Consider the following 142,741-nt stretch of genomic DNA (forward strand, 5'->3'; position numbering starts at 1 on the left):
GGAACTGGAAAACTTACCTCTGCAACACAGAGTTATGCTACTGGTATTAAGGTAGATGCTTCCACCTAGTGACTTACAGCAGTAGCTTGTAGATTTTCACTTATTTAGAAGGCTGGATGGCTGCAGCAGAAAACAAAATTGCAGAGAAATGTCATTCATCATCTGTATGCAAGAAGAGACACAGAAACCTATCTCACAAAGGAGGTCTGTACATGCAGACACCAGCAGTACTCAGAAGTATCCTTCCCAGAGACAATGAGGGCCCAAGTGCACACACTCTGCCTCACCTCTGGCTAAACAACCACCCCACTACTTGTGGCTGTGCTACTGCTAATCCTGCCCCCCTCCAAGCCAGCATATGGCAGAGCAGGAAGGATAACTCCTGGTGAGAGGAGGTGTTGCTGACATCCTAAGCAGTAGGGAGGTCACCAGAACGGTGACTCCATCAAAGGGATTGCCAGACTTTTCCTTCAGGGGTGTAGGGCTCTTTGTGGGGTTTAGCAGTGCAAATGCACATGTGCTAGGTCTGCAGGAGCAGCAGCAGCTTCAGAGCCCAGTATTGTTATCTCAAACATGCCCAGAGAAGGGCAACAAAGCTGGGGAGGGGTCTGGAGCACAGCCCTGTGAGGAGAGGCTGAGGGAGCTGGGGGTGTTTAGCCTGGAGAAGAGGAGGCTCAGGGCAGACCTCATTGCTCTCTACAACTACCTGAAGGGAGGTTGTAGCCAGGTGGGGGTTGGGCTCTTCTCCCAGGCAACCAGCACCAGAACAAGAGGACACAGTCTTAAGCTGCGCCAGGGGAGGTTTAGGCTGGGTGTGAGGAAGAAATTCTTCCCAGAAAGAGAGATTGCCCATGGGAATGTGCTGCCCTGGGAGGTGGTGGAGTCACCATCCCTGGAAGTGTTTAAAGTAAGCCTGGATGATATATTTAGTGCCATGGTGTAGTTGATGAGATGGTGTTGGGTGATAGGTTGGACTCGATGGTCTCGAAGGTCTTTTCCAACCTGGTTAATTCTGTGGTTCTGTGATTCTATCCTTCTCCCCTATGCTAGTGTGGTAGTTTTAGGCTGATGCCTAGGAAAATTTTCTACAGATTGAGTAGGAAAGTGGTAGAATGTAAATAAATTGCCCTTGGATGGAAAAGGGAAAATGATAAGGTCTAAATAATCTTATTGGTCTGATAACTAACTTAAAGTTAGTTGTATAAACTCTCTCTTTTTGGCTTCTTTGCTCTAGCAGATACCAGCTGGTAGCTTTTGCTTGGCTGTTGCTGACCTTGGCTGTGTTCTTATTGTGGCTAAGTACTAACAGCTACTCTCTGTTCTTCTCTTTCTCTTGTCCCATGGACAGGGGGGAAGGGAAGGGTGGGGGGGTGGGAAGAGGAGGAAGCTGTTGGTAACCCCCTGCTTTTGCCCAGGGGGGGTCCTTGTGTTGTTTATAAATTGTAAATCCAGGTAAATATTACACATTTTGTCCATATTCATTGCATTTCATATTTATAAAATTCATATTTTTGTTTTGCTTGTAAACAGAGCTTCGTTTGCTTTCCAGCTGAGCTGGTCTGGCAAATTTTATTTTGGGGGTAATTCTCTCAAGTGAGTTGGGAGGTAATTTCAACCCACCACAGCTAGTTTCCTCCTCTCAGACTCCTGAGACATTACACATGCTTGTAATGTCCTTACAGCAACATCCCACAAAAGGTATAAACTCCAAAAAGGAGAATTACTCAGTAGTAAGCTCCAGGATGAGACTTCAGGGGAGATCCTTAGGCTTTGATGCCTAATGGGGAGCAGTAAGTGGCTCTGCAAGAGAGTCACTCTGCTTAACAGGCTGTTGTCTAAAATCAATCTCTTTCACTTCAAGATGCATCCTGAATCTTGCCCCTTTCTGAAACTGCCACATCTAGGACTAAATCAAGAGATGTCTGCTCACCTGGAATCCACAGCCTGAGAAGTTCTCTAGAGGGTTGGTTGCTACCTGCACTGCTCCTCCCAAAAAAAACCCTGAAGTCTTTTCAGATATCGCCAGAGGAGAATCCTCAGTAATGCAATAGTTTCAAGTTTAAAGCACAGCCCAAATTCTGCTTGCAAGGGGTCAGGCCCTTCTGTTCTGTCACCCTGTGGCTTCAGCTATTAGGTTGTGAGCTCTGTTGGTTGAGAAAGGTTTGTGTGAGGGTAAGAGGAAACCATGAGACAGAGACAGTGGGCTTCCCTATGCTAAGCAGGGTAACTCGTCTGAGGCTTTCCTTATAGTTAGTGGACAGAGGACAACTCAGTAAATGCAGAAGCAGTCCACAGAAATTAGAGTAAATATACCCTTGAGCTGTCTTCTATTTCCTTCACTGATTTAAAAGGGAAATAAGGATAACCAGCACTGATTAAAGTGTCTAACATAAAGAAACTAAAGCTGAAGCAAATGAATGCTGCCCTGATTCCCCAGTTGTCCTTAGGAATGTGCTATCAGTCTGCAATAGTTTTGGACATGACCAAAGACACGATTATAGACACCAAGTGAACATGAGAACACAACAGAGAGCAGAGGAACTTTGGCAGGGGGAAGCTTGTGAGTCTTTTTGCTTTATAGTTTTGATGTTAGGGCTCCCATTTCTCTATGGTTCCTCCTCTGTGTTCCTGGTTTCCACCGAACCTCATTTTTCTTTGTCTCTGTCTTTACTCTCTGTGGTCATTAGGGACTGACCTGTAAGGCAATGAGCAATCCACCCCAAGATGATAAGCACCAACTTTATCTATGGGTTTATACCTTTGAAGTTAAGAAAGTGTCTGTGAGTTCAGCAGACTCGAGTCCTAAAGCAGGAAATGTTACACTGACAGCAGAACTCAAGGATTTCAGCTCCTCTAGGCAAGAAATCAAGAGACAGTGGCAGAAAAACACAAACAAAAAACCAAAACCCAAAACCAACCAACCAACCAAAAAAAAAAGACAAAAAACCTACACACAAAATCCAAACAAAACCCAAACAACAAAACAAAACCCAAACAAAAACTCCAACCAAAAACCAAACAACAAAACAAACAAAACCCAAACAAAACAAACAAAAACCCAAACAAAAACCTAAACAAAAAACCCAAACAAAACCAAAACAACAAAACAAGCAAAATCCAGACAAAACCCAGATAAAAAACCCAAACATAGCCCAAACAAAAAAAAAAAAAAAAAACAACAACCAAACAACAAACCAAACCCAAACAAAAACCTAAACAAAAAACCCAAACAAAACCAAAACAACAAAACAAGCAAAATCCAAGTAAAACCCAGATAAAAAACCCAAACATAACCCAAACAAAAAAAACAAAAAACCCCAAACAACAAACCAAACAAAACCCAAACAAACAAAAAACCCAAACAAAACCCAAACAACAAAACAAACAAAACCCAAACAAAACCCAAACGTAAAACCCAAACAAAAAAAAACAACAAAACAAACAAAACCCAAACAAAAACTCCAACCAAAAACCAAACAACAAAACAAAACCCAAACAAAACCCCAAACAACAAAACAAAAAAACTCCAACAAAACCCCCAAATAAAAACCAACCAAAAAACCCCAACAAAACCAAAAAACCCCAAACAAAAACCCAGAAAAACCCCAAACAAAACCAACCATAAAATGCAAATAAAAACCAAACAAAAAACCCCAAACAAAAACCAACCAAAAACTCCAAATCAAACCCAAACCAACCAACCAAACAAAACCCAACAAAAAACCCCAAAAGAAACCCAAACCAACCAACTAAAAAACCCCAAACAAAACCCAAGCCAAACACAAACCAACCAAAAAAAGCAAATGAAATCCAAACCAACCAAAACCCAACCAACCAACCAAAAAACAAACCTAACCACTAACCAAGAACTAAGAAAAAAACCCCAGCCTATAAGCAACAAAACCAAAACCAAAGAAAACAAACACAAACCAAACAAACGCAACCAAAAACCCAAACAAGAAAACCAACCAAAACCCAAACGAAAACTTGAAAACTGTTTAAAACCAAACAAATTAAAGCTGAGGGGTGGTGGTGTGCCCAAAAAGATGCCAGTTTCCAAAAGGCAAACAGATGCACTGGTTTCAGTGGATGCTGTGTAAAGTGTAGGTAGCTTCACTTCTCAGGAATTCCTGTACCAAAGCTAATTGCCCTGGTTGAAAGGCTGGCTGCACTCCCATCACTTTAATGCATTCTCATTGTATAGCTGCAGTCATTGCAATGTTAATGGCTTTCCTAGCTCGCTCTTTCCCATTTAGGCTTTACTGAAGCGAAGTGCACGTAATTAACCTCTCGCTAGTTAATGAACTCTGATGGAACGTCTAGCAGAGGCTGGAAAGGAAGGAAAAGCACATTACAAGCTGGCAGCTTCTAGATATTTCACGTCAGTGAATTGTTAACTGTAGCAAGACGTCTCAAAACGTTAAAAAAAAAAAAAAAAAAAAAAAAAAAAAAAAAGATCCCAACACATCACCTCCCGGCACAGAGAACTTGGCAAAAAATGTATAGCATTAAGATAATGAAACTGATAGTTTCAGTCACAGCAGGGAGAGACACTGGAAACAATCAACTGTGTAGGTAAACAAAAGCATTGGTCATCACCTCTCCACCACCTCTGAAAGTCAACATGCTTAATGATCACAGCGCTCTGAGCTACTTACCGGCTGCAAAGCCAGGCGGGAGTGTGTTGTTCATCCCAATCAGAAGCTCTTCAAGCCATTGAGTCAATGCCTAAGGAAAACACGAAACGCTTCTGCAAAGCTCTTGCTCTCTTAGGTTTCTTACTGTAATCTCATTCTCTCTCCACTCACTGAAATTTCTGTAGTCCGTTAAAAGGACCTTTGGGTTGATAACATTTGACTGTTTAAGTTGATACTTCTCGCACACATCTCGGCATACATATGGTGTTGCAATTTTTGATGTTATAATCTATTTAAAAAAATCATATAATTTATTGAAGTGCAGGAGACCTATCTTCCCTCCCCTTCTGACAGGTTTGGAGTTTTTCCTTTCTTTCTTTCTCTTGCCCACATGGTTTATATGAATGATATTTATAAGGGAGCTGTTTTGATCTGATAGAACCGCAGTGAATTTACTGCTGCTTCTCTCCCCGCTGTAACTGAACCTGACAAGAACCAGAGGAATCCACACTTTTATTTTGGGCTTTATAGGCTTTCCCCTCACTCCCTTTTTTTCATGCCTGCATGAGGTCAGCAGCTAAAGATGACCCACACATTCTGCGACTAACAGAGGGCCGTTAGGCTGCAGCAGGCTCGAGATGAGATGAATCGCTGCTTTGATCACAACTAGAGGCAGTTTGCCCTGACAATCTGTTTGTCAAGGAAAAAAAAAAATAAAATGAAAAGCTCAACAACAGAATTTTTGCTTTGCAAAAGAAATATCATTTCCCCCTCCAGCTAATTATAGCCCTCAGAAAACCCAACAGGTTGCATACAGCCATTGGCTTGCTATTTCACAGGGAGGTTAGAAAAATGGGCAGGTTTTTGAAAATGGCTGAGCATTTCCTCTTTGTTGAGACAAACATATGGTTCTGTTCCTCTTCAGATTTTCTGCCTAACACTGCGCATAAAAATGAAACGATTTGCCTGGATGGCTTAGAGCAATGATAAATGGGATCGAAGTTGCATTCCACTGAGGAGGAAAGCTCTTCTGGCACTCATTTGATAATTAAAGTTGTTGTTGGAGGTTAAGCACCTATATCAAATATATATCTATATCTATTATCTATCTATCTATCTATCTATCTATCTATCTATCTATCTATCTATCTATCTATCTATCTATTTATCTAGATAGATAAATCTATCAAAATCTATCTAAATCTATCTATCTGTCTAGATCTATTTAGATAGATAGATAGATAGATAGATAGATAGATAGATAGATAGATAGATAGATAGAAATCTATGAAATATAAAATTCCTTTAAATGTCTGGTTTGTTTTTTTTATTTTCTCCTATTACTCCTATTTATTTTCTCCTATTACGTTGTTACACAATAATACAATTTTCCATCTATCTATCTGTCTGTCTATCTATCTATAAAATACAAAATTTCTTTAAATGTCTGGTTTGGTTTTTAATTTTCTCCTAAGTGTTTTTACACAATAATACGTTAATTTTTTTTCTTTCTTTCTTTCTCCTTTTCTTTCTTTCTTTCTTTCTTTTCTTTCTTTCTTTCTTCTTTCTTTCTTTCTTTCTTTCTTTCTTTCTTTCTTCTTTCTTTCTTCTTTCTTTCTTTCTTTCTTTCTTTCTTTCTTTCTTTCTTTCTTTCTTTCTTTCTTTCTTTCTTTCTTTCTTTCTTTCTTTCTTCCTTTCTTCCTTTCCTTCTTTCTTTCTTTCTTTCTTTCTTTCTTTCTTTCTTTCTTTCTTTCTTTCTTTCTTTCTTTCTTTCTTCTTTCTTTCTTTCTTTCTTTCTTTCTTTCTTTCTTTCTTTCTTTCTTTCTTTCTTTCTTTCTTTCTTCTTTCTTTCTTTCTTCTTTCTTTCTTTCTTTCTTTCTTTCTTTCTTTCTTTCTTTCTTTCTTTCTTTCTTTCTTTCTTTCTTTCTTTCTTTCTTTCTTTCTTTCTTTCTTTCTTCCTATCTTTCTTTCTTTCTTCCTCTCTATCTATCTATCTAATTATCTGTCTAACTATCTATTTCTCCCTCCATATATAGAGAGATATATACCAATATTTTATATATGAAATATAAAATTGCTTTAAATTATTGGTTTGGCTTTTTATTTTCTCCCAAGTGTTTTTACACAATAATGCATTTTGATATATAGATATATAGATATATAGATATATAGATATATAGATATATACATATATACATATATACATATATAGATATCTCCATAGACAGATAGAGTTAGAGATAGAGATAGAGGTAGAGATAGAGATAGAGATAGAGATAGAGATAGAGATAGAGATAGAGATAGAGATAGAGATAGAGATAGAGATAGAGATAGAGATAGAGAGATAGAGATAGAGATAGAGATAGAGATGATAAAGATAGAGGTTGAAATAGAGGTTGAGATAGAGATAGAGATAGAGATAGAGACAGAGATAGAGATAGAGATAGAGATAGAGATAGAGATAGAGATAGAGATAGAGATAGAGATAGAGATAGAGATAGAGATGCAAAATTGCTTTAAATGACTGGTTTGGCTTTTGATTTTCTCCTAAGTGTTTTTACACAATAATACATTTATATAGATATAGATATCTATCTATATCTATGTCTATATCTATATGTCTATATATAGAGAGAGATCTATTGACATATAAATCTCAAATATAAAATTACTTTAAATGATTGGTTTGGCTTTTGATTTTCTCCTAAGTGTTTTTGCACAATAATACATTTATATATATAGAACTATATCTCTATATCTCTATATCTCTATCTCTATATCTATATCTATATCTATCTATCTAGATAGAGAAGAGAGAGAGAGAGAGATCAAATATAAAATTGCTTTAAATGATTGCTGTGGCTTTTTATTTTTGTCCTAAGCGTTTTCAGCCATAAGACATTTTTGCTGATCACACAATTCCACCCCAAAACGAATTACTATAGAACAACAACAACAACTAAAAGTTAACTGAAGCCTTATGTCACATGAGCAATGTGCTCCTTTTGCCAAGTTTTAAGGAGCTCTAAACTCAGTTTCTCTGAAGTGCATTAATGAAACTAAGAAACTGCACTCCCGGTAATTCAGACTAGAGTCCAATACAAGCTCTCTTTTACAACCTTTTTTTTTTTCAGTACACACCCACATTTCTTAGCAGTCACCAGATGGGATCCCAGTGTAACCTCAGGGAAGAAAACTAATGGCTTTCCCATCAAGTCATATTTGGATACGATCCAGTCGCTGTTAACATAGCCAAATTCATTAGGAGCCGCTGAATCCAAGCCCCTGTTTAATGCACAAAAAGATACTTGGGAACGATGGGTTTGGAAATCATTTAATTTCCTTCCACAGCAAGTTCACATTTACAGCTGAAAGTGAATGAAAGCTGTGGGTCTTCTGTTTCTCATGAAACCACCTCTTAAAAGATAGCGAGGCAGACCAAGAAGCTGCATTTATTAGTTTACATTTCTCTGTTAGTGAGGTTCCTGATGGAAATAAGGTCCTAAAATACAGAGATTTGTGAGTGAAAGAGGACAGCAAGATAATTTTGAATAATTGTTTCAAAAGTGGTCGGAAGTTTAATTTGCATTTTAGAAAGATTGGGGGGGGGGGGGGGCAAGAAATTGGGCTTTGTGCATTTGATTTTCATTTATTTTTCTTCAATGAAAGCTGGAACTTCAGCTTCTCTATTTTTTGTTTTCAGCTTTTAATCTTTGTTTCCAGGAGAACCAACAGAAAAATTCCCATTCACTGAAAATGGCAAGTTTAGACCCAACATGAACTTAGTTAATTTGCATAGATTTGTGCAAATTACACAGAATCACAGGGGTGGGGGACTGCTGGGAGTGCCACAGAAGGGATCACGCTGCTGGGGAGAGGGGAGGATGGCATCACCAACACTGGGCTTAACTTGTTTCATCTCTCCCATGCTTAAAACTCGCAGCAGTACTCTTGAAAGAGAAGAAATTGAAGCTAGAACTAACACATTTTTTTCCCAAGTATCTGTTCTATGATTCTTTTTCTCCCAGTTAAGAAACGTTTCTTCTCATATAGCTTAAAAAAATTATATTTAAAAAAATATTATTTTATAAACAGCTTCAACTGTATCACTGTGGATTTGTTTTTTAAATTAGTGGTTAGATTTAAAAAAAAAAAAGTAATTCCTTATTTTCCATGTTTCTATTACAGAATGAATCTTGTACTTCTAAAATATTTGTTTGTTTTCTCCCAGAATTTATATTATTTTGCTTTTCTTGTACTCCTGATCCATATAAGATTATTTTCTTTTCCTCAGCTTCAATGGTAGTTGCAGGAATGGATATTTTTGTTCTAATAGTGGTTGTTGGTATAACAACAAAATCTTTTCCCAAACATTCCTGAAACTAAAACTCTTTAACCTTTTCCTTGTTTTGTTTTGTTTTGCTTGTTCTGGTTTTTGTTTTGTTTTGTTTTTTTGTTTTGTTTTGTTTTGGCTTGGTTTGGTTTGGTTGTTGTTTACTTGTGGGGTTTTGTTTGGTTTTGGTGTTCGGGGTTTTTTTTTTGTTTTTTTTTTGGTTTTTTTGTTTTTTTTTTGTTGAATGCACAGAAAACATTTTTTTTTCTTTGTAGTTTCAAACCCAATTCTAATATAACACAAACAGGTATTCCTTTTTGGTGTTTCTGGGGTTACTTTTAGATTTTTTTTTTTTAAGAACCCAATTAATTATTTTTTTTTAACCACATGAAACTGCTGGTTTGAATTATTGCACATCATTATGTTTGGACAATGAAAACAACACAGGCATTTGGGTTTTGTTTTGTTTTGTTTTGTTTTTCTTGTCTCTGGTCAGCTTCACTTCTGGGTTTCCCCTGACACAAGACCTTAGTTGAAATCACCACGTGGAGATTTAAAAATTCAAATAAAAACCAAGCAAATACAAACTAACTCTCTTTCCACTGGGTTACCTGAAATGTTCATTAAAATGTTTCAGTTGGTTGATACAGATCTTTTTTTTTTTTTCCAGGGACTTTGCTTTTAAAAACAAAATAGTATATGTGAGAAGGAGTCATGGATCCCTTTTGGTGTCCTTTTCTAGGAAAAAAAAAAAAAAAAGACGTGTTTAAGGAAAAAATTAGGTTGGGGAAGCAGTCACATCAGTGAACACTTTTAGTATATTTTTAGAGGATAATCGAAATCCGTGAAAATATGAAGTGTTTTTACGCATTTAAACGTCACTCCTTATTGGGACAAAATACCTGATAATAATTCCAGCCGTTTTCAGGCAGTTAAGGAAGATGGGGAACGTAAGAACACTTAGAAATACGCACAGCAAGTCCGTCCCGTCCCCCCCGTCCCGCTCCTAACTGTTACAGAATAGTGCAACACGCGGAGTGCTGAGCGCTTGCCTGCAATTAATGCGTGGGAAATTAAACGTATTTCTTAAACGGAAAAACACCGTCCAGGGTGTTGGAGCTGCCGTTTCCATGAGCTGGGGATTGCTCCGTCTGGCGCTGCCCTCCGGGACGCCCGGAGGGGGCCGCGGCGCTGCCCGCAGGCTCTCTGCTGCCGCCGGTGCCACCTACCGGCGGCGACTTCCAAAGCAAGCCGCGGGCTGCATGGAGGCTCCTTCCCACGGCAAGGCAGGCTCCTGGTGGGACTGCTCGTTGAAGGGAGGCTTATTCATCACACTCTCGAAACACCCAGAGGAGGTCCGGTTAGTGATGCCAGGGTGACAGAACACTGGAAGAGGCTGCCCAGGGGGGTTGTAGAGTCTGCCTCTCTGGGGATATTCAAACCCTGCCTGGATGTGTTCCTGTGTGATCTGCTCTAGGTGCTCCTGCTCTGGCAGGGGGTTGGACTGGATGATCTCTGGAGGTCCCTTCCAGCCCCTAACATTCTGTGATTCTGTGAGTAAATTCAGGAGGAAATGGACTGAAGCTGCTAACTCATTTCATCTGTGTCACTGCTGTGTTGGAATCGCTGCTTTAGGAGGTGATGCCATCCAGCACAAGATCTGCAGGGTGTTTATCCATTTGCTAATGCATGTTTTTATACTCCACACACCCACATTTTATACACATCCCAATAAAAAAGACAGCATTTAATTCTTTCAATCTGGCATTTCTGCTTGTAGTTCAAAACTGCCTACAGCATCCAGGGTTGTATTAGAAAGGGTGTGGTTCTCCTGTCTCTCCACTCTGCCCTGGTGATGCCACATCTGGAATATTGTGTCCTGGGCCCCTCAGCTCAGGAAGGACCTCAGGGAACTGCTTGAAAGAGTCCAGCACAGAGCCACGAAAATGATGAAAGGAGTGGAACATCTTCCTTAGGAGGAGAAACTGAGGGAGATGAGGGCTCTGTAGCTTGGAGAGGAGAAGACTGACCTCATTCATGTTTATAAATATTTAAAGGTAGAGCTTTGAGCAGTGTTCCCCAAGCGACTCCTCTCAGCATTGCTGTTGTTGAGGCAGGACTAAGTGGGCTTCTCCTCCCAGATTGCAAAGTCTGTGACCTCTGCATGGCTCTGGGCAAATGAATGAGGCACAACTGCTGTAATATTGCTGGAGTCGGGGGGTGTGCTTTCAGCAGTGCATGGTCACACATGAGGCCCCATGGCTGCCTGCCAGCCCTTCAGCAAGGAGGTAACATCCAGGCAAGTTGTGTTTGGAACAGCACTGCAGGTGAAGTTCAGGTACAAAGTGATGTGAGGAAACAGAGGACAGAACTTTGATTATATAGGTGCATCCACATGGCTGTTAACCATCAATTTATCCCAAAACCCAACCTCTGACAATTTCCATTTCAGTTACGCATCTTTAGACTTCCATCAGTTTGTTTAATCAGGATCATAGGATCACAGGATGTTAGGGGTTGGAAGGGACCTCCAAAGATCATTGACTCCAACCCGCCTGCTAGAGCAGGACCATAGAATCCAGCACAGGTCACACAGCTGCAGCCTTTTCTCCCTCAATTGCAACCTAAAAAAAAAAAAAATTATCTAAATTCACAACAGATTATGGTATCATTAGAACACTGTTTAGAGGCAGATAGCTTAGTCCTTCAAAAATCCCTCTAAAATATGCATTTAATCCAAACCCCAGCATGTTTTATTTAATTTTCTATTATGAATAAATACAATTTTTTTCCATCGACCGACCAAACAGAACATGTTTCAAATTCAGCAATGGAAATCAGATATTCAACAACTAGAAATTTGGTATTTGTGTTCAAAAACTGTAGCTGCTCAAAGCAGATCTAGAGAAAATGGCAAATCCGAAACTACAATACCCATTCAATGCATGTGCTCAAACCCTTGAAGATACACATTTTTCTGCTGCATCTGTGACTCAACCTCTGAGATTACATTTGTGCTGCACATTCAGACAGGTTCCTGCTGTCTGTCTACATGCAAGCCTTCAGTCTGGATCAGAGACCCTATCTGACCTGGCTATCTAAAGCCCAGAGAGCTCTGCCTCACTCAAGGGAGCTGTGATGCTCTATACAGACTACACGGGTGCAACACTATTCCAGTGATAAAGACTGGGGTTTGTTCCATTCCTATTCTCTGTTTCAGATCAAAAATCAAACAGCATGTCTCAAAATATCTGTAGCTTGAGTGAATCTTTTGGATTTTATCACAGGCACCATGAAATAAAAAACCTCACACAGCCAGCATTGCCTCAGCTGGTAGGAAGCAACTGCTAAGTAAAAAAATCAGTGCAACCTCTGCTGTCTCTCATTTGAGATTCAAATCCTTATTCTGGTCACAAAAGCAGTAGACTAATAAATTTGTGCCACAAAGCTCAGGGGTATGTCATAAAAACAGAAATACGAAAGAGTATTCAATTTTGCAGATAGAAGGAGGTGCAGAGGTAGAACTGGAAGAACCCCAGAGAGAGGAGAAAGTAAGAAGTACAACAGTGGCACCCTCAATTAAGATGAGATGGACCATGGCTGTGCACCTAATGACAGCAAACTGATTCTGAAGCCATGTATTTAAATGGGAGTAAGCTGGCAGTTGGGTTATCTCCGCTCATGAAAAGCAGTTTGCCCTACCTCCAGCAGCTGCTTGAAAGTAATCTGATTTCCAAACAAGCACCACAAAATTAACACTCTGCTTACTCTACAGAAAACAAACAAACAAACAAACAAACAAACTGGAACAGATTGTCCAGGGAGGTGGTGGAAGCCTCATCCCTGGAGGTTTTTAAGGCCAGGCTGGATGTGGCTCTGAACAACCTGATCTAGTGTGAGGTGTCCCTGGCAGGGGGGTTGGAACTGGATGATGCTTGAGGTCCCTTCCAACCATAACAATTCTATGATTCTAAATTAGCACTTAAAGCCAAGAAGCTCCCCTCCACAACTCCTCAACACACACCTTAAGCAAAATATAACCTACATCATTAAAACAGTAAAGAAACCCATACTGTTCATTCCATTCCCTTACTGGATAAACGAAATTACCAACCTTAAAGAACACTCTGCTCCATATTGATCAATATTAAAGCAGCACTAATAGAAACACCAACTTACTTGATACTGAAATCCAGACCAATTTAGCCAATCAAAGAAAATAATTAAGAGAAGCATGTGTCTTTTAGTTGGGGTATTCTCAACTTAATGGAAATGTTTTTAAAGTACAAAGTTATTAATGTTCTTCTTAACAGATGTCTGCAAAAGTATAAGCCACTGTGATGACTTTTAAGGAAAGTAAATCTTATCTCCTATGCCCAAGTTACTGCAACAGACACATACCAGAGTCTGCAATTGCAAGAACATGGATCCCATCCTGATGAAGGTGGACAAAGGTCATACTTTCCCTCAATGGATAATCCTTCAACAGGCAACATACCACAGGACTGGCACTGAAATTATTTCCATCCTTAAAGTGAGAGATTTTAACAACACAAGCTTCCAGGACAACTAACTTTTCACAGGATCACAGGATGTTAGGTGTTGGAAAGGACCTCTGGAGATCTTCAAGTCCAATCCCCCTGACAGAGCAGGACCAGAGAATCCAGCACAGATCACACAGGAACGCATCCAGATGGGGATGGAAAGTCTTCAGAGGAGACTCCACAACCTCTCTGGGCAGCCTGTTCCAGTGCTCTGGGACCCTTACAGTCAAGAAGTTCTTCCTCATGTTGAGGTGGAACCTCCTGTGCTTTAGTTTCCATCCATTGTCCCTTGTCCTGTCCCAGGGCACAAGTGAGCAGAGGCTGTCCCTGTCCCTTCCTTCCTGACCCCCAGCCCTCAGCTATTGATAGACATTGATCAGATCCCCTCTCAGTCTTCTCCTCTCCAGACTAACTAACCCCAAGGCTCTCAGCCTGTCCTCATCAGGCAGTGCTCCAGTGCTTCAACATCCTTGTAGCCCTCCATTGGACTCTCTCCAGTAGATCCCTGTCCTTCTTGAACTGGGGAGACCAGAGCTGGATGCAATATTCCAGGTGGGGCCTCGCTAGGGCAGAGTAGAGGGGGAGGAGAACCTCCCTGGATCTGCTGGAGCTTTTGCACCTCTCACCACATTATTGCCCAGTAATATGCAACCACCTGTAGCTAATCACATGTGAATCGCATCTGTTACCCAACCATGCTGTATTTTATCCTATGCCATGTTATGAAGCATGACAGACAAGCACCATTTTAAGAGGAATAAAAGGATACTGAAAATACATATGGAAAAGTGAATGCTCATTGACTTTACTAAAACTCAGAAAATGTCTTAAATAAAACAATTTTATTTCCAATCTGTGCACTTGCATTCTCCAGTCTGTTACTTAGCTCCCACGGCATTTGAATTAGACAGCACTGAAAAATTTCTTTGTTCCAACAACTTTCTTTGTGAATTAAAGGCAGTCTGTCACTTCTGTCTCGTCACTTACAGGAGTTTCATGAAGTCTGAGTGTAGATTTCAGTGTTTAATCTCTTTAGCTACACGTTAAAAAGTCCATTTTTGTTAATCACCAGATGTTAAAAGCAACACAGCCAAGTAATTTTACAGAATGCAAAGGATATGGTGAGTTTATAGAATCCTTTGGTTAAATTCACTAAAAGACAAGTTGCACTGAATATCACAGGACAAAACCTACTGACATTCCCATTATTTTGGGGATTTTCTTTTAGCATTTTCCCTGTTCACACCATAAAAGATGAAGACCCTCCTCCCTCAAGAACCAGGTAAGCACAGACACTTGGTCTGTTCAAAGGCACTCGATTTTAAGTTCTGTAGATACCAAGTTGATACTGTTTTCACCACTGCTGGCCTAACAGTCTCTGCAACAGTTCACGCAACAGGCTTACACTGGACATTAGGAAGAAGTTTCTCACAGAAAGAGTGGTCAGGCATGGGAACGGGCTGCCCAGGGAGGTAGCTGAGTCACCAATCCTAGACGTTTAAAGGTCATTTAGATGTAGTGCTTGGGGATATGGTTTAGAGGTGAACCTTGTAGACTGGGTTAATGGTTGGCCTTGACGATCTCAAGGGTGACAGGATCACAGGATGGTACGAGTTGGAAGAGATCTCTGGTGATCTTGGGAGTCCAACCCCCCTGCCAGAGCAGGACCACAGAATCCAGCGCAGGTCACACAGGAACACATCCAGACAGGGCTGGAAAGGCTCCAGAGAAGGAGACTCCACAACCTCTCTGGGGAGCTGTGAAATTATACTCAGTGGTAAAGCACCAAACTTTCATGTACTTATTTGGGATATTTATTTTGTAAGTAAAATATTCATGATCTTACAAAACTCTGATTCTACCAAGCTAAGCCTTTGGCCAATTTTGATTTTTTTTTCCCCTTAACACGCTGTGCCTTCAGCTTCTTTCTCTGCCTGGAATTCATCCATACTGGGTACTGTCCATGCTGGTCTAGAAGAGTTTTCTTGTTTCTTTTATTATCAATGTCCATTTTGGAGTCATCTGAAAAGGAAAGGTATTTCTAATGAGTAAAATAAATGAAGAAACTTCATAGATTCTATTTTATTACTATGAGATTCACAAAAGTGGTACAATAATATTCCTATACACGGCAGTGTGTGTATGTAGAGAGCTGAGTGCTTTCTGAACCAATGCAACTGCAACCCAGGAACTTCAACAGCTGACAAAAAATAGGCAGAATTTTCCCTGAAGGCCCACGTCTGGGCAAGGAACCTTCACAGAATCACAGAATGTTAGGGGTTGGAAAGGATCTTGAAAGCTCATCCAGTCCAACCCTGCTGCCAGAGCAGGATCACCTAGAGTAGGTCATACAGGAACACATCCAGGTGGGTTTTGAATGTCTCCAGAGAAGACTCCACAACCTCTCTGAGCATCCTGTTCCAGTGCTCTGTCACGCTCACAGGGAAAAAGTTTTTCCTTATGTTCACACACACCAGCTTGTCCTACCACTGGACATCACTGAGAAGAGCCTGGCTCTGTCCTCCTGACACTGCCCTTCACATGTTTATAAACATTAATGAGGTCACCTCTTAGTCTCCTCTACTCCAAGCTAAAGAGCCCTCAGCTCCCTCAGCCTTTCCTCAGCAGGGAGTTGTTCTACTCCACTACCTTTGTGGCTCTGCACTGGACTCTTTCAAGCAGTTCCCTGAGGTCCTTCTTGAACTGAGGGACCCAGAACTGGACACAATATTCCAGATGCAGCCTCAGCAGAGTAGAGTGGGAAGAGAACCTTTCTCAACCTACTAACCACAGCCCTTCTAATCCACCCCAGAGTGGCATTGGCCTTCTTGGCCACAAGGACACATTGCTGCCTCATGGTCATCCTTCTATCCACTAGAACCCCCAGATCCCCGTTCTCTGCACTTATTCTTTAGTCTGCCATCCGTACCAATACTGTACCTAAAGACATTGTTTGTGGTCTTCATCAAATGCTACAACCACACAGAAAGCCATAGGCTTACTGAAACATATGCACAATTAAACACTTTTTATGATGTGATGCCTATGATCTGTTCTAAAAAATTAAAAGACAAAAACAAGAGAACCAAAGTGAAAAGATGAAACACAATGATGGCACAAAGCATGAGCTATGTTTGCCTCAAAAAATTAGCACAAGGTCAAATCCAACATATTTAGGTACAGAGGACTGATCTCTCAGATGAGGAAGACTGCCTGTGACATGGTCACTCCCAAGGAGTGGCCCCAGCTTTACTAGGAGGAGCTTTTAAAGAAGGACAAGATGTTTTTCTGTTGTGCCTGTCTGATGTTGGGAGACAAAGCTCAGCAGAAAAAGGCTAATGTGCTGCTTTAATAGTTGAAGCATGCTGATAGTCTACATGGATCTGCACCACAGAGGTGTGCTTCTGGAGCCTTAAAGCTACAACAGAGACTGTTTACAAAGGTCTGCAGTGACAGGACGAGGGGCAAGAGCTTCAAACTAGAGAAGAGCAGATTTAGATTGGATGTCAGAAACAAGTTCTGCACCATGAGGGTGGTGGAACACTGGAACAGGTTGCCCAGGGAAGTGGTTGGGACCTCATCCCTGGAACTATTCAAAGTGAGGCTCGACAGGGCTCTGGGCAACTGGACCTAGTTGAGGATGTCCCTGCTGACTGCAGAGGGGGTTGGACTGGATGACCTTTGGAGGCCCCTTCCAATCCAATCCACTCTATAATTCTATTTTGAGGCTGCTGTATCTCTTTTTTTTTTTTTAAAGAAAAAAAAAAAAACGGAAAACCTCCAAACTGTACTCTTTTATAAAATCTCTATAGAAGAACTTTAGATTTATGTTCACTTTTTACATATTGAGTGTCCTCTTTAAACTAGGAGGAAAATTATATCCCACAAATGCTGTGCTTGGAATAACTGCTCAGTGATGAACCTTCTCTCATCTACTCTCACTAAAGGGATGCCTCTCAGTATGATGGTGGTGGAAGCCTCATCCCTGGAGGTTTTTAAGGCCAGGCTGGATGTGGCTCTGAGCAACCTGCTGTAGTGTGAGGTGTCCCTGCCCACGGCAGGGGGGTTGGAACTGGATGGCCCTTAGGGTCCCTTCCAACCCTGACAATTCTATGATACTATTCTATGATACTGCGCACTTTAAATCAAAGGTTGCCAAGGTATTGCTGTGAGATGACCAGAGTTGAGGATTTAAAGCACCTTTAGGCTTTAAAAAATTTTTGGTTTTCCAACTCACTATCGTCGACCTGGATGGAATAAGTCACAGGAACGATAAATCATACAGCAGCATGTTCCTGCAATTGAGTGATGGCAACAAAAGCAACTTGTACAGAGAAAGACACACTAGAAACAGCGGGGAGCTGGAAGCGGAAGGAAAACACAGCCTGGTACTCAGAAAGACAGCCGAGGTCTGGGGCAACCCACAGCCCGCCTGGCACCTGGCGAGGGCACCCCGGCTCCCCTGCGGCCTTGCCCTGGTTTGCCAGCAGGGCTCCCGCTGTAACGCCAGCGCGGCCGGCAGGAGCCCGACTCACCTCGCTGCTCGAGGACCTTCTTGGGGGTCAGCACAGTTGCCACCTCCTTCACCTCCTCCATGATGACGTCCGCGTTCGTTCCCAGGACTTTCTTCAGCCTCTCCAGCTCCTTGGGCGCGTTCTTCTGCCTCTTGGCCGCCCGCATCTTTCTCTTCCATTTGCTCCTCAGGCTCTTCGCCATGTCCTGAGGGACGGGAAAAGGGAAATCAGTGAGGCCGCAGGAAGCGCAAGGCAGAGGACGCCTCCCTCCCGGCGGCGCTGACGGCTGGACACGGGCGGCGCGCGGACACGCGCCCGAACCCCCCTCCCTTCCCTCGGCTCACCCGGCCGCGCACGAGGGCCGCCGCCCACCCCCACGCCACGCTCTCCGGCCGCGCATGCGCACGCCGCCCTCCTCCCCCCAACTCTCCCGGCCTCCCCGCGGAACCGCGGTATCTACCGGAACTCTCCGAGCTACAGCGCCTAGCGCATTTTTACTTCGGGCTGACACCGCGGACCAGCTACCTGCTGTAGGTGTGAGATTATGCCCAACCACCGCTGCGTGTACGGCGGGGTGGGGATGAACAGCAACCAAACCCGGGTGTGTCATCACAAATACAAAGCGAAGTTCTATTCATGGCTACTGCCACCCATTTCTTAATGAAGCCCTTAATAAAGGACTTCGCTCTCAATAAAGCAAAGAAAGAAACCATGACACTTGCTCAAAACAATTCGGCTTGATCTCAGAAAGAAGTTCTTCCCAGCAAGAGAGATTGGCCATGGGAATGTGCTGCCCAGGGAGGTGGTGGGGTCGTCGTCCCTGAAGGTGTTTAAGCAAAGCCTGGATAAGGCACTTAGTGCCTTGGTCTGGTTGATTAGTTAGGGTTGGGTGATCAGTTGGACTTGATGATCTTGGAGGTCTCTTCCAACCTGGTTGGTTGTTTGATTCTGTGTTTCAGTAGCCACAGTCAGGTCCTTTCCAACCGAAACGATTCTGTCAACTATGTTCCAGCACAAGTTGTCACCTCTCTTGGTAAGACACAGCTACTGCCCAGGTACTGCACTGCCTTTTTGCTAACCTGGCTGGACAGGTGAACCATAACAAGGCACCAACTTTAATGCTGAACACGAAGCAAGCTTTTCCAAACTGTTTTAACCCTGCCTGACCTTCCAGGATTTCAACAGCTTGGAAACTGGGCACTGTTGCTGTGCCTCTCCTCTGTCAGGAAGTGCACACCTGTCCAGCAAGGGTTTGCAGTGCCCATTCTTGGTGCTCTCGCCTTTTCCAGTCTCAGCTGTGAGCACAGACCAAAGCTTTTCCCATTTTTATTGACAATTAAGCTTAATATACAGAAGGTGATAAAATGCCAGAGTCCATCTCCAAATGATCTTTCAAAACACTGAAAGATAGGCAGTAAGTAACACTTAAATGAACAACATTCCCTTTGTTTTAACACTCTCCCAGTTTACAGAATAATCTGACAGCCCTTAACAAGAACAGGATATCTCTGTTAAAAGCATTCCATTTTACCAAACAAAAACTAGAAAAAAAAATATTTAGCTTAGTAAATCATTGCATGTTGGTAAACTCAGGCTACCCTTACATGGTACACTTAGAATCCCACAGAAAACCGTTTCCAGCAGCTACAGAACAGCAGAGAGAGGCTTACTCTGAAGAATTAAGATGTTGGCAAAAGATTTAATTGTGAATTATGTTGAGTGCAAATTAAGTGATTTTAAAAAGTATCTGAAGTGACAACTGCATGTTGACGACATGTATATTTTAGAGAAGAACTTCATCTGCAGAAAAAAGCCTTTTTTTTTCCCCTAACGAGGATCAATATTCCCAGAACATTGATTCAGTCTCTAGAAGACAGAATACATAGTCTGCAGATCACCCAAATGCTTAACTTCATATAAACTATAGTCAAATTACCCACCACTCCTGACTATTTTTTATTAAATGCCTCCAGTAAATTCAGCAGGTGTAAGAACAGATTGATGAAGTCGAAGTAGAGATTGATGGCAGCAATTATGTACTCTTCAGGGGACAATTGGTGCATCAACAAATGAGTGTCATAAATAATAAACCCACAGAACAGAAGAGCTCCGGCAGCAGCAAACACCAGCTCTACTGTCTCATTGTAGAAAAACATCTGGAGGCAAATGAAAGAAAAGAATTGTAAATTTAATTTTCTTTTAATTATTAAAATCCCTGTATAATGATAGTCCACGCTTTAAACAAGGATGCACAGTCTTTTTACTTGGGTACACACAAATCATAGAATCATTGAGTTGTTAGGGTTGGAAGGGACCTCAAGGATCATGTAGTTCCAACCTCCCTGCCATGGGCAGGGACACCTCACACTAGATGAGGTATGATGATGACATTTAAATGTCCTCATGTCACACAGTTCCCAGTCACACAATTTCTTACACCGAGTAAAAGTGCCTCCAGCTTATGAGGGAGGAAGCTCTGGTCTCCAGAATATTAACATCAGAAAAATGAGGGAAACAAAATACAAGCAAATCCCCTTCCTATTCTCTCAGTCAAGTAGAGAATCTTTGCTGACAAATTTTGTCAATCAACTCAAATGCCACTTGCACAGCAGCAAGAACAGCATAAATCTGAATTGGAAATGAATGGTTAAAAGACCACCAGCATGATCTACAACAATACTGGATCTGGTTAGGAATTTCCTTTCATTAAGCCACATTGGCCTGTCCAAAACATTCTGGTTACACTAGAAGTTAGTAAAACATTTATGTTAAAGAATACTTTTTAACCTTGAACACAAGATATCTTACCCTCAAGAAACAAGAGAGGATCAAAATCCACAAACAAGTGAAGAGGCTGGAAAAAAAAACAAAAACAAACCCAAAACCAGACTGTGAGCAACAAGATCTTTTCTTTAAAATTTTACTTAAAATATCTTCCATTCTTATTAAAGTTCATCACAAGATATTTGATAAGTAAACGTTGGTAGTTCTTGGATGGCAACTGTTCATTGGTGTCAGCAGTAAAACTCATAGTTTTATAAAGCTGTCAAAAGTTAGGACATTACTTTTTAACAAATATTTGAAGCAGCTGCCTTCTGTCTCAGTGTAAAATGCAGGTCAAGTTTTCTAGTGTAATTCTATGGTTTTAAGAATCAGTAACAGAGGAGAATTTCTTACCAAGAAAGCAGAACCACATACAATTATTAATTTCAGATAAGTAACACCTTCACCATTCCCTTAAAGCAGGTTCTAGTGAGCTATATTCCTTATTATATCTGCAAAGCATACTTTAATAAAGGAAAAATTATCTTAATGGGAAAAAAAATAATATGACAACATACCCTGCTCCCAGTCTGCTGAAGTCTCTCTTTGACTGCAAGCTATAGGCAGTCAGTCCAAGAAATACAGCAGTAGTAAGAATAAAGGCTTGCAAGACAACGGACAAATCATAGAAACTCACTAGAAACAGAAAAATTAGAACGAGAAAATGACTAGAAACAGACATTTAAAGATCACTGTGCTATGTATTTGCTAATTTATTGTTTGAGGAAAGCAAAGTTTAAACTTTCAGACAGAAAAAAAATATATATAAAATCTTAACTGTGAAGAAAGTAGATGATGCCTGAACTCGTCCTTATACTTCAAAGTCATGATCACAGGATGCACAAGCCCAGCATTAGCTAAGTTTGAGTTACCTCACACATAACATCTTAATCTTAAATGGAAGTAACAACTTGAATAAACCAAGCACCAATCAACGGAAAAACCAAACCCAAAACCGAAGAAAAAAACCCAAACCCATGACAAAACCAAAAACACCAACAAATAAAGAAAATAAGAAGCCTTGTAAGTACAGATATGTGAGATCTTAAGGGAAAGGCTATCTGAATTTTTCATGATAATGAAAAGAGGGGTAAAAAAAAAAAAGGCCTCTGTGAAGGCTCATAAAGGTTTAATTAGGGGATAGGAAGGGAAAGATAAGAGAAATTAATGGATCTTTTTTTTTATGGATATTTTTTTTGGTCCCTCCCTCCATCCTCCTTAATCTGTGCCTTGCCCAAATGATTTTTTTTGTTTTCAGGAGATCATAAACCACAATGAAGAGATTTCATCTTGTATTGGGAGCTATAGTGCAAGGTGATGCTCTGACTTGTTCATAAACAGCCCTACCTCAACCCTGACAAAGTGCAGAACTCTCCAAACTCAAAATCCCTTGGAGGAAACTGAGGGGGAACATAAGGACACTTCACTTGCAAATCAGCTTTGCTGAGTTACCTTCTAAGAAAGACTATTGCTAGCTGTACCAAAAGAGTGGATGGCATAACTCCTTTCTCACTTCAGGTTTGTACAGTTCTAGTTCTGCATCAGAATGCAGTTTTCTTCCTTTATCCCTTCGGTTTTGCTGTCATTGACATTTTCAAATAGTGGATTTAATTGGCATTTCAGTCACATCTAGGAATCTCCAATAGCAGTTAGTACAAAATACTGAACTCCTTCTCAGGTTTCTTTATGGAATCAGACAATAGGATGGCCTCCATTTACCTGCAAAGGCAACTGTCACTGCTTCCAATAGAGTCTACAAAAAGTAAAAACAAAAGATTACAAGAAAAGAAAAAAAACTTACAGAGAGACTTCAAATGCAATGAGTTCCATTCTGTTATATAATCCCACAGGCACTACACTAGCTTGGCTTCTTAAGTTTTTGTATATGAAAAACAAGTTTAGTTTTCAATAAGGAAATGGCAACTATGCTGGCTTACTGTGCTGGAAGACACAATATAAACTGAAAAGGAATGAGAGACAGTCCCTATAGAAAAAATGCCATTTAAGGTTTTTAATCAAAGCAAATAACATTCTTATCACACTTCTTACAAACTACTCAAGGGGCTATAAAATTAATACACTCTTAATATCTTGTTTAGACAGCTAAGTGTCTGCATTGACTTCCTTTTCCCATTCATCCTTGTTTTGAAACAGCTAGCTTGAAACCAAACATATTACTGATGTCTGGGCTGAAGACTGGTATGGGCCCTGAGTTTTTCTAAGAGACAGTTTCAAATTAAGTTTCATTAAATTATGAGAAAAGGCTCTGTCATAAACCAAGAGGTCAGAAATAACAGAACATTTAACCCATACTCTGATTTTATGACATACAGATTTGAATCCTTCTATTTCCTAGACAATGTAATACTTCAGCTGTCATACCACAAGATCCCACACCACATCTGGCCAAGCTATTACTCACTCCTTGTTACAGCTGCATGTGTAAGTGTTCAAACATTTTATTTTCCTGCAAGAGTTCATAAGCCAGGAAGCTTCTAACTGTGTTACAATCTAATATTTATATTTATATTTATATTCATATTCATATTTATATTTATTATTGTAACTGTGTTAAAATCTATGTACTTCCACAGCAAAGCTGTCTTCCCCTTGTATTACAAACACAACTTAGACAACTCCTAAAGCATCAAATTCTAATTGTGCTGCTGTGACTTCTTTTTGTAACACTGATTTCTACATAATCCAAGGTTTGGATTTTGTTAGCCTATAGACTGTTAGGCCTATACCAAGTTAGCCTGTATCTACAAATTTACAGCAGCAGGCAGGAGACTGAAATTTTAGGACAGCTTGGATTGACCTGCTGAAAACATGCTCAGAATTTAGCATCAAAAAGACAACAATTAAAGAAATAAATACATACAGCTGGTTCCATTTGAGTTTTGGCTAGAGGTTGTCTGTTAAATAAGGTAATAAAATGCCTCTTCCTTTCCTACTGAACAGTTTCATAGAAATTCACTGGTATCAACATAACAGTGAGAGCAGATAGATTTATACACAAACACAAAAACACCCCTAACATGCTGATCCTGATTCCAAGTTCCAACATCCTTCTTACAAAGATGCTAGAAGAAAACTGACATAGAGGCTACCTGGGAACAACCTGTGGATATAATCTCCAAAAAAATAACTCTGATCTTTTTAAGTGTATGGGGTATCTTTCAAGGAATATAAGAAAAACAAATTACTCCCCACCAGTTTACTCTAAGGAGTTCATCACAATGAAAGCTACTCTAGGGACTATTGAAACTGAAGTTACATAAATACTTACAACTCCAAAAAGCAAGTATAAATTAACAGGATGCTGGTATCTGAAGAAAATCAGTGCCAGGATTAAAGCCAAAGATCCAAACCCAGATATCAAAAGCAAGGCAGGCCTGCAAAGTTCCATACAAAAAAACATAAGTCATCAAAATGAAAATATCTGGAAGACTAAAAAACAATTTTTATAAAACCAAGTTTTTAAGTGATCACCTAGGTGCAGATAATGCTTCATGTATCCAAAGTAAATGTAAAGCAAGTTTTACAATAAAACTACTCTATAACATAACATCACAGATAATCAGTTAAAAATAGTGCAGTCCTAATGTTTTTTTCATACTGAAGCTAAAGATTGCCCAGGAATACATCACCTGGAGATAAACCTATATGAAAAGAAAACTCCATCTGTACTAAAATAATAGTATTAAAGTATACAGCTGTGATATAACATAAAGCTTTTTTCAGTGGTGCCCACCAATAGGACAAGGGGCAATGGGTACAATTAGAACACAGAAGGTTCCATTTAAAGATAAGCAAAAAATGCTTTATTTCAAGGCTGCCCATAGAGGTTGTGGAGTCTGTCTCTGGAGACTTGCAAAACCTGCCTGGATGCATTCCTGTGCGATCTGATCTATGCAAACCTGCTTTAGGTCATCTCTGAATGTCCCTTCCAACCCCTACCAGTCTGTTATTCTGTGATATGTAATATTTTGCCCACTAGCAATGCCACGTTCAAGGAATTGTTTTTTATAAACACCTGAATGGAAGAAAGATGGACACTAACTGCACCAATGAAAATTAGTACTGATCAGCAACTATCACTATCATGAAATCATTCAGGCAGACCTCCAAGTAAAAACTGGACCAAAATCAAACACAAAATCACAGCAGTTCTAAGCAAGGACTATTTTAGATTATCAGATTTAAGTAGAAAATTGTAGTTTTACAATGTACTTCTGTAGTATACACTATAGCTTAAACAGAAACTTTCATAGAATGTTGGGTGCTCTTTTTATTTTTCTTATTTGAGCTTTGAAGTGAAAGTAAAAGCAAAGCCTGCACTTGCAGGACAACAGAAACTGGACTCAATGTTCTCCTCCCTTCCCTACTTCTTTTCCCCTCCCCATTCATCACAGTTTTGATTTTGAGACTTGTTTTTTTCTCTAAGAAAATCTGAAAGGTAAAAAGAAGTAAGCCCACAAAATTGTTAGTCAACTAGTTTGCAGGGGAGAAAACAAAACAAAACAGTCCCTGGGGGAGTCAGGGACTGGAGTTAGACATAGTTCAGTTTTTTGAAGCAGGTACTTATAAATAGCATTCCAAAGAGAGTCTAGAAGTAGATACTTAGACCATAAAATAAGAAATCATAACATTACTGAGGCTGGAATAGACCTCTGAGATCAAGTTCAGCCTATGACCTAACAACCACATCATCAACTAGACCATGTCACTAAGTGCCACATCCAGTCTTTCCTTAAACACCTCCAGGGACAGCAACTCCACCACCTCCCTGGGCAGCACATTCCAGCCTCTAATTACCCTTTCCTAACATCCAACCTAAATGTCAGTAAATGAGACACTCTGCAACTGATGGTTTCCATAGCATAAATATCAAAATAAGCACTACTAATAAAGTATTGATTAAAAGAAACTTTAATGATAATAGTAAAAAAATTAATTTTAATAATGAACCAAGGACAAAAATGTCAGAGAAGGAAAATTATTTCCTACTCAGGATACAAAATTTCTATTGCAGAATCGAAACACAGGTGTAAAAATGATTAGAAGTACTGAAGTATTCCAGAGCAACAAACTACATGAACTATACTTCACACATAGCAAACAGCTTCATTTCATTTTAGTATTTACCATGAATGAACAAATGCCTGCATTCCAGGAGAGTACAGAAAAACTGCAGATGTGACTGTGGTCAAAAGAACTTGAATGGAAAGAATGCCATAGACTTTCCGTAGAAAAGCTAGAATAAGGAAGATTTGGGGGAAAAAAAAAACAACACTCCTGAGTTACACAATTTAACAGTAAATCAGATACAAATTTTCTATTTGATACGGATCATTCAAAACTCTTCATTCAATGTAAAGCCTAAAGTGGTAAGAAGCCCTTTCTCCTTTAAAATTTGACCATGTATTCCAGCAAAATGACATTTATTCCTGGACTTCATTATTTAAACAATAACACAATTATGACAAAATAAATAGAAAAAATATTTGCAAGTAATGTACTCAGACTATTAAAAAAAATTGCAAACACCTAATCTCACTGAGAAATTACTAACAATATACATTCTCCATCATGTTACTAGTGGACCTAAATGAAGAAAACTTGATGTGCAAGACAGAAACAGCAACAACAATCACAGAATCATAGAATTGTAAGGGTTGGAGGGGACATCAAGCATAATCTATTTCCAGCCCCTCTGCCATGGGCAGGGACACCTCACACTACATCAGGTTGCTCAAAGCCCCATCCAGCCTGGCCTTAAAAACCTCCAGGGATGAGGCTTCCACCACCTCCCTGGGACAAGAAGTTGAAAGGGAAAAGCTTTGATGGCAATATCCATTTTGATTAACTTTCTTCCATGTTAAATATAAGATAATATGTAACTTGGATCATAATGAACGGTCTGTATCAGATACAGACTGCTTAAAACCAAATAATTCCAGAATTAAGCTAACAAGCTTCATAATTCTAGAGGTATAGAGAGTGGAGAGTGGTTCGTGATATGCACATATGTCATACAGATATTCTTTGTCCTGACTGGAAGGAGACCAAGCCCATTAGGCAAAATGCTCTGAAATCAGGAATGAGCTTACAAGGAGAATCAATTCAATCTTTAATAGCACAGCCTAAAAAGAAGTTTAAGAGCACACACTATGAGAAGGAGAATTAAATTACCTGCTTGCCACAGATACATGCAATCCCAAGCACAAATACAGGCTGGGAGAGACTGGCTGGAGAGCAGCCCTGAGGAGAGGGACTTGGGGGTGCTGGTGGAGGAGAAGCTCAACATGAGCTGTCAGTGTGCACTTGCAGCCCAGAAAGCCAACCAGAGCCTGGGCTGCAGCAAGAGAAGTGTGGCCAGCAGGGCAAGGGAGGGGATTCTCCCTCTCTGCTCTGCTCTGGTGAGACCCCACCTGGAGTACTGTGTCCAGTTCTGGAGCCTCTATTACAAGAGGGATCTGGACATGCTGGAAGGTGTCCAGAGAAGGGCCACCAGGATGATCAGAGGGCTGGAGCTGCTCTGCTATGAGGACAGACTGAAAGAGTTGGGATTGTTCAGTCTGGAGAAGAGAAGGCTCCAAGGTGACCTTCTTGTAGCCTTCCAGTATCTGAAGGGGGCTACAAGAAAGCTGGGGAGGGACTTTTTAGGCTATCAGGTAGTGACAGGACTGGGGGGAATGGAATAAGGCTGGAAGTGGGGAGATTCAGGCTGGATGTCAGGAAGAAGTTCTTCCCCATGAGAGTGGTGAGAGCCTGGAATGGGTTGTCCAGGGAGGTGGTTGAGGTCCCATCCCTGGAGGTGTTTCAGGCCAGGCTGGATGAGGCTCTGGCCAGCCTGATGTAGTGTGAGGTGTCCCTGCCCATGGCAGGGGAGTTGGAACTGGATGATCCTTGTGGTCCCTTCCAACCCTGACTGATTCTATGATATAGACTTGTAAGCCACGAGGGACTGGGGCCTACTTTGTTGTAATAAACTGAACATATCTAGAAGTAGCCTGCTACCTAGCATTGCCTTCCCCACACATTATTGTGTTTCATATTTCCTGTGGCATCCTTTGTTTTCCAAACATTTTTCTAAGAAGTGGTCTCCTGTTTATCAGAAGTATCTAATACAAAAATTCATAGCACACTACTGGTTTTATTTCAAGCTGTACCAAATAACATTGTAACTTCAGCAAGCATTGGTGATTAAACACCTTCGATGCATTTGACACCTACATGTTAACAGCAGAGCAGTATTTCATGGCTGCTAATGGCATAGAAACCCTTCAGCAGAAGAGATGGATTTTTGACACCTCAGAAGAGATTTGAATCCCTTAGTCTCCAGGTTAAACTACTGTAATTATACGCACCAGTTTTAGCTTTTATGCATTTCACCTATCATGTTCGGCTTCATGGCTTCAAATGGCTTAATGGCTTCAAAATGCATCACTTTGGAAAAGTCAAATCTGAATGCTTTAATGGTTTGTGATAAAAAGACCTACCCCCTGTACGCTTAAATGATCAATATCTGTCTAAAGCCACTGGTCTTAGCCTGCACTAAGTAACGCCCTGCCTCCCCACTCCCCACCTTTGCCCAGAAGATGAAAATGCTGGGCGGAATCTTGAGTTCAGCTAAACGCCACAGGCGATACGGGGTTAACAGGGCGCAGCTTGTTCAGAGCACTGGGGTACGACACCTCCTTTTGCCGCTCCGCAAGGGGAGTAGCAGGGGCCCCTCCGCAAGGGCTGGGGCAGGAGGGGGGAAGCTTGAAGGAGGGGGCACGGGGGAGTGTGGCGGCCTCATTCATCTCCAGTCCATACCCATGCGGATGTGGACGCTGGACGACGCCACGTTACTGCCGTAGTTGAAGTCATCTTCGATGGAGTTCCGTGGGTAGAGCTCCCCCGCTGCCGCCATCGCAACCGCCGCCTGCCCGCCACGCAGCAACGGCGACAACAGCAGCGCTGCCGGGAGACGCTGTCGCGCTCCGCACCGCCGAGCAGGCCCCGCTGTCAAGCCGCCGAGGTCATCGATCGCGGCTCCCCGCCTGCGAAGGAGGCGCTGCGGGTGGGGCCGTGCCCCGGAGGCGGCGTACCTGCTCCGTACCTGGCCGTACCGGACTCACCCGTCCTCACCTTCTGCCACTGCAGGGTGGGCAGAGTCTGCGACAAGACCTGAGAGAAGCGGCCGCGGCGTAATGGGTGCCGCGGGTGGCAGGTGGATGTCTGAGTCGGCGTGGGACGCCTGACCTGGAGTGGGCTCGGCAGGGACGAGACAGCAGTGTGCCGTCGCGTTTACACGCGGGGATTCCTGCGTAGAGTTGGATTTGGTTTGCTACGAGGATCTCTCAAGTGTACTGACATGTAGACGTGCTGGAGTCAGGGCAGAGGAGGGCAAAGAAGCTGGACTAGGGCCTGGAGAATAAATCTGATGAAGAGAGACTGAAGGAGCTGGGGATGGTTAGTGTGAAAGAGAGGAGGCTGAGGGGAGACCTCCTGGCTCTCTACAACTCCCTGAAAGGAGGTTGTGGAGAGGTTGGTGCTGGTCTCTTCTCCCAGGCAATTAGTGATAGAACAAGAGGGAATGGCCTCAAGCTGCCACTGAGTAGGTTTAGACTGGACATTAGGAAAAAAAAATTCACAGAAAGAGAGGTCAGGCTTTGGAATGTGCTGCCCAGGGAGGTGGTTGATGAGCACAAACACGCTTCCTCAAGCCATTGTGAATCATGGGCAGGGCAGGCCTGTGTGGGTAAATGTCACAGAATCACAGAAACACTCAGGTTGGAAAAGCTCCTCAGGATCTCCACGTCCAACCCAGAACCCTACTCTGCAAGGGCCACCCCTAAACCGTAGCCCCAAGCACCACAGCCAAAACACCTTTAAACACATCCAGGCTTGGGCAGCACATTCCAATCCCTCACCACTCTTTTTTCCCTCATGTCCAGCCTAAACCTACCCAGTGGCAGTTTGAGGCCATTCCCTCTTGTTCTATCCCTAATTATCTGTGAGAAGAGACCAGCACCATCCTCTCTACAGTGTCCTTTCAGCTATTTGTAGACAGCAATGAGGTCTCCCCTCAGCCTCCTCTTTTCCAAACTAACCATCCCCAGCTCCTTCAGTCTCTCTTCAAGCACAATCTGCCAAGGTTGCTACAGATGGGAGTGGAAGAGTTATTTACATCTGCAATACTGACCAAGCCTGAGATTTTCATGCTGAAAGAGAGCATCATCCTTACTTTGAGGCACTTGGAGAATGCACTGTGTAGTGAGCACTGCTTTGGAGTGACTGTACCAAACCAAGGTTTAATAACACCAAGCCTGGCTGAGTTCTTTCAATGTCTTTGCAATTTTCCACTCCTCACTTGGGAAAGTGTACCTTATTAAATGCTAAATGTGCCTTATAAAAAGCAAAGTGTGTTGTACTACCCCCCCCCCCTTTTCTTTTTTTTTTTTTTTTTTTTTTTTTTTTTTTTTTTGGTATTTGATGTTTCCATAAACATGCCTCCATCACACTACTTTTATTTGAAACCACTGCAGTCCCACTGTGACTTGCTTACCACTGGGTAGACGATTCCACTCTGTGTGAGTGTGTGCAGGGGTGAAAGAGCTTTCTGTTCTCCAGGTCCTGGTTTAGATTTCTGTATGGGGAGAGGAAGCTTGCTGTCACAAGAGCCCTGGCTAAGGCCCACAAACTCCTCTGTGTCTCTTGTCTGTGTTACACATAATTGGTGGCTTTGCTGGAAAAACTCCCATCTGGTGCTCAGAGGTACTTGGGAAAGGTACTTGGAGCATTGCCAGGATTCTGCTCCTTTCCAGAGGTTTGTATCTGAGTCATTGTGCTGGAGCCTCTTTTTTTTGCTGCAGCTTTGAGCAGTGTTCCCCAAGCGACCCCTCTCAGCATTGCTGTTGTTGAGGCAGGACTAAGTGGGCTTCTCCTCCCAGATTGCAAAGTCTGTGACCTCTGCATGGCTCTGGGCAAATGAATGAGGCACAACTGCTGTAATATTGCTGGAGTCGGGGGGTGTGCTTTCAGCAGTGCATGGTCACACATGAGGCCCCATGGCTGCCTGCCAGCCCTTCAGCAAGGAGGTAACATCCAGGCAAGTTGTGTTTGGAACAGCACTGCAGGTGAAGTTCAGGTACAAAGTGATGTGAGGAAACAGAGGAGAGAACTTTGATTATATAGGTGCATCCACATGGCTGTTAACCATCAATTTATCCTTGGGTGAGCTTTGTTCTCTTAATTTCAAAATAGTTATGTCAGAGGAATCATTTTATTGTGTGACCCTGAGGAATCTTAATTTAAAGAAGTGTGAGTTACTGTGAAAATGTCCTGGCACTCAAAAGACAAAGTTTTCCATAAGAAGTGGAGGCAATCTCATAATTATAAAGCTCTTCCAAATCATATTTCAAAAGTAAGTAGTTGCAAAAATGTCTCACAGGGCAGGAAAAGAACAAACTCAGGGACTGATGTGGAACGTCTTCCTTATGAGGAGAGCCTGAGGGAGCTGAGGGCTCTGTAGCTGGGAGAGGAGGAGCCTGAGAGGTGACCTCATTCATGTTGATCAAGATGTGCAGGGTGAGTGCCCAGAGGCTGGAGCCAGGCTCTGCTGGGTGATGCCCAATGCCAGCACAAGGGGCAGTGGTGGAAGGTGAGGCATAGGAAGTTCCATGGAAACAGGAGGAAAAATGTTTTCCCTTTGAGGGTGCCAGAACACTGGAAGAGGCTGCCCAGGGGGGTTGTGGAGTCTCCCTCTCTGGAGATATCCAAGACCTGTCTGGATGTGTTCCTGTGTGATCTGCTGTAGGTGCTCCTGCTCTGGCAGGGGGTTGGACTGGATGAGCTTTTGAGGTGCCTTCCAACCCCTAACAGTCTGTGATTCTGTGATCTAAAATAGCTACTAGTGAATTTTCAAATACTCTGACTGAGAGAAGGGACTTCCTTACAGTTCCACAAGACAGACTCTACCCTTTAGCAAGTAGGTCACCAAGCCAACTTTGCATTATTCCAGGATGAAATCTCTCAATGTTCCTTCAGTTTCCTAGATCCCACATCTTTTCCTAATGATGTATATTTTTTTCCTATTAAATCCCATATGCATTATGTATTTTTTCATTATACCTCACCATATTGTAACTCCATTAGTTCCTTTGTTTTTCCACACCCCCCGTGCATTGTTGATAAGACACACCATGTAAATTTTGTGTCTTGGACTCACTGGAGGTCTCAGATGCAATAAGAAATGTGTTGTGCCAAAGAACTAGTCTATCAGTGTTGGGGTTACAAGCTTACCTGCCAAGGAGCACAATGTGGAAGTTAACTGCCAGGACCTTTATTTTAAGGATTGTGACCAACTCTTGAGCAGACACAGTGGTTTGACTGATGCAGTTTGGTGAGACATTTTGAATGGGAATATTGCATCCAGTTCAAGAGGGACAGGGATCCTCTGAGAGAGTCCAGTGGAGGGCTACAAGAATGATGAAGGGACTGGAGCACTGCTTGATGAGGAGAGGCTGAGAGACCTGGGGCTGGTTAGTCTGGAGAGGAGAAAACTGAGAGGGGATCTGATCAATGTCTATAAATCAATGAGGGCTGGGGGTCAGGAAGGAAGGGACAGGGACAGCCTCTGCTCACTTGTGCCCTGGGATAGGACAAGGGGTAATGGATGGAAACTCCAGCACAGGAAGTTCCACCTCAGCATGAGGAAGAACTTCTTGACTGTAAGGGTCACAGAGCACTGGAACAGGCTGCCCAGAGAGGTTGTGGAGTCTCCTTCTCTGGAGACTTTCCATCCCCACCTGGATGTGTTCCTGTGTGACCTGTGCTAGATTCTTGGTCCTGCTCCAGCAGGGGGTTGGACTCAAAGATCTCTGGAGGTCCCTACCACCCCTTAGCATCCTGTGATCCTGTGATGGGATCAGAATGGGTGATTTTGCTTTTGAAAGCAGTTCAGGAAGAATGTCTCTCTGAAGTTAACAGAGTAGTTAATATATGAATCCTAGGATTGTAAGTCTTCTCCCAAGGTGTTTGTCCATTTTTGCAAGTCTCATATCTTTCAAGGGTGTGATCTTATTTTGACAAGCTGAAGTATTTTGTATTTTAAGGTCAGGATCAAGTGGAAAAGCTGCCTTTGCTTCTAATATCACTTTTGTTATTTTAGGAGTTGTTGGATTTTAATAAAAAAAAGAGCATTGCTGTTTTATTCCATGTGTAAGACTGAATCCTGGGGAAATATAGAGTGCTACACTGACAGCCCAGTTATAGGTAATTTTTTTTTTCTTTTAGGTGTTTTTTTTCTTTTCTTTTTTTCTCCTTTTCCCCCTTTTTTTTTCCTCTTTCTCCTTCTTCCACAGAGGTAATGTTACAAACTAAACCAATTTAATAGCTGCACTGCCTCATGAACTAGAAGGGGAAGCATTCTTGAATTTGATTCCCTGAATGAAACATCAAAACACACCCTGGTTTGAGTTTGCTACTATTTTTTTTTTTGTTCAGTTTCAATTTAGCAGTATGAGCTGTTTGGATTTTGGGAGTGCCATATGGAGTCTGCTTATGAAATACCTAACTGCTCTTTCTGTACAAATTCCATTGTTCTTTATTTATCTTCACTGGACAGCCTACATCACCTGTGATGGCTACTCATGCTGTCATCTATAACCTGAGTGTACTCATGGAAATTAGTTTCTTTCTAAACCCTTGTAATGTGATAGGGTTGAAAATTCCCCCCCAACATTAAATTTGCCTGACCAGCTCAGGTTGGAAGCAAATGAAGCTGTATTTACAAGCAAAACTACAATCTACAACGAAATGCAATGAATATGTACAAAATATACAACATTTACAATCAATAAACAGCACAAGAACGCCCCTTGGCCAAAATCCAGGGGAGCTGCTAAAGGCTTCTCCCTCCCTGCCCCCACCCTCCTTACCCCTTTGGACACAAAGGGACAAGAAAAAAGAGCAGAGAGATATTTTGTTAGAGTTGGTCAAAACAATGCAGCCAAGGTCAAGCAAAAGCAAGTTAGTATCTCCCAGCCCAAGGAAGCAAGAAGGGAGAAAGATTGTTTTGTACAACTGGTTCTTATGGTAGATCTCTCTTCAATGGATTGTTTGGAACTTACCATTATTTTCCTTTTTACACCCAATAGTGATTTATTGCATGTTACTACTTTCTGTTCAAGATCTATGGAAAATTTTAAAGGCATAGCCTAAAACTACCACAACCCTTGAGCTTATTTTGCCATGAACACTTTTAATTCTGAACCTGGCATTTTGAAAAGTTGAGGTCAGATCTGCTGATTCCTATTTGAGTGTCTGTGTGTAATGATAGTAGTAGTAGTCTGTATGCCATTAAAGGAAAAAAAAAGTCCTGCATTTAAAATGGCAGTGGCTGCTGCTATAGGTTTACTCTTAAAACCAAGTCAGCAAATCCACACTTGTAGAGATGCAATCCCTGTTTCTGCTAGGACAGCTTTATAAGTGCCCACAAAAAGTATGCCCCCCTGTCTCCTGGTTGCATAGTGGTGCTAGGAGAACAGTTGGAGGAGTGCACAACTCACCCTTAGGCACTGCCTGCACCTGGCTTTTGTCTGGAATGCCTTAATATGGTACAAGGTATGCCTCAAGTTACCTCATCTCATGCTGCCATCACATGCAGCTTGACCCCAACATGCAGAGGCTCCTGCAATGCCCTGAGCAAGGGGTGGGAAAAGAAGCATGAGATGTTCAGTGTCTTTCACCATCTTTTTCACCACCCTTCTTGAGAACGGCCATGAGGATGATCAGAGGGCTGGAGCTCCTCTCCTGTGAGGACAGGCAGAGAGAGTTGGGGTGGTTCAGTCTGGAGAAGAGAAGTCTCTGAGGAGACCTTCTTGTGGCCTTCCAGTATCTGAAGAAGGCTACAACAAAACTGGTGAGGAGCTTTTTAGGGTGTTAGGTGATGATAGGACTAGGGGGAATGGATCCAAGCTAGAGGAGGGGAGATTTAGATTTAGACGTTAGGAAGAAATTCTTCCCCATGAGTGTGGTGAGACACTGGAACAGGTTGCCCAGGGAGGTGGTGGAAGCCTCATCCCTGGAGGTTTTTAAGGCCAGGCTGGATGTGGCTCAGGGCAACCTGATCTACTGTGAGGTGTCCCTTTCCTGTGGTGGTGGGGTTGGAACTGGATGATCCTTGAGGTTGGAGATAGCTGGGGTTGTTTAGCCTGGAGAAGAGGAGGCTCAGGGGTAACCTCATTGCTGTCTACAACTACCTGAGGGGAGGTTGTAGCCAGGTGGGGGTTGGGCTCTTCTCTCAGGCAACCAGCAGCAGAATGAGGGAACACAGGCTCAAGTTGTGCCAGGGGAGGTATAGGCTGGATATTAGGAGGAAGTTCTTCACAGAGAGAGAGATTGGCCATCGGGATGGGCTGCCCAGGGAGGTGGTGGAGTCACCATCCCTGGAGATGTTCAAGAGAAGCCTGGATGAGGCAATTAGTGCCATGGTCTGGTTGATTGGATAGGGCTGGGTGATAGGTTGGACTGGATGATCTTGGAGGTCTCTTCCAACCTGGTTGATTCTATGATTCTATGATCCTTGGGGTCCCTTCCAGCCCTGATAATTCTGTGATTCCGTGATCTTCAGGCAAAAATGCCAAGGACACCAAGAGGGCTTTGGGATATGAGGTGCTGTTATCCATCAAGCACCCATATTATATTTTCCCACAGTCCTTTTTTTCACAGCTGAGTGGCTTTCTAGACACTTGCTGGAGATTCACAGCATTGAAAAATACAGAGGGAAGGACAAAAGAGGTGTGAGAGGTTTGTTCTGCTGCTGCTGGAGCAAGACTGTTGGCAGCCTGATGAAGGCTCTTTGGAAAGTGGGTCAGTGGCAAATCTTTGCTTATTCACAAGGTTAATTATTTAGTTAGTTCTGTGAAGCAGACCAGCTTTAAGTCTCAGGATACATGTGCCAGATATATAGTTACTGCTCATTTTGCATGAGGCAGAAACAAAGCTCATGGCTCCAGGCAGCAGAGTACTTAAACATCCCTTCAAGGTGCCTTTCTGCAACAGCAGTCAGAAAAGAATAGTACAGATCCCTAAATACCACTCCTGCTCCAGCAAAGGAGAAAAGAGTTGAAGACAGGTCTATCTCTCAAGTGCTTCCTAGTGTTAATTAATAATCAAATACCATTTTTAAAAACCATTAGTGAGGCTCCTGTAATCTTGACATTCTCAGATACTAGCAGGCAGAGCAGTGGTTTATTAGTCAGCCAGAGGTCTGGATAATTAGTATTGAAGTTTTAGCTAGACCTTCCTTTGAAAAGTTGCTTTTGAAAGATGTGCCTGAAAAATGCTGGTGTTAATGCTGTGACCTGCATCTCTCCTCCTGCAGCAACAAAGCAGCTCAGCAACCCCTGTTCATTTAAAAAGAATCAACCATGTATTTCACTCCATGTCCAGCTCGGTGGGTTTTGCTACAAGGACTGCTGCATGTGGAATTACCTCCACAAAACACGAGTTCTCTGTTTCAGTAAAACCTCCATGGTGCTCCCTTCCCTGGAAGGATCACAGAATCACAGAATTATTGAGGCTGGAGTAGATCTCTAAGGTCATCAAGTCCAGTCTATGACCTAACACCACCACACCAACCAGACCATGGCACTAAGTGCCACATCCAGTCTTGCCTTAAACACCTCCACGGATGGTGACTCCACCACCTCCCTGGGCACTGGGGAGGCCTCACCTCCAGCACTGTGTGCAGCTCTGGGCACTCACTGCAAGAGAGATCTTGAGGGGCTGGAGCAGGTCCAGAGGAGAGCAATGAGAGTGGGGAAGGGACTGGAGGGAAAGGCTGATGAGGAGAGGCTGAGGGAGCTGGGGGTGTTCAGCCTGGAGAAGAGGAGACTCAGGGGGGACCTCATCACACTCTACAAGTACCTGAAGGGAAGTTGTAGTCAGGTGGGGGTCAGGCTCTGCTCCCAGGCAACTTGGGACAGGACAAGAGGGCATGGCCTGAAGCTGTGCCAGGGGAGGGTTAGGTTGGATGTTAGGAAGCACTTCCTGCTGGAAAGGGGAATTAGAGACTGGGCTGGACTGCCCAGGGAGGTGGTGGAGTCACCATCCCTGGAGGTGTTTAAGGCAAGATTGGATGTGGCACTTAGTGCCATGGTCTGGTGGTGTGGTGGTGTTAGGTCATAGGCTGGACTTGATGATCTCAGAGCTCTATCCCAGACTCAGTAATTCTGTGATTGCTGTGTTGGCATCTGGGAAGAACCTGGGCAGGTGAAGGCATCAGTCCTGTCAGATATTACTTTGGGGAAAGAAATCCCAAGGAGAGCTCCTCCCCCATCTAAAATACACATGCGGAATATTTTCAAGACAAGATTTAATTAAATAGCTAAGGGAACAAAAGTTTCTGGCCTCATGGTGGTTTTGTCTCTCCACTACAAAAAAATGAAGTAAATTCTGCAGTGTTGGAAAATGTTACCTAAGCATTCTTTGTATCCTGTGCTCCAGGAAGCAGAGGCCATTGTTCATCTAATTTAAGCCTGTGTGAATGGCATTTTAGTGCAATATTAGAGAACATTTTTGTGTCTACTAGGAACTCTAGCCCTTGTACTCAGCTCTGGGGAGGCCACACCTTGAGTACTCTGTCCAATTTTGGGCACCTCAATCCAAGAGAGATGTGGAGGTGCTGGAGCCAGGGCAGAGGAGGGCAAGGAAGCTGGGGAAAAGCCTGGAGAATAAATCTGATGAAGAGAGACTGAAGGAGCTGGGGATGATTAGTTTGGAAAAGAGGAGGCTGAGGCTACCTGAAAGCTACAGCTTTCTACAGCTACCTGAAAGGAGGTTGTGGAGAGGTTGGTGCTGGTCTCTTCTCCCAGGTCATTAGTGATAGAACAAGAGGGAATGGCCTCAAGCTGACACTGGGTAGGTTTAGGCTGGACATTAGGAAACATTTTTCAGGGCAAGAGTGGTCAGGGATTGGAATGTGCTGGGCAGGGAGGTGATGGAGTCCCCAAGCCTGGCTGTGTTTGAAGGTGGTTTGGCTGTGGTGCTTGGGGCTATGGTTTAGGGGTGAGCCTTGCAGAGTAGGGTTCTGGTTTGGCCTTGGTGATCCTGAGGGTCTTTTCCAACCTGAATGTTTCTGTGGTTCTGTGATTCTGTGAAATGCAGCAGAGCCTGCAGAAACCACCCCAAGTATTCTGTAGCTTTTTTTTTTTTTTTTTTTTTTTTTTTTGTGGAGAGATGAGTAGAAGCAGAGCTTCAGACACAAAGGCATTCTCTTGGGAGACCAGTTCTAGCAGTGGTTATGATGATCTGGCTCCTTGTAGGCCAGAGCTTTCCAGAGGCCAATTTGCAACATATACATTTTTTTAACTAATTTTTTTAATTGGCTGCACTGAATTTTGTTAGAGGAATTAATACTTACTAAAGTAAGCTACAAATTTCTAATGATGCACTGAGAAAAAAAATTACAGAATCCAGTTCTTTCTTTTTCTTTTAGAAAGCAATTAGTGTAGTGTGCATCCATGAATCTTGTGACTAAGGTAGAAAATACTTTAATGTGCTTTGATGGAGAATTTCTAGCAGCACCAATGTGGGAAAAGATGCTTTTTGTCAATCCCCTGTACAATTTGTAATTCACACTGAAATACTTTCTCTAAATAGGTTGATGCTGGAAATATAGCTTGAGAAGCTCACATGCTTGCCTGAAATTTATGCTTCCCATGATGGCAATAAATTACAAAATTCATGTTAAGTTGCTTTGAGTTCTCAGAATAAAAATGTGGGGTTTTTTTCTTTTTCCTTGAGATGGTTACTGTAATTTTCATAGGGGCACAGGATGTCAGGGGTGGGAAGGGACCTCTGAAGATCATCGAATCCAACCCCTTGCCGGAGCAGGACCATAGAATCCATCACAGGTCACACAGGAACACATCCAGATGGGGCTTGAAAGTCTCCAGAGAAGGAGACTCCACAACCTCTCTGCAAAGCCTGTTCCAGTGCTCTGTGACCCTTACAGCAAAGAAGTTCTTCCTCGTGTTGAGGTGGAACATCCTGTGCTGTAGTTTCCATCTATTGCCCCTTGTCCTGTCACAGGGTGCAGCTGAGCAGAGGCTGTCCCCTCCCTCTTGAGACTCAGCCCTCAGATATTTATAAATATTGATTAAATCCACACCCAGTCTTCTCCAGACTAACCAGCCCCAGGGCTCTCAGCCTTTCCTCATAGAGCACATGCTGCAGTCCCTTCATCATCCTGGTAGCTCTGCATTGGACTCTCTCCAGTAGATCCCTGTCCCTCTTGAACTGAGGGGCTCAGAGCTGGATACAATCTGCCAGGTGGGGTCTCACTAGAGCAGAGCAGAGGGGGAGGAGAACCTCCCTGGATCTGCTGGACACACTCCTCTTAATGCACCCCTGGATCCCATTGTCCTTCTTGGCAACCAGGGCACGTTGCTGTCCACCAAGACTCCCATGTAATAAGGCAAAGGTCCCTTCTGGCCTGGACCATTCTATGATTCTATTATCTTTTTTTTTTTTTAAACTGTTTTGGTCTTTGAAGAGAATGAAGAAGTGGAGAGATTGAAGAGCTCCAGAGTGTGAAGAAAATAAAAGAGGCTTAAATTTTGCCATGTGTCTCCAGTCCAGGGTGTTGGACTAGAAGACCTTTGAAGGTCCCTTCCAACCCAGACCATTCTATGATTCTATGAATCCAAGCTGCCTGCAATTGAAGCTCAAGAGGCAGAGGCTTTTTGCATGCTTGTTTTCTGGGGGACTTGCTATCAGTGTAATTTCTTTTAAAGATCACAGAATCACAGAATCAACCAGGTTGGAAGAGACCTCCAAGATCACCAAGTCCAACTGATCACCCAACTCTAACTAATCAACCAGACCATGGCACTAAGTGCCTCATCCAGTCTCTTCTTAAACACCCTCAGGGATGCTGACCCCACCACCTCCCTGGGCAGCACATTCCCATCGCCAATCTCTCTTGCTGGGAAGAACTGCATTCTAAGATCAAGCCTAAACTTCCTCCTGTGCAGCTTGCAGGAGAAATGGTGATAATTAATGTGTAAGTGCTGCCACAGGGTGTAGCTTACTCCCATTCATGATGGACAAGAGTGTGAACTGGATTTCTTACAGCCATTCTGGAAACACTCCTAACAGCAGAGTATTCCTGGGACCTTGTGCCTGTCTGCAAGCAAAGGAAAAGGAAGTCTTGGTATCTTCCCTTCCCTGGCATATGTTTATTCTTATCTTTTATTCTGGCAAACATACCATTTCTGGCCTGCTCCCCTGTGGCCTGAATATTGGATGTCAGTGAGCTAAATGACTTTGAGTTTTCCCTTTGTGATAGAGGAATTGCATCCTACATTAACAAGTTTTAGGAACATCTGTGCACTGTAACTCACATATATGTTTCCTGGCTAATATATAGGCAAAAAGAGATGAAGAAACAGTGGAAACTCTTTCATTCTGAAACTGAAGCTTTGCAGTTGTGAGTTGATTTTTATGTTTCAGCTTTTCCTTTTCACATCAGCTTCTTGCCAAGCTGCATGTAAACCTCCTTTGTCTAGAGAATGCAAGCTTTTCAAGAGTAAAGTATTCCAGGGGTTAGCTGAAACCGGTCTTAACAGTGCTATTCTCCTGGCAAAATGCCTATGGAAGTGGTTAATGACTGGAATTTATGTCACAGAACACATAATAATTTGTTAGAAGGAACTGGATTCAGTCACAGCACAGGCATTTTTCTCTTCCTGTCATTATGTTTTGTGAGGACTTACTTATTTCCTGCAGTGTCAGCCCGTGTGAAGAAGAGAATGATAAAATTTCTGCATAATTTTTTTTTTTCCTGAGAATACATTTATACTCCAGATGACCTTTGGAGTAAATTTGAACTATTAGATTTTCCCACATATTTATAGCTCTGGCTGTGCATCTTTGCCAGCAAAATCTTACAGGCTTTATCCACTAAATGTTTATTTATGGTAAAAAAAAAAAAAAACAAAACAACCAACCAATTTGCACTTGGAACACTATAGAAGAAGGTCAGAGCTTTTGATTTGAAGTTAAGCTTTCACTTATAGTCTTATTTTTCCTGTATTGTCACCAGCCAGTGTGACATTCAAATTCACAACACATTTAATTAAGATGACTCTTTACTTCATTTAATGCCTTTCTGTGCTGGCAACTATCATCTGTGAAAGTGATTTCCCTGAGACCACACTGGCAGATATAAAATGCTCATCCTTTTATTTCTACCAAGCAATCAACAAGTCAAAAACTACTTTATGCCTTAAGTTTCTCTACCCGAGCTTACTAAAGGGATATTTCTCAGGCAAGGAGCTGTTCTGCTTCTAACAGGTTGAGGGCTATGTCCTAACCATGGAGGTGGTTCCTCCAGAGTACCAGAGGGTACAAGGAGCTGATCAGTCCAGCCCCAGTGGGTGAATACAGGAAATTATGTTATTCCATCCCTTAATATTGCATCTTATCTTCTATATAAACTGTCTGGATAGTCAGTTTTGGCCCCTTCTCTCCCTGTTCCCTTCCTGACACAGACTGCTGTCTCTTGTGCTGCAGGGCAGTGGGGCCTGGTGCTGGAAAGCTGAACTCCTACCTCTGTCATTTCAGCCTCCTATGGGGATTAGGGAGGCTCTACAGAGGGACTTGGATAGATTGGATCCATGGCCAGTGTTAACAGGATGAGCTTCAACAAGGTCAAGTGCCAGGTCCTGCACTTGGGTCACAAGAGCTCCAAGCAATGCTCGAGGCCTGGGGCAGTGTGGCTGGAAAGCTGCTGGCAGAAAGGGACCTGGGGGTGCTGATGGACAAGCAGCTGAAGAGGAGCCAGCAGTGTGCCCAGGTGGCCAAGAAAGCCAAAGGCATCCTGGCTGGGATTAGAAATGCTGTGTCCAGCAGGAGCAGGGAGGGGATTGTCCCCTGGGATTCAGCTCTGGGGAGGCCACACCTGGAGTGTTGTGTTCAGTTTTGGGCACCTGAATCCAAGAGAGATGTGGAGGTGCTGGAGCCAGTGCAGAGGAGGGCAAGGAAGCTGTGAAGGGCCTGGAGAATAAATCTGATGAAGAGAGACTGAAGGAGCTGGAGATGGTTAGTTTGGCAAAGAGGAGGCTGAGGGGAGACCTCCTGGCTCTCTACAACTCCCTGAAAGGAGGTTGTGGAGAGGTTGGTGCTGGTCTCTTCTCCCAGGTAGTGATAGAACAAGAGGGAATGGCCTCAAGCTACCACTGGGTAGGTTCAGACTGGACATTAGGAAACATTTTTTCATGGCAAGAGTGGTCAGGGATTGGAATGTGCTGGGCAGGGAGGTGGTGGAGTCCCCAGGCCTGGCTGTGTTTGAAGGTGGTTTGGCTGTGGTGCTTGGGGCTGTGGTTTAGGGGTGAGCCTTGTAGAGTAGGGTTCTGGGTTGGCCTTGGTGATCCTGAGGGGCTTTCCCAACCTGAATGTTTCTGTGATTCTGTGAATGTTGTGGAAAGCTTTGGGCTTAATGAGGTGGACTCAGGAAAATTTCCAAGTCTTTCCAATTCTGTGTGGAGCATTTTCTTTTAGTCCTCTGGGTAGGGGTAAAAAGCTCTTGCCTCGCTCCCTAAAAGCCCAAGACACTAGTTTATGTTAAGAAAATATAATATGGAAACCTTAACTTACAAATGAATATTGGCAATTCCATTTTGTGTCAGACTTTATCAAAAAACTTGCTTATACAAGACTGTCCTCTTTTTCATCTAGTGGAAAATGGCCCTGCCCGTGGCAGGGGGTTGGAACGAGATGATCATAGAATCATAGAATCAGTCAGGGTTGGAAGGGACCACAAGGATCATCCAGTTCCAACCCCCCTGCCATGGGCAGGGACACCTCACACTACATCAGGCTGCCCAGAGCCTCATCCAGCCTGGCCTGAAACACCTCCAGGGATGGAGCCTCAACCACCTCCCTGAACAACCCATTCCAGGCTCTCACCACTCTCATGGGGAAGAACTTCTTCCTCACGTCCAGTCTGAATCTCCTCACTTCTAGCTTTATTCCATTCCCTCCAGTCCTATCCCTACCTGACACCCCAAAAAGTCCCTCCCCAGCTTTCTTGTAGCCCCCTTCAGATACTGAAAGGCCACAAGAAGGTCTCCTCAGAGCCTTCTCTTCTCCAAATGGAACAACCCCAACTCTTTCAGTCTGTCTTCCTAGCAGAGTAGCTCCAGCCCTCTGATCATCCTCATGGCCCTTTTCTGGACACACCTCCAGCACCTCCAGATTCTTCCTGTAATAGGGGCTCCGGGGTCTCACCAGAGCAGAGTAGAAGGGGAAATCACCCCCCTCAACCTTCTGGCCATGCTTCTCTTGATCCTTGAGGTCCCTTCCAACCCTGACAATTCTGTGATTAACATAGAATGCCAAAATAAAAAATATTTGCTGTTGAGTACTTTTTGGTTTGAGAATCTGATCTGGATTTGTGCTTGGGATTTTCTGCTTCCCTATGTGGCTACACAGTGGTCTGTACATCTTGCCAGACCATGGGACACCAGGGCTTGTATATTACTTCCACTCTGGACAATATCCATGGTTCTTGGTAGGTGTCATTAAATGATGCTCCTGAAGAAATCTGGAACATGAAGGAAGGGAGAGCACTCACATGCCGTTGAGCAGAGGCCTACATAGAGCAGTACATGGGTGCAAAGAGTCCAGATCTGTTGTGTCACCACAGATGTGTCTGGCAGCAGGGCTGGGGGATGCCCTTGGCTGCTCCCCCAGCCTGCCCCTCTCCCTTGCTGGGTTGATGGGATGGGCTGTGGCCTGCTCACCAACATGGGGGAACTTCCACGAGTCCTGGCACTCTGGTGCCTTGCAGGGACTGTGGATGCTCAGTCCTTTCATAAACACCATGCAGGTGAAACCTTGATGCTCCTCATTTTTCTGTTGAGCTCAGTAAACCTGTGAGTGGAAGTCATGGTGTATTAGCAGAAGGTTCATTGCAAAGCAAGAGGCTTCATTTTGCTATCTCAACCATGGCTGAAACTTCCTGCCTATTCTCAGTTATGTGAATGCAAAACCTTGAGCTAGAGTTCATGGTAGTCACTTCTCTCTTCTCCACATAGTATCAATTCAGATGGATGGATTTCACAGGAATTAATTATATACAAAGACTAGCTTTTTTTTTTTTTTTTTTTTTGCATGAGGCCAACTATTTGGAATTTAAGGTCAAGAAAGAATTTGATTTGGGAAGTTATGAACAGCTGAAAGGAGAATTTAGAATGGAAGCAAGTATTACATTAGCCACGCACTAATACTGCTAAATACCAAGGAGTGCAGTTATGCACTGACCCAGGGTATGCTCATTTGAAGCATCTGTTCAACTTGAAACAATTTAAGGAATTTCACTGGAAGTGGTAGACTTTTTCAGCTTGTTCTTCCAGAACATCCAAAAATGAGATTGCTTCACTGGAGCTGAAGTGCACAATAAAACATTAATCTAATAAACAGGAAGAATTCTATGCATTTGTAAGCATTTAATTTCCTTTGCCTGATTTTTCATCCTCTCTCCTTCCTTTCTCTGCTCCTTCTTTTCTGTGCTGGTTTGAGGCCAGCCAGAACATCTCTTGCCCCGAAAGGGACAAAAGAATGACACACGCAAACGGATTGGAGAGTGATGGAAAAGTTAAAATGGAAAAACGAATTGGTGAAGCTACAGAAAACTACAAACTACAAAGCATAGTGGAAAAGAACATCCTAAAGCATACAGAATCCCCTCACAGGATTCCCAAAAGCTTCCCAGTCCTCCCTTCCTCCCACCTGAGGGTCTACCCAACCCCTCAGGGCTCTTCCTTCCCCCCCCTCCCACTGCTAGGCAAGTCTCAGGCTGGCCAGGTCTGAGATTGCCTCCCCCTCCATTCTCCTCCTGGCATTAGGCCTAGACAGGCCTAAGAGGCCTTGAGGATACTCCCCCGGCATTACCCGATAAGAGAGGACATCTCCCATGGGAGCAGAGGGAAGAAAGAGGAAGAGAATGACTCTGCAGATGGCCTTATAGGGCGCAGGATTTATGGGTAGAAATATGCCATTTCCTGTGTCCACCCCTCTGGGTGGGCACCCAGGACACCAGAGGTGTATCTCATGTAGCAGTGGCAGGGGGCACCCAGCCTAAACTGCCACATTCCACCCCTTATTTCATACCCATAATTCCTGCACCCAAAACATATCATCAGATCAGAGACAGTTCTTAGATGACATGTCTGGCAAAGTCCAGGTCCTCATCTGGGCGTCCTTCCAAAGAGTCTCTCCCTCGGGCTCAGGTAACAGTTCAGTCCAGCTCTTCTCCCTCATCCTATGGAACCTCCCAGCGACGCAGAGTTCATTCTTCTGCACGGTGAACTCTTCATGGATCCGATGGAGCATCCTGGCCACCTGGAAACAACCTCATAACTTCTCAACCAAACATTTCTCCATCCACTCAAGCGGCATGTTTCCACCCCTCGGGGCAATCGAGTCTGAGCAATCAGGCTCCTCAACTCGACTCCTTCCACCCCTTGCAGGCAACAGCACGCTGAGACTTTCCAAAGCTGCACGGACCTTTCCCAAGCCCAGTGCTGACCGCTTCCAGCCGCGGCCCGAGGCTAATACGGATGCACACCACGCACAGGCACACCGCTCCCCCTGAGCGTAAGCATGCTGAGGCGTGGAGGCATCCGGCTACACAGCCCTCCCCCGGAGAGGGAGTGGCTGCACTGCAACCCACGGAGAAGAGAGGCGGAGCCAGGTGCTAGGCGCCATTTTCGGATGGTCCGAAAATCAGGGGAGAGATAACAGCGAGAGCCGCCGTCACCTCTGCAGCCGCGGTACAGATCAAAACCGCCGCCACCCCTCGGGCCACACGAGCGGCTTTTCCAGCCAAAGCTACACTCGCTCCCTGGGCCCTCAGAAGCAGCTTTTGAACTGGAGCCACCGCCCGCCTTCTCGAGTTGCGGGAGCCACCGCTCACCGCCCCGCTGCGGCTAGCCCCCACCGCCGCGGGACAAGCCGACCCTGGTCTGCTTCCGACTGTCCCTCCCCCTTCCTCGGCTCCGCGCCGCTCTGCTCGCCGCTGGCGCCGCGGGGAACAAAAGGAAAGGGACAGGCACCGCATTCTTAAGCTTTCCCCCAGTGCCTGCAGCTATAGAATCGCCGCTGCCGCTTCGGAACAGCAGGAGGGATTCCACGCCACGGCTACGCACCAGGGTGTCCCCTCGGAACCCATAAAACGCCCACACGGTCGCCCCAGCACAAAACCTTGAGCCCAGCCACCAAAAAACCAACAACGCCCAGATACCATTTTAACTTTTCCACCCCTGCTCTTCTCCAATCCAATTTGCAGAGTTCAGCACAGGAACCATCCTCTGCTACCAAAAATCTGTGCTGGTTTGAGGCCAGCCAGAACATCTCTTGCCCCGAAAGGGACAAAAGAATGACACACGCAAACGGATTGGAGAGTGATGGAAAAAGTTAAAATGGAAAAACGAATTGGTGAAGCTACAGAAAACTACAAACTACAAAGCATAGTGGAAAAGAACATCCTAAAGCATACAGAATCCCCTCACAGGATTCCCAAAAGCTTCCCAGTCCTCCCTTCCTCCCACCTGAGGGTCTACCCAACCCCTCAGGGCTCTTCCTTCCCCCCCCCTCCCACTGCTAGGCAAGTCTCAGGCTGGCCAGGTCTGAGATTGCCTCCCCTCCATTCTCCTCCTGGCATTAGGCCTAGACAGGCCTAAGAGGCCTTGAGGATACTCCCCCGGCATTACCCGATAAGAGAGGACATCTCCCATGGGAGCAGAGGGAAGAAAGAGGAAGAGAATGACTCTGCAGATGGCCTTATAGGGCGCAGGATTTATGGGTAGAAATACGCCATTTCCTGTGTCCACCCCTCTGGGTGGGCACCCAGGACACCAGAGGTGTATCTCATGTAGCAGTGGCAGGGGGCACCCAGCCTAAACTGCCACATTTTCTCTAAGAGCTATATCTATATCTATATCTATATCTATATCTATATCTATATCTATATCTATATCTATATCTATATCTATATCTATATCACTATATCTATATCTATATCTATATATCTTCTATATCTTCTATATCCATATATCTCTATCTATCTCTATCTATCTATATCTATTAGTACTGTGTCCAGTTCTGGGCTCCTCAGTTTAAGAAGGACATTGAGATACTTGAATATGTCCAGAGAAGGGCAATGAGGCTGGTGAGGGGTCTGGAGCACAGCCCTATGAGGGGAGGATGAGGGGAGCCTGGGGGAGAAGAGGAGGCTCAGGGGAGACCTCATTGCTGTCTACAACTACCTGAAGGGAGGTTGTAGCCAGGAGGGGTTTGGTCTCTTCTCCCTGGCAACCAGCAACAGAACAAGAGGACACAGTCTCAAGCTGTGCAGGGGGAAGTTTAGGCTTGAGGTGAGGAGAAAGTTCTTCCCAGAAAGAGTAATTTGCCACTGAAATTTGCTGCCCAGGGAGGTGGTGGAGTCACCATCCCTGGAGGTGTTAAAAAAAAAGCTTGGATGTGGCACTTGGAGCCATGGTTTAGTTGTCAGGAGGTGTTAGGTATTAGGTAATAGGTTGGACTTGATGATCTCTGAGGTCTTTTCCAACCTGGTTGGTTCTGTGATTCTGTGACATCTCTATCTCTATCATCTCTATCTCTATATTTATATCTGTATATCTACACACATATACACACAATTCAGTACAAATATACTTCTGGATGACCATAATCAAACCAAAATTATTGGATTTTGCTCTGTATAGCTAAGATCCCATGTGGTACTTCAGATGTCTAGGTCTAGGGAGGTTCTTCTCCACCCCTACTCGGATCTGGTGAAGATCACACCTGGAGTACTGTGTGCAGTTTCGGGCTTTCCAGTTCAGGAGAGACAGAGAGCTGCTGGAGAGAGTCCAAGGGAGAGCCAGGAGGATGCTGAGGGGACTTGAGCATCTCCCTGTGAAGAGAGACTGAGAGCCCTGGGGCTGTTTAGTCTGGAGAAGAGAAGGCTGAGAGGGGATCTGATCAATGTCTGTCAAGAGCTGAGGGGTGGGGGTCAAGTGGAGGGGGCCAGGCTCTTTTGGGTGGTGCACAGCAATAACACAAGGAGCAATGGAGACAAACTTGAACATAGAAGGTTTCAGCTCAACATGAGGAGAAACTTCTTTGTAGTGAAGGTGACAGAGCACTGGAGCAGGCTGACCAGATCGGTTGTGGAGTCTCCTTCTCTGGGGACTTTCCAATCCCACCTGGATGCATTCCTGTGTGGATTACCCTGGGTGATGCTGCTTTGGCAGGGAGGTTGGACTGGATGATCTCTGGAGGTCCCTTCCAACCTCTAATGTGCTGTGATCCTGTCGTGTGCTCTGAAAATATGCATACCAGTAAGTTCTGGGGGTACATGCCAGAGGAGTTACTAAGTGGAGCAAACCCTTTGCAAAATGGTGTCTACAGCTCACAACTTCTGTAAACCCATAAACAAATATATGTTTTCCCCCTAAATTATCTGATTGGCAGAGGGGGGTGATATTAATCGTTCATCATTATTTGATGTAATGTAATATCAATCTTTAAGCGTGATTTGACTTTAATCACTAAATCATTTCATACTGTGCAAGGATTTTACTGTTGTAAGGAATTTAAGCAATAAAGAATAAAATCCTTTGCTACAAAAAAGAGATAACTTCTTCAAAAAAGAGATAACTTCTTCAGCCTCTTTCCCATCATATTCTCAAAGGGCAAGTGCTCCAGGCCTCACCCCTTTGCTGAACTTAGTGCAGCTCATGGGTATCTTCTTGTATGGAGGGACTCAAATCGGGGCATGAAATTCCAGATGCAGTCTAAAAACCATTTTATTTTATTTTATTTTATTTTATTTTATTTTATTTTATTTTATTTTATTTTATTTTATTTTATTTTATTTTATTTTATTTTAATCAGTTCTTTTGATGTCTCTTTGGTAAAAGCTTCAAATCACTGGTGCCAGCCCAAGGCCAGCAGTGTCCCTCGCTGACAGCAGTGTGCGCTGAGAACGGCTCTTGTGCAGCGCTGGCAATGGTCTGACCTTGGGGCTCTTCTTGCACTTGCAAGGCTTTTCTGGCACAAATGAGCCTCGGGTTCCCTTTTCCACCTACACTCCCAATTCCCGTGCAGCCCCTCCCGCACGGCAGTTGTATTTCCAGAAGAAGACCTCAGGTGGCAGCAGCATCTCAGCTTTTGTAACCGGTCCTGCTCCCCCTGCAATCCATCCTTCTTCCACCAGTCGTTAGACCTTGTTAACAAGGGGCCCTGGTACTTAGCAACTTTATTAACGAATCACCAGCCTGTTAAGGAGTGAAAGTGTTCATTTCTGGCTGGTTTAGTGATGTGCAGGATCTCATGTGGAAATCACGGATCTGTGTTTTATACATTTCATGCAAACAATACATGTCACAGAATCACAGAAACATTCAGGTTGGAAAAGACCCTCAGGATCACCAAGACCAACTCAGAAACATTCAGGTTGGAAAAGACCCTCAGGATCACCAAGGCCAACCCAGAACCCTGCTCTACAAGGCTCACCCCTAAACCACAGCCCCAAGCACCACAGCCAAACCACCTTCAAACACAGCCAGGCTTGGGGACTCCACCACCTCCCTGCCCAGCACATTCCAATCCCTGACCACTCTTGCCCTGAAAAATGTTTCCTAATGTCCAGTCTAAACCTACCCAGTGGCAGCTTGAGGCCATTCCCTCTTGTTCTATCACTAATGATCTAAAGAAGAGACCAGCACCAACTCTCCACAACCTCCTTTCGGGTAGTTGTAGAGAGCCAGGAGGTCTCCCCTCAGCCTCCTCTTTGCCAAACTAAGCAGCCCCAGCTTCTTCAGTCATAAGATTCCTTCTCTCTTTATGTATTCATGTAAGATGAATTTGGGTTACTCTGGATTGATAATGTGTTTTATCTGAGCTAAACCTCTTAGAGCACTTTCTGAAAGACTTTCTGTCTTCTTTTTATGTCTCCTCTTAGTCTCCCAGTCTCTGATTTCTTGTAATGGCATCATATGGGACTGAAAAGAAGGGGGGAAGGTATTCAAAAGATAATTAAAAGGGCAGGAAGAGAGGAATTGGGAGTAGAAAGAGCAACAAAAAGGGCAAGAAGAGAGGAATTGGGAGTAGAAAGAGCAACAAAAAGTTAAAAGGAAACATGGACAGAGATGTAGGACATTAGATGGAAAATGAACAATGGAGGAGTAAGCTTGAAGCTGGTTGAAATATGAGTTTCTCAGCCATATTTTCAGGCATCTTGAGCACCTGCAGTTCCCTTCCACTGTTCAAAGATACAGTGTCAGAAGAGACCAGCTTTGGGATTTCCTGCTAATTTCATTTGCAATGACTCTGTCTCTGCTGCTAACCTATGGCCACACACTTTGAGGTGCTCCAGCATGACCACATGCAGAGCAACAGATGCTCCAATGAGCACCTTCTTAAGCATGGCCTCATCCTTGGGCCACTGTCCCTGCAGAGGAAAACATACTATGGCACAGACATAGAATCAGAGAATTGTCAGGGTTGGAAGAGACCTCAAGGATCATCCAGTTCCAACCCCCCTGCTATGGGCAGGGACACCTCACACTAGATCAGGTTGCTCACAGCCACATCTAGCCTGGCCTTAAAAACCTCCAGGGATGAGGCTTCCACCACCTCCCTGGGCAACCTGTTCCAGTGTCTCACCACCCACACAGTGAAGAACTTCTTCCTGACATCCAATCTCAATCTGCTCATTTCTACTTTTTTTCCATTCCTCCCAGTCCTATTCCTACCTGACACCCTAAAAAGTCCCTCCCCAGCTTTCTTGTAGGCCCCCTTCAGGTACTGGAAGGCCACAAGAAGGTCTCCTCAGAGCCTTCTCTTCTCCAGACTGAACAACCCCAACTCTCTCAGTCATGGTTGCATATGCTCTGAGATACACCTGCTCTGGTGTGGACTTATTCATGGCTACAGGTGCTTCGAGGTGCTCTGCTGCTGCTGCATGGTCTCATCCACAGGTCACAGTCCTTTTGTCTTGAGTTCATAGGATCACAGGGTCACAGCATGTTAGGGATTGGAAGGGACCTCTGGAGATCGTCAAGTCCAACCCCCCTGCCAGAGCAGGACCATAGAATCCAGCACAGGTCACACAGGAACACATCCAGACAGGGCTGGAAAGTCTCCAGAGAAGGAGACGCCACAACCTCTCTGGGAGTTCACAATGTTCCAGTTCTGGAGCCCCTATTACAAGAGGGCTATGGACATGCTGGAAGGTGTCCAGAGAAGGGCCACCAGGATGAGCAGAGGGCTGGAGCTGCTCTGCTATGAGGAGGACAGACTGAAAGAGTTGGGGTTGTTCAGTCTGGAGAAGAGAAGGCTCCAAGGTGACCTTCTTGTGGCCTTCCAGTATCTGAAGGGGGCTACAAGAAAGCTGGGGAGGGACTTTTTAGGCTATCAGGTAGTGACAGGACTAGGGGGAATGGAATAAAGCTGGAAGTGGGGAGATTCAGACTGGACATAAGGAAGAAGTTCTTCCCCATGAGAGTGGTGAGAGCCTGGAATGGGTTGTCCAGAGAGGTGGTTGAGGCTCCATCCCTGGAGGTGTTTAAGGCCAGGCTGGATGAGGCTCTGGCCAGCCTGATGTAGTGTGAGGTGTCCCTGCCCATGGCAGGGGAGTTGGAACTGGATGATCCTTGTGGTCCCTTCCAACCCTGACTGATTCTATGACTCTATGATTCTGTTCTATGAATGGAGTTGCAGCCTCTCCAGTACAGCAGCACAGAAAGAGAAGCGTTGCTGAGGCACAGAGCAGTTACTGTTATCAACATGTTCCCAGGCACATCAGAGTAAAATGATGAGCAGTACAACAATACAAAGAGCAGCATAAACAAAAAACAGGCACTAGTGAGCACTAGACTCTAATATACAGTGAGGCAAGCAAGTCCCATGGCAAGCACAGGAGCCTGCCAATTAGCAGCTAAACAGCAGTAACAGCTATAAATTTGATCTGGCATGTTCCAATCAATCCTGTCATTATCTCAAACCCTTCAAGACCCATGTTGGTGTGACAGTTTTAGGCTGATGCCTGGAAAAAAATTTCCACAGATCTGAGTAGAAAAGTAGTAGAATGTAAATAAATTGGATGTAAAGGGAAAATAACGATAAGGTCTAAATAGTCCTACTGATCTGAAATCTAACATAAAGTTAGTTGTGTAAACTAACCCTTAAATCATCTTCCTGGCTATCCCTTGGACTCTCTCCAGCAGGTCTCTGTCTCTCTTGAACTGGGGAGCTCCAAACTGGACACAGTATTGCAGGTGTGGTCTCAGCAGGGCAGAGTGGAGGGGCAGAATGGTATCACAGTCTCACAGTCTCACAGTATATCAGAGGTTGGAAGGGACCTCAGGAGATCATCAGGTCCAACCCCCCTGCCAGAGCAGCATCACCCAGGGTAATCCACGCAGAATGCATCCAGGTGGGTTTGGAAAGTCTCCAGAGAAGGAGACTCCATAACCCCCCTGGGCAGCCTGCTCCAGGGCTCGCTCACTGCAAAGAAGTTTCTCCTCATGTTGAGCTGAAACCTTCTCTGTTCAAGTTTGTCTCCATTGTTCCTTGGCTTATCACTGTGCACCACCCAAAAGAGCCTGGCCCCCTCCACTTGACACCCACCCCTCAGCTATTGAGAGACATTGATCAGATCCCCTCTCAGCCTTCTCTTCTCCAGACTGAACAGCCCCAGGGCTCTCAGTCTCTTCACAGGGAGGTGCTCAAGTCTCCTAATCATCCTCGTGGCTCTATTGAGAGCAGAAGAACCTTACAGCAACTTTTCCTTCCATAGTAACAATTTTCTAAAATTTTCAGAGTTATTTCTAAGTAATGTAGATATAAATGGCCCTTTCAAAAGTTCATGATTCACTGGGGATTATTTTATGTCATTTTACAAATGCACAGCCCTAATTAAAACACAATTGCCAGTCTATTAAACACCCAATTTGTCCATGTTTCTTTATTTCTATCCAGAGCACACTATATTAAATTGTCATTTGACTTCAGCATGGGGTTTAGATTAACATATAATTGCTGATTTTACATATGTTTGTGAGGAGAGCTGTGAGGTTTCCCTGGACAGCCTAAGAAATATTTTGCATAAACTAATCCTCTGCCATTTTAAGCTTGTGCAACTTCTTCCAATTTTGGAAGAAGTAATTGCAGAACTTCCATAATTGCAGGCATTCATTACATGGGAATTGGACTTTTACTTAATTTGGGCCTCTTATGAGGTGGTCTGGGTCTAGTTCTTGCATATTTCGAGGGAGATTTTCTATAAAGCATTGATTAAAATATGTAAAATATGAGGCAGTCCACACAGGTTTGGGTATTCAGAGAGTGGGGAAAAGACTTTAAAAACCTCAATTCCTTAAAGAATAGAAAGGAGAAATATTTGGGAATGTCCAAAGTTACTAAAATTGAAGGTAGGAAGGCTCTACAGAGGGTTCTGGGCAGGCTGGATCAATGGACTGAGGCCAGTTGTAGAACATTCAACAAGGCCAAGTGCTGGGTCCTGTGTAATGCTACAGGCTTGAGACAAAGTGGCTGGAAAGCTGTCCAGCAGAAGAAGACCTGGGGATACTGATTATCAGCTGGCTGAATATGAACCAGCAGTGTGCTCAGGTGGCCAAGAAGGCCAACAGAAAGAACACAAGACTTTGAAGTCCTGGAGCAGGTCCAGAGATAGGCATTGAAGCTGGTGAAGGGTCTGGAGAACAGGTCTTATGATAAGCAGCTGAGGGAACTGGGGTTGTTTAGTCCAGAAAAAAGGAAGCTTAGGGGAGACTTTCTCACTCTCTACAACTACCTGATAGGAGGTTGTAGTGAGGTGGGGTTTGGTCTCTTCTCCCTCGTAACAAGTGATAGGATGAGAGGAAATGGCCTCAGGTTCCAGCAGGGGAGAGTTAGGTTGGATATTAGAAGAAACTTCTTAATCAAAAGGGCTCTCAAACATGGGTAGTTGGATCTCCATCCCTGGGGGTGTTTAAAAGATGCACAGATGTAGTGCTAAGGGACTTGATTTAACCTCCCAGCTGTAACAGTGTGAGAGCTGAAATCCCCCCCACCGACAATAACCAGGCTAGCTCAGGTTGGAAGCAAATGAAAGCTGTATTTACAAGCAAATCTGCAATCTATGATGAAATGCAACGAATATGTACAGATAGACACTATTCATAACATCTACAGATATGTACAATCAACTGAAAAGCACAACCAAGCTCCCTTTGCTTCCCCCACAGGGCCTTTCCCAAGGGGCCTCTCCCCACCTAGAAGGACTCCTAAGACCCCCTGGCAGAAGGCAGAGAGTTAAGAAGCAGAGAGGCTGTTAGACGTAGCTTGTCAAGGTCAGTGTGTTATCTTCAGCCAGAAAAGAAGAAGCAGCCAGACAGAAGCCCAGCAAGCTGAGAACTCAGACTCTGACTGCTCCAACTTTGTTTTGAGTAGTGGTTCTTAAACATTTCTATCTCTCCAATGGAAGTGTTTAGAACAATCAGTATTTTGCTTTCTTACACCCAGTAGTGACTTATTTACACTCTTTCACTTTCTCTGCTTGAACTTTGAGGAGAAAAATTGAAAAGACAGTTTTTAAAACCATCACACCAGCAAAAGTGAAAGCAGGAGCCAAGAGAGTGCTGACTGGAAGTCCCAGCCCTTAAGTAGAAAGTAGGCAGGAAAGGGAAGGGAGTAATATATTAAATGATCCAGTGCTTCCCCCGTGGGATGGGCTTTCCAACATTCAGGAGGAGTTAACCCTTAACCTACAACATGTACAAATTCTCTTCCTTAAGATAGGAATCTTCCTTTACAATGGATTGGCATGGAGCTAAAGTATTCTTATCTTGATGAAACTTTCACTAACTGCAAAAGCAAAGTGAAGGCAAAGGCAATGCAAACTGTTGGCCAAGACCACATTGTACTTGGCAAACCATGAATGAAGATGCTTACAGCCCAGTACCTCAGGGAGTTTACAACCTACATAACATAAAACAGATGTTAGAAATCAATCCATGACCCACTGGAATGAACATGAGGTTTGCATGGATTTCAGTGAGGCTGGGATCAGCCAGGCCCTCTATACCATGTAAGACTGAGATTAACAGATCTGAAGGCCAGAAGAGACCACCCTGTGATCTAGCTGTAACCTCTCTGTAATGCAAGATGTAGGATTTTCCTAAACTCTCTAAAACCCAACTTCTGTTGACCTAAGGCTTAACTTTTAGATGTGTCTATTTTTATTGCCTACACTTCTAACGGTAAAGGTCTCACTAATTTCCTTAGAAAGCAGCCCTGAGGAAAAGGATTTGGGGCTGCTGATGGATGAGAAGCTGGACAGGAGCAGGCAGTGTGAGCTTGCAGCACAGAAGGCAAATCACATCCTGGGCTGCATCCAAAGATGTGTGGCCAGCAGAGCCAGAGAGGTGATTCTGCCACTTTGCTCTGCTCTGGTCAGACCTCACCTGCAGTACTGTGTCCAGGTCTGGAGCCCTCAATCCAGGAAGGACATGGAGCTGATGGAGAGGGTCCAGAGGAGGACCATGAAAATGATCAGGGGGTTGGAGCACCTCTGCTACAAAGACAGGCTGTGCTCCTTGCCTAGAATGGCAATTGGGCTGGGAAGGATGAAGGGGAATTGTTTCTAGCAACACTCTTCCTGTGTGTATATAAACATTCCCTGGCTAGGGCTGGCTCATCACACAAGAAGGCAATCCATGTTTCCATTCCCCCTTCCTTCCCCTCCCTCCTCATATTTTTACCAGCACAGCAGATTCCAATAATAGACCTATCACTGTGAGAGCCAGGTGTCATCTAAATTCATTTGCTGCAGCTTTTGATCTATCCTCTGCTTCAAGACACAGGTGTCAGAGTATTTTATGAGATGCACTTCGCAGCTTTGTATCACACAAGGCATTCTGCAGCATTTTATGAGCTGCATTTTATAAAATTTTATCAAATATTATGTAGAATATTTTAGCAGTAAGGCCTTTATTTTTTTAGGAGATCAGTGCCAGTACAAGCTGGCATACATACGAAATCACAGAGAGAAAATGTGAGCATCCTAAAAGCTCTCTTAATGCTTAACCTTCCTGAAGATCTTTTGCTGAGTTATTTGTTTTGTGATGGAGCTTGTGCTGTCCACAGGGAAACTAAAGTGAGACATAAGGCAAAAAGACTGCTTCACTATGGCTGTTCAGCTTTACAGAGCAGAGATCCCTCAGTTCATCCAGTGCCTTCTGCACTGCAGAGTAGCTCAGGAGGGCTCATGGCCTGAATGGCATCACTGTACTCCTCACTTGGGCTCCCCTCTGTTTTCTTGAACAAGGGACATCTCTATTTCCAGTCCTCATCAACCACTGATACATCCACCATTTGGCCAGCTGACTGTACAGCTGCATAGCCAGCAGGGCAAGGGAGGTGATTCTCCACCTCTACTCTGCTCTGCTGAGACCCCACCTGGAGTACTGTGTCTGGAGCCTCTGTTACAAGAAAGATCTGGAGGTGCTGGAAGGTGTCCAGAGAAGGGCCACCAGGATGATCAGAGGGCTGGAGCTGCTCTCCTGTGACGACAGACTGAGAGAGTTGGGGTTGTTCAATCTGGAGAAGAGAAGGCTCTGAGGAGATCTTCTTGTGGCCTTGCAGTATCTGAAGAGGGCTCCAAGAAAGCTGGGGAGGGACTGTATAGGATGTCAGGCAGTGACAAAACTAGGGGGATGGAACAAAACTAGAAATGGGTAGATTCAGATTGGATGTTAGGAAAAAATCCTTCCCCATGAGGGTGGTGAGACACTGGAAGAGGTTGCCCAGGGAGGTGGTGGAAGCCTCATCCCTGGAGGTTTTTAAAGGGAGGCTGGATGTGGCTGTGAGCAACCTGCTGTAGTGTGAGGTGTCCCTGCCCATGGCAGGGGGGTTGGAACTGGATGATCCTTGAGGGCTCTTCCAACCCTAACAATTCTATGATTCTATGATCTACAGCTCTGTCTGTTCTCATTGTGATTGTTGTCTCCATTGCTAGGCAGAGCACTTTGTGTGCTGCCAGCCTCTGCATACCTGCAATCCACCTGTCAGACCTTCGCCCCCCAAGTATTGTGATTATTCATTACACCAAGATCTGGGCATCAAACAGTTATTATCCCCCAGTCGTGGGAAGAAATGCCACCTGAAAACTGTGGGAATTTTTTCTTTGTCATGGAAATTGAACACAACCTAAGTAATTATTTTTTTTCAGCTTGTATATAAACCTATGCACAGGTAAGATCCATCTCAGCTTCTCAATGTCTCAGGAGGGAATTGCACAGAAATGAGGTCAGGTCCTAAGGATCAGTACTTCTTCTCCAGTCTCTTTATGATGTTGGTCCTTTCCAAGGTGTGGGTTTCAGGTCTCCGGGGCTGCAATCTCCTGGTTCAGGTGACTGGGAACCATAGAATCACAGAATTGTCAGGGTTGGAAGGGACCTCAAGGATTATCCAGTTCCAACCCCCCTTGGAAGGGACCTCAAGGATCATCCAGTTCCAACCCCCCTGCCATGGGCAGGGACACCTCACACTACAGCAGGTTGCACACAGCCACATCCAGCCTGGCCTTAAAAATCTCCAGGGATGAGGCTTCTACCACCACCTCCTTGGGCAACCTGATCCAGTGTCTCACCACCATCATGGGGAAGGATTTCTTCCAAACATCCAATCTGAATCTACCCACTTCTAGTTTTTCTCCATTCCCCCCAGGCTTATCACTACCTGACACCCTAAAAAGTCCCTCCCCAGCTTTCTTGTAGCCCTCTTTCAGAAGAGCCTTGCCTGAGAATCACTGCAGTGGGGGAGTCCCTGCAGACAGGCAGCTCGGACACAGCAAGGCTCTGCCTGCTGCCGGAGGTCACTTTGCCTCTACAGCTCTCTCAAAGAGACAGTCCAGGCCCATTTAGCAAAGTCACTATGAAATATTCAGCTATGTGTTTAATTTTTAAAGTCTTCTCTCATTTGTTTAATGGAAGCCGAAACCATCAGTGTGGAGCCTGGGAGCGGTGTTGTCTTGCCAGATCTTTCGGGGGTTACAGAAAATAGCAATATTCATCCTTGCATTGCAGCAGCAGCAGCAGCAAATAAAATTGAACATGGCATTTACATTTGCAGCATGAAAATTCAGAGCACTGAACACAACATGGAAGTTATTTAAGGTCCTAATAATCCATACTGGCACATTGCTGGTGTTGAGTCATGCCAGTTGTTTTGAAGGAAGTGCACTCTTTGGAGTTCCTGCAAAAGAAAGGGAAAAAAAGAAAGCTGAGGAATAAACTCAATATACTCCAAAAGAAATCCAAACAAGCAAAATAACAACAACAACAAGAATTAAAGTAAATCTTAGGTATTTTCACAGAAATCACAGAATCACAGAAACATTCAGGTTGGAAAAGCCCCTCAGGATCACCAAGGCCAACCCAGAACCCTATTCTACAAGTGTCACCCCTAAACCATAGCCCCAAGCACCTTGAAACACATCCAGGCTTGGGGATTCCACCACCAACCTGGGCAGCACATTCCAACCCCTGACCACTCTTGCCTGAAAAATGTTTCCTACTGTCCAGTCTAAACCTACCCAGTGGCAGCTTGAGGCCATTCCCTCTTCTTCTATCACTAATGACCTGGGAGAAGAGACCAGCACCAACCTCTCCACAACCTCCTTTCAGGGAGTTGTAGAGAGCCAGGAGGTCTCCCCTCAGCCTCCTCTCTTTCACACTAACCATCCCCAGCTCCTTCAGTCTCTCTTCATCAGATTTATTTTCCAGATCCTTCCCAGCTTCCTTGCCCTCCTCTGCACTGGCTCCAGCACCTCCACATCTCTCTTGGATTGAGGTGCCCAAACCTGGACACAATACACCAGAGCTGAGTCCCAGGGGACAATCCCCTCCCTGCTCCTGCTGGACACAGCATTTCTAATCCCAGCCAGGATGCCTTTGGCTTTCTTGGCCACCTGGGCACACTGATGGCTCATATTCAGCTGCTTGTTTGGTTTATTTTCAATGCTTCATTAAGCAACAAAAATAAACCAAACCAAAACCAAATCCAAAACACTTAGGGCTAGTTTGTGATAATTTATTCCTAAATTGCTTTCTATCTTTTATTTGTAAAGTTCCTCCACCGGTAGCTTTCTTCTGGTCATTACTTGGTTATGTCAGTGAAAAGAAGAAAAAGCTCAGGTAATAAATTCTTCTATTGGAAGATAATAACAAGCAAGACTTTCTTCCCTAATGATGCTGGAGCAGAGGATCATGAAATATGAAACACCTTAAAATAAAAATTGCACTGCATTAAATGTATGGTTTAGGAGGTCATCATGTTTCCAGCAGAGATCTGCTACACTTACAGAGAACTGATCAATTGTGAGCTTTGTTCATCTTCACAGCCACTGTAAATCCAGGGAGAAATTATCTCTGAGCTTGCAGAAGCCTGAGGAAACCATTTTGAAGAAAACTGTCTCTCATTTATTAATAAAACAAAGTGAAGCTGATGGCTTGAATAAAAGAACAACCCTGGCAGCTGCTGAGCTCTTACAAGCACTACTTTAAATCACAGAGGAAGGAAAAACCCTATCTATAAACTCAGTGACAAGCAGGAATCTGTAAAGTCAAGGATGAGAGTGGAGTGAAAAAGGGACATGCAGATATTGCAAAGGCAGGCAGGAACTTTTCAGTACTGCAGATGAGGAGGAGCAAGTGGTGCTGTGGTTAGCACAGTACACTAATGAAGAACTAATGCAGTAATTGCAGATCATTTAGAGTTACTTCTGCTGTTTACACTGCTCTCTATTTCATAATTAATATCTCACAGAATCACAGTATGTTAGAGGTAGGAAGGGACCTCCAGAGATCATCCAGTCCAACCTCCCTGTCAAAAGCAGGATCACTCCCAAGGTAGTCCACATAGGAATGCAGCCAGGTGGGTTTGGAAAGTCTCCAGAGAAGGAGACTCCACAACCTCTCTGGGCAGCCTGCTCCAGGGCTCTGTCACCCTCACTGCAAAGAAGTTTCTCCTCACGTTGAGCTGAAATTTTCTATGTTCAAGCTTGAAATTGTTCTTTCTTGGCTTATTCCTGTGCCCCACCCAAAAGAGCCTGGCCCCCTCCACTTGACCCCCAGCCCTCAGCTATTGAGAGACATTGATCAGATCCCCTCTCAGCCTTCCCTTCTCCACACTAAACAGCCCCAGAGCTCTCAGTCTCTCTTCACAGGGGAGATGCTCAAGTCCCCTAAGCATCCTCCTGCCTCTCCCTTGGACTCTCTCCAGCAGGTCTCTGTCTCTCTTGAACCGAGGAGCCCCAAACTGGACACAGGATTGCAGCTGTGGTCTCAGCAGGGCAGAGCAGAGGGGGAGCAGAACCTCCCCAGCCCTGCTGGCCACACTTTTCTTGCTGCACCCCAGGATCCCATTGGCTCTCTTGGCCACAAGGGCACATTGCTGTCCCATGCAGAACTTGCTGTCCACCAGCACTCCAAGGTCTTTCTCCATGGAGCTGCTTTCCATCAGGGCAGCCTCTAACCTGTCCTGGTGCCTGCTGTTATTCCTCCCCAGATGCAGGACCCTGCACTTGTCCTTATTTCACTTAGGCTTCTCAACTCTGCATCAGTAGTCCTCAATGTAAAATACATAACCACAGATTCAAACATTCAGGTTGGAAAAGACCCTCAAGATCACCAAGTCCAACCATTAACCCTACTCTGCAAGGTTCACCCCTAAACCATATCCCCAAGCACCACATCCAAACCACCTCTAAACACATCCAAGTGCATTATACTTCAGGAGCATAACCTATTAGGTCTGCTCATTAGCTAAGGAGAAACATGAGAGATGGTCATAAAGCATGGCAAAATCCTACAAATTAACAAGGGAATGAATTCTTTTCTGGAACTGGAAAATATTCCAAAGCTATGGGAAGTGAAACAATCTTTCAGTGATTCTCAGATGAAAAGCACATCTTAATCTTTAAAAAATATTACATAATCTACAGTTTTTGGCTTTCTAGACTCTGGTTTTAGCACAGGAACGACTTCAGTTGCAGATGCAAGGCTCTGTGAGCCCCAGACCCTTCTCCCACTCCAGAGACCAGAGACCACCCCGGCACTCGAGCTGCAACTAGGTTCTGGCACCTTATGTTTTGGACATTGAAACCAACCTCAGAGCCCTGCCCCTTTTGTACAGCAAGTGCTGCACCTGGGAATCACAGCTGGGCCATGTGTGAGGCTGAGAGCCTGAGGAGGTGGCCAGCAAGAAGCACTCAGGAAGGCGCTTCGAGGGCGACACATAGTCTGAAGTCATGCCCAGGATGGGAGATGAGCACACACACATCAGCTTGGATCCTGAAGCTCAGGAGAGAGGCTTGAGGAGCTGAGCTGGCATGAACCAGCCATCAAAGATGTCCACTGTGTCCCCAGGACAAACAACATCAGCTTCCACACACATCAGCTTGGATCCTGAAGCTCAGGAGAGACGCTTGAGGAGCTGAGCTGGCATGAACCAGCCATCAAAGATGTCCCCAGGACAAATAACAGCAGCCTTTCATCTTGCTCTTTGTCACTTTCCATGTATGAATCTTTGTCTTTAGTAAGGGATAAGATATTTAGGAGAGTTTCTGAAGGAGACCCCATGGGGAAGTTAGGGGAAAAAAACCACCTCAGCTCTGGATCTTGGCTTTGAGCTGTTCAGTTCAGGTCCGTGTGCAGAGACATTGGAAGCATGGAAGTAAATAAGCTGGGTACCCAGGGTGTTTCAGTGATTCCAGAATGAGGGAATTACAGAGGAGGCTTGAGTTGTAATTTTGGTTTTATGTGCCTAATCTGTGCTTAAATTCAGGTGCCTTCAAAGATTTTAAATCTGACTCTGATTTGAAACACTGCTACAAGCTCTTTCCTCACTGTCAGCTGCAAAGCCAGGGCTTGGAGAAGTTGCCTGGGGAAAGGTAAATCTTTTCTATCACACTGAGCTACTGTGAATGCCAAATAGAATGAGGCAGCTTTAAAGGATTTCCCCAAGTCAGCTCAGAAAAAGTGATTATATAGGATTTATGAACCAGTTTCTCATCAATTTAATAATGACTTACCACATTTCCTCCACTTGCTAGATTGCTTAGCACTGATCTGGCTGCTCTGATAGAGCAGTGTTAATAAGAAGCTGTGTGATTTACCTTGAGGTGGTATTTCATTCTCTGAAGCTAGATCAGATCCCTGATATCACAATGAAGGAAAATAATGTTTGCAAACAAGAAGGTGTAAATATGGTATATCCAAGAAATATTTTTAAGGGGCTGTTCTCAAAGTTTTTTCAGATCATAGAATCATAGAATCATAGAATCAGTCTGGGTTGGAAGGGACCACAAGGATCATCCAGTTCCAACCCCCCTGCCATGGCCACGGACACCTCACACTACATCAGGCTGGCCAGAGCCTCATCCAGCCTGGCCTTAAACACCTCCAGGGATGGGGCCTCAACCACCTCCCTGGACAACCCATTCCAGGCTCTCACCACTCTCATGGGGAAGAACTTCTTCCTCACATCCAGTCTGAATCTCCCCACTTCCAGTTTTATTCCATTCCCCCCAGTCCTATCACTACCTGGTAGCCTAAAAAGTCCCTCCCCAGCTTTCTTGTAGCCCCCTTCAGACATTGCAAGGCCACAAAAAGGTCACTTCGGAGCCTTCTCTTCTCCAGACTGAACATCCCCAACTCTTTCAGTCTCTCCTCATAGCAGAGCAGCTCCAGCCCTCTGATCATCCTGGTGGCCCTTTTCTGGACACCTTTCAGCATGTCCATATCCCTCTTGTAATACAGGCTTCAGAACCTCCCTCACCCTGCTGGCCACACTTCTCTTGCTGCAGCCCAGGCTCTGGTTGGCTTTCTGGGCAGCAAGTGCACACTGCTGGCTCCTGTTGAGCTTCTCGTCCACTAGCACCCATATGGATTCCTCCCCTAAACCTTGTGACAAGTCATGACGAGGGCCAAAATGCTCTGAGCACAGGTAACTGATCAAGAGAAGTATGGCCAGCAGGTCAAGGGAGGTGATTCTCCCCCTCTGCTCTGCTCTGGTGAGACCCCACCTGGAGTAATGTGTCCAGTTCTGGAGCCTCTATTACAAGAAGGATCTGGAGGTGGTGGAACATGTCCAGAGAAGGGCCACAAGGATGATCAGAGGGCTGGAGCTGCTCTGCTATGAGGACAGGCTGAGTGAGTTGGGGTTGTTCAGTCTGGAGAGGAGAAGGCTCTGAGGAGACCTTCTTGTGGCCTTCCAGTATCTGAAGGGGGCTACAAGAAAGCTGGGGAGGGACTTTTTAGGGTGTCAGGTAGTGATAGGACTGGGGGGAATGGAGTAAAACCAGAAATGGGTAGATTTAGATTGGATGTTAGGAAGACGTTCTTCACCATGAGGTGGTGAGACACTGGCACAGGTTGCCCAGGGAGGTCGTGGAAGCCTAATTCCTGGAGGTTTTTAAGGCCAGGTTGGATGATGCTCTGAGCAACCTGCTGTAGTGTGAGGTGTCCCTGCCCATGGTAGGGGGCTTGGAACTGGATGATCCTTGAAGTCCTTTCCAACCCTGACAATTCTATGATTCTATGATCAGGGATTCTCTTTAAGGTGAAAGAATTTAGGAAGGTATCACCTCCAAAGTGTTCTGTCCTCTTGCCTCACCATGTTTAGCATGAATGCACTTCATCTGGTATGCCTGCAAAACAAGGCAATTCAGCTAAAACTGCTGCTGCAAGCTGCTGAAGTGGCTGACTTTGCACAGGAGCAGATGAATGCTCAGACAGCTGAGCAGGTGGCTTCACCTGAGTGGAGGCTGACAGAGCAGGAGAAACAAATTGGTTCTGATGACATCTGGTCAGCCTGACTATAGTTTAAAGCCTCAGCTCCAATATTTAATGCCATGGCAACAGGACCAAAGTGCAGTTCCTCTGCAAGTGAATAGTAATATATGCAATAAAGCAACTGTCAAGGAGTAGGGCTGGGCTGGCCACTTAAATGAGTGACAGATGCTCTCTACTAACCTCTCTCTCTTCCCAAAGGGACTAGGAAGAGAGACTTAGGGGTTGGAAAAGAAAACTAAAACAGCTTTAATGAAAATATTCATAATATACAAACCCCATATTGAAAACAACACCCTGATGGCAAGTATGTCACCATCAGCACCAATGCTGGGGGCAGGCACCAGGGAAATCCCACACTGGTCTCAGTGGCAGATGGGAACCAGATTCAGAAGCTGGATTCTGGAACTGGGTTCAGGAAAGCATGGATTGGGATTGAAGGCAAAACAGAGAGAGTCCTCTTAGAATGCCAGGCATTGAAGAAGAGAGCTTGACCCTTGTGATCCATCAGCTTTATCCTGAATATGACTTACATGGAATGGAATGGACTGGACTGAACTGGACTGGACTGGAATGCCTTGTTGGTTACCTGGCCTGACCACTCCTCCCTGCAGGTGTGGCCTTTTACTTTCTGCACCCCCAACATAGTAGACAAGATTCAGCAGTGACCTTGGTCTGCACACCAATCCTTGGTACTAACTATAAACCTCAAGGTTTATCACTGCTAGAAGCAAATAATGTCTCTTGAAACACACCATTAACTTCAGAAAGTGCAGTTATTTAGAAGGAACTGAGTTGAAAAGATAAAATCACTAAAGACAGCTAGTTTTGTTCAAACTAAAATCAGGACAGCAACATATCAAGGTGTTAATGAAAATAATTTAAAAAGGAATCATGATTACTAGGTTCTTGAACAGTACTATTTTGGAGCTGATCTCAAAATGATTGAAAAATCCTTTTTCATAAAACACCTTCATCTTTCATACTCAATTGCAGTGGATTATGTTGGGACAGCTTAAAATATACATGTGAAATTTGAGTTCTACTCTGAGGTGTATTGTGGAAGAATAACCTGGGGTATTTGCATGCCTCTTGTCTTTCATTAATTCAATATGCAAACAGGGCTCTACTTGAGAGAGTCCAACAGAGGACTACAAGGATGATTAAGGGACTGGAGCACTGCCTGATGAGGAGAAGCTGAGAGCCCTGGGGCTGTTTAGTCTGGAGAAGAGAAGATTGAGAGGGGATCTAATCAATGCCTATAAATATCTGAGGGCTGGGTGTCAGGAAGGAAGGGACAGCCTCTGCTCACTTGTGCTGGATTGTATGGTTCTGGCTCTGGCAGGGAGGTTGGACAGCACAGGTCACACAGGAATGCATCCAGAGGGGTCTTGAAAGTCTCCAGAGGAGATTCCACAACCTCTCTGGGCAGCCTGTTCCAGTGCTCTGGGACCTTTACAGTAAAGAAGTTCTTCCTTATGTTGAGGTGGAACTTCTTGTGCTGTAGTTTCCATCCATTGCCCCTTCTCCTATCTCAGGGCTTAAGTGAGCAGATGTTGTCACTTCCTTCCTGACACCCAGCCCTCAGCTATTGATAGACATTGATCAGATCCCCTCTCAGTCTTCTCCTCTCCAGACTAACCAACCCCAGGGCTCTCAGCCTTTGCCACATGGCAGGTCTCTGTTTTACATCTTAAACTTGCTTTTCTAGGCCCATCTTGAAATCTGTACATCATTACTCTTTGGGGCATCGTGAATGTTCTGTTAGGAGTATGAATAAAAGGCAAATCATGATTCATTACTACCTTTGTAAGGTATGGGATTGTGCTGGGGCACACCCATCCAGGATGGGGCTGAGAAGAACCCAGCCCCAGGTGGACAAAAGAAATTTAATCTGGGGAGGGCTTGGCCCCTCCCCTGCTGGGAGAAGGTGGTCCCCTGACTCAGAGGTGGTCTATTCCACTTCCCCTTCCTGTCCAGCAAGCCTATAAAAGGGGCGGATATGTTGCTGCTCTTCCCTTTTCCTGCTTCGTCTGCTCGAGAGTACTTCTTGCTGCTGTTGCTGTCACTGTTTCCTGCACCGACCACGTGGCTGGGGCCCTTTCTCTCTCTCAACTGAATCCACCGACATCCAGGGGAACACAAGGCCATCCAGGCTTGGTTTTGTATATTTTTCTTCCCACTTACTCTCATCCTTCACCTCTGTGAACCCCCCCCTGTTACTGATATATATATGTAAAAAAATATTTTTTTTCCTTTCCCTTTTGTGAAAAAAACAAATTTACTCCTCCTACTTCCAAACCGACTTCAGAATATTTCTTACACGAGTTTTTTTTTTTTTTTTCTTCTTCTTCTCTCTCTCTCCACCCTGCCGAGAAAAAGGGGAGAAGGGCTGGGGGAGGAATTTATATCTATTATCATTTGAGCTCCTAAACTCACAGCTCAAACCACCACAGGGATTTACCAATAGATTCAGTCAGTGTTCTGCCTTTCTCCCTGGAAAGCTGTAGATGAAAGGAAACCTGCTCATAATTACTAATTAAAACCCTAGCCAGGAGCTGATTTCTAACTAAGATTAGGTGGAACATTGTTATTTCTTAAGAATGAAGATTTCAAGTGTTCTTTTCTCCTTGGAAAGCAGCTATGGAAAGTTTGCCTTCCTTTGCTTTGATTTATGTTGAATTTCTACTTTTTCTCTCTGCACCCTCAGAAAGAAAGGAGTTCTTTTCATTTTCAATGCTCACATCTTCCCCTTCTCCTCCATAATTTGGCATCTTGTAAATACATAGAATCATGGAATTGTCAGGGTTGGAAGGGACCTCAAGGATCATCCAGTTCCAACCCCCCTGCCATGGGCAGGGACACCTCACACTACATCAGGTTGCCCAGAGCCACATCCAGCCTGGCTGCAAAAACCTCCAGGGATGAGGCTTCCACCACCTCCCTGGGCAACCTGTTCCAGTGTCTCACCACCTCATTATTACCTGACACCCTAAAAAGTGCCTCCCCAGCTTTCCTGTAGGCCCAGCGTACAGTTTGAGGTAGCCCCCAGATTTTCTTGTGTTTGCCCTCACCCCTTCATCCCTGTGTGCTCTGTCAGGGCTACCCTGGAGAGCTGTGTGACTGGAGCTACTGGGAGGAAGACTCCTACACACCATGGCCCCCAGTGCAAACTCTTCCATCACTTATGAAAGAAATCATGGCTGAGTTGCACATGTTAGAGCTCCACATTAGACTCACCCTTCTACTTTATCTCTAATTGTCTTTTGTCATTTCTATTTGTCAGACGTCATGTCGAATTTTATGCTTCAGAAGAACTCAGAAGCCCATTGCAAAAACTACACCAACCAAACCCTAGGACGAATAGCGCTACAAAAAGCTCAGAGCACACAACTCACTACCCACAAAAGGGGAGGAAACACGTTAGTTTGGATTTAGGGACTGGACAGATGCTTTTTACCCTTCCCCAAAGGAGTAAAAGAAAACACTCCACACAGGATTGGAAAGAATTGGAAATTTCAATGGGAGTACTACTCACAAATATATGCAACAATATAAAACCATACAAACACCACCACCAATTCATATTTAGCCCAGCTCTCCAGTCTGGGCTTCTCCAAAAGCCTCCCTAGTCCATCACCTATAACAGCAGCAGTACTATTCTTCTCAGGCTATGTGTTAAGATGGTTCCAGGTGAAGACAAGACAAGACTCTTATTGTGAAAGGCAAAAGCATTTATTGCACAAGCAAAGCAAAGCAGAAGCCTAAGCATAAGCCTGCTACTGTGCTAGATAGTCAACTTACATACTTTTCTAACACAGAGCTGTGACATCCCAGTTGGCTCTCCTTTCACTGACATGGGTCCAAGCAAAGCATGCAATAGGTTAATACTAACAAGCTGCTCAACATATCCAGTCAACTTCTGCCCAGTCTTTCTCTTCAGTTACAAGATGTTTACATTCTTTCCCACTCAAAGACAAAATATGGCCTTCTCAAAAGTTGTTAAAGGTTTCTATCTTCCTACAATCACCTTCCAAAAGTTTCCCCCCAACCTGACCTCAAAGTTACCCTCCACCCCCACCCCAATACCTCCCTACCCAGGCCCAAAGATGCAGTAAAACTTTAGCCAAGGCCAAAAGCCTCCCCTAAAATACCAAACAAGAGACAGCAGTCCACAGTGGGAGCAGGAGAGAGGGAAAAAAGGGGCCGAACAGCCTGTGCTGTTTGCTTATAAAGGGGAGGTGCAGGCATTATAGGAATGAAAGAACAAAAAAAATTACACTTTCCAGTATCCACTTCCTGGGCAATCTAGTCCCTCTGGCGGGCTGTACTCCCTGGTTAGGACATCCAGCCTTAAACCCACATCACATGTCGATCAAGAAAGCAGGTACCGGTTTCAGGGTCACAAAGGAATTGCTACGTGCAATAGGGAGTGAAAAATCTTTTAAGTTTTGGGAAAAAAAATTAAAATCGTCCTGTAGTTTTATTTCTCAAATATAACAAAGTCCTGGGCTGCAGTGTTTGCTCAAGGTCTAACACACTTCCAAAGGAAAAGACTATTAGCTGCAGTGCTATACCAATCCCAAAGCACTCTGTATTTTTACCAGTCCATACTGTCTCTGGCATTTTGATCTGGAAAACTTCATTTTTCACTCTATGTGAGGACCCTAGAGAGCTTCATTCTTTATTTCACTCTCTCTTCTATGCTAAAACCCACCCAAACCATGTTTTGAGCAATTTGGCTGTCATCATGTGTTCATTTTTCCATGACTATCTTCTGATCCATGCTAGATGCACGACTGAGCACGGTGTTATGTGAGCATTTGAAGTTTTTATTAAGTTCAGAGCTGCCATATCCCTCTTGTTAGAAGTACTTCCAACTCTGGGTGCTTTTTAGGATAGAAACTGGTCACAGAGAAAAGTGCATAGTGTCATTAAATCCCAGTGGATTTAAAATCCTCCTGACCTCTATGCCCATGGCTGCTTGACAGCATCAGTGAACAACATCTCAGCACTCTTCTCAGTTTTTCTATTATTCACAAGCCCTTTTTATCAGAGTACCTTGAACAAAAACAAAAGGCAAGGTTTACATCTCCTGTTATCTACCCAGACCTGGAAGCAGTTGGGATGAAGGGGAGGACTGTAAAGTTCTTTCCCATAACACTGGGCTCTATTAGTGTCTCTCCTCTTGCCTTATTCCTTCTCTGTAAATCCCCCTCAGAACCCTTGCTTTTCCAACAGAATTCCTATTGGCAATGCCTCTTAGAGGAAAAAAAAAAAGAGAAGAATGAAAATTAGTGAGAAGTCAATCTTTGTATCCATTAATTTTGTTGTTACAAAAGAAGATCAAGAGTTGCGTTTAAGCTGTTTTTAGCTGTAATCCGAGCATTTCCATCTGCTCATTATGGTTGTAAGACCATGAGAAGAACCTTGCATTAAATTCATTAGCAGGAAAGTATAGAAAATATGGAGGAGCAGTAACAAAAAAGGGTTAGTGGACAACAGTGATTTATTTATGGAGAGAGATTAACAGCTAGACTCAGGAGCCCAGCTGAAGGGAAATAATTGGAAAGGCTCTCAAAGGACCCTCTGGAAACAGGCTCAGATCTCAGACTGTGAAAGTCTTTACTCATTTTCAATTAGCCCTCAATCAAGATAAGCTCCAGCTAAAAATTAAAGAGGAAGAAAGTGGCTACAAATATTTTCCAGACCCAACTGTCAAGCAAGGCTAATGGGAGCAGTGGCCTTTGGTTGTAAACAGCTGGGAAGTAGAACTGTAGGCAGGTAAATGACTTCTCATGGGAAGCTTTAGTGGCTATCTCCGAACAAGAAAAGGAAAAAGCCTCTGTTCTTTGGGCCTGAAGTTGAACAATGAGAAGGGGGAGAAACACACACAAGGCCCAGGCATCTTCTGCAATGGTGCTTGTTGGCACAGGCTGAAACCTGCTATGGGCAACCTTTGCTAATACAGGTATAAACTTGGCCCAGAATCATGTTCCAACAGTCAGACAGCATGAGTAGGAGGTAGGGTGACTTTCTCCATAGGAGAAGAGAAGGCTCCCAGGAGACCTTCTTGTGGCCTTGCAGTATCTGAAGGGAGCTACAAGAAAGCTGGGGAGGGACGTTTTAGGGTGTCAGGAAGTGATAGGACTGGGGGGAATGGAGCAAAACTAGAAATGGGTAGATTCAGATTGGATGTTGGGAAGAAATCCTTCCCCATGAGGGTGGTGAGACACTGGAAGAGGTTGCCCAGGGAGGTGGTGAAAGCCTCATCCCTGGAAGTTTTCAAGGCCAGGCTGGATGTGGCTGTGAGCAACCTGCTGTAGTGTGAGGTGTCCCTGCCCATAGCAGGGGAGTTGGAACTGGATGATCCTTGAGGTCCCTTCCAGCCTTGACTATTCTGTGATTCTGTGAATTGCAGAAATCTGCATTTTTTTCCCCAATGGAATCCAAGACTGTTCATTCCTGCTTATAACTTACGGAGCTATGCTGTTCTGTAATGCTGTGATCTCTACGTTCCTGTTGAACAAAACAGCAAAGATCTAGTTAATAAACTCAAAAAGAAAAGAAAATTCTCTGTCTTTTGAGATTATCAAACAGAAGTATATTAGTTAAATATGGTTTTAATACTGTTCTTTTGCTCATCTTTGCTTTTCAGGATTTGAAAAAAAGGGAGGAATAACTGGGGTATGTTTCCCTCAGTATTTGACTGAAGACTTTGGTATATTCTGACAGCCTAAAATGTCCATTCCCAGCGCTCTTGTAGCCACCTTCAGATACTGCAAGGCCACAAGAAGGTCTCCTGGGAGCCTTCTCTTCTCCAAACTAAGAAATGGCACAGTCTACAAAACACCATGTAAGTGAAATGTCATCTGTTCCTGGAGAATTATATAACAGTTCTGGATTTCTCTCCTGAGAGTTACAAACCTGTAAGCGTGACACAGAGTCTGGTGAATGAATGGGGTATGTTCAAGCAGAATCTGTACACTTAATCATAAAAATAGTTACATCTTTTTAAAGTGTGTAGCAGCAGTCATTCTACTAGGGTTCTGGGTTGGACTTGGTGATCCTGACGTTCTTTTCCAACCTGAATGTTTCTGTGATTCTGTGATTCTATCCAGAATGTTGTGGGGGTTATTTGGTGGGTTTTTTTTTTTTTATTTGCTCGTGTTTGGGGTTTTTGTGTGTGTGCTGGGATTGCTTTCTCCTCCCTGAGACACAGAAAAGAAACTTGTAACACCATTTTTTTCCCACCACTTTTTAAAATGCACTGCAACAGTGTAGTTGAGTTAAACCCACCCTGATCCTACAGATGAAGTCAGGATTCTGTAGAGCAAAATCCATGCCACAGGCTGCCATGATTTTGTGGTCTTGGGAAGAAAGAATGAGACCTCTCTTCCTGCTACCAGTTTTCTGGGGAAATAAGCCTGGCAACACCAAAAAAAGTATTTTTTAATTTATTTTTAAAAAATGTAATCTATTGCACCTTTGATTAACAAATAAAACAGCCATAAAGAACATTGCCTATAAGAAAGGCAGGTAAGGGCTTGTCAGAGCATATTTAGTATCCTTTTTTTTTTGACAACCTTGAGACTGGAAGCTTACTGATTTTACAAATAAGCCTAACATCCCTAAAATAACAATTTTCCAAGATCTTACGCAAAAGAAGAAAATTCTCAGTAATACAACAAATCTCAGAATGCTCCCTGCAAAAACAATACACTGAACAACAAACTCCTGGGAATGGCAGTCCTATGTAATATACACAGCCCCTTGAATCAAGTTTGTCTCTAGTGTGTCTGATTAATCACAGAATTAACCAGGTTGGAAAAGACCTTTGAGATCATCAAGTCCAATCTGTCACCCAACACCATCTCATCAACTAAACCATGGCACTAAATGCCATGTTCTTTTTTAAACACTTCCAGGGACAGTGACTCCACCATCTCCCTGGGCAGCACATCACAATGGCCAATTTCTCTTTCTGTGAAGAATTTCGTCCTAACATCCAGCCTAAACCTGCCCTGGTGCAAGGAAGTTCCAGAGTCAGGCATGCTGAGGATGGCATTTGCCAGTTGTAGATAGTATGGGGGAACTTTAGGGAGCAACTGAGTGAAATGCAGCAGGGTATAGGCTCTGGCCAGCCTGATGTAGTGTGAGGTGTCCCTGGCCATGGCAGGGGGTTGGAACTGGATGATCCTTGTGGTCCCTTCCAACCCTGATTGATTCTATGATTCTGTGATTCGACGGTTTGCTGCAAATTTGCTTTTAGTATTTAATGGTTTTGTGATCAGGGTCATGTAAAAACACAGAATTATCATGCAATGTGTTAAAACCCGCGCTGTTGCTGCAGTAGATCCCCAACGCAGCGGCACAATCTATTTCGGGACGAGAGTTGGGGGTCAGGGCTCAGCCGTGCCCACGCCCAGCGCGGTCCTTACGCTCCCGACAGGTCGCAGCGCCAGTTCTCTGCCCCGCGGCGCACATGTGCGTGACCCCTATCTCCCGCAATTCACAGCCTCCCCGGCCCTGCCCGCCACCCGTGCGCAGGCTATACCAGGCCTGGCCGAGGGGCAGGTAGCGAACCCACATTAACACCCCTCACCCGAGCTGGGCGCCTGGCAGCGCGGATCCGCTCGACTCGCGCCAAGGGGGCAGGGCGGAGCGGAGCGGAGCGGGGCCGGGCGGAGGAATCCCGGAGGCGGCCGCGGCGCGGAACGGCATGGCGGTGCACGGCCTGCGGCGCGAGGCGGCCGTGGAGGAGCTGTGGGGCGTGCTGCTGCCTCCGCAGCGGGCGGAGGACTCTGACTCGGAGGCCGAGGAGGAGGCTGAGGAGGATCCGCACTTTGCGGAAGCTGCGCTGCTGGAGGATTCCGGGCCGCAGTTGGTGGCCGCGCTGCCGCCGCGCCGAGCTGGTGAGGGGTGGCGGGAGCGGAGCGGGGCCGAGCAGCGGGCGAGGGTACGAGCGAGCAAGCCTCCGGTGTCCTCCCCTGCCTACGGGCAGGTTTAGGGGCGGAGGAGATGCTGCGTTTCAAACGAGTGAGTTGTGCTGGGCATTCGCGAGGGGCCCAGCCCGGCCCAGTGTGGGTGCTGGTGGGGGCGCGCAGGGTGCGCAGGCGTTTACGCCTCGGCCGCTCTCCCGCAGCCTGCCTGTGCCGGCCTGTGCCGTCCTGTGCCGCCCTGTGCCGCCTGGCAGCCGGCTTGCAGAGGTCGGGCCTTGCCTCCTGATGTGCAGTGTTTCAAAAGCAAATCAAATCGAAACTCTTCATTACAAGTAAAGGGAAAATGGTCCCAAGTCGGTGATAAATCTTAAAGCGAAGTAGTAGAAGGATAGCGGCATCTGAGGTTTTGTATGGGCACGGTACTGCAACAATAAGAACGTGGAAAGTGTTGGAGTTAACTTTACACACACACACACACGATACATTTATTTATATACTTCTTTTCAATAGGTATGCCTAATCATGGCAAGTAAGATTATTACTACTTGAGGTAGTTGATTCCCTACTTGAGGTTACCTTCTGTTTAGAACAGGAGGTGAGGGAACAACCTTTGCCTAGCAATAATATTTTATAAAAAAAAAGTAATTTTAAAAATAGCTAAATTGAACTAGGTAACAAGGGGAAAATGAATAGGGAAGTCGTTGCAGACCCAAGAGCTTCTGGTACTCTGGTTTGGCGACTGAGGTCCTGCTAAATGCAGGTGCTTGCTTTGTTCTGGACATAATGTTTAGTCCCCAATCAAATTGTGGATTGAGGAGTTTAGATTCAGATCGGATGTTAGGAAGAAGCTCTTCCCCATGAGGGTGGTGAAACACTGGAACAGGTTGCCCAAGGAGGTGGTGGTAGAAGCCTCAGTCCCTGGAGGTTTTTAAGGCCAAGCTGGATGTGGCTCTGAACAACCTGATCTAATGTGAGGTGTCCCTGCCCATGGCAGGGGAGGTGGAACTGGATGATCCTTGAGGTCCCTTCCAACCCTGAGAGTTCTGAGATTCTATATTAATTGATTATGATTGTGGTGGTGTCAGTTGCAGGAAGTATTTAGCACAGAAATATATCTGAAGAGAATGCAGGCATGGTGATGCAACAGTTACTGGCAAGACTGTTTAAAAATCGAAATGCAAACTTGTCATAAATGGTGTGATTTGGACTGTGTGCCAGTCTGTTTAATTGGCTTACTAAATATTCATAGCTGAGTTTAATTCTGTAGTTCTGGCACTTCAAGAAGCAGTTTTACTGCTTGCTTCTGAGGTTGGTTTCACTTTTGTTTTTAAAAACTGCTAGAAAGACTGACATCAGGAAGTTTATGAAAACCCAACTTTGCTTTTACTACTGCAACTTACACAAGAGACAAAACTAAGCTTTGAACAAACAAAATGCTTAATAAAAATGGACTTTTAATGTTTATGAAGGACATGGACTTGATGGAGAGGGTCCAGAGGAGGACCACGAAAATGATCAGGGGGTTGGAGCACCTCTGCTATGAGGACAGGCTGAGGGAGCTGGGGGTCAGCCTGGAGAAGAGGAGGCTCCAGGGAGACCTAATAGCAGCCTGCCAGTATCTGAGGGGGGCCTACAGGAAGGATGGGGAGAGACTGTTTGCAAAGGCCTTCAGTGACAGGAGGAGAGGCAAAGGCTTCAGACTAGAGCAGAGCAGATTTAGATTTTGATATCAGGAAGCAGTTCTTTACTATGAGGGTGGTGGAACACTGGAACAGGTTGCCCAGGGAGATAGTTGAGGCTCCTTCCCTGGAGATATTCAAGGTGAGGCTCAACAGGGCTCTGGGCAGCCTGATCTAGTTGGAGATGTCCCTGCTGACTGCAGGGAGGTCGGACTGGGTGACCTTTGGAGGTCCTTTCTGGCCCAGCCCATTCTATGATTCTATGACTGTCAATTAACAACAGTTTTATTTTTTTCTTTTTCTAATGATTCAGTTGTTATACAAGAAGAGCACTCCAAAAAAGAGTATCAAGTAGTTGGACGTTTTCCATTAGTCGGCCCTTGGTGGAAAGTTAATGTGAAAGCCAAGAGAATGGGGTCAAAGTACTTTGTGCAAGGATATCCATCGTATTTTCTGCGGACTGATATCGGAGAGAACAACCGACAAGTCTTTTCACTCTTTCTTAAGGAATGTGATGTTCCTGAGGATTTTAAACAAAGATTTTTCACTTGGCTTCCTATGGACTCTGTGCTGAGTTTTAGAAATCTCAAAGAAAAGCTTAAACAGTTCCAAGTTTCGTGCGTACAGACAGGGCAGAAGCAAAGAATCACCAAGGATCATGACATCTTCTACTACGTTTCAAAATCATGTAGGTATATGCTGTGCTGTTTTGGTGGTTTTATAAGCTGCTGTGTTCTGTCTCAAATATTGTCCTCAAGCTAACATGTCTTCATATGAAGTGTATATTCAGATGAATTTCAGACATGCAAGGATTCTTTTTTATCTTGAGTTTCAAACATGCAAAGTTTCTTTTTTATCTTGAGTTTCATACATGCAACGTTTCTTTTTTATCTTGAGTTTCAAACATGCAATGTTTCTTTTTTGAGTTTCAAACATGCAGTGTTTCTTTTGAGTTTCAAACATGCAAAGTTTCTTTTTTTTTCATTTTGAGTTTCAAACAGGCAAAGTTTCTTTTTTATCTTGAGTTCCAAACATGCAACGTTTCTTTTTTATCTTGAGTTTCAAACATGCAAAGATTCTTTTTTTTCATTTTGAGTTTCAAACAGGCAAAGTTTCTTTTTTATTTTGAGTTCCAAACATGCAGTTTCTTTTTTATCTTGAGTTTCAAACATGCAACGTTTCTTTTTTGAGTTTCAAACATGCAGTGTTTATTTTTTGAATTTCAAACATGCAAAGTTTCTTTTTTATTTTGAGTTTCAAACATGCAAAGATTCTTTTTTTTACCTTGAGTTTCAAACATGCAGTGTTTCTTTTTTGAGTTTCAAACATGCAAAATTTCTTTTTTTTCATTTTGAGTTTCAAACATGCAAAATTTCTTTTTTTTTTCTTAAGTTTCAAACATGCAAAGTTTCTTTTTTATTTTGAATTTGAGGACTCTGGGACAGCTGTCTGGTTAAAGACAGGCATATAGTTAGAAACACATCAGGATTTTCCTGATTTCTATAGGCTTCACTAAGTAGAATTTTCTGTGCTAGGGATGCAGAGGCACTGGGGCTGGCTTTCTACAGTAGATTCACACATAACAAAGCTTATTAAAAATGGGTTCAGTACTGTTTAAATATGATGTTAAGGCTTTCTGGGGCAAATACATGTTCAGAAATAGTATAGCTCCTACTTTGTAGTGCAGGGCAAGAGTCCAAATCAGCTTCACTGAACAGGCTATCAAAGTGTTTATAAATCCTGCCCATCAGCAGATTGGTATGGCTGAGGAGCAGAGAGTAGAAGCACTGGAGTCTCCCTGCGTGGAGATTGTCCATAACAGGATCCTCAGCAGTCCTGAACTATGTGACTGCATGAGTGTCAGAGGTTGGAGTGTGCTTTTGAAGACCTCTCTCTTGTCCCCATTGTGTTGTAGTCTTCAAGAGTATTGACTTCACCTGCTGGATGAAATCCAAAAGATGTGTTCCAGTTGCACACGTGCTGCACTCCAACCTCTAACAGGTCTGGAGGGCTAGACTATAGCTGGTCTGAAGCAAAACACTAAAATGTAGAAAGGTCTACGGTGTATCTTCAGCACTAGCTCTTGTGTTTTGCTCAGATGACTTTTTTTTTTCGTCCTGATGTGGACACAGGCAGTCCTGGGTTGGAGCTGTACAGAGCCACTTTGATGTCAGTGCTGTGGGACTCAATACTCTGAATTGGAGGAGGTCTTTTAAATTCAGCTGCAGCTATGCATAAATCTGTACAGACAGGTTGGTCTTTCTATGGCTACCTGCAAGCAAACAAAGTCTTGCAGTACCTACTTTACTGGTCAGTGTTGGGTCAAAAGGTGGAGATGAGTATTTCAGATATCAAACCACATCTGAAGAGTTCAAAGCTCCTGCTTTTTACTCCAAATCACACGTAAAGAGAGGAAGATTTTCACAGTTCTGTGGACTTTCACCATTTTTGTTTTGTTTTTGCAGTGGTAGAAAGGTTTTGTAACCCCTGTTTATGAACAGGAACATGGATGTTGTTTGCTGCATGACTTTCAGTGGTCTGTATGGATCACTTCTGACTGGGGTTTGTCCTGCATGTTCATTACTCTTCAGAGGCATAGATTGCACAGTGTGCCTAGGTGCACTGCTCATTGTTCGTGTAGCTGGTGAACTTTTCCTACTATCTAACTCAAGGTTTCTTCTTTCTCTGTTATTGGGCCAAAAAAACACAACCAACCTGTATGTCATGTTGCTACTATTGCTGTTGCCATTTTTTTCTGCTTGCCTTTAACTTTTGTGGGCTTGATAATTTTGTTCTTCAAGCCTTCTTGATAATTATTGTGTGGATCAGAAAGATCAGAAAGAGTAGTGAAAAAAAATTGGTGGTTTAAAGCACTGATAGAGGCTGGGCAGTGACTGGCTTGAGAACAGCCCTGAAGAAAAGATTTGGAGGTGCTGGTGGATGAGAAGCTCAACCTGAGCCTCCAGTGTGTGCTTGCAGCCCAGAAAGCCAAACAGATCCTGGGTTGCATTGAGAGAAATGTAGCAGGTTGAGGAAGGTGATTCTCCCCCTCTGCTCCACTCTGGTGAGACCCCACCTGGAGTACTGCATCCAGTTCTGGGGCCTCTATTACAAGAATGATCTGGAGGTGCTGGAATGTGTCCAGAGAAGGGCCACAAGGATGAGCAGAGGGCTGGAGCTGCTCTGCTGTGAGGACAGGCTGAGTGAGTTGGGGTTGTTCAGTCTGGAGAAGAGAAGGCTCTGAGGTGACCTTCTTGTGGCCTTCCAGTATCTGAGTAGGCTACAAGAAAGCTGGGGAGGGACTTTTGAGGGTGTCAGGGAGTGACAGGACTGGGGGGAATGGAACAAAACTAGAAATGGGTAGATTTATATTAGATGTTAGGAAGTTCTTCCCCATGAGGGTGGTGAGACACTGGCACAGGTTGCCCAGGGAGGTGGTGGAAGCCTCACCTCTGAATGTTTTTAAGGCCAGGCTGGATGTGGCTGTGAGTACCTGATCTAATGTGAGGTGTCCCTGCCCATGGCATGGGGGTTGGAACTAGGTGCTCCTTGAGGTCCCTTCCAACTCTAACAATTCTATGATTCTATTTGGAATTTGGCATTTCCTTAGCATTTCATTAAACATGGTTTTTGGTGGTGGTTTTTTTTTTTCTTGAGAAGAAGTAAAACTTCTGAAAGTCTCACTTTTGACCAAGATTTGTTTTTTTATAGCAAGTGGTAGAGCAAATTAGTTTCATTATTGCCATTTTGCAGATTCCAAGATTGATGGTAGCATGGAAAGTGATAGCTTAAGGTCATTAAGAAAGACAGTAGAGAGCAGCTTTCCTACATGACGGTGCAAATTTAGAAGCCTCTTTTCTTCTTTTGGATTTTAAGTGTCCTTCTGGACATCTGTATAAAAATTATCTTCAGCTAAGAGGCAGGTGTGCTGATCTCTGAACTGACTTTCTAGAAAATGCTGTTGAGTGTGCAATTCAAACCAGGTGTATAATGCATGTTTTCCAAACCAGCTTATTTAGTTGCAGCTTTTAGATGATTTGTTTACATTATTTTTTCCCCTGAGGCAGTTTAGGGAAAACAGACTTGCAAAGAGTTTGAAAAAAAAGATTAAAAAGAATAAGAAACTGAGGGGGAAAAAAATGGGATGTTTTAGATGCAGGGGAGGCAGAAGGATAAAAGCCAGAGTCAGTTTAAATTGCCTTTACCAGGATCTTGGTATATTGCTTATAACTTTCTTGCTTTCTGGTGCATCCAGTTGCAGGCAAGGCAGTTTTGGTAGCTCTGACTTTTCCAATGATATTGGAGTTCCTGCCAGTTCTTCTGCCCCGCCATTTCTGCTCTCTTGTGGATATGGTGTCCTGGCAAACAAAGGCTGAAGAAAACAATGGTGTGGATGATGAGGAAGTACATTTTCAAGGGGAGATGCTACCAAAATTGGATAAGATGTTGAAGGACGATCCATGGAAACTTGGATTCAGCAGGGTAAGTATTGTTGGGAATGGGTAAAAACATGTGGCATTTGTATACATTTGAGCATCATTGGAATACAGTGGTGTGGCACAGAATCACAGAAACGTTCAGGTTGGAAAAGACTCTTGGGATCACCAAGTTCAACCCAGAACCCTACTCTACAAGGCTCAGTCCTAAACCATAGCCTCAAACACCACAGCCAAACCACCTTGAAACACAGCCAGGCTTGGGGACTCCACCACCTCCCTGCCCAGCACATTCCAATCCCTCACCACTCTTGCCATGAAAAAAGGTTTCCTGATGTCCAGTCTAAACCTACCCAGTGGTAGCTTGAGGCCATTCCCTCTTCTTCTATCACTAATGACCTGTGAGAAGAGACCAGCACCAACCTCTCCACAACCTCCTTTCAGGTAGCTGTAGAGAGCCAGGAGGTCTCCCCTCAGCCTCCTCTTTTTCAAACTAACCATCCCCAGCTCCTTCAGTCTCTCTTCATCAGATTTATTCTCCAGGCCCTTCCCAGCTTCCTTGCCCTCCTCTGCACTGCCTCCAGCACTTCCACAGCTCTCTTGTACTGAGGTGCCCAAAACTGGACACAGGACTCGAGGTGTGACCTCCCCAGAGCTGAGTCCCAGGGAGTGCAGCATTTCTAATCCCAGCCAGATTGCCATTGGCTTTCCTGGCCACCTGGGCACACTTCTGGCTCCTGTTCAGCTGCTTGTCCATGAGAACCCCCAGGTCCCTTTCTGCCAGACAGCTTTCCAGTCCCTCTGTAGAGCCTCCCTACCCTCATGCACATCAACACTCCCACCTTACTTGGTATCAGTTTTGTTTAATGTACTACCTGGCCATTGTAGGAGGCAAACTTAGTTAATTTGAAAGATGGTGTACTGGACTCGGTTTTAACAAAGGTTGTTTTGGTTTTAGTTTTTTTTTTTTGTTTGTTTCAAATTAATTTCAGAGGATTTTAGAAGTGGTTCTGTTACAACCATTTGTTTAGTCCATTTTACAAGGAGCAGAAAATTAGATACTTGAGGTAATTGGGCCATAAGTAAGTGAGCTAATTCAAACCCCTCAAATTTAATGTTCCATTTTATACCCACATATGAGATTTTTCTGCTCTTAAAACATAAAGGAGTATCTATGCTTTCATAGTGAAGTTACTCCATAAGAAGTTATCTGGTCTAGTGGTTCTCCGTTTTTATAGTGGGATTTGCAGGTGCTGTTCAGCTTCCTGCTTTCCTTCGCTGTACCTGCTATGCAGCTTCACTGCTGCACCTCACCTTAGCACTCCTGGACTTCATGTGGGAGCTTTAGCTTAGGAGGTTAGTAGTACAGAAGTGTGATATTTAATCCCTCTGCTTCAGCCCCCAAAGTGCTTTTACTCAGAGATATTCTGATTTGTCTTTAAGACCTCCAGTTTCAAAGAATCAGCAGTCCAGCCAATATAGTCCAGTGTTTCACATCCTGTCCTTTAAAAACCTTTTCCTGATGTCCAGTCTGGGGACATGTTGCTCTCTTGTTTCTTCTACCAAGAACCTGCATTCTCACTGCTTTTTTTTTTTTTTTTCCCAGTTGCTGGAAGTCTCTCTTTAGATTTTTCTCTTGAGGCTCAGCAAGTCCAATGCACTTTTCTTTCCCTCAAGTATTTCATCTTTTTGGAACATCTCAGTCTGTCACAGTGGTCGTAGAATTGTCAGTACTGGAAGGGACCTCAAGGATCATCCAGTTCCAGCTCCCCTGCCATCTCACACTAGATCAGGTTGCTCAGAGCCACATCCAGCCTGGCCTTAAAAACTTCCAGGGATGAGGCCTCTACCACCTCCCTGGGCAACCTGTGCCAGTGTCTCACCACCCTCATGGTGAGGAATTTCATCTTAACATCCTGTCTGAATCTACCGACTTCTAGTTTTGGTTCACCACTGTTGTGGTGAACAACTTCTTAATATCTAATCTAAATCTCCCTTCTTCTAAGCTTGGATCCATTCCCACTACTCCTATCACTGCTTGACACCCTAAAAATTCCCTCCTCAGCTTTCTTGTAGGCCCTCTTCAGATACTGGAAGGCCACAATGAAGTCTCCTCAGAACCTTCTATTCTCCAAACAGAACCACCCAAACTCTCTCAGTCTGTCCTCATAGGAGAGGAGCTCCAGCCCTCTGATCATCCTCATGGCCCTTCTCTGGACATTGTTCCAGCACGTCCAGATCTTTCCTGTAATAGAGGCTCCAGACTTGACACAGTACTCCAAGTGGGGTCCTGTGCAATCTGTGCTAGATTCTATGGTCCTGCTCTGGCAGGGGGGTTGGACTCAAAAGATTTCCAGAGGTCCATTCCAACCCCTAACATCCTGTGATCCTGTAATTCAGCCCACAACAGGGAGGCTAACATCTTCTGAAATTAATGTACATTTGCTTTGTTCTTTTTTGGGGAGAAGATTATCTACAGTGAACTGAACCTTTCTTACTGTGAGGCAGCATGGGCAGCCTTCTGCCAGTGTGAGCACCTCCTCTGGAAGATTCCTGACTTGCAGAAGAATGCATTAATTCTGTATGATCAGCTGAAGAAACAGTGCAGGGAGATGGGACACACTTACGAAGATCAAGACGAGTTGGCTCGCTTTGTGTCGAAGGAGATGCCCATTGAGCAGGTTTGGCAGTCTCTTGAGTTTCTGAAAGATCAGCACATAGTGATTAGGGAGAAGAAACTGGTGTTTCTGCCTCATCTTTACAAATCTGAAAAAGGCATTGCCACGTGTATAGGTGACCTTCTGTCAAAAGGCTCATGGCAACTGGATGTTGATGTGAGAAAGGTACTTAACGGTTCTGAGACAGCAGGAGAAATAGGAGAGGACAAAGTGAGCCCTACCCAGGCTCAGGAAATGGAACAGCTGAAGGAAATGTGTCAGGCCAATTCTAACTGTGAAAACCACTTCCCTGAAAAGGAATTGGGGTCTGTGTCTGGTACCCAAGGTAAAGCAGAGGTGGACTTGGATCAAGTGACTGCGATGGAAAAGATTTGTTCTAATCCTGTCACAGTCATAAGTGGAAAAGGAGGCTGTGGGAAGAGTACAATAGTTAGCCGCCTCTTTAGTCACTTAAAGCAGATGGAAAAAGAAGTGGAAGCTGCTTCCAAGGACTTTGAAGAAGACCTGGATGCGTCTGAGGAATGGAATACCTTTGATCATCTGTCAGAGTCAGAGAATATGTACACAAAAAAAATACTGAATGTGCTCTTTACTGCACCTACAGGGAGGGCTGCAAGCCTTCTGCGTGAAAAAAGTAAGCTTCCTGCATATACTCTGCATCAGGTAAGGAATTTAGGCCCTTTACTGGTTTTTGAATTGTGTTCTGAAAGACCTTTTGGCACTGTCCATTCTTGTCATGAGGAGGGGGGAAAAAAAAGGCAGCATGCTACTGACCTTTCATTATGAAACATGTAGCTGTTAATGCTTAGGTGCAGCTTGTCAGCATTTGAAAGTCAGTCTTAGATTCTGAGGAATCATACATCAGTCATTTGAAATTCATTATTATTTGCTGTCATTGTGGCACATTTTTTTTCTACATACACACATATATCAGATTTGTGATGTTGTAGAGCATCTGGTATTGTCAGCTTCTCAGTTTTTGGTTTTGGTGACTTCTTTACCAGAGACAGTTTCAATGTCTAGCATGAGTGGTTGTCTACATCCAGAATGATCAATGTATACTATCTGCTATTTTTTTTTTCTTCCTTTTCTTTTCCAAACTGTTTTGCCATGAGGAGCAAATCTGGGAAAATCCAGTGAACCTTTACAGGAGTCAAAGTATTGGAGTTTAAGTATTTTTGTTTGGTTATTTTTTTTAAAGACAAATACTTTCTAGATGGCAGAGGTGTTCTTTAGCCTTCTGTCGCCTAGCAGTTATACTGAGACCTGCATATACATGAAGGGAGCAGTAGCCTGGGGTTGAATGATGACATAAATAATTCACACAGTGTTTTCTCAATTACTGTTGAATGTTGTGCAAATTTTTAAGAGGCAAAGTTAGAAAGCAAACAACTTGTTAATAAACTCAGGTCAAATCTCTGTTATCCTGTGTAGTGGAGGTGCCAAGAAGGCATTCTAGTAACATAAAAAGTACTGTGGACTTCACTCTGTCTTTGGGGACTGGAATGTTGTCTGCTCCCCTTCCCTGTGCAATGCTGGGGATTTACAAATGTCAACAATTGTGGTAGGAGGTGTTCTGTTACTGAACAGCCTTATATCCTGTAGGGGCCCTACAGGAAAAAAAAAGAAAGCATTTCTGTGTTTTTGTAAAAGTGTGGTAATCACAGATAGAAACGTATCCACCAAGGAGAAAAATAAGCCTCAGCAGTGGAGTGTCCAGAACCTTTCCAGGTTTAAGTTCAGAACATTGGAAACTGCCAGACTCTGTCTGCCTTTCTCAGACAGCTGTTCACATTTGATGTGTTTTGGTTTGTTTCTAGATCATCTATAGCTTTAAATCATGGAAGCAAAGTGAAAAAGGTCAGCCATGGAAGTTTGCTTGTGTGACAGTTCTGGTTGTGGATGAAGGAAGCTTGGTGTCTGTACACATTCTTAGTTTAGTTTTAAAACTCTTGTGTGAGCATTCTCAGCTTGCCAAACTTATTATTCTAGGTAAGTGAAACAGCAAATTTATCATTCTGCAATCTTTATTAATACACAGTACACAATGTAAATATCAGAGCTGCCACTGCGCTCACTGAGTCTTGTGAAAAGCTCAGAATGTTACACTGAGCTGTACTTGGACATTTCTGCTTATTCCTAAGGCCAGGTGAGACAGTATGAGAAAGTATCAGTATCTTCTGCCTCTGTTTAGCAGTGTTTGGTCTGGTTCTGTGAAAGTATTATGCTTCTGTGTGGTAGCTTACTAAACCCTGCAAGTGGAAAACTTCAAAGTTAGTGTTGGTATATAGATCACGTGTTAGAAAGAGAGATTTTGTGTCATTCTTAATGCTAGCATTGTCTTCTTGTAATTCACAAAGTGTAAAATCAGCATTGTCTGCTTTCTCAGAGGTTGGGTTTGTGACCTGCCATTTATCACAGCATCACAGGATGTCAGGGGTTGGAAGGGACCTCTGAAGATCTTCCAGTCCAACCCCCTTGCAAGAGCAGGACCATAGAATCCAGCACAGGGCACAAGGGAACACATCCAAACAGGGCTGGAAAGGCTCCAGAGAAGGAGACTCCACAACCTCTCTGGGCATCCTCTTCCAGTGCTCTGGGACCCTCACAGTGAAGGAGTTCCTCCTCATGTTGAGGTGGAACCTCCTGTGCTGGAGTTTCCATCCATTGCCCCTTGTCCTATCCCAGGGCACAAGTGAGCAGAGCTTGTCCCTAGCTTCCTGACCCAATGGCTCTCAGCCTTTCCTCTGAAGGCATTTGTTTTTAAACACACAGAATCATAGAATTGTCAGGGTTGGAAGGGACCTCAAGGATCATCTTGTTCCAATTTTCAGAATGTGTTTAAATGAGATGTGGTCACTGTTCATCATGAAGAGTGATTTGCACCTACCAGTAAATCATTTACTGGGTGAGGAATATGAAAGATACAAACTACACCACAGCCTGATTCCCCAAGCAGTTTCACAGATTCTTGAAAGATTTATTCTATGTGAATTGTATTGAGGAATCATCTTAACTAGGGTAAAGGATTGAGTATTTATTAATTCCAATTGTCAAGTCATTTTTTAACAGGTGATCTGTTATTACTTCTCCCAAACACTGATTTCCATTTTGTTTAGGTGATACAAGACAGCTGCCAAGCATAGAGCCAGGAAACATGTTAGCTGATATGTTTGAGGGTCTCAAATCAAGAGGATTCTCTGTGGAACTGCGAACTAATCACAGAGCTGAATCACAGCTAATTGTGGATAATGCATCAAGGTAGGATTTCCTTTATGTGTGTAAGAAGCATTCTTGCAATAGGCTTGGCAAAAGAGTAGAGCATCCAGGTTCAGCTCTGTAGTATTGCTTCTGTTACAGTTTCTGGTGTTAAAAACAAACAAACTCCACAAACAACAAAACCCCACAGATTTTTCCAGGCGTGTATGTATTGGACAAAAAAGAGAAACAGTAGTGTGCTGGAATACTCTTGAATTTCAAATGATCAAATCCAGTTGTTACCAATTCTTACCCAAATTCAATTACCAAATACTGTCTGTTGTATTCAAATGAATTGTGCATGCAGAAACCATTTTATTCCTTCTGAAATGACTTACCATTGCTCCTCAAAAAGGAAGTTTTATAAAGACGTTGCTGGCAAGTGTCACAACAGCTAAATTAGCTTGAGAATTTAGATGTCAAGGACCATTACATCATCCTTTCTTTGTATTTTTTGCTGTACTAGCACATCCAACCTCTAACTGTTTCCAGTACTGGCATTACTTTTGGTCTGGAAATTATCCTGTTCACACAGAATCATCACAGAACTGTCAGGGCTGGAAGGGACCTCAAGGATCATCCAGTTCCAACCCCCCCTGCCATGGGCAGGGACACCTCACACTACAGCAGGTTGCCCAGAGCCACATCCAGCCTGGTCTTAAAAACATCCAGAGATGGGAATTCCACCACCTCCCTGGGCAACCTGTGCCAGCATCTCACCACCCTCATGGAGAAGAACTTCTTCCTAACATCTAATCTGAATCTCCCCTCCTCTGTCTTGGATCCATTCCCCCCAGTCCTATCACTCCCTGACACCCTAGAAAGTCCCTCCCCAGCTTTCTTGTAGGCTGCCTTCAGAAACTGGAAGCCCACAGTAAGGTGTCCATGGAACCTTCTCTTCTCCAAACTGAACAAGCCCAGCTCTCTTAGCCTGTCCTCAGAGGAGCCTCCAGCCTTCCTTCTGGCCCTTCTCTGGACATCTTAGTATGTGATTTCATTTTAAAGCCACAAACAACAAAATTTAGGTGTGAGTGCCCAAGACCTATTCATGTTGATTGGAATTTTAGAATATTCTGGACATTTACAAGATGTCCACAACTACCAAGTGTTTTACAGTGCTATCACTGATAGTTTGGTTTGGATTTTCTTGCAACACCTCTATATTACAGAATCACAGAATGGTAGAGGTTGGAAGGGACCTCAAGAGATCATCAAGTCCAACCCCCCTGCCAAAAGCTGGATCATTTAGGGTAGTCCACACAGGAATGCATCCAGGTGGGGTTGGAAAGTCTTCAGAGAAGGAGACTCCACAACCTCTCTGGGCAGCCTGCTCCAGGGCTCTGTCACCCTCACTGCAAAGAAGTTTCTCTTCACATTGAGCTGAAATCTTCTATGTTCAAGTTTGTATCCAACATTCCTTGTCTTATTCCTGTGCCCCACCCAAAAGAGCCTGGCCCCCTCCACTTGACCCCCACCCCTCAGCTCTTGAGAGACATTGATCAGATCCCTCTCAGCCTTCTCTTCTCAAGACTAAACAGCCCCAGGGCTCTCAGGCTCTCTTCACAGGGGAGATGCTCAAGTCCCCTAAGCATCCTCCTGGCTCTCCCTTGGACTCTCTCCAGCAGGTGTCTGTCTCTCCTGAACTGGGGAGCCCCAAACTGGACACAGGATTGCAGCTGTGGTCTCAGCAGGGCAGAGCAGAGGGGGAGCAGAACCTCCCCAGCCCTGCTGGCCACACTTTTCTTGCTGCACCCCAGGATCCCATTGGCTCTCTTGGCCACAAGGGCACATTGCTGTCCCATGCAGAACTTGCTGTCCACCAGTGCTCCAAGGTCTTTCTGCATGGAGCTGCTCTGTTCCCATGAGAACTGTGTGGCTAATACTAACTATCTCCTGCAGTGCTGAAGGGTTTAGAGAATAAATAACTTTTTTTTTAATGTGAAATTAAGCTAGGCTTAGAAGAAGTTTTTGTTGTCTGTGTGGATGACCGAAATGTCTAAATGGTGCACTTCATGCTGATGCAGATGATGATATGTTGGTATCCTTTAACTGGAAATAATTCTTTTCTCTTTTCCCTCCTCTGCATTGGTTCAGAATCTCTCACCGGACGCTTCCTGAATTTGATGAAGTGCTGAAAGTGTCTGACTGGAATGAGGGAATGAGAATGCCAAGCCCAGAGAAGAAATTCATCCTTATTGCTTTGCCTGCTGGTGGGGATTGTCACAGTATGTGCATACAGTCAGTTTCTCATCTTGACTTCCCCTTTGGTAAAGCAGAGGCTGTGTTGCTGGAACTCACATGTTGGGAAGATTTTTTTTCAGTCTGGTTTTATTTGTGGTATAAATTGAAATGCTGGGTTCATGGTTTACTTTTTTGCCTTCTGTAAATGCATACAGCAAGACCTTGTCATAAGTGCAAAGGATACACTGCAGAGCTCCAGCACAGCAGTTTTTCATTGTGAGAAGGAGGTGATAGAGCTTCAACCAGTTGTGAGAAAGGGGTGATAGAGCTTCAACTGATGTAATCAGATGTGATTGGCTCTTTATGTTGTAGCTGGAGCTGTCAAATCTTAAAAGATTAATTTTTTCAGAGGTGAATCATTGAGTATACAGCAACTGTAACAGGATAATTTGTTGGACAGCAGTGTGCTCCCAAGTTAGGAAAAATGGAAGCCCAGGGGACACCAGAATTTCTTTACCAATGTTTTGGGTTCAGGGTTATGGCCATTGGTTGGGTTTGGGTTTGGGTTTTGGTTTGTTTGTTTGGAGTTTTTTTCGATTGTTGTTTGGGGGTTATTTAAATTTGGGGGGTTTTGTTTTGTTTGTTTGGGTTTTGTTGTTTTTTGTTGTTTGGGTTTTTATGATTGTTTTGGGTTTGTTTTTTTTTGCTTGGTTGTTTTTTAACCTTTTTTAGAGAAGGGGATTGAGTAGCCTCTGCTTTATCTGCATCAAAAAGTCTTCAAGGGGGATGTGGAAAAATAAAAAGGTGTTTGTATTATCATCTCATCTTACTATAGTAACTTAGCAAAGAGTATACTATAAATGGATTTCTTCTGTGAAATCAAAATGTCTGGGTCTGTGACTTCAAGATGTTCTTTCTGTACCTCTTTTATGTGCTGTATCAAAACCTTATTTTGCATGAAATGCTCTTAAGTGCAGCTTTAGTGTAACACAGAGCAGTAAGAATTTCTCTGCTTCCATATTACCCTTGTCTCTCAGACTTTAATAGTGTGGGATAACCACATGATACATTTTGGAGGGAGAAGATAAGTGGGTGTTGATGTGAGGACTTTTGGGTGGGTGTTTTGAGTTGTTGTTGTTTTAAGCAAGTGGAAACACCATTGAAGCAAGAAATAAGCAAAGGCAATTTCATGTTGAATTATGGTTTGTTTGGTTGGTTTTTTGTTTTTTTTTTTACCCCTTAAGTTATTTGTTCTGCATATTTTTATGCCCTTCCTTTTGTGTCTTCTAAAACAGATTTGCAAACTGCCATAAAGACTTTGCTTAAAAAGGGACCAGGATTGCAGGATGCCAAGCAGTCGCAGTTCATTGCCTTCAGAAGGTAACAGAGCATGCAGGCAGACACTGAACAATTCCTTGCTAGCAGCTATAATCTAAAAATAGCTGAATGTGTTAAATTGGAGAGATTAGTGGCAGCACCATAAAATTGCTAGAGAGAACAACAGGACAGGTGTCTTTTCCTGTAGCTTCTGCTTGCCTCCAGTCTCTCCACAGAGAGCTGCTTCATTTTTCTATCAGCTTAATGTTATTTTTGCACCACAACTTCTCCCTTTGCATTCAGGTTCATCTGTGTGGTTTATGTTAAAGAAACAAAGGGTGGACTTAACCGGTCAGTTTCTGTAGCAGGTTGTCTGAGAGCCTAGGTTCTGGTGTTTGCTAACAGTGCAGTGCTCTCCAGAAGTGAAAGGTGAGGGCTTGACTGCAAGACAGAGAAATGTCCATATTCAAATGTGTTTCGTTGTGGCAGATGTGGATTGCAGGGTACATGATGGGATATATGTAACCTACTGTCTGTCCATGCCTCTGTCACAGGTGGCCAAGTGGCAGGAGCTGCTTGCTTTTTGAGCATGTGACAAGGGCCAGGTTTAGTCATGTAATCTGGCAGGCATTAGTGCTCCTTCTGGGCAGTGCTGGCTGCTGTGCTTTGGGTATTTGTAAGCACAGTAACTTGTCGTTTAAGGAGGGGTATTGGGCTGTACCACACTTTGAAGAAGGATTGGGAAAGTCAGTGATTACTGAAAATCACAGGATTACTGAGGCTGGGATAGAGCTCTGAGATCACCAAGTCCAGCCTATGACCTAACACCACCACACCACCAGACCATGGCAGTAAGTGCCACATCCAATCTTGCCTTAAACACCTCCAGGGACAGTGACTCCACCACCTCCCTGGGCAGTCCATCCCAGTCTCTAATTCCCCTTTCCAGCAGGAAGTGCTTCCTAACATCCAACCTAAACCTGCCCTGGCACAGCTTCAGGCCATGCCCTCTTGTCCTGTCCCAAGTTGCTGGGAGCAGAGCCTGACCTCCACCTGCCTACAACTTCCCTTCAGGTACTTGTAGAGTGTGCTAAGGTCCCCCCTGAGTCTCCTCTTCTCCAGGCTGATCACCCCCAGCTCCCTCAGCCTCTCCTCATCACTTTCCCTCCAGTCCTTCCCCACTCTCATTGCTCTCCTCTGGACCTGCTCCAGCCCCTCAAGATCTCTCTTGCAGTGAGTGCCCAGAGCTGCACACAGTGCTGGAGGTGAGGCCTCCCCAGTGCCCAGGACAGGGCAGAATTCCATCCCTGGTGCTGCTGGCCACACTATTCCTGATCCAAGCCAAGATGCCCTTGGCCTTCCGTGCCCCCTGGGCACACTGCTGGCTCCTGTTCAGCTGTTGTCCCCCAGCACTGCCAGGTCCCTCTGTGCCAGGCTGCTCTCCAGCCACTCACCCCCAGTCTGTAGCCTGCATGGGCTCCTTGTGGCCAAGGTGTAGGAGCCTGCACCTCTCCATGTGACCCATCACAGGAGCAAGAACAGTATGGATGGCCTCACTGAAGGGATAAATGTAATGTCCAGTACTACCAGTAGTCCATAAGCTTACAATTCTGCACAGAAAGGTACTAAAGATAAACTCTTCCACTTTTATTTATGAAGAATTTCTTTTTCAGCAGTTAAAAGCCACCCAGGCACTGGAATGTGCTGGGCAGGGAGGTGGTGGAGTCCCCAAGCCTGGCTGTGTTTGAAGGTGGTTTGGCTGTGGTGCTTGGGGCTGTGGTTTAGGGGTGAGCCTTGTAGAGTAGGGTTCTGGGTTGGCCTTGGTGCTCCTGAGGGTCCTTTCCAACCTGAATGTTTCTGTGATTCTGTGATTATTTACAGGTTACAGTGTGCCAATAAATGTTAGGTAGGTCACCTGTTTGTTGGGAATGATAAGCAACTCTGAAATGAATTTTGTTTCCCCAATCTTCATTCAGACACAATACTCTTATCAATGATTTCCAGCTGAGGTTCTTCTACAGTAAATTTCTAACTACTTAATCTGCATTTAAATGTTAAAATATCAGGGGTTTAAAAATGAAATAAAACCTCTGACTGTTTTTAATACATCACAGACAGAAAATGTAGCCAGGCGTTAGTTTCTCTTTATCTTAAAACCTAATCTAGCTATGCATTGCCAATATCCTTGCCTTACTTTCTGTGGTATTGAGGCAAAACTGGGTGTAACTGTGTGTTTTGTGCATCATGAGGTTATTTGTGTTCTTGTCTTGTATGCTTTAGGCAAGACTGTGATCTAATAAATGAACTTTGTTGCCAGCACTACTCAAATCACGTCACCAGGTAAGCCAATGCTTTGCAGCTTTTCCTTTGGACAATCTCATTTTGCTTCTGAAAGTGTTACAGCCAGACCAACAACCTACAATAAGATTGCAGAGCTGAATTTTCAGTGTTTCATCTAGATCTGATTAGTTGTGCTAGAAATAATTTATGCAGTAATCTTCCTGTGATGGGTTCTTTAATCTCAGCCTAGGCTGGGATCAGAGATAACAGAAATGAAATGTTTGCCTTCCATTTAAATTGTCATTGTGTGAATTCCAAGATATTGAGTTACTGATGAATATTTAAAATTGACATAGGAACAACTTGGGAAAAAAAAAAAAAACCCCACACCTCAGTGATTTCTAAATAGATCACAGGATGCTAGGGGGTGGTAGGGACCTCTGGAGATCTTCGAGTCCAATGCCCTGCCAGAGCAGGACCATAGAATCCAGCACAGGGCACACAGGAACACATCCAGGTGGGATGGAAAGGCTCCAGAGAAGGAGACTCCACAACCTCTCTGGGCAGCCTGTTCCAGGGCTCTGTGACCCTCACAGTAAAGTTCTTCCTCATACTGAGGTGGAACTTCCTGTGCTGGAGTTTCCATCCGTTGCCCCTTGTCCTGTCCCATGCACAAGTGAGCAGAGCCTGTCCCTGTCCCTTCCTTCCTGACCCCCACCCCTCAGCTATTGATAGACATTGATCAGATCCCCTCTCAGTCTTCTCCTCTCCACACTAAACAGCCCCAGGGCTCTCAGCCTCTCCTCACCAGGCAGTGCTCCAGTCCCTTCAGCATCCTGGTAGCTCTCTGTTGGACTCTCTCCAGCAGATCCCTGTCCCTCTTGAACTGGGGAGCCCAGAACTGGATGCATTATTCCAGGTGGGGCCTCACCAGGGCAGAGTAGAGAGGGATGAGAACCTCCTTGGATCTGCTGGACACACTCCTCTGAATGCACTGCAGGTACTATTGGCCTTTCTGAAATACTGTTGGAAGCAACATTTTCGTGCTGCTACACATTACTGTTTTTTACAGTCCCAGAAACATCTTTTAAATAGGAATTTTCTTAACTGTTTTGAACATTGTTTAAGGTTTTTTTCATCTGTCTCAAGTCTAGAGAGGAGAAAGAGAAGAAATAACTGTGAGTTGTATTCACAGAGGATGCATTTACCCTTGCTCCCCTTTCTTTTTTTCTCTGACCCAGGGACCATAGAAACAGACTTGTATTTCAAATTGATGACAAGATTTCCTGCATGAGGAATACCTATCTCAGGGATCTCTTGGCAGATTCTGATTTTAAAGAGGATCCTGCTCCCCAGAAATGTGAAAATGGAAATCCCACCCTGACTGCAGAGCCTGCTGAGGAGGACAGACGACTGTGCAATGGAGATATGTTTTTCATAACAGGGGTAAGACCTTGGCTGTAAGAACTTGCACAAAAAGGCCACAGTGGTGACTGATCCAGCTGATTGTTGAATCCCCAGAACAAAGCAATTCACACAAAAATTTTAGTCCATGAGTCATACTTAGTTCTCCTCAAGGAGACATGCTGCAGCTGACAGGCTGGAGGGAAGGGATCCATCCAGAGGGACCTGGACAGGCTGGAGAGGTGGGCACAGGACAACCTCAGGAGGTTCAACAAGACCAAGGGCAGGGTCCTGCAGCTGGGTGGAGGCAATGCCAAGCACAAATCCAGGCTGGGCAGGGACTGGCTGGAGAGCAGCCCTGAGGAGAGGGACTTGGGGGTGCTGGGGGAGGAGAAGCTCAACATGAGCCAGCAGTGAGCACTTGCAGCCCAGAAAGCCAACCAGAGCCTGGGCTGCATCAGGAGAAGTGTGGCCAGCAGGGCAAGGGAGGTGATTCTCCCCCTCTGCTCTGCTCTGCTGAGACCCCACCTGGAGTACTGTGTCCAGTTCTGGAGCCTCTATTACAAGAGGGATCTGGAGGTGCTGGAAGGTGTCCAGAGAAGGGCCACCAGGATGAGCAGAGGGCTGGAGCTGCTCTGCTGTGAGGACAAACTGCAAGAGTTGAGGCTGTTCAGTCTGGAGAAGAGAAGGCTCTGAGGTGACCTTCTTGTGGCCTTCCAGTATCTGAAGGGGGCTACAAGAAAGCTGGGGAGGGACTTTTTAGGCTACCAGGTAGTGATAGGACTGGGGGGAATGCAATAAAGCTGGAAGTGGGGAGATTCAGACTGGATGTGAGGAAGAAGTTCTTCCCCATGAGAGTGGTGAGAGCCTGGAATGGGTTGTCCAGGGAGGTGGTTGAGGCCCCATCCCTGGAGGTGTTTAAGGCCAGGCTGGATGAGGCTCTGGCCAGCCTGCTGTAGTGTGAGGTGTCCCTGCCCATGGCAGGGGGCTTGGAACTGGATGATCCTTGTGGTCCCTTCCAACCCTGACTGATTCTATGATTCTTTGATCATGTGAAAGGCAAGAAATGAGGCAGACTTGCAGCAGGGAATTAAAAATAAGTCACTCTCTGGGTGTTCTTGTAAAATGTGTTTTAGTTGGTCTGCTGCTGTCTAGTGTAAATGCTCAGATGTGGCATGGTTTATATGCAGCATCTTTTGGATATAGGTAGAAACATAGTCTTAACTAAAGAGTAAAGCTGATGTGACAACTTGAGCTCTCCCCTTGCAGAAAACTAAGCTGGCCAAAAAATTCAGCAACAAAAAAATGGCACTTTTCTGCTGGGGGACAGTGAGTTGAGTTGACTCAGCAGCAGGTCCAGTGAAAATATTGATGTTTATGCATGGGAAAAGGAGACCATACAGGGTTGGCCTGAGACAGTAGGCTCTTCCACCTTTGTGCCAGCAAATTGATTTTGAAATAACACCAGTTTTGCTGGTGTATTTCACTGTACCTTAGGATAATCTAAATTTTCTGGGGGTTAAAATTGCCTTCCTCAGGATTTTTCTTACCGAGTGAGGGAGTTAGGTTAGGCCCTGTACAGTGAAACTGTTTTCCTGCAGGGTGGTCAGTGAAAAAGAGCCATCTTTTGGACTGATTTCACTCAGTTGACATTGCAGCTGTTGTAACTCCAGGGAAAGCTAGGATGTGGACATAGGCAGGTGTATGGGCAGCAACCAACCTGCTGCTGCAAGCTTGCTGTTGAGTGTTCTCGTGCTGTTTCTTTAGGATGTAGAAGTCAATAAGCAGCGCTTCCTGACCATCAGCAGCACCTATGGCTCCACTTTCACTGTGAAGTATAAAGCACTGAAGAAGCTGTGTAACATCAGACATGCATGGGCCAGGACTATTCACACATTTCAGGTAAAAAGCAGATCCAGGGAGGTTCTCCTCCTCCTCTACTCTGCCCTAGTGAGGTCCCACCTGGAATATTGCATCCAGTTCTGGGCTCCCCAGTTCAAGAGGGACAGGGATCTGCTGGAGAGAGTCCAACAGAGGGCTACAGAGATGCTGAAGGGACTGGAGCACTGCCTGGTGAGGAGAAGCTGAGAGCCCTGGGGGTGTTCAGTCTGGAGAGGAGAAGACTGAGAGGGGATCTGATCAATGTCTATCAATAGCTGAAGGCTGGGAGTCAGGAAGGAAGGGACAGGGACAGCCTCTGCTCACTTGTGCCCTGTGATAGGACAAGGGGCAGTGGATGGAAACTCCAGCACAGGAGGTTCCACCTCAAGATGAGGAAGAACTTCTTGACTGTGAGGGTCCCAGAGCACTGGAACAGGCTGCCCAGAGAGGTTGTGGAGTCTCCTTCTCTGGAGATGTTCCAGCCCTGTCTGGATGTGTTCCTGTGTGACCTGTGCTGGATTGTATGGTCCTGCTCTGGCAGGGGGGTTGGACTGGAAGATGTTCAGAGGTCCCTTCCAACCCCTGACATCCTGTGATGCTGTGAAAAAGCCATGAGCTGGTAAAGCTCCCTTGTGTCTTTGTCTTGCTAGTGCACTGTATCTGCATGGGAAAGAGCAAGATGCTTTCGTGAAATTCCAATTCCCTGAAGGCAGGCTAGGAAATACTCTTGCAAGCAAGAGTCCCCAGGTGTCTCCAGCTTCTTTGCTCTTGTAAGCTGTCTTTGATGACTTACTGGAGCCCATGTTGTTAACCATGCTGCAGGGTTCTGAGGAGAACACTGTTGTGTACGTGGTGGGCAAGCCTGGCCGGCAGCACTGGCAGCACGTGTACACAGCTGTGACCAGGGGCCGCTGCCGTGTCTACATCCTAGCTGAGGAGCAGCACCTCAGGAGGGCAGTCACCAACAAGAACATGCCCAGGAAAACTCGTCTGCAGAGGTTCCTGAGAGAGGCAGTGGCAAACACAAGCCACTGGCCTTCCACTCCCCTGGCCAACAGCTGCTGGCACAATCATAAGCTTGAGCCTCAGGCTGTTTCTTTAGCTCAAGGTGCCCCTGACCCAGCTGAACCTCTGACTGACTTGGCTGAACAGCTCTCAACTCTGAGTGGAGACAGGCAGAAGGGTGCTTTGCAGAGTCCATATAAAAGACCACAAACACTTCTGGAGAACTGTGAGGATGCTGTGAAAATGCACTCTGTAAGTATTTCCTTACTGAGGAAACCTTTGCTCTCTTCCACCACCCTAAGTCACTCTAAGGATGCTGTTAGGATTGTTTTGTTACTGTGAGCAGCAAAGCAGTCAAGTTTGGCAGATGTTTTCCTAGAGTAATGTCAATAGTGCTAAAGAGTGGATATGTTTTACCCCCCAAAGGAAAGTAAAATAAAGATTGGAAAGAATTGGCAGTAAAATGGTAGTGCTGTTCACAACCATATATAGCAGAAAGTACAAAACACCCAAATTCACATTCAGCCTCAGCCCAGTCCTTTGACCTGGGCTTGCAACAACCTCTTTAAGCCAACAACCTTTAAAAAAAAAAAAACAAACTCCCCTACTTAGGCCAAAATTCCAGGCCTCAAATGCCTCCCCCTCCCCCCCCTCATTACCATGCCTCTCTGCATCCCCCATTACTGAACCTCTGTGACTCAGCAACAATTCAGCTTGGCAGCTCCAGGCCCCAGGTAGGCTGCTCTGGGCCCCAGCTGGCAGCATTGCCAAGGCCAAACCAGGCCTCATCTGCCTCACAAGGAGATAACAGCTCCTGGGAGCAGAGAGGGAGGGAAAATAAGGCAGAAAAAGCAGAAATGCTTGGTCTTAGAGAGAAGCAGGACTCATGGGAATGAAATAACATTAATTTCCTGTGTCCACCTACTGGGCTGGACTCTCTGAATCTCCTGGAGGTCTCAACTCTGTGGTTTTTTTTTTTTTTTGTGGTGTGTTTTTTTTTTTGTGGTGTTTTTTTTTTTTTTTTTTTAAAGCCACCCTGTCTCAAACCAGGACAAGTACTATATGGCTAACAGGGAAAAATAAGTTACAATATCTAGAGCAATAAATTTGTACATCCTGTTACTCCCTGGAGTGGTCTCTTGGCTACCTTAGCCTCTATTAGCTTATGCCTTGTGCACAGAAATTAGGTTTTTAGGAGCTGGCCTGCTGTGAAAGATTTATATCAAATGTAACTGTTGGAAGTTAATCTTTGTACAGGCAAACATGCTTAACAGGTGCTTTGCTCATTACATTTAATTTCTTTGCTCTGTCACTGGGGGAAGAGTTGGATTTTAAGGTATGGCTGGTTCAAACGCTGACAACATTTTTGTTTTGTTTTGACAGGATTCCCCACTTGGGTCTACCAGACTTAAGAATCTAACATTGGGAAAAGCAACTCCTAGGAAGCTTTTCAAAAGCTAACAGGCAATTAACTGCCCTTGTTATGAACCTTTCTTGAACCTGTTTTTGTCCAGGAGTTCTGGAACAGAGCAGCTGGGTATGCAGATGTATGTTCTATGCAGAACAGTTTCTTCTAAAGCAAACCTTTTGTGTTGTATGTTCTGTTTTGATCTGAGTAGGAGATTGCTTGGTGTGTCAGTCATCAAAAATCATATCATTTCTTTGTTTTGGAGAAGAGTGAACTGAGAATCACAGAAACATTCAGGTTGGGAAAGCCCCTCAGGATCACCAAGGCCAACCCAGAACCCTACTCTACAAGGCTCACCCCTAAACCCATAGCCCCAGGTACCACAGCCAAACCATCTTTTAAACACATCCAGGTCTGGGGACTCCACCACCAACCTGGGCAGCACATTCCAATCCCTGACCACTCTTGCCCTCTAAAAAGGTTTCCTAATGTCCAGTCTAAACCAGTGGCAGCTTGAGGCCATTCCCTCTTCTTCTATCACTAATGACCTGAGAGAAGAGACCAGCACCAACCTCTCCACAACCTCCTTTCAGGGAGTTGCAGAGAGCCAGGAGGTCTCCCCTCAGCCTCCTCTCTTTCACACTAACCATCCCCAGCTCCTTCAGTCTCTCTTCATCATATTTCTTCTCCAGGCCCTTCACAGCTTCCTTGCCCTCCTCTGCCCTGGCTCCAGCACCTCCACATCTCTCTTGGATTGAGGTGCCCAAAACTGGACACAACACTCCAGGTGTGGCCTCATCAGAGCTGAGTACTAGAGGGTACAAGAGGTTTCAAGGATCCAGATGTTCCCCTAAAAATGTACATCAGGATTTCTGGGCTTAAAGACTGCAGCCCTCAGCACTCCAGAGCAAGATTTATCCATCTCCCAGTGCTCCAGAATGGATGAAAAACTGTAGGGGGCGTGTGCCAAAACCACAGTCAAAAAAGGGTTTAGAAAGAAAACTTTCCTAGGTTATTCTAAGGTAGCAGAATTATGGGCATGAAGCTTTGATGCTCTGTGAATTCACATCTTGTAATAAATAGAAACAAGGAATTTGCAGTCAGTGATACTTTGTACTTGCCAACATTTTATGCTGATAATGATCTTGAATGCTAAAAAAAAGAAAATCTCCAAGTCAGAGTTCAAGTAAGATTCCACTTTCAACCTTGGTTTTGTGTGTGTGTGTGTGCGTGTGTACTCTGTGACTTCTTGTACTGTAATTTTTGAGATTAATGAGTGTCAATTGGCAGACATCATATGAAAATTTGGACAGCTTGCTTATTACTTTTAGCAAGGTGTTTTGTTTGTTTTTTATTACACATGTGGCAGGTAAAATGTATCAGAAATCTAAACATTCCTATTTGGGGGGGGGGGCTAAAGCTGTAAAAAAAAAAAATCACAGAATCACAGAATGTTAGAGTTCAACCACCCCTGCTATTATAATAAATATATATATATCTCACAGTATCACAGCACATGAGGGGTTGGAAGGGATCTCCAGAGATCATCCAGACTAAGCCCCCTGCCAGAGCAGCATCACCCAGGGGAGTCCACACAGGAATGCAGCCAGGTGGGGTTGGAAAGTCTCCAGAGAAGGAGACTCCACAACCTCTCTGGGGAGCCTGTTCCAGGGCTCTGTCACCCTCACTGCAAAGAAGTTTCTCCTCATGTTGAGCTGAAACCTTCTCTGTTCAAGTTTCAAGTTTGTCTCCATTGTTCCTTGTCCTATCACTGTGCCCCACCCAAAAGAGCCTGGCCCCCTCCACTTGACCCCCACCCCTCAGCTCTTGAGAGACATTGATCAGATCCCCTCTCAGCCTTCTCTTCTCCACACTAAACAGCCCCAGGGCTCTCAGTCTCTCTTCCCAGGGGAGATGCTCAAGTCCCCTAAGCATCCTCCTGGCTCTCCCTTGGACTCTCTCCAGCAGGTCTCTGTCTCTCTTGAACTGGGGAGCCCCAAACTGGACACAGGACTCCAGGTGTGGTCTCAGCAGGGCAGAGCAGAGGGGGAGGAGAACCTCCCCAGCCCTGCTGGACACACTTTTCTTGCTGCATCCCAGGATTCCTTTGGCTTTCTTGGCCACAAGGGTACATTGCTGTCCCATACAGAACTTGCTGTCCACCAGCACTCCAAGGTCTTTCTCCGTGGAGCTGCTTTCCAGCAGGGCAGCCTCTAACCTGTCCTGGTGCCTGCTGTGATTCCTCCCCATCTGCATTTGTCCTTACTGCATTTGTCCTTACTGAACCTGGTGTGGTATCCCTTCACCCAGCTCTGCAGCTGGGTGCTACAAAGTGGCACAACTCTACCCCCCCTTAGCAGTGTCCTTAAATCACTGTTTTATTTCAGTTTATACAGTTCTTCCATACAAATATTTGCAACAGTTTGAATTTCAAAAACTGTTTAACAGAGACGATAAATATCATGCTATTAAAGTATTAAATTTGTACAAAAATACTTTACAGTTTAATACTTAATTTGGTACAAATAAAAATACAATTATTTAGGTGACTCATGAACTTTTCTTTCTTTCTTTTTTCTTTTTTTTTTTTTTGTTAACCATGATTCAGCATTGAATGACCTTTTCTGGCAGTGCTGAACTTGAAATCAGAGATACTTCCATGTGCAGGGGTACGTGAGCTTGGTCATGTATTGGAAACAGCCTACAAGGGATAACAATTAAAACAGTTTAAACTGACCAGAAACAACTCTGTTAGGTGATTGCTTAGATATGGAGACTCTCTACAAATGTACAAATCCAGCATCTTTATATTCACCAATAACAAGAACTTACCAAGAACACCTTGAATACTGGAATAAACCAAAGCAGCTGCTGGTGAACATATAAAGCAAACTGGCAGTATTTTATTGCTTGGGGGTGGGGAGAAGGAAAGAATCTGTGTGATGTCTTTGTAAAATATATTTACAATTTCAATTCTAAAAACGTGTTGGGGGTAGGGTGAGGGCATAAAGTTTGTGATAAAGAGGGCTGAAAACGAAGCACATCAGATGGGACCTTGGTCCCTTGAGTTGAAAAGCTCACATGTGACAGTACAAGTTGACAGGTTTATGGATCCTTAAAGAGCTTTTGTATAAACTGCCATAGTTAAAAAAAAAAAAAGTAATTTTTCTTTTAAAACCTTTCTCATTTGTCTGAACTCATATTTGAGTTTTACCCTTGTCAATAATCCTTCTCCAGAGGTTTTAGCCCACTGAAAAAAAAAGCCTCTGATTAAAAATCCTCCACAGATTGCAAGACATAGCCTTAAATATTTCATTGCATAGGGAATAACTTCACCTTCTAAGGGGATTTACCCAAGTGGGGGAGGATTGCTCATCCCATGCTGGAGCTGCCTGCAAGCCTTTTGTTAAAACATCAGCACTCTGCTTTGTCTGAAGAGCAGAATAAATGTCCCCAAAGTCACAGAATTTAACAGGAAAACCTGTTCCAACATACAGAGTCACAGAATTGTCAGGGTTGGAAGAAACCTCAAGGATCATCCAGTTCCAATCCCCCTGCCATGGGCAGGGACACCTCACACTACATCAGGTTGCCCAGAGCCTCATCCAGCCTGGCTGCAAAAACCTCCAGGGATGGGGCCTCAACCACCTCCCTGGGCAACCTGTGCCAGTGTCTCACCACCCTCATGGGGAAGAATTTCTTCCTAACGTCTAATCTATATCTCCCCTCCTCTAGCTTGGATCCATTCCCCCCAGTCCTATCACTCCCTGACGCCCTAAAAAGTCCCTCCCCAGCTTTCTTGTAGCCCCCTTCAGATACTGCAAGGCCACAAGAAGGTCGTCTCAGAACTTTCTTTTCTCCAAACTGAACAACCCCAACTCTTCCAGTCTGTCTCCACAGGAGAGGAGCTCCAGCCCTCTGATAATCCTTGTGGCCCTTCTCTGGACACATTCCAGCACCTCCAGATCTTTCTTGTAACAGAGGCTCCAGAACTGGACACAGGACTCCAGGTGGGGTCTCACCAGAGCAGAGCAGAGGGGGAGAATCCCCTCCCTTGCCCTGCTGGCCACACTTCTCTTGATGCAGCCCAGGCTCTGGTTGGCTCTCTGGGCTGCAAGTGCTTACTGCTGGCTCCTGTTGAGCTTCTCCTCCCCCAGCACCCCCAAGTCTCTCTCCTCAGGGCTGCTCTCCAGCCAGTCCCTGCCCAGCCTGTATCAGTGCCTGGGATACCACCTTCCTTGCCCATCAGACAGCACCTTTCTGATAAAATGTTTTTGAACCCCGTGAAACCTGGATAGCAGGGTTAGCAGAGGTTAGCTGTGTGGTTTTCCCTCAAACAGCAGCTGCTGCTGAAGGGAAAGGAACAGTTAAATCACATCTAAAACACCTCCCCATTGTTTTGTTTTGTTTTGTTTTTCTCTTTGGGGCAGGGGGGGAAAGGCCCTTAGGATTTTTCTTACTGTAGCTGATGAGGGATTGTTTAGAACGAATAGCTTACAGGAGAATTAAAATGCCTTTGAAAGGAACCATGAATTAATATAAGCCTGGAGACAGATAGGCTGACCTGTGCTTTTTAGTGCTATGTAAGCATCTGAGCCTCATCTCAGAGAAATCTTACAGGGGGATTTAGCACCATAATTGTCTGTGGTTACCCAGTGTCCCACTGCAGTGGTTTGCTGCTATAACGTATTGGTAGGGTCCCGTGTCTCTATGTTAACGTTGGCATGTTCTCTCTGTTGAAGGAAGGCATTATTCTGGTCCCTCCAGTCCCCACTGGCTGAAGTCTGTGGTTCTGAGCTTCCTTTCTGAGATGCCAGGGGGTTTCTGCTAATCACCAGCTCCAGCTTATTGCCGGACTCCGCGATCAGGGGCACAACCAGACAGCAGTCAAAGTCTCTCGTGCGGACGTGGTTCACCTGCAGCAGGAGAAGATCGAGTTTGTGTTACCACAGAATCACAGGATGGTAGAGGTTGGAAGGGACCTCCAGAGATCATCAGGTCCAACCCCCCTGCCAGAGCAGCATCACCCAGGGGAGTCCACACAGGAATGCATCCAGGTGGGGTTGGAAAGTCTCCAGAGAAGGAGACTCCACAACCTCTCTGGGCAGCCTGCTCCAGGCCTCTGTCACCCTCACTGGAAAGAAGTTTCTCCTCATGTTGAGCTGAAACCTTCTCTGTTCAAGTTTGTCTCCATTGTTCCTTGGCTTATCACTGTGCACCACCCAAAAGAGCCTGGCCCCCTCCACTTGACCCCCACCCCTCAGCTCTTGAGAGACATTGATCAGATCCCCTCTCAGCCTTCTCTTCTCCACACTAAACAGCCCCAGGGCTCTCAGGCTCTCTCTTCACAGGGAGATGCTCAAGTCCCCTAAGCATCCTCCTGCCTCTCCCTTGGACTCTCTCCAGCAGGTCTCTGTCTCTCTTGAACTGGGGAGCCCCAAACTGGACAAAGGGCTGCAGCTGTGGTCTCAGCAGGGCAGAGTAGAGGGGGAGAATAGTATGGAGAGCAGAAGAACCTTTCAGTAACTTTTCCTTCCACAGTAACAATTTTCTAAACATTTCAGAGTTATTTCTAAGTAATGTAGATATAAATGGCCCTTTCAAAATTCATTATTCACTGGGGATTATTTTATGTCATTTTACAAATGCACAGCCCTAATTAAAACACAATTGCCAGTCTATTAAATACCCAATTTGCCCTTGTTTCTTTATTTCTATACAGAGTGCACGATTTTAAATTGTCATTTGACTTCAGCATGGGGTTTAGATTAACTCCACAACCCCCCTGGGCAGCCTGTTCCAGGGCTCTGTCACCCCCACTGGAAAGAAGTTTCTCCTCCAGCTGAGCTGAAACCTTCTCTGTTCAAGTTTGTCTCCATTGGTCCTTGGCTTCTCACTGTGCACCACCCAAAAGAGCCTGGCCCCCTCCACTTGACCCCCACCCCTCAGCTATTGAGAGACATTGATCATCTTAGGAAAAGGAATAAACCCACAAAGGAATGAAGCCACAAGAGAAACAGATTTATCCTATTTAACCATGGTGCCCGGTGTGAAGCCACCAGTTAAGTTTTCTACTCAGCCTCAAAGAGACTGTAGCTCAAGTGGGCATATTGGCACTGTGTTGGTCTTGGTTTAAGGATCAAGACAGGCTCTCTTTAACCCTTCTCAAAATAGTTAAGGACAAATGCTCCAGACAGGATTGGATACAACTGGAAACTTTAAATGGGGGTGCTATTGAACTACATTCTGCACTGCAAAGCATATAAAATACACAAAATCCTTAGTCTGGGCTTAAGACAGAAGCCTATTAAACCAAAGCTTTCCCATACCTCCAGCACACCAGGCCAAAATTCCAGGCCTCAAATGCCCCTTCTCCCCCCCATTCCTCTCTACTCTCTTGCCAGACTTGAGTGATGTGGCTTAAAATTCAGCTTGCCAGCTCCAGGCCCCAGCCAGACCACTCCAGGCCCAGCTCCCACGACATTCCAAAGATATGGGAGCCAGCTGGGAAGGGAGAGATTGAGGGAAGAAGGGGAAAGAAAGGGGCTAGAACAGCTTGCACTGTCTGTTTTTATAGAGATGCAGGGTTTATGGAAATGAAATGACAAAGGATTACACTTTCTGGTCCACCTCCTGGACCTATCTAGAACCATAGAATCAGAGAATTGTCAGGGTTGGAAGGGACCTCGAGGATCATCCAGTTCCAACCCCCCTGCCATGGGCAGGGACACCTCACACTACAGCAGGTTGCTCACAGCCACATCCAGCCTGGCCTTAAACACCTCCAGGGATGGGGCCTCAACCACCTCCCTGGGCAACCTGTGCCAGTGTCTCACCATCTAGCATCTGGCCCTTGTTTACAAGACTTTTGAAAGTGCTCTGCATGCCATGTCCGTGCCAAACCTGCATGGTGCCAAGAAGTATTACCTGCAGAAGTCTGTCGTATGGTTTTAATCCTCCCAGATCGCCAGGGCCAGCTGGTCGAATGTTTTTAACGTAGACACCTTTTTCCAACAAACCATCTGAGACACTGAACCCAAAGTCTTCTCCATCAGAGTCCTTGAACAAAGTTACCTGTGGAGGGGATGTGACATGATGAAGGGGAGGGAAGGGAAGGGAAGGGAAGGGAAGGGAAGGGAAGGGAAGGGAAGGGAAGGGAAGGGAAGGGAAGGGAAGGGAAGGGAAGGGAAGGGAAGGGAAGGGAAGGGAAGGGAAGGGAAGGGAAGGGAAGGGAAGGGAAGGGAAGGGAAGGGAAGGGAAGGGAAGGGAAGGGAAGGGAAGGGAAGGGAAGGGAAGGGAAGAGAAGGGAGAAAAAAGAAAAGAAAAGAAAAAAGAAAAGGAAAAGAAAAGAAAAGAAGAAAAGAAAAGAAAAAAGAAAAGAAAAGAAAAAAGAAGAGAAAAGAAAAAAAAGAAAAGAAAAAAAAGAAAAGAAAAGAAGAAAAGAAGGAAAAGAGAAGGAAGAAGAGAAAGAAAGGAAGAGAAAGAAAGGAAGAAAAGAAGAAAAGAAGGAAAGGAAGAAAGGAAAGAAAAGGAAAGAAGGAAGAAAGGAGAAAAGAAAGAAGAAGAAAGAAAAGGAAAAGAAGAAAGAGAAAAGAAAAAAGAAAAGAAAAAAAGAAAAAAGAAAAGAAAAGAAAAGAAAAAGAAAAGAAAAGAAAAAAGAAAAGAAAAGAAAAAAGAAAAGAAAGAAGAAAAAAAAGAAAAAGAAAAGAAAAGAAAAAAGAAAAAAAAAGAAAAGAAAGAAAAAGAAAAGAAAAAAGAAAAGAAAAAAAAAAGAAAAGAAAAGAAAAGAAAAGAAAAGAAAAAGAAAAGAAAAGAAAAGAAAAGAAAAGAAAAGAAAAAGAAAAGAAAAGAAAAGAAAAGAAAAAAAGAAAAGAAAGAAAGAAAAGGAAAAGAAAGAAAAGGAAAGAAAGAAAGGAAAAGGAAAGGAAAGGAAAGGAAAGGAAAGGAAAGGAAAGGAAAGGAAAGGAAAGGAAAGGAAAGGAAAAGGAAAGGAAAGGAAAGGAAAGGAAAAGGGAAAGGAAAGGAAAGGGAAAGGGAAAGGGAAAGAAAGGAAAGGGAAAGGGAAAGGGAAAAGGAAAGGGAAAGGGAAAGGGAAAGGGAAAAGGGAAAGGGAAAGGAAAGGAAAGGGAAAGGGAAAGGGAAAGAAAGGAAAGGGAAAAGGGAAAGGGAAAGGAAAGAGAAAAGGGAAAGGAAGAAAAGGGAAAGGGAAAGGGAAAGGGAAAGGGAAAGGGAAAGGAAAGGAAAGGAAAGGAAAAGAAAAAAGAGAAAAGAAAGGAAAAGAAAAAAAAAGAAAAAAGAAAGAAAAAAGAAAAGAAAAAAGAGAAGAGAAGAAAAGAAGAAAAAAGAAAAGAAAAAAAAGAAAAAAGAAAAGAAAAGAAAAGAAAAGAAAAGAAAAGAAAAGAAAAGAAAAGAAAAGAAAAGAAAAGAAAAGAAAAGAAAAGAAAAGAAAAGAAAAGAAAAGAAAAGAAAAGAGAAAAGAAAAGAGAAAAGAAAAGAAAAGAAAAGAAAAGAAAAGAAAAGAAAAGAAAAAGAAAAGAAAAGAAAAGAAAAGAAAAGAGAAAAGAAAAGAAAAGAAAAGAAAAGAAAAGAAAAGAAAAGAAAAGAAAAGAAAAGAAAAGAAAAGAAAAGAAAAGAAAAGAAAAGAAAAGAAAAGAGAAAAGAAAAGAAAAGAAGAGAAAAGAAAAAAGAAAAGAGAAAAAAGAGTTTGTGCACATTTCTACAAGCACTAGGTAGGGCTTTCTTCCAAGTGTGTTTTGGGGTTTGTTGAGAGATGACTTACCTACTACTGAGTATGTACAAGATTAATGTGAGTTGTCCCCATTTTGTTATGACATTGATATTGGCATAGAGTCACAGAATGTTAGGGGTTGGAAGGAACCTCCAAAGCTCACCCAGTCCAACCCCCTGCCAGAGCAGGAGCACCTACAGCAGGTCACACTGGAACACAGCCAGGCAGGTTTGGAATATCTCCAGAGAGGGAGACTCCACAACCCCCCTGAGCAGCCTCTTCCAGTGTTCTGTCACCCTCACAGGGAAAACATTTTTCCTCCTAGCTTGTCCTGCCTTTTTCCATGAGATACTTCCATGCCTCAGCTTCCACCACTTGGCTCCATGTGCTGTCTTGGGCTACACCCAGCCAGGCAGCCTGGGACTACCTCTTGCACCTTTATACCAATCATAAAATGATTCTCAGGGCAAGCGCTCCTCTTCAACAACAAACAGCCCTTTTAACTTCCACTGGTCAGCTGGAAATTTGTACTTTCACCCCACCTTTCATGCTGTGAGTCTTAAGCTTCTTGCTACCCTTGTGTTTAGTTGCCAGGATCTGGGTACAAGATGAATTCAGAGATGAAGACCTGGCCTGAACCAAACAGCTGGTGGCAGGTCCTCAAAGCTTCCCTATGGCATAAATCCCAATTGCCACTAGTAAAGCCCTAGCCAGGCTAGTTGTGGCCAGGCAGTGGCTCACCCTGTAAGGCCTCACCTCAGGTGTGCTCAGTATAAGAGTTATAATGCAATCTTCTAAGACTAAAAGGACAAATAAGGCTGAAGGAGCTTGCAGGCAGGGTTCTTAACATAGCCACCAGACAGTCATGCAACAGCAGGAAATAGAAGTTAATAAAGCTGTTAGGAGAAGGTTTTTCACCTGTTCAGAGAAAGTCCTTGCAGGCAGTTTGGAGAATTCAGTTACTTGATGATAGAAAAAAATTCTGAGGCTTTGTAGGTGTGTGGTGTGCTTTAGAGTTTTTATATCTGTGAGGTTTTCTTTTGTGTTTCTTTCTTGCTTCTCTCTCTCTCACCCAGTGCAGAATTGTAAGCTTATGGACTACTGGTAGTACTGGACATTACATTTATCCCTTCAGTGAGGCCATCCATACTGTTCTTGCTCCTGTGATGGGTCACATGGACAGGTGCAGGCTCCTACACCTTGGCCACGATGAGCCCATGCAGTGCTACAGACTGGGGGTGAGTGGCTGGAGAGCAGCCTGGCACAGAGGGAGCAGGGACTGGAGGGAAAGGCTGATGAGGAGAGGCTGAGGGAGCTGGGGGTGTTCAGCCTGGAGAAGAGGAGACTCAGGGGGGACCTTAGCACACTCTACAAGTACCTGAAGGGAAGCTGTAGTCAGGTGGGGGTCAGGCTCTGCTCCCAGGCAACTTGGGACAGGACAAGAGGGCATGGCCTGAAGCTGTGCCAGGGGAGGGTTAGGTTGGATGTTAGGAAGCACTTCCTGCTGGAAAGGGGAATTAGAGCCTGGAATGGATTGCCCAGGGAGGTGGTTGGAGTCGCTGTCCCTGGAGGTGTTTAAGGCAAGACTGGATGTGGCACTTAGTGCCATGGTGTGGTTGTGTGGTGATGTTAGGTCATAGGCTGGGCTTGGTGATCTCAGAGCTCTATTCCAGGCTCAACAACTCTGTGTGATTCTGTGTGACACTCTGGGAAACTTCTAACAACTTCTTACCAAGAGAGGCCTTTGTTTGTGATATGGTAGAATGTCTAACATGGCTTTGATCTGAAGAATATTTGAAGCTGCTATGAAAGTGCTGTAAAACTACCACTCTAGCATGACTGAAAAAGCTAATGAAAGCAAGAGATATATTTTATTGACAGATTTCTGTGTATTTCTTGGCAAGAATGAAAAAATAATTAGCACTGGACCAAGACAGAAATTCTCTTCAGATGAGAACCCTTTTTTATTACACTGTCACAAAGGGTAGGAGTGCTTCATGTTAACTACTTCGTAAAGAAACCCTGTAAAGTGAACAAAAACCTGGTACAGTGCCTAAGAGGAGAGAACACTTAAAATATTATTCACTGTTCTAGCACAGATGGCACAATTTTTAGAAGGAACATTCCCTTTCCACTTTTTCTCTTCCTTCGGGCACTGAAGTCAAGTGGAGCTTGATCCAGCCTCAGATGAACTACAAAAACATCTGAAGCAGAAGTCCTCTAGCCTCTCCTCTTGCCCTAAGGCAGAATGAACAGCATCTAACCCACTTTGGAGAGACATTTATCTGCCTTGCTTTTGAAAATCTCCAGTGATGGAGACTCCCCAGTCTCTGCCAGTAACACTTTCCAGTGCTTCAGATGTTAAACTAAATTGCCCTTGCTGAGACTGAAGCCTGCTGCTATCAACAGAGAACACAATGGCTTTTCCTCTCTCCTTCTCTGCAGGGATGTGAGACAAGGGTTGTTTGTCTCCAGACTTTCTTCAGCAGGTCAACATCCCTCTTTAATTTTCAGACCCCAAGCTGGACATTTTGTTCTACAGTCAAGACTATCAAGCCAAGCTAGAATGGAGAATAATTCAGCATGTAGGACAGATGGTGGTCCAGTTATGTGGCCTAGGACAGTGTTGCTTTATTCCTATTTTTAGGGAACGTTCTGCTAGCAAATAAAACACAGACAAGTTCTGTTCTACAGATGTACAGGAAGTGCCAGCCCACATTAACTCACCTTATCATAGAATCATACCATCATAGAATGGTCCAGGCTGGAAGGGACCTCCAAAGGTCATCCAGTCCAACCCCCTCTCAGTCAGCAGGGACATCCTCAACCAGATCAGGTTGCCCAGAGCGCTGTCCAGCCTCACCTTGAAGATCTACAGGGATGGGGCCACAACCACCTCCCTGGGCAACCTGTTCCAGTGTTCCACCACCCTCATAGTGAAGAACCTGTTCCTAACATCCAATCTCAATCTGCTCTGCTCTAGTTTGAAGCCATTGTCCCTCATCCTGTCCCTGCAGCCCTTTGCAAACAGTCTCTCTGCAGCCTTCCTGTAGCCCCCTTCAGGTACTGGCAGGCTGCTATTAGGTCTCCCCAGAGCCTCCTCTTCTCCAGGCTGAACACCCCCAGCTCCCTCAGCCTGTCCTCATAGCAGAGCTGCTCCAACCCCCTGAGCATTCTCATGGCCCTCCTCTGGACCTGCTGTACTTGCACTGTCTTTGCCCTGAGGAAGCCATGGGTGAGACAAGTGTCATACAAACTGTTTCAAACATTGGTTCTAGCTGCTTTAACTAAGTAGAATATAATTTATAAATTATTATTATTAAATTATTATTATAATTTAATAATTTATAAATAACATTATTAATAAATTATAAATAATAATTATAATTTTATTTATTGTTATTTATAATAATTATTATTATAATTATTATTATTTATAAATTATTATTTATTATTTTAAATAGAATAGGGTATTGCTATACCAATGCTTAAATTTAATCAATGCCTTCCATTGATTTTATCTCCCTAGGTAAGAATATGGATTAATCTTTTCCTAAAAATCATAGTGAACCTCTGTTTTGTTTTTTTTTTTAAGGTTTTCACAGAGCACAAATTCCTCTGAGGGTAAAAATATGCACAAGACATCAGATAATTGTTCAATATTATTATTGCAAGTAGTCATTAACCTAAAATTACTGTCAGTTAAAGCACCTCAGTAGCTGCTCTGTGCCAGATGAATTTAAACTAAGGATTTTCCCATAGATTTGAGGGGAAGGAGAGGCATGGAAACAGAGGCAAAAATTGTGAGCCTCTGTTTAAAGCTTGTAACTATTTAATTGCTTATGAAATATGAATGAAATTTCCATTTCAGCTTTCTCTTTCCCTTAGGCTCCTGATGTAAATGTAAAAGTCTAAGAAATTGCTGACAATGGAGATTTTCCTGTTGAGATCAAACCTTCCAAACAGTTGTGCTCCACAGCAAAACTCCTCTTTCACATCCCTTACCATTTGCAGTGCTCCATTTTTTGACTCTCAAGCTGGGCATGGAGTAGCATGGGCATTGCCCAGGCATTATTACAGACAAGACACCAAGCTGAGTGGTGTTGTCAATGCACCAGAGGGACAGGATGGCATCCAGAGGGACCTGGACAAGCTGGAGAGGTGGCCCAGGTGAACCTCATGAGGGTTAACGACCAAGTGCAGGGTTCAGTACCTGGGCTGGAACAATCCTCACTATCAATACAGACTGGGGGAGGAGGGGATAGAAAGCAGCCCTGAGGAAAAGGACTTGGGGGTGCTGATGGGTGAGAAGCTGGACAGGAGCAGGCAGTGTGAGCTTGCAGCACAGAAGGCAAATCCCAGCCTGGGATGCATCCAAAGATGTGTGGCCAGCAGAGCCAGAGAGGTGATTCTGCCACTTTGCCCTGCTCTGGGGAGACCTCACCTGGAGTACTGCACCCAGCTCTGGAGCCCTCAATACAGGAAGGACATGGAGCTGATGGAGAGGGTCCAGAGGAGGGCCACGAAAATGCTCAGAGGGTTGGAGCAGCTCTGCTCTGAGGACAGGCTGAGGGAGCTGGGGGTGTTCAGCCTGGAGAAGAGGAGGCTCTGGGGAGACCTAATAGCAGCCTGCCAGTACCTGAAGGGGGCTACAAGAAGGCTGCAGAGAGACTGTTTGCAAAGGCCTGCAGTGACAGGATGAGGAACAATGGCTTCAAACTTAGAGCAGAGCAGATTTAGATTGGATGTTAGCAACAAGTTCTTTACCATGAGGCTGGTGGAACACTGGAACAGGTTGCCCAGGGAGGGGGTTGAGGCCCCGTCCCTGGAGATATTCAAGGTGAGGCTGGACAGGGCTCTGGGCAACCTGATCTAGTTGGGGATGTCCCTGCTGACTGTGGGGAGGTCAGACTGGATGACCTTTGGAGGTCCCTTCTGGCCCAGCCCATTCTATGATTCTATGAATACCAAAGCAGCACATCATGCTTGAGACAACCTGGATGTGTGATCAGAGGGATACAAACCCACTCTGGTGAATGAGACTGTGAGATCCAGTCACTGCTTTCTACTTTTCTCAAATGACTATAAAGATTTGGAAAAGCCTTGGTGCAGCTTTTAGGTTCTTTAGAAAGGAAATTACTCTTTCCTGGATGTCAGAACAAGACAGTATAAGCAAACTAAACATCACTTCATCAGACTGGGGGTAAGTGGCTATACAGCCTGAACAGAAACTGGAAATTACTACAAGGGAAGTCCCCAGCAACCTCAAAACCCAGACACCTGAAGAGAGAGAAAGCTCAAGGACAGGGTATAATATTTTTACTACCCAAGACATTAAAAGCTATCACAGAATACTGACTCATTAGTAGAAATCTGACAGCTCCTTTCCAGGAAAGGATTTATTTTATCAATCTTGAAAGGCTGCAAACTGTTCCTTTGGTGAATGTGAGCACACCATGAAATGCCTGCTGGTGTAGCTTTGTTTTATATCTCACGTCTACTTCCCACTGAGGAAAATTGAGTACAGTAACTAATTCCACTAATCACTTCACATCAAGCAGGAAACAAGAGCACCTTAAAACTCTCACAACACATCCTATTGATTGTTTACATTGGCAATGGATGAACTTTCCATATCTAACCCACTCTCTGCTACCTTCTGCAAACATTCATTTAGCCCAGAACTTGTTGAGTCCCTGCCTCACTGGACTACAAACTAAACTCAAAGTCACAGGGCCTAGAAAACAAAGCAGCTTTCCTGAGAGGGACAACATGTCACCTTTTAATGTAATTCCTCTGTGCCTCTGCCTCCACTCTGGGAAGATCTCAGACCTTTAAGAGGAAGATCACAGAATCACAGAATGTTAGGGGCTGGAAGAGACCTTAAAAGCTCATCCAGTCCAACCCCCTGCCAGAGCAGGAGCACCTAGAGCAGATCACACAGGAACACATCCAGGCAGGTCTTGAATATCCCCAGAGAGGGAGACTCCACAACCCCCCTGGGCAGCCTCTTCCAGTGTTCTGGCACCCTCAAAGGGAAAAAGTTTTTCCTCCTGTTTCTATGGAACTTCCTATGCCTCAGCTTCCACCACTGCCCCTTGTGCTGTCATTGGGCATCACCCAGCAGAGCCTGGCTCCAGCCTCTGGGCACTCACCCTGCACGTCTTTATCACCATGAATGAGGTCACCTCTCAGGCTCCTCCTCTCCCAGCTACAGAGCCCTCAGCTCCCTCAGGCTCTCCTCCCAAGGAAGATCTTCCACTCCCTTCAGCATTTGTGTGGCTCTGTGCTGGACTCTTTCAAACAGTTCCCTGAGGTCCTTCTTGAACTGAGGGGCCCAGAACTGGACACAATACTCCAGATGCAGCCTCACCAGAGCAGAGAATGTGTGTAGGAGGTAGGATGCTCATTCTTATCATGGAGGAGAGTGTTACAATGTCCCTCAAGGTTTTGGAAACCAGTTGCTGCTGTGGCCTTACTGGACTTGAAACTTAAACTGGCCAGGTATTTGCTGTGCATATCTAAAGATACTTTATCCAGAACTTCCTTCACATCACAAGGTGATTCAGCAGGCTTGAGCAGTGAAAAGTTGCACAGACTGCAGATTATTTGTCCTTTTCAGAGAAAAGGAATCATAAAGAGAAACAATAGCTAAGCTGAGAGGGCCAATGGGATGCTTGGGTGCATTCAGAGGAGTGTGTCCAGCAGATCCTGGGAGGTTCTCCCTGCCTTCTACTCTGCCCTGGTGAGACCTCACCTGGAATACTGCATCCAGTTCTGGGCTCCCCAGTTCAAGAGGTACAGGGATCTACTGGAGACAATCCAATGGAGGGCTACAAGGATGCTGAAGGGACTGGAGCACTGCCTGGTGAGGAGAGGCTGAGAGCCCTGGGGCTGTTTAGTCTGGAGAGGCAAAGACTGAGAGGGGATCTGATCAATGTCTATCAATAGCTGAGGGCTGGGGGTCAGGAAGCTAGGGACAAGCTCTGCTCACTTGTGCCCTGTGATAGGACAAGGGGCAATGGATGGAAACTACAGCACAGGAGGTTCCACCTCAAGATGAGGAGGAACTTCTTTACTGTAAGGGTCTCAGAGCACTGGAACAGGCTGCCCAGAGAGGTTGTGGAGTCTCCTTCTCTGGAGATGTTCCAGCCCCATCTGGATGTGTTCCTGTGTGACCTGTGCTGGATTCTATGGTCCTGCTCTGGCAGGGCCATTGGACCTGAAGGTCTCCAGAGGTCCCTTCCAACCCCTGATACCCTGGGATCCTGATAACATTCTATATTGTGGACATTGAGTCTCATGCATTTGATTGAAGATGAGTGTTAATTTGAAACAAGGACCAAGGGGAGCCCCAAACCCTCCTGAGTAATTTCCTAAAGAAATGTATTTCCTAGAAATTAAACTTTGTGCTCTCAATGAATACATTCTGCAGAGGTGAGTTATTGGTATTGTCAACTCAAATCACCAGTGGATGCTCCTTGCAAAAGGGCAGAGGATTTATTGCAAACATAAGTTGTAGGCAAAGCTGCATCTTATTTGTTTGCTTCCCTCCCCCCAGAAGGAGAGATCATGAACATGTTTGTAAGAACTAATATGCACAGCCCCCAAATTACATCTGTGGAGTCATTATGAAAAGTGCTTGACTGTATTGCCACCTTAATTAGACTCCCTGTGCTGTGAATACATTGCTTCAAAGGTGTCAGAAGAAAAATTACAGACCTTGTGTAACTCCACAGGAGTTGGTGACATGATTTCTTTCATTTCTTGTTTAATTTTTCTCAGAACCATGGACTTTCTCCCCACATCTGATGGCAATGTGTTGCTACGAGTAGCTTGACTGTAATGTGGCCTTACAGAACTTCTCTCCTGGAAGCTGGCTTGTCTTCCCAGCTGGTTACGAGGCTGTGGGTGGTCATGATTCAAACTCATTGTACTTCCTGACATAATAGTGGCCTGGAGCAGTAAGGAACAGGTTAATTTGGGACACAGAAGGTGGGTTAAGCAGGTGGTTAATAACACAGCAGCAGGAAACACATCTCGACTCTTTGTTAGAACACAACCACTCAGGGCACAGCAAAAGGCAAGAGGGTAGATGTTCAATCTGCTTGCAAGTCACTATAAAATGAAGGACCACCACAAAACACAACAGCACTGACAGAGCCCTATACATAGGCAGAAGTTTTCAGACAGCATGTCAAACTAAAATACTGAGCACTAGGATGGCTGTGCTTGGCAGCTTATGTAAAAGAAATATTTCAGAGGGGGATAAAAGGACATCTGAGTTGTGGCCCAATTGGATTGGTTGGAATTGGAGCTATAGGAAGGCATTTACAATTCAGACTCTGTGTGTGCAAGGTAAGGAACACATGAGTCAGCAGAACATGGAGGCAGCTCCAGAGTCAGCACTGCCCAGGAGTGTGCCTGGATACCAGCCCAGGCTGGGGAAAAGCTCCCTGCAGGTCAGTTCACTGCCTCCAAAGAAACTTGCATGGCAGGCATCTTGCAACTGCCTCAGCTTCACACTAATACCTCAGAGGTACAAGCTCCTGGCTGACTGCTGGTTTTCATCTACCAGTGAAAGCTACCCTTCTATGTTAGATGCAAGAATAGCTGGAGGGTGAAATCTTGCAAGACAACCATGGCCTGAACTCTGACTGGGACAGGATGCAGGCAGCTTCCTTGTGAAAAGGAAAAAAAAAAGAGAGAAATAAAAATGAAGGGGGGAACAACTAAGGGACTCTGTTTCTGACTCTGGTGAGGACATCTGCCACCCTTCTGTCTCCCAGCTCCAGCACTATGCTCAGAATGAGATAATCTACTGTAGCCTTAACAGTCTCTCTTGTGCTCAGTAATGACTGATATACTATTGCCTGATGGAGCAAAAGCATCCAGAGGACTTGGCAAACAACAATATTTGCTCTTGGGCTGAAGGCCTTGAAATGAAAAACGATCAGGGGTCCTTGACTAGGCAATGGCACTTCGTAAACCAGAGGCATGGCCACTCTCAGCACCCTGACATGCTGAAGCAGTCTTGCTTTCTTTTCAGAGCTGTGGGGTTGTGCATCAAGGCAAAGCTATAAATGATACAGCATCTACAGCTCTGAATTTCATTTCTGTGAAAGGGTGAGGAAAATCCAGCAGGCTGAAGACTCTGAATTCTGGTCAGTGTGAGCGATCTATTTCCATTTCAGAATTATCTACTTCCATACCCTTTTATTGTGCTCTGAATATTGAAAACAGCAAGAGAAACCCGACCCATATCTAACCATGGAATTAAATCAGTGTGAGGTTGTTCTCCTAGGTTTCTCTGGTCTGCAATAACAAACACATAAGATTCACATTTTGCTCCCCATACATGCAATAACAAAGAGCCACAAATCCCAGGGAGTAAATTAAATCCGAACCGAAACAAGAAAAAAAAAACAAACAACTTTCACCCAGTTATGCCATTCACATTCCTCCTGGCTGCTGCAGGGCTTCAGAGAACACAAAAATGACAATGAGATTCTGCCAATTTTGCAGCTCCGGGAATTTTTAAAATAAAGAACATAAAAGAAAATATTTCAGGACCTTCCATTCCACAGCTTTAAAGCGGCAGCACAATCTTCATTGTTCTGAGTAGACCATTCGAGAGGAAAGGTGATTAGGAAAAAAAATAAAGCCTCAGAGTTACTCTGCCTCTGTTCTTTCCTTACTCTGCACCCTCACAGGATAACATGAAGCATGGCTAAATTTGCAATTAACTTCAGAAAGAAAGGTTAAAATCGCTTACACAGTGGAGAAATTGCTGCATTAAGAACATTTCTCACCTTGACAGCTTTTTTTTTTCCTTTTTTCTTCTTTTTTTTTTTTTGACTGTGGTAAGATTCTAAGTCAACATTTTGAGCAGCTGATTTTTCTTTTATGTTCCTCTTAATCAAATAAAGTTTCAATTTAAAAGAAGAACCTACAACATGCTAAGGAAAGCTGCACAAAAGCGTCTGTTGGAGAAGGATGGGATGCAGGAAAAGCTGCGCCCTGCTTCAGTGCTGCCTGGGTAGGCAGCAATCAGTCCATGGTTATGCACAGCAGAAGCTGCCAGTCAAAAGCTCTGGGTGGAGGGGGGGAGGGGTGAACATGTTTCTAAGAGTTCTGGTGGCGTTGTGGACAGAAAGAAAACAGCTCTGGTTTAAGGGGGAGGTAGGGGAGGCAGCTGCACAAGCGAAAATATAAAGGTAAAAGGGTAGGTACCAAGAGAGTCATGTTTCTCAAACACAGACGCCTGTCAGCCTTGTCCTGTGGAGAGGGGTTAAAGCTTTTCAATGAATTGGTGTGGTTAGCCCAGCTTAAAAAAAAACACCCTAAACAAAAATACCAAAAAAAAAAAAAAAAAAAAAAAAAAAAAAAAAAACGGAGAAAACAAACTGGATGCCAACCAAAGCAAACCCCATTAGATATTTCTCTATAATCGGAAAGAAAGGTTAAGATTGTTCTACCTCTAGTTCCCTCAGAATTCCTGACTGGCCACAGGTCTCTAAATCCTCCAGAGCTTGAGACCAGAAATTTTCCTCCTGGTCAGCCTCGGTGTTATCATGGGTACCTGCAAAGCTAGAATTACAAGGAGAGGTTAAAAAAAAAAACCAAAACAAAAAGTGGACTTTCCCCACCCCCCCCTTGAAAAATGTATTTCACACAGGAGCCTTGCCACAGGTTGCAACTTGAATGACAGAACATTACAGTAGTTAGGCAGGAGAGTGGGGCAGAATTGCTGATCAGGAGAGGCTGGATGTGACTTAGAATCATAGCATCAACAAGGTTGGAAAAGACCTCAGAGATCATCAAGTCCAACCTATCACCCAGCACCTCATGACTAACCAAACCATGGCTTCAAGGGCCATGTCCAATCTTCTTTTGAACAGCTCCAGGGATGGTGACTCCACCACCTCCCTGGGCAGCACATTCCAATGGCAGATCGCTCTTTCTGTGAAGAACTTTCTCCGTACCTCAAGCCTAAACTTTCCCTGGCACAGCTTGAGACTGTGTCCTCTTGTTCTGGTGCTGGTTGCCTGGGAGAGGAGACCAACCCCCACCTGGCTACAACCTCCCTTCAGGTAGTTGTAGAGTGCAGAGCACATGGCAGACAAATCTTCTCAGAACCTGGCAGTTGCCAGCAGCTGGCAGGATCTGAGCAGCAAGTTGTCCAGTGAGGAGAAAAATGGATCCCAACAACAATTCAATGCACAGGTCTACTGGATTGAAACTGGGGACAACCCTATGAAAATCAATGAATCAGCCAGCAGCTGTGTGCAGAGTTTTTAACCTCTCAGACTCCTCCCAGGGCATGTGAGGAGAACCCTCAGGTTTGCACATGGGGTTTTGCCAAAGAGGGAAGGTGATGCTTTTTGACCCAATTCCTTCAGTCTAAGCTTATCATTATCAGCTTAAGCTTACCTGACTCCCATCATATCAACTGCTCTAGTCATTCCATACAGACAGAGAGAAAATTTCAGGGATGCAGCTGTCTTGCATGGAGACTTAGGTCTCTGGTGTTTCACATATGCACCTAAGCCTTATTAGTAGCACTCTTGAGCATGGTCTGGGTGCTACTGAAGCTTAGGGAAGCTGTCCAGCAAGAGAGGTCTGATACAAAATGCTGACTTTGGGCTGCAGCAACACAGCCCAACAAGCAACACCATTAGAGTGTGTGTGAGTGGGGGAGGAAGCAGGAGGTTTTACTGTCTTGGCAAGGGGAGGCACCTCAATGAGGGTTCACACAGGCATCAGTGCTGCTGCACAGGAAGGGGCTGAGAATGTGAAAGGCAGAGGGGAAGGATGAGGAAGGAAAACATGAGAATTTGCCCTTTTGGTGGCAGCAAGCTGCTACTTTTGGAGCAGCTGCCCATGGACTGCAGCTAGTGGTGCTTAACAGCAGCTGAACAGGGCAAATACTATTGTGGAAGCATCTGAGGCCTTGCTTGACAACCAATGTGTTACTGAGAACAGCCCCAGTGTAACTCTGTTAAGGGAAGAGAGTTGCCCAGCCCAATGGATAACAGCTGGAAAGCTTCCCACACAACCCTCTGCCTCAGAGCTGCTTTCTTACAGTTGCAATCAGTCAAGCAGACAATAATCAGCCATCTCAATCTCTTAGTGCATGATTCTCCATCTAGCCTCAGTGTCTCAGACTCTAAGAGGCTGCAATAGACACAGCACCATTGAGAATACCTACTCAGAGCACAGATGGGATTCCTCCCAGGCTGGATAAGGAAGTATTTAAAACATGTTTTGTAGAAAGACCCTTGGCTTCTGAAATTGCTCCTGCAACAAACTTAAGCAGTTGTTTTACTAGCCAATGTTGAACATACACTAATTTATATCCATTACAATACCTTTCTTTATACTGCATAGTAATGTTATAATATAAAGTAGAACTTGAGTTAACGAACAGGATTAGATGAGCCAAGTGGCTGTGACAGCAAAACTGGATTTCCTAGAACTGGAGATTCATTTATTCTCTGGCTTCTGTGAAATCTGAAATCAGGATGTCTGCCCATCTGGACCTCTTTGTAGCTGAAGCATTTCCTTTTCCTGCCCTCACCTCCTCTTTTGCCTTTGCTCTGAGTCTTGTTTCCTGGTGTGTGAAGTGCTCAACGTTTGCATCTCCATTACATCCACATGAATAAAATGATTTGTAGCTGAGCTACTGCACCAGGAAAAAAATAATAAAAAAGAAGTAGTACCAAAATAATTTCTCATCCAGATGGCTTTTTTTTTTTCACTGAAACCTGAGAGATTGATTTTATGTCATGTGATAGATTGGCTGACCTATAACGAATATATATTTGGTTTTCTGATGCTTATTCAAAGAGCCATCAGAAATTTAGACACCTAAAGAATGCTGAAGGAGAGGTGGTGGGACAGGTATGAGTACACAGGTGCCTTGGAATTGGTTCTTATTGCCATAGGGAAGGTGAAAGATTTTTAATTTTTGCTTTTGTTCTGTTTTTGTTTTGTTTTAATTCAGAAGGTGAGAGGTGGTTCTGGGATCTGGCAGACTCATTCCTGTAAGTGCTGTTTCAAACAGCCTTCCCTGGAGCAGGAACCATAACAGACTTGTCCTACCTGCCAGTGGTAGGTAGACAGCAGGCTACAGAATGGTTGAAGCACTCTGGGGTCACTCATTTATCAAATGCAATCCCAGCATGCTAGTGACATCTTCTCTGCTTTTACCCTGGTTGTCTTCTTTTGCTCATTTTAACTGTTTTCCTTTTCTCCCCCACCCACCTCATCCCCCACCCCAGTTCAGTTGGATCTCACTCCTGTGCACTCCTCGTTCTCCTACCTGGAAGTATTCCACTCTTCCAGCTGTCCCCCACCTTTCCTTTGCCCACCAGAAGCACTTTTCCACATCTTGCTCTCTTTCTTCATGCTCCTGATGCTCTCTCCCCCTGATCTTTCCACAGGAGTTTGCTTTAAATGGTTTTCTTGGTTCTCTCCCAATGTCTCCATTTCCTTCTGTTGCCACATGTTCTTTGAAGCTGTGCTACACAAAATAAAGGTAAGAAAAAAATTACTTTTTAGTGTTAGAGAAGAAGAGAAGTTGCTTAGCTAGAGGCAGAGAAAAGGTGGCTTTCTGAGGATCCCTGTAACAGGCAGGCAAAACAGACATGCCCTGATCAAACAGAGGGCTACAAGGGTGAGGAAGGGACTGGAGCACTGCCTTATGAGGAAAGGCTGAGAGACCTCCAACTAGATCAGGCTGCCCAGGGACACAATGAGTCTGATCTTGAATGTCTCCAGGGATGGGGCTTCAACCACATCCCTGGGCAACCTCTTCCAGTCTTTCACCACTCTCATTATAAAGAAATTCCTCCTTATGCCCAACCTAAATCTCCCCTGCTCCAGTTTCAAACCATTGCCCCTCATCCTATCACTACAAGCCCTTCTAAACAGTCCCTGCCCAGCCTTCCTGTAGGTCCCTTCAGATAATGAAAGGTAGCAATAAGGTCTCCCTGGAGCCTTCTCTTCTCCAGGCTGGACAGCCCCAATTCTTTCAGCCTGTCTTTGCAGGAGAGGTGCTCCAGCCCTCTGATCATCTTTGTGGCCCTCTTCTGGACCCACTCCAGCAGGTCTGTGTCTCTTATGTGTTGAGGGCCCCAGAGCTGGACTGCAGGTGAGGACTCAGCAGAGCAGAGTGGCAGAATCACCTCCTGACCTGCTGGTCACACCTCTTTTGATGCATCTCAGAATGCAGTTTGCCATTTGGGCTGCAAGTGCACATTGTTGGCTCATGTCCAGTTTCTCAGCCACCAGCACCCCCAAGTCCCTTCCTGCAGGGCTGCTCTAAAGCTCACCAGCTCCCAGCCTGTCTGAGGGTTGCCCTGACCTAGGTGCAGGACCTTGCACTTTGCCTTATTGAACCTCATGAGATTCTCCTCAGCCCACCTCTCCAGCTTGTCCAGGTCCCTCTGGATGGCATCCTGACCTTCATCTGCACCACCCAGCTTGGCACCATCTGCTGAGGGTGATCTTTGTTACCATCTTGCCAGCCTTGTCTGCAGACAAAATGCCACTGGGCAATTGGCCATACCAGAGGACTTGTCATTCAAATTCTACAGACCAGCACTGGCATATAAAATATGCCAATCAATATGCCAATATGCCAAATAAGGCTTTGCCTTGATTTATTTCAGAGGTAACAGATGGGTACACAGGGACCAGAAAAGGTTTTTTTTCTTTTCAGTACCAAATTTGAATTTCTCACAGACTGGGATTTCAGGCCCAGAAATCTTCCTAACTGTGATGTCTGTCTTCCCTTATCTGTGGAAGAACTGTTCTTTGGCAGGAATTACCCAAGCCTCAGCTGGATCATCCTTAGAATAGGGAATAAGAGACTTTGGGGTCTTTCAGTATCTTCAGGCATTGTCAGCTAAGCATTTTTCCCCCTGGGAGCTCTTTTGCCTGCAGAGAAATTCATTGCAAAGGAGATATACTTCTCAGAAGAAGAGGAATGAATGCACACAATACCTTTGGACAGGACATTTCTACCTGGATCACTGCATTCTGGTATTGAATCACTACAGATATCTCAAGTATTTATGAAAGAAGACTGTAATTTCTGCTTCTTTGCCCAAACAAAACTGAAGATTTTTCATGGAAGACATAAGACATAAGCCAGTTGTCTTCAGCCACTTTATTGGTAGGTTTATTTTAGTGGAGTGGAAAACACAGCAGTTTTTTTTTTTTTTTACCTGAAGTTTAGCAAAGGGAATGCCCTGATTTTTTCGCCATTTATTAAAACAGAAACATATTTTGTTTTGTTTTTTGGTGTTGTGGTTTTTTTTGGTTGTGTTTTTTTTTTTGTCTGAAGTAACTCAAAATAAATATATGTCTTGGCTTTGGCATCATCATCTTTCATAAATGTCTCTAATCTCCCCTAGTAAGTTTCATGAAGTAGAAACACTGTATTTAAAGGAAGAGCTGTTACAGCTGGATTAGAAAAACAATTTAATTCACAGAACATTAGAGGTTGGAAGAGACCTTCAGAGATCATCAGGTCCAACCCCTCTGCCTAAGCAGGATCATCCAGAGCAGTCCACACAGGAATGCATCCAGGTGGGTTTTGAAAGTCTCCAGAGAAGGAGACTCCACAACCTCTCTGGGCAGCCTGTTCCAGGGCTCTGTCACCCTCACTGCAAAGAAGTTTCTCCTCATGTTGAGCTGAAATCTTCTCTCTTCAAGTTTGTCTCCATTGCTCCTTGGCTTATCATTGTGCACCACCCAAAAGAGCCTGGCCCCCTCCACTTGACCCCCAGCCCTCAGCTATTGAGAGACATTGATCAGATCCCCTCTCAGCCTTCTGTCCTGCAGACTGAACATCCCCAGGGCTCTCAGTCTCTCTTCATAGTTCAAAACATCACTTCACAGCTGTACTTTAACAGCACTCACGAAGGAGCTCAGCTCGCCAGAAGCATCCAAATCACTGCAGAAAGCACCTCTTGGGCAACAAGTGCAGAACCTACTCATGTCACAGTACACATTCCAGACAGCAAACATGCATTCTTGAGGCTGCAAATCAGAAGACAGAAGCTCTGGTGGGAACTTACCTGCTTGCTGCAGGCCGGTCCCATTCGTCGTCGCTCAGCCCTGTGTCATGGAAGGGGTGGCTTCGTGGTTTGCTTGGAGGGGACAAACTGCTTTGCTGTTTAGGACTCCTCCACTCATAGGCATTGAAGTTGTAGCCTGAAGCCTGATAGCTGTGTCCTGAAAAGATGACTTGTGTATTTATGGCACTGTCTGTGTGGTAACAACAACAACAACAAAGCACATGCAGAAGCTGGGCTCTCTATACCTTGGTTGTGGACTCATGACTGCTACCTTTGGTGTTTGTTTTTTTATTGCAGTGGTAGTGTTTCTATGAATTAAATTATGCCTGGAATTAGATATGCCTTAGAGCTTCTCTTTGGAGAGTCCACTGAAAGTAAAATTTTAAGTATATCTGACACCCTCCCCACCCTCTACTCTGCCCTAGTCAGGCCCCACCTGGAATACTGCATCCAGCTCTGGGCTCCCCAGTTCAAGAGGGACAGGGATCTACTGGAGAGAGTCCAAGAATCCAATGGAGGGCTACAAGGATGATGAAGGGACTGGAGCACTGCCTGGGGAGGAGAGGCTGAGAGCCCTGGGGCTGTTTACTCTGGACAGGAGAAGACTGAGAGGGGATCTGATCAATGTCTATCAATATCTGAGGGCTGGGGGTCAGGAAGGAAGGGACAGGGACAGCCTCTGCTCACTTGTGCCCTGGGTAGGACAAGGGGCAATGAAGCATAGGAGGTTCCACCTCAAGATGAGGAAGAACTTTACTGTGAGGGTCCCTGAGCACTGGAACAGGGTCCCCAGAGTGGTTGTGGAGTCTCCTTCTCTGGAGACTTTCCAGCCCTGTCTGGATGTGTTCCTGTGTGACCTGTGCTGGATTCTCTGGTCCTGCTCTGGCAGGGGGGTTAGACTTGAAGATCTCCAGAGGTCCCTTCCAACCCCTGATATCCTGTGATCCACTGTTCATCTACTCTTTATGTTTCAGCTGCTTCTGCTGTTTATTTCTTGGACACCCTCACAATTTCAGGCTCACTTTCCAATGTGACATCACACACAATATTAGTGAACATACCACATGTGCTCACTACTTGTCAGTAGAGTAATGTGCAACATGCCCAGAATGAAACCTAAGCTATGAGGTAATCTGTGCTTTAAACCTACTGGGAAAAAAAAAAAAGTATTTACAGAAATGAATTAAAAAACCCCAGCAACTTGATTTTGAGATCACTAGCAAGAGAAGAAGAAACCACTGAAGAAAGTGTTTGTTCGTTTGTTTCCTACTGATGTCATTCTCAAATTTATAAGCAATGCATCCCAAAAATCACTGACACTTTTTTAGTCATTTAGTCATTTTTAGTCATTAGATTGTCATCATTTCGTGACAATTATGCACAGTGTCATCCATCTGGAGAATGGCTGCCTGGATGCAGAAGTTGGCATGGTGCAGAGGCCCTTAAGTAACCATTAACTGGAGCAATGCCAGAACAGGAAGGGGGCAGCTGTCTTGGCACTGCTGAGGCAAGGCCTCATGAATGCAAAGGCAGAACTGTGCTGTCACAGCCCTGGTTTGGCCAGTCTGTCAAAATAAATCATCTTAGAGGTTCTTTTGATATTTTTTTTAATAGGTTCTAAAGAGAAGTAACACTTGGAAAAGTGCCAAAATGATATTCCTCCTTTCCTTGGTGACCTGATGGTGTTTGGAGCAAATTGTTCAACCGTGGAAAGGACTGAGGCCCAGACTGCTTTCCAAAGTCCTGATGATTAAGGTGTCATGGCAAAACCAAAACTAAACACAAAGTACAAAGGCCAATATAGAAACCTCTGCACCCATGTCCCTTTGTCTAAGGGACACTTAGCACAGCTACTGCTCTTTTGCTCTGGCTCCAAAAGCTGAACCTCATGATGGGGACACATGCCCAGGCCAAATACACACCTTTGGAAAGCCTGACTTGCAGAAAGTGATTTTCCATCAGCCATTTCCAAGTATCTCAAGGCTGTGTAAATGGCCTTTACAAGGCTGTGTAGAGATTCAACACATCCAAGTGCCAGGTTCTACACATTGGCCACAACAACCCCAGGCAGTGCTACAGGCTGGGGACAGAGTGGATGAGAGCAGCCAGGCAGAGAGGGACCTGGGGGTGCTGGTTGATAGTAGCTGATTATGAGCCAGCAGTGTGCCCAGGTGGCCAAGAAGGCCAATGGCATCCTGGCCTGCATCAGCAATAGTGTGGCCAGCAGGAGCAGGGAACTCATTCTGCCCTGTGCTCAGCACTGGTTAGACCACACCTTGAGTGCTGTGTCCAGGTCTGGGCTCCTCAGTTCAAGAAAGATGTTGAGATGCTGGAAGGTGTCCACAGAAGGGCAATGAGGCTGGGGAGGGGTCTGGAGCACAGCCCTGTGAGGAGAGGCTGAGGGAGCTGGGGGTGTTTAGCCTGGAGAAGAGGAGGCTCAGGGCAGACCTCATTGCTCTCTACAACTACCTGAAGGGAGGTTGCAGCCAGGTGAGGATTGGTCTCTTCTCCCAGGCAACAGTGAAAGAACAAGAGGAAACAGCCTCAGGCTGTGCCAGGGGAGGTTTAGGCTGCATGTTAGGAAGAAATTCTTCCCAGCAAGAGAGATTGGCCATGGGAATGTGCTGCCCAGGGAGGTGGTGGAGTCACCTTCCCTGGAAGTGTTTAAGCAAAGCCTGGCTGAGGCACTTAGTGCCATGGTTTAGTTGATCAGATGGTGTTGGGTGGTAGGCTGGACTTGATGATCTCTGAGGTGTTTTCCAAGGTGGTTAATTCTGTGATTCTGTGAAATGGCAGCCTTTTTCCATCTGTAGGGTTTATTTCTGGGTGCTTCTATCATACAAGCAATGTTGGTATTAGTTCAATAGTATTTCTTTCAGTGAATTAACTGCAATTCGAATTCCAAGTAGGAACCAGAATGTCTGGCTTCCAAGTGATGTTTCAAGAGGAGCACATGGATTGAGTTGTCACAAGCTGATGCTGATCTGGTAAGCAAAATCCATTATGGTTCAGCTGCTACAAATATATTTCATCTTGACACTTTCCTTTCCCAGCCTTACAGCTGGCATTTTCTGATGTGCATATTAGATTAGGAAGCTCTGTTTTGTTGATGAGTAACAAATATCACTGCTGTCACCTCTCTAAAGAGTGCAATTTGCTTCCATAAATCAGTCTAGACCTGTCTCACTCAAATCCTGTGTAACTGCAGAGTTGTGTGCATTTTCCAGCTAACTGGCAGGCACTAACACGCTCCTGGATTCTAGGAAGGGTTTATGGCTGTGAAAATGTGACTGTAGTGTGTGGGAATCTCCAGATTCATAAGGCAGATACAGCATCACATAAACATTCAGGTTGGGAAAGCCCCTCAGGATCACCAAGGCCAACCCAGAACCCTGCTCTACAAGGCTCACCCCTAAACCACAGCCCCAAGCACCACAGCCAAACCACCTTCAAACACAGCCAGGCTTGGGGACTCCACCACCTCCCTGCCCAGCACATTCCAATGCTTTAATGCACTAAACAAAGGTACAGGATGGGATGCCAGTGCACAGAGAGGAAAGACTGCTCACCAGCATTAAATCAGTAACTAATAGGACAAGGCATTATCTGCTGCTCCAGAAACATTCCCCAAACTCCACAACTTTCTTTGCTTGTGCTTATGCCAACAAAAGTTTGGAGAGAAGCCAAACTCAACTTGACAGGTCAAGACAGAATGAACTTTACCAGAAATGTGGGTCACACCAGTACCACAGCAAGGGGTAAGGCACAAATCTGATGACACTCAGGCTGTTTAACAGAACTGCCATCGATCCAGCCAGGACTGGGCTGATTTATTTCATGAGAATTAGGGAAAAAAAAAAAAAAAGCTGCTTTGAGATACTGGTTTAGGTTTGGTTTTGCCATGGCACCTTAATCATTAGTACCTTGGAAAGCAGTCTGGGCCTCAGTCCTTTCCACAGTTACAGAATCACAGGATTATAGAGGCTGGAAAAGACCTCTGAGCTCATCAAGTCCAGCCTATGACCTAACACCACCACATCAGCTAAACCATGCCACCAAGTGCCACAGCCAAGCTTTTCTTAAACACCTCCAGTGATGGTGACTCCACCACCTCCCTGGGCAGTCCATCCCAGTGCCTAATCAGCCTTTCTGTCTGGAAGTGCTTCCTAATACCCAACCTATACCTCCCCTGGCACAGCTTCAGGCCATGCCCTCTTGTCCTGTGCCAAGTTGCCTGGGAGCAGAGCCTGACCCCCACCTGACAACAACTTCCTTTTAAGTAGGTTGTAGAGAGTGATAAGGTCCCCTCTAAGTCTCCAAACACCATCAGTTCACCAAGGAAATAAGAAATATTATTTTGGCACTTTTTCAAGCATTACTTCTCCTTAGAACTTAAAAATATCAGAAGAAAACCTAACATGATTTATTCTGACAAACTGACCAAACCAGTGAAAAACAGAAAAGGGGACAAGTGCATCTCAACTCTGAATTCCACAAAAGCACATTATACAGGGGGGATAGAGCCTAAACAGAATAACAGGAAATTCAAAGGAAAATGTAGAAAACAGAAGTTATAACTAATTGTATTGAGCCTGTCTGGTTTAAAATAGGTTGATGGCAAATACATGCAGTAAGGAACAGGTTGCCCAGGGAGGTGGTGGAAGCCTCATCCCTGGAGGTTTTTAAGGCCAGGCTGGATGTGGCTCTGAGCAACCTGCTGTAGTGTGAGGTGTCCCTGCCCATGGAGGGGGGTTGGAACTGGATGATCCTTGAGGTCCCTTCCAACCTTGACAGTTCTATGATTCTATGAAATCCTTAAATATTAAAGAACAGAAAAAAATCCCCAAAATGTCCACTAGTAGTGACATCAGCTACTTCTTGTCCAAGAACCACCACCCATGCTCCTGGAAGGCAACAGAAAATAACAGAGAAATGAAATGGAAAGGATGTGTGCAAGGCAGAGTGAGAGAGCAACAATTATTTGAGGTAAGGTTTACCTGTCCACTGCTTTACTGTGGAAATAAGCTTTGTAAAGAGAGTTAAATAAACCACTGAAGCTGTGTGAAAGTTACTTTTCTTGTTATCTAGAATATTATAAGATGGCTGTATCCTACTCTACCCAAAGAAACGTGTCTCCACACATGAGATTATTTGAAAACCCACCATGAGATATATTGAAAACAGCCAAACAGAAGTGGAAAACTTAGCATCAAGGAAAACCATATATTTAAATGGAATGATTGTTTCTGAGAGCTAAAGGTTAGAGGCCAGTGCTGCAGGAATGAGAAAGAAGAAAAAGATTTAGGAATCATGAGCAATGCCTAAGATTCCCTCTTCAGCAGTTTATAACAAACCTGCTGTCAGTTAAAAATTACTGCATATGGGCATCAAATTAATGAACATCTTCAGAGTGGTCTGTGCCTTACATTGATCTGTACTTGAAGGATAAACTCTTTTAGGTGTGGATGAGCTATGGGCAGGGATACTCAGATGTCAGCAAAGCTAACAAAAGACTCTTTCAGGCAAAGGAAGGTCAGCCATGAAGGTGGTTATTTGCTACTCTAAATGTCACAGAATCAACCAGGCTGGAAAAGACCTCAGAGATCATCAAGTCCAACCTATCACCTAATACCTAACACCTCCTGACAACTAAACCATGGCTCCAAGTGCCACATCCAAGCTTTTTTTGAACACCTCCAGGGACGGTGACTCCACCACCTCCCTGGGCAGCACATTTCAACATATAACAACTCTCTCTGTGAAGAACTTTCTCCTCACCTTGAGCCTAAGCTTCCCCCTGTATAGCTTGAGACTGTGTCCTCTTGTTCTCTTGCTGGTTGCCTGGGAGAAGAGCCCAACCCCCACCTGGCTACAACCTCCCTTCAGGGAGTTGTAGACAGCAATGAGGTCCGCCCTGAGCCTCCTCTTCTCCAGGCTAAACACCCCCAGCTCCCTCAGTCTCTCCTCATAGGGCTGTGCTCCAGACCCCTCCCCAGGCTTGGTGCCCTTCTCTGGCCACGTTCAAGTATCTCAATGTCCTAAATGCAATGTGAAATGCATCCCTGATAGTACCTTGACTTCCAAAGCTGGCCTCGATGCCAGAGCCGTCCCAGGACTCTACCGCGCTGTCAACGCTTGGGACCGTGGTGGAATAGATGTCTGGGAGCTTGCCAGATTTCTGTGCAGCAGAGGCTTCATCTTCAGCATCACTCAGCTCACTTACATGACCCACAGGGACAGAAAACTTCTTAGGGCTGGTAGCTGATGATCAAAAAAAAAATTAAAGAAAAGGAGAAGGTGGTGGTCATTGTTTTACCTTGGTTCTAAGAATATGCTTCCTACCTTGGTTCTAAGAATATGCTTTCTACCTTAGTTCTGAGAATGTCCTTTCTACCTTGGTTCTAAGAATATGCTTTTTACCTTGGTTCATAGAATCACAGAATCAGTCAGGGTTGGAAGGGACCACATGGATCATCCAGTTCCAAGCCCCCTGCCATGGGCAGGGACACCTCACACTACAGCAGGCTGGCCAGAGCCTCATCCAGCCTGGCCTTAAACACCTCCAGGGATGGGACCTCAACCACCTCCCTGGACAACCCATTCCAGGCTCTCACCACTCTCATGGGGAAGAATTTCTTCCTTACATCCAGCCTGAATCTCCCCACTTCCAGCTTTATTCCATTCCCCCCAGTCCTATCACTACCTGATAGCCTAAAAAGTCCCTCCCCAGATTTCTTGTAGCCCCCTTCAGATACTGGAAGGCTACAAGAAGGTCACCTCAGAGCCTTCTCTTCTCCAGACTGAACAACCCCAACTCTTGCAGTCTGTCCTCATAGCAGAGCAGCTCCAACCCTCTGCTCATCCTGGTGGCCCTTCTCTGGACACCTTCCAGCATGTCCATATCCCTCTTGTAACAGAGGCTCCAGAACTGGATGCAGTACTCCAGGTGGGGTCTCACCAGAGCAGAGCAGAGGGGGAGAATCATCTCCCTTGCCCTGCTGGCCACACTTCTCCTGATGCAGCCCAGGCTCTGCTTGGCTCTCTGGGCTGCAAGTGCTCACTGCTGGCTCATGTTGAGCTTCTTCTCCACCAGCACCCCCAAGTCCCTCTCCTCAGGGCTGCTCTCCAGCCAGTCCCTGCCCAGCCTGGATTTGTGCTTGGCATTGCCTTGACCCAGCTGCAGGACCATGCCCTTGGTCTTGTTGAACCTCCTGAGGTTGGCTTGTGCCCACCTCTCCAGCCTGTCCAGGTCCCTCTGGATGGATCCCTTCCCTCCAGCCTGTCTGCTGCACCACACAGCTTGGTGTCATCAGGAACTTGCTGAGGGTGCACTCAATGCCTCTGTCTGACAAAGATGTTGAACAAGACTGGTCCCAGGACTGAGCCCTGAGGGACTCTGCTTGTCCCTGGCCTCCACTGGGACATGGTTCTAAGAATATGCTTTCTACTTTAATTCTAAGAATATGCTTTCTATCTTGGTTGTAAGAATATGCTTCTTTACTACTGCCATGATGTTTTTCCAGGGATGGCCTAAATGCTTGTTAATCTCTCACAATATTAAAGCTCACTGATGCTACCCTTGGCCATACTCACCATCTGTCTGCTTCTTGATTTTCAAGGTGACAGTTTCTCCTGCCATCTGTAATAAATGAATGGCTTCACTCAAAGGTTTTCCTTTCAGACTGCTACTATTTATTGCTAGAATTCTGTCTCCTATGTGAATTGCCCCTGTCCTGCAATAAAAGAGAGAAATAAAATATTGAGAAGAGAACACAAGAAAGCAACAAAGACATTTTCTTTGTATGTGTGGAGCATGGAAGTCTCATCTTGTTTTCTTTTCTTCATCTGGCTTTTATAGTTGTAGTACAGAGTAATTCTTCTGTTAGAAATGCTTAAAGCATTTCATTTGCTGTAGTGACAATAGCAGAGCTGCAGATGTGGATTCCTGTGTTATAGCAGTACCTGAGTTAACCACCTATATTATAGAACCATCAAATCATAGAATTATTAGGGTTGGAAGGGACCTCAAGGACCATTTAGTCCCAACCCCCCTGCCATGGGCAGGGACACCTCACACTAGATCAGGTTGCCCAGAGCCACATCCAGCCTGGCTTTAAACACCTCCAGGGATGAGGCTTCCACCACCTCCCTGGACAACCTGGGAGGGCACCTGAAGTGCTTTCCTTGGGCACATAAAGTCTGTACTGTACAAAGCTATTCAGATGTTCATGTGACTGAGCAGGTTGATTGACTACTCTTCCCTAAGTGATTTATGGCAAGGACCACAATCTTCTGCTCTGTCTTGTACCAGAACATCCTGTTAAAATATTGCTCCTGCTCCTGAACTTGGAGATGCCCCCAAAAAAAAACCATCAGCAAAAAGATTATAAACTCAAACCTGGAGAATTAAAAAGAAAACCAACAAAACCCAAACCATTAAATTGGTAAACCATGAAAATCAGGATCTTCAGGTAAACCAAAGAAAACTGTTCTTGACAAAGAGAACTTTTAAAATCATTAGCTTTTTCCAATTTACCTTTCAGCTAATCCTCCTTTTGTAAGGCTGGAAATGATTATGGGATCAAAGGGCTCTTCAGTACCGGAGATGGTAATTCCGAGGGGCCCACCGTAGCGCTTGAGCTCCACGGTGTAAATGATTGCTCCAGAGCTCTCCTGCTCATCTGCAACAAATGCCAAGGGGATGCAATTGGTTTCTTACTGTGTCAGTGTGAGCTGAAATTCCCCCCCACACCAACAACAACCAGGCTAGCTCAGTCTGGAAGCTGTATTTACAAGGAGATCTACAATCTCTGTTGAAATGCAATGAATGTGTACAAATATACAAAATTCACAACATTTACAAATATATACAATCAACAGAAAAGCACAACCAAGCTCCCTTTGCTTCCCCCCAAAGGGGACCTTCCCAAGGGGCCTCTCTCCCAGGGGCCTCCCCCCAGACCCCCCTGGCAGAAAGCAGAGTTAGTTAGAGCAGAAAGTTGTTAACTTAGCTCGCCAAGGTCGGTGTGTGATCTTCAGCCAGAAGAGAAGAAGAAACAGCAGCCAGACAGCCCAGCAAGGGAACCCTGACTGTGCCTACTTTGTTTTGGGTAATAGTTCTTAAACATTTCTATCTATCCAATGGAAGTGTTTAGAACAATCAGTATTTTGCTTTCTTACACCCAATAGTGACTTCTTTACACTCTTTCACTTCCTCTGCTTGAACTTTGAGAAGAAAAATTAAAGAGACAGTTTCAAACCATCACACTTACGAAAGAGGGGATGAAAAAAAACCCAGTGCATTCAGTCCAGTGGCTTGTAATCAAACAGCATTTCCACAGGATTGCTTTTAAGATAAACTTCTTAATCATATTCCACTGGGTTACTTTCAAAAATAAAATAAAAAATAAACTCAAATTTAAAAAAAATGGTATTTTGTGCAATTTCTTTTCTATTGCCAAAGCCTAATGACATTGAAGTCAACAGAAAAAAGCTCCTCTTATTCTATTATGACTAAATTATACTCTTAAAATCTTCTTCTTCCCTGTTAAAATATAACTTCAGGCAATTTTGTTACAGAGTCACAAAATAGTTGAGGTTGGAAGGGACCTCTGGAGGCCATCTTCTCCAACCACCCTTCTTAAACAAGGCCACCAAGATCAGGTTGCCCAAGACTGTGCAGATGGCTTGTGAGTATCTTCAGTGATAGACTTCACAACCTCTCTGGACAACCTGTGCCAGAGCTTGGTCACCCTCACAGTGGAAAAAAAAAAAAAGTGTCTCCTGATGTTCAGAGGGAACCTCCTGTGTTTCAGTTTGTGTCCATGGCCTCCTGTTTTGTCGCTGGGCATCACTGAAAAGAACTTGGCTCCATCTGCTTTACATCTTGGCTTCATATATTTATACCCAGTGATAAGATCATAGAACCACAGAATGGTCTGGGTTGGAAGGGACCTCCAAAGGTCATCTTGTCCAACGTCTTCTGCAGCAAGCAGGGGCATCCTCAACTAGATCAGGCTGCCAGGAGTCTTCTCTTCTCCAGGCTGAACAGTCCCAGCTCCCTCAGCCTTTCCTCATAGGAAAGATGCTTCAGTCCCTTCACCATTTTTGTGGCCTTTCACTGGAGCTGATCCACTATGTCCATGTCTCTCTTGTACTGGGGAGCCCAGGACTGGACCCAGCACTCAAGACGTGTTTCAGCAGTGCTGAGCAGAGAGGAAGGATGGCCTTGCTTGCCCTGCAAGTAATGTTCTGCCTAATTGCAGCCCAGGAGGCTGTTGGCCACTGCTGCCACAAAGGCAGATTAGAGAAAACAGAAGTTACTGCTGCCTAAAAACTGGTACTCATTCTTGAAGTGAATGGAAAGTGTTTAGTCATGACAAGATGAGCAGCTGTCTTACAAAGAACCTGAAATACATCCCTTGTTTCCAATTACCAAGCATTAAGCTTTAGTAACAGCATCAAAAACAGCCTCTTAATCCTGAATTATCAACTACATTGAAAAATAACTCCACTAGATTTGATTTAATTCTATGGCATGAACTCATTTGCATGATTTGATATTTTAGTACCACCAAACAATAGCCAGAAATGGAGAAGAATTCATCACTGGGTAAGCTTCAAGACAATATACTGTCCTTAAACAATACCTAACAGGTGTTGCAGCCACAAGAAAGGCTCCTGAGCAACAAGAAAGGCTCCTGTGTGCATTCAGTGCATGCTCTTTATATATTCTATCAGAAATATACCACAGCAAGAGAGCAGTCAGCTGTGGTATCCTTGAGTTGTGAAGGGATGTTTTAAAATCTAGAATGGCAGATTTCTCTTCAGATCAAAATAACAAATGCTCTCTTGCCCATCTTATGATCACAGAATCACAGAATTCAGGTTGGAAAAGCCCCTCAGGATCACCAAGTCCAACCCAGAACCCTACTCTACAAGGCTCACTCGTAAACCACAGCCCCAAGCACCACAGCCAAACCACCTTCAAACACAGCCAGGCTTGGGGACTCCACCACCTCCCTGCCCAGCACATTCCAGTCCTTGACCACTCTTGCCCTCAAAAAAGGTTTCCTAATGTCCAGTCTGAACCTAACCAGTGGCAGCTTGAGGCCATTCCCTCTTCTTCTATCATTAATTGCCTGTGAGAAGAGACCAGCACCAACCTCTCCACATCCTCCTTTCAGGGAGTTGTAGAGAACAATGAGATATTCAGCCAGGATCTCTGGCCTGGTGGGCAACTTTCCTAGGTCTGTGGTTAATGACATTTCAAACAGCTCAGCAAGTAAGGAGAAAGGCTAGGATGCACATCCTGTGAATGTTACTAGAACTACCCTGAAACAAGATAGAAAACGCAAATGTTCCAATTTCTGTAGGTAGAAAAAGAAGGAAAAAAAGATACCTGCATTACTATCAAAGCTTCAAAGAGTTGCTGAGTTCTAATGCTGAATACTTAGGTAGAGCTGGGGAAATGCTATTATTTTTGGAGCTACTTTGTCTCTTCCCAATTGGCAGAAAATTTAAGGCCTTTAGTTTCCCCCCACTGCAATGCTCTCATATTTCCCCCTTGCTATCCACATAAAGAAAATGGTACACCTGTAGCCTCATCCAGTCTTCTTTTTAAACACTTCCAGAGATGATGACTCCATCACCTCCCTGGGCAGCCCTTTCAAATGGCCAATCTCTCTTTCTGGGAAGAATTTCTTCCTCACATGCAGCCTAAACCTCCCCTGGTACAGCTTGAGACTGTGTCCTCTCCTTCTGTCACTGGACCCAGCATTTGGCTGTGTTGAAACTCCTACAGCTGACCTCAGCCCACCAATCCACCCTGCCCAGATCCCTCTGCAAAGCCTTCCTGCACTCAAGCACATCAACACTCCCACCCAGTTTGGTGTCCCCTGCAAACTTACTGAGGGAGCACTGAAACAAAATCACAGAGTCAGCCAGGTTGGAAGAGACCCCCAAGATCATCCAGTCCAACTAATCACCCAACCCTATCTAATCAACCAGACCATGGCACTAAGTGCCTCATCCAGGCTTTGCTTAAACACCTCCAGGGAAGGTGACTCCACCACCTCCCTGGGCAGCACATTCCCATGGCCAATCTCTCTTGCTGGGAAGAATTTCTTCCTCACATCCAGCCTAAACCTCCCCTGGCACAGCTTGAGACTGTGTCCTCTTGTTCTTTCACTGTTGCCTGGGAGAAGAGCCCAACCCCCACCTGGCTACAACCTCCCTTCAGGTAGTTGTAGACAGCAATGAGGTCTGCCCTGAGCCTCCTCTTCTCCAGGCTAAACACCCCCAGCTCCCTCAGCCTCTCCTCATAGGGTTTGTGTTCCAGACCCCTCCCCAGCCTCATTGCCCTTCTCTGGACACCTTCCAGCATCTCAGCATCTTTCTTAAATTAAAGACCTCAGAACTGGACACAGTACCCAAGGCCTTACCAGTGCTGAGCACAGGGCAGAGTGACTTCCCTGCTCCTGCTGGCCACACTATTCCTGATGCAGGCCAGGCATAGTCACACTTCAGTCATAGTGAAGTCAAGTTTGTAAGTTTATGGATGCAACATGCACTTCACTACTTTGCTGGAGAAGTGAAGCCTAGGAATCCATGCTTTGCTACTCATGATTCCAGCCTTAAAAGCAGAGAAAACATCAATAAGTTGATAAGAGGAAGATGACCCTTACATGTCTGCACCTGAGGGGAAATCACCTTCCCACAAAACTCAAGACTTTGTTTTGCAGTGCAGCTCCTGCAGGCAATATAGCCACTGAGAAAACTTCTCAGTTTCCTAGAGCATTACAATTCTCTTTAGCGTGACATTTTCTTGTCATCCTAAGCCCAAGTCAGCCACATTTAGGGCAAGAAAGAAAGAAAAAACCCCACCAACATTCCACTGACATTTAAATGCCAGCAAACAACCCTGTGCTGCAACAAGCCTGAAAACACAGAAGAATCTGCAAGAGGCTCACTGCTAATACCAGAATTATCTTCATCCTTGCGGATCTTCAGCTTCACGAGGTCCTCACAGTGCTGAAGGATCTGGACAGCATCTTCCATGGAGCAGTTGTCCAGCCGAATGTTATCTATTGCAAGCAGCTTATCACCCAGCTCTAGGGTCCCAGTTCTGTGAAGAAGCAAACAAGCTCACATGAAACTCTAGCCACATTAACACAAGGTGTCTTAGAAGGGATGGGAATTATTACAGAAATGAGATGGATTTAAAAAAAAACAAAACACAATTTTATTTCTTAATATGCTGGACTTGATGTTTGTAACTGCTTTTGGAAACAAGAAAAAAGAATAAAGTAGTCTGTTCCAAGGTCCCTCTCTTTAATTTGGGTCTGCCTGGACACAAAATGGAACCAGATTTTTCCTGGGAGTTTGAAGCCTTGAATTTTACTCCTAGCTTACCCTCTAACACAAATCATTTATTATATTCATCACAAGTGTCTTACCTGTGAGCAACACTTCCTTTCTTGATATCAGAAATAACCAGAGGGTCTCCTGGTTTTCTGCTGGATGGAGCTGTAATAAAAAGAAAATACATAAAAGTATCTGCTTTTACTTCTGGAATAAACACATCCCCCTCCCCCAAATACATAAAAGTATCTGCTTTTACTTCTGGAATAAAAAAAAATACATAAGAGTGTCTGCCTTTGCTTCTGGAATAAAAAAAGAATACATAAAATTATCTGCTTTTACTTCTGGAATTAAAGAAAACCACATAAAAGTACCTGCTTTTATTTCTGGAATTAAAAAAAGACACATAAAAGTATCTGCTTTTACTTCTGGAATAAGAAAAATACATAAAAGCATCTGGTTTTACTTCTGGAATGAAAAAAAAAAATCCACATAAAAGTATCCGCTTTTACTTCTGGAATAAAAAAGAAATATGTACAAGTATCTGCTTTTACTTCTGGAATAAATAAAGAACACATAAAAGTATCTGCTTTTACTTCTGGAATTAAAAAAATACATAAAAGTATCTGCTTTTACTTCTGGAATTAAAAAAATACATAAAAGTATCTGCTTTTACTTCTGGAATAAAAAATAATACAAAAAAGTATCTGCTTTTACTTCTGGAATTAAAAACAAAATTAAAAGTATCTGCTTTTGCTTCTGGAATAAAAAACCCATAAAAGTATCTGATTTCACTTCTGGATATGCAGATGGGCTAATTCTGTCCACAAATCAACATTTCCTCCACATTTAACTGCATTATACTCATCCCCTTTCCCCTAAATGTTATGTTTAGGAATGTGAACAATCATCATCAGCATATTACTGAGGCTGCATACTCCTCACAAACTAGGGAATGCCATAATTCAGCTGCCTGGGTGCTAAGTGAATTTCAGCTGACAGCTCTGAATTCTGGGTTAGGGCCAGGACTGAACCACGGGAAGATACCACGGTGCAGCTCCAGTCGTCTATCATTAAATGCTGTGTAGCTACAACACATAAAGAAGACTTTCTGTTAGAATCACAGAAGGCCAGGTTGGGAGGCACCCCAAGGGTCATCTGGTCCAACCTTTCCAGGTTATAGAAGTTGAAATGAGATTGCCCAGTACTCTCCCAAGTCTTGAAACTGACCAATGCAGGGGAATCCACTACTTCTCTAGGGAGATTACTTCAATCATAGAATCACAGAATTGTCAGGGTTGGAAGGGACCTCAAGGATCATCCAGTTCCAACCCTCCTGGCAACTACAGCAGGTTGCCCAGAGCCACACCCAGCCTGGCCTTAAAAACCTCCAGGGATGAGGCTTCCACCACCTCCCTGGGCAACCTGTTCCAGTGTCTCACCACCCTCATGGGGAAGAACTTCTTCCTAACATCCAATCTGAATCTACCCATTCCTACTTTTGCTCCATTCCCCCCAGTCCTATCACTCCCTGACACCCTAAAAAGTCCCTCCCCAGCTTTCTTGTAGCCCCCTTCAGATATTGGAAGGTATCTATTTGGGTAGTTGTAGAGAGCCAGGAGGTCTCCCTTTAGCCTCTCTTTCACACTAACCATCCCCAGCTCCTTCAGTTGCTCCTCATCAGATTTATTCTCCAGGCCCTTCCCAGCTTCCTTGCCCTCCTCTGCACTGCCTCCAGCACCTCCACATCTCTCTTGTATTGAGGTGTCCAAAACTGGACACAATACTTGAAGTGTGGTCTCACCAGAGCTGAGTCCCAGGGGACAATCCCTTCACTGCTCCTGCATTTCTGATCCCAGACAGGATGCCTTTGGCTTTCTTGGCCACCTGGGCACTTTTCAAGTGTGACCCTAGGCTCTCAAAGGTTTCCACAGAAAATCAAGCAGTCACCTCTGGAAACCATCTCTTTCTCTCTCTCCCTCCCCTCTTCACCTCACCCCATGAAATGACTTGTCTCAGCACAACTCTATTGGAGGGAAAAGGAAAAAAAACCCTAATTTCTCCAGGGTAGCATTAAACCATCTTGACCATGAGATCACCTCCCTTTTTTCCCTTTCTGCAGTCCTCCACCTCATTCATTATGCAGCCTCCATCCCCTTTTGATACACACTACTGTTTCATCTCTCCCTAGATAGAAGTAAGAGTCCCTGTGAGAAAAGTTGTATTTGACCACTTAATTAATAAAAGATATCCTCATGAATCAATGCAAGTCTGAAGTGACACTGCACCGCTTGAAGTCTCCATTTTTATGATTCATGTCAAAATTATTTGGGGATTTGAGAAACAATTAAAAACAAAGCACATTACTGCTCACTCAAGTCCCATTCTTGTTCAAGTCCCAGCTCTCTCAGAATCACAGAATGGTCAAGGTTAGAAGGGACCTCAAAGATCATCTAATTCCAACCCCCCTGACATGGGCAGGAACTCCTCACACTACATCAGGTTGCTCAGAGCCACATCCAGCCTGGCCTTAAAATCTTCCAAGGATGAGGCTTCCACCACCTCCCTGGGCAACCTGTGCCAGTGTCTCACCACCCTCATGGGGAAGAATTTCTTTGTAAGCTCTAATCAAATTTCCCCTCATCTAGCTTAGATCCATTCCCCCCAGTCTTATCACTCCCTGACACCCTAAAAAGTCCCTCCCCAGCTTTCTTGTAGCCCCCTTCAGATACTGGAAGGTCACAAGAAGATCTCCTCAGAGCCTTCTCTTCTCCAGACTGAACAACCCCAACTCTCTCAGTCTGTCTTCATAGCAGAGCAGCTCCAGCCCTCTGCTCATCCTCATGGCCCTTCTCTGGACACCTTCCAGCACCTCCAGATCTTTCTTGTAACAGAGGCTCCAGAACTGGACATAGTACTCCAGGTGAGGTCTCACCAGAGTGGTGTTGAGGGGGAGAATCACCTCCCTCGACCTGCTGGCCACACTTCTGTCTTACTTTCTAGAAATTTCTGCTATCTAAGGGTGTTTGCAGTTTTTTTGTTTTCTCTCCTTGCATTGATAAACCTGAAACTAAGAAGAGACTCAATCTCTCCCTCCATTACAGCTCATGTCAAAGACCAGGAATTGGCTTAACCATCTTTAGTGCTGAGTGTCACCTCAGACATGCCTTCAAGTACCTGGCTGTAACTCTATACAGGCATATTTACTGTTTATTACCAAGGAAAATCAAACAAAGAAAAAGAAATAAATTTGTCTTCCAGGATGCCTGCCTCCTAACAATTGATTTAGAAGAACTCTTGGACTTAAAAACAGGCATATGTTCAGCTGCCAGCCCGAAGTGAGGCTTACGTTTCCCTTCTGACAAAAAAAAACATTCTGTCCTGTCTGTCAAGTCAGGTATTCTTGACTTTCTAATCCAAATCCCAAACTGAACTGGAGATACAGAAAGCACTGGAGATAGAGAGACAGCACTTTCTCATTCTCCATTAACTCCACTACCTTCAGAAGACAGAGGATGAAACAAGTCTCTGGCACTTAAACAGATCAAGGCCAGAAGTGAACAAACCTGGACTCCTCTATCACCCCTCTTTAAGCTTGGGCAGAGCAACTCTGCCAAGATTTCACTTAGTATTTGTTTTTCAAAGTAAATCATATAGCTCTTTGCTAGGAGGGTGGTGGAACACTGAAACAGGTTGCCCAGGGAGGTGGATGAATATCCCTGGAGATACTCAAGGTGAGGCTCAACAGGGCTCTGGGCAACCTGCTCTAGTTGGGGATGTCCCTGCTGACTGCAGAGGGGGTTGGACTGGATGAGCTTTGGAGGTCCCTTCCAACCCAGACCATGCTGTGATTCTAAGACTTTATGATTCTGACAATATTAGTAATAAATGGCATGCCAATGTGCTAAAGTGCTCTGACAAAAATGTGACAAAATTAATATGAACCCCTTGGATTCTTCAAATCATGCTGCCTCATTTAGGAGTTAATTATGTAGAATGGCACAAAGCACTGACACAGGCTCACAGGATGTTAGGGGTTGGAAGGGACTTCAGGAGATCTTCCAGCCCAACTCCCCTGCCATGGCAGTGCCATACAATCCAGCACAGGTCACACAGGAACACATCCAGATGGGGCTGGAAAGGCTCCAGAGAAGGAGACTCCACAACCTCTCTGGGCAGCCTGTTCCAGTGCTCTGTCACCCTCACAGTGAAGAAGTTCCTTCTCATATTGAGGTGGAACCTCCTGTGCTGGAGTTTCTATCCATTGCCCCTTGTCCTATCACAGGTTGCAACTGAGCAGAGCCTGTCCCCTCCCTCTTGACCCCCACCCCTCAGCTATTGATAAACATTTATTAAATCCCCTTCCCTGCAAGGAGATAAGAACCTGTGTGTCCTTTCCAGGAGGAGAGAGGGTGGGAAAAGGGAAGGAAACTGACTCTGCAGTCAGTTTTATAGGGATGCAGGCATTATGAGAATGAAATAACAAAAAGTCCATTTTCCAGTCTACCTTCTGGACTTATTGAGCCTCTGGAGGTCTGTAACTTTATGAGTTTAAAGGCACCCAGCCTCAAACTATAACACCCAAGAACATTAGTTTCCCATTCAAATATTTACTCCTACAGAGAGAAAAAGCACAGGAAGTCTGAATTCCACAGCAGGATGAATCAATTTTACTAGAAAGATCATATTTGCACAATAATCCTAAAGACCATTTCCAGTGCTAAACCCAATATTTCAATAGGACATCCTGTCTCCAGGTTTTCTCATCTCTCAATATTTTCATTTATATAAATATAGGCAGACCTATGATTTTGCTTCAAGCACCACATCTCACAGAGTCTAACAATTACTTCTCGGAGTGTGCAATACAAGCACACAGGCCTTTGGTGCCTCTCATTCCTTCCTCAGATGTAATTCTTAGCACTGAGCTTCCCTGCTGTACTTTTGATTAACCTTACCCCATTGTGCTGGGAAAAGCTTTGAGAATATAAATCAAAGCACCATCTTTCCCCCAAGACACATGAATAATTCCCAAGAAAGACTCTAGGAGGCTAAGAAAGCCACAGCTGTAAAGGAATGTTAATTTCAGTGAGACCAGACTCTTCACTAAGTACATTAAACATGAGCCCATTAACTTTGATGGGGATTGCTCTTCCTTTCACCAAGGGCTAGACAGGGCATGCTGGAGTTTACCTGGTCAAAATCCAGTCCTGATACTGCTCCCAAAATCAATGTCTAGAGACACTTTGGTTTCCAAGAACAGCAACAAATGCTTTTTGAGAAATAGACTAACACAGATCCTTAGGAATCTCTGAAGTCCCCAGTGAGAGAAGATTTCACTATGTGACCTGCACAATTAGGGCTGCTCACTGGTTTTACAGAGTGAGGATTGATCTTCAGAAAATAACCCTGTGGAGGTAGATTCTCATTCCTAGGAGAACCCTTTAGTCCTGTAGGGACCTGTTCAAGATCCTGTGAGAGACCAGGACAGACTGCTTGGGCCTGAATGGGCACAATTCTATTGGATTCTGCTAATTCTATTGCAGGGACAGGATGAGGGGCAATGGCTTTAAGCTGGAGAAGAGCAGATTGAGATTGGATGTTAGGAACAAGCTCTTTACTATGAGGGTGGTGGAACACTACAACAGGCTGCCCAGGGAGGTGGTTGAGGCTCCTTCCCTGGAGATACTCAAGGTGAGGCTGGACAGGGCTCTGGGTAACCTGATCCATAGTTGGGGATCACAGTATCACAATGCATCAGAGGTTGGAAGGGCCCTATGAGATCATCAGGTCCAACCCCCCTGCCAGAGCAGGATCACCCAGGGTAGTCTGCACAGGAATGCAGCCAGGTGGGGTTGGAAAGTCTCCAGAGAAGGAGACTCCACAACCTCTCTGGGGAGCCTGTTCCAGTGCTCTGTCACCCTCACTGGAAAGAAGTTTCTCCTCATGTTGAGCTGAAACCTTCTATCTTCTAGTTTGAACCCATTGTTCCTTATCACTGTGCCCCACCCAAAAGAGCCTGGCCCCCTCCACTTGACCCCCAGCCCTCAGCTATTGAGAGACATTGATCAGATCCCCTCTCAGCCTTCTCTTCTCCACACTAAACAGCCCCAGGGCTTTCAGTCTGTCTTCATAGGGAAGATACTCAAGTCCCCTAAGCATCCTCATGGCTGAGGTCAGACTGGATGACCTTTGGAGGTCCCTTCCAGCCCAGACCATTCTATGATTTTATGACTTCTTTTAAAAATAATTTAAATGGGAGTTAAGTATGTGCTGTGCATGAAGCAATAGGTCAAGCTTTAGGACAGACAAACCTTTGACTTCTCTAACTGCTAAAAAGGAAGTATAAATCTGATACAGAATGGCATTGCATCACAGAATTGTCAGGGTTGGAAGGGATCTCAAAGATCATCGAGTTCCAACCCCCTGCCATGGGCAAGTACACTTCCCACTAGATCAGGTTGCCCAGACCCACATCCAATCTGGCCTTAAACACCTCCAGGGATGAAGCTTCCACCACCTCTCTGGGCAGCCTGTTCCAATGTCTCACCACCATCATGCTGAAGAACTTCTTCCTAATGTGTAATCCAAATCTCCCCTCCTCTAGCTTGGATCCATTCCCACCAGGTGTATGACTACCTGGCACCCTAAAAAGTCCCTCCCCAGTTTTCTTGTAGCCCCTTTCAGATACTGGAAGGCCACAAGAAGGTCTCCTCAGAGCCTTCTCTTCTCCAGACTGAACAACCCCATCTCTCTCAGTCTATCTTATAGGAGAGGAGCTCCAGCCCTCTGATCATCCTGGTGGCCCTTCTCTGGACACCTTCCAGTACATCTGTATCAGGTATCAGAGACAAAGCACTGATAACCATCCCTTTCTAGAGAAAGGAAGAGAAATTTATACCAAAGCAAACATGAGTTCACAACCACAGGAGCTACTATCTGCAGATTATCTTATAAACACGGTCTTAAAAATGAGCTCTTTCACTTACAGCTTATGGTGATGCCAAGTTCCACATTATGCTTCTTTGGTAGTTTCACATGAAATGTTCCACTGCTTGGTATAACTGATTCTATAAAAAAAGTGTTTAATATGTTAGACAATTTATAAGGCACAGTCATCCCAAGTGAACTACACATACAAGTTGATGAAGTCACATCAGCATCATGAGCCATGGATAAAACACAGGATCACCGGATCACAGGATGTTAGGGGCTGGAAGGGACCTCTGGAGATCTTTGAGTCCAACCCCCCTGCCAGAGCAGGACCAGAGAATCCAGCACAGGTCACACATCCAGATGGGGATGGAAAGTCTCCAGAGAATGAGACTCCACAACCTCTCTGGGCAGCCTGTTCCAGTGCTCTGTGACCCTCACAGTGCAGAAGTTCCTCCTCATGTTGAGGTGGAACCTCCTGTGCTGGAGTTCCTATCCATTGCCCCTTGCCCTATCCCAGGGTGCAACTGAGAAGGTTCTGAAGTGAAGGAAGCAGGACATGTGAAGTATGATTTATACCTCTACTGGTATTTTCATGGGAATTCTTTTTTTTTTTAAGGTTTAACAAAATGTATGGAGATTGCCCAGGCTAGCAGCCAGCTGAGGCTGCAGGTTTTCAGCTCTGTGAGCACTGCTGAAAATTTCAATGCTGGCAAATTTTTCCTGAAAGGACAGGAGATCAAGCCTTAAGGATTTCAAACCTTTGTTGCTGTAGGTCTAGCACATTTTTAAGTGTCTGCTAAGGGAGCTACCATGGATTTTACATCTCCTGGGAAGAAAAGGAACTAAAACACCCCTAATGGCCAAGCACCTGGAGCTGGCTGAGGCAAAACCCACTGGAATGCACAGTAGTGTGTGTGAAACCTTAACTTCTGGCATCACTGTCAGCAAAAATTCGGGCCTTGACCTGATGTTACCATTTAGAGGTAGCACCTAGATCAGACATTATTTCTAATTAGGCATTTTCTACTTTTGAGTAGAAGATAAATAATGTTAGGGCTTGGACACAGAATGATAATAATAGACAGGTTTATATCACCCCATTGGTTTGTTGAAAATCTTGTATTTTGCACCCCGCATAGTTCTCTCTCCCTCTTTTTCTCCCTGTTGCTTCTGCCTGCTGCTGCTTTTCTCTCTCTCTGTGGCCTTGCTGGAATAACCTTTGCTATGTGTGTGAGGTCTAAGGGAGAAGGGCTGGAGGTGGCATAGAGGAGCATGCTAGCTCTGTGCATCCTCCCTCTGAGGTGGGGGGAAAGAGATGGTTTTGTATAAGAGAGTGTTTCTGAGGTTGCTGAATTGTGAATATATGTAAAAATATACCCAG

General features: G+C 44.6%; 4 protein-coding genes across 8 annotated transcripts in view; 1 reads left to right on the forward strand and 3 right to left on the reverse strand.

Moving 5' to 3' along the window:
• Nucleotides 1-15,286: 15,286 nt before the first annotated feature.
• Nucleotides 15,287-18,400, reverse strand: LLPH (LLP homolog, long-term synaptic facilitation factor). Its single transcript, XM_054399684.1, has 3 exons — nt 18,373-18,400; nt 18,050-18,233; nt 15,287-15,536 (listed from the first exon to the last, which is right to left on the reverse strand). The coding sequence occupies exons 2-3, from the start codon at nt 18,228-18,230 to the stop codon at nt 15,373-15,375; spliced, it is 345 nt and encodes a 114-aa protein (XP_054255659.1). The 5' UTR covers nt 18,231-18,233; nt 18,373-18,400; the 3' UTR covers nt 15,287-15,372.
• Nucleotides 18,401-19,921: 1,521 nt separating this feature from the next.
• On the reverse strand, nt 19,922-72,501 carry TMBIM4 (transmembrane BAX inhibitor motif containing 4). The gene is made up of 8 exons (XM_054400000.1): nt 72,383-72,501; nt 28,676-28,950; nt 26,000-26,108; nt 24,141-24,246; nt 22,571-22,604; nt 21,370-21,487; nt 20,837-20,882; nt 19,922-20,184 (listed from the first exon to the last, which is right to left on the reverse strand). Exons 1-8 carry the CDS (start codon nt 72,499-72,501, stop codon nt 19,978-19,980), a joined length of 1,014 nt encoding a protein of 337 aa, XP_054255975.1. The 3' UTR covers nt 19,922-19,977.
• Nucleotides 72,500-96,299, forward strand: HELB (DNA helicase B). Its single transcript, XM_054399787.1, has 13 exons — nt 72,500-72,692; nt 74,712-75,086; nt 78,654-78,880; nt 81,303-82,175; nt 83,333-83,504; nt 84,632-84,773; nt 86,865-86,995; nt 88,247-88,331; nt 90,549-90,608; nt 91,790-91,994; nt 93,720-93,854; nt 94,656-95,075; nt 96,222-96,299. Exons 1-13 carry the CDS (start codon nt 72,500-72,502, stop codon nt 96,297-96,299), a joined length of 3,096 nt encoding a protein of 1,031 aa, XP_054255762.1.
• A 4,626-nt stretch (nt 96,300-100,925) lies between these two features.
• The window catches only part of GRIP1 (glutamate receptor interacting protein 1), a 290,474-nt gene continuing 248,658 nt past the window's right edge, over nt 100,926-142,741 (reverse strand). For 3 of the 5 annotated variants that reach the window (XM_054399938.1, XM_054399937.1, XM_054399935.1), the window contains 12 exons: nt 141,414-141,494; nt 134,520-134,589; nt 134,043-134,188; nt 129,599-129,743; nt 128,647-128,795; nt 127,135-127,323; nt 121,063-121,219; nt 115,453-115,564; nt 115,208-115,252; nt 112,697-112,930; nt 103,174-103,320; nt 100,926-101,162 (listed from right to left, as the gene is read on the reverse strand). In XM_054399938.1, coding sequence (XP_054255913.1) covers nt 100,926-101,162; nt 103,174-103,320; nt 112,697-112,930; nt 115,208-115,252; nt 115,453-115,564; nt 121,063-121,219; nt 127,135-127,323; nt 128,647-128,795; nt 129,599-129,743; nt 134,043-134,188; nt 134,520-134,589; nt 141,414-141,494 — 1,712 coding nt within the window. The remainder of the gene's footprint in view (nt 101,163-103,173; nt 103,321-112,696; nt 112,931-115,207; nt 115,253-115,452; nt 115,565-121,062; nt 121,220-127,134; nt 127,324-128,646; nt 128,796-129,598; nt 129,744-134,042; nt 134,189-134,519; nt 134,590-141,413; nt 141,495-142,741) is intronic. The other 2 variants (XM_054399940.1, XM_054399939.1) reach the window with 1 other exon arrangement.

The sequence above is a fragment of the Indicator indicator genome, chromosome 3, assembly GCF_027791375.1.
Source record: "Indicator indicator isolate 239-I01 chromosome 3, UM_Iind_1.1, whole genome shotgun sequence".
Taxonomy (NCBI): Eukaryota; Metazoa; Chordata; class Aves; order Piciformes; family Indicatoridae; genus Indicator; species Indicator indicator.

Excerpts from the sequence above, each read along its gene's own strand:
- LLPH (XM_054399684.1), bottom strand. The coding sequence starts at position 18,230 with ATGGCGAAGAGCCTGAGGAGCAAATGGAAGAGAAAGATGCGGGCGGCC. Across the intron at positions 15,537-18,049 it reads GAAGGTCCTCGAGCAGCGAG|ATGACTCCAAAATGGACATT; the intron begins GTGAGTCGGGCT and ends TTTCCTTTTCAG.
- HELB (XM_054399787.1), top strand. The coding sequence starts at position 72,500 with ATGGCGGTGCACGGCCTGCGGCGCGAGGCGGCCGTGGAGGAGCTGTGG. Across the intron at positions 75,087-78,653 it reads CTACTACGTTTCAAAATCAT|TTGCAGGCAAGGCAGTTTTG; the intron begins GTAGGTATATGC and ends TGGTGCATCCAG. Across the intron at positions 78,881-81,302 it reads GGAAACTTGGATTCAGCAGG|ATTATCTACAGTGAACTGAA; the intron begins GTAAGTATTGTT and ends TTTGGGGAGAAG.
- TMBIM4 (XM_054400000.1), bottom strand. The coding sequence starts at position 72,501 with ATGCCGTTCCGCGCCGCGGCCGCCTCCGGGATTCCTCCGCCCGGCCCC. Across the intron at positions 26,109-28,675 it reads CAGCGTCCACATCCGCATGG|CTTTTCTACGGAAAGTCTAT; the intron begins GTATGGACTGGA and ends TCCTTATTCTAG. Across the intron at positions 20,883-21,369 it reads TTCAGCAGACTGGGAGCAGG|CCTCTTCACTTGTTTGTGGA; the intron begins GTATGTTGTCAT and ends TTTTTTTTCCAG.